The sequence below is a fragment of the Oncorhynchus masou genome, chromosome 14 (genome assembly GCF_036934945.1).
Source record: "Oncorhynchus masou masou isolate Uvic2021 chromosome 14, UVic_Omas_1.1, whole genome shotgun sequence".
NCBI lineage: Eukaryota > Metazoa > Chordata > Actinopteri > Salmoniformes > Salmonidae > Oncorhynchus > Oncorhynchus masou.
Genome location: NC_088225.1, coordinates 7,696,166 through 7,818,655, shown reverse-complemented (window position 1 = coordinate 7,818,655; position 122,490 = coordinate 7,696,166). Strand labels below are relative to the sequence as shown.

Below are 122,490 nucleotides of genomic sequence, written 5' to 3'. Positions count from 1 at the left end.
GTGTGAACCTCATTGAAGGAGGCTGCTTTCATCAGCACCATGTGCGCAGTAGGTAGAGTGACTGTCAGTCCCAACGGACAACAGCGTCCCTTGACCCACCAGTGTGGGCATGTTCCACCTTCACATAGGATTCTCCCATCACTAACCAACTGCTTCCTCCCCATGTCCCACCATGCAATCCAACACCAGCAAAGTACATTACAGTGCTGGCCAAAAGAGCCTGCCCACATGCAGCCTTCAAAACAGCGCTTTAGTCTGTGTGATTGAACAATTACTGCCTTGGTTAATTTCCCATAAATGGGCGAGGAAGCAACACTTAGCTGGGTTACCTGCATGCCTGCACGTTGTTTCGTCTACCCCTTTGACTCCATCGAGAGGGTTTCTGATGAAGTCAGTGGCACTGGGCAAAACAACTCACACTTTCATGGCAAATTGGTTTCCATCGCATGTCTTTAATTTGTCTTCTACACCCCAGTGAAAAGAGTGCATAACTACGACAGCCATTTCAAACATGATCTGGCTCAGAGAATGCATGGAATGAAATATGAAGGCACCAGGGTCTTGCTCCATTAACTGTTGCTCCGGTTCTCTTGTTTGAGCTGGTGAAACATTGATGCCCAAAAGCAATAATTAGATCTGCTGAAATTCCAAAGATTATGCTCCACAATTTAAGCTGGTAACTGACTTCTCTTTTAAATGTTTAAACATGCAGCACAGATACCATTATAGTATGAACTCTTGAGGTTAGAAGCAACAGAAAATAAGTCATATGACACCCTGGTTTTATGTGATATTATTCCTATTATATTTGAGACAAAAATCCAAAATGCCCATTTCTGACATTCGTTGATAGATAGCCAGTATTCATTATTTCAAAAATAATAGAGGCACTACCACTGCAAAACAAGCATGAGTGACATTTTTATTTCCTTTTTTACAATAATCATTATCACCATCTTTTGAATACTTCGATATTACCTTCGAATCAAAGAATCAGTTTGTATCAATCCATAAATCCTGATGAAATGACCAAATGGATAAAAAGAACAGAGCAATTGTGTATGACACGAGTCTAAATCTACAGTACAAAAACGTTACGGTGACACTGCCTCCCGTCAGAGGAGAAGGACTTGTATCTCCGGGTCCTCATGTTGTTGCCTCCATGTGCAGGACCTTCATGGACTCAGAGATCATAGAGCTGGTGTCAATCTGCCCATAGATCCCCACCAAGAAGGCCTTGTGGAGTAAGATGTCTGCATGCTCTGAGGAGAAAAGCACAATAAAAAAACAACATATTTTTGCTTTGAGCATGAATCCTTATACATCTTGAAAACACAGAACAGTTTACTTTCCAACTTACGAGTTTAGAGCCATAATAAAGACCTAGCACAGAAGCTGTGTAGTGCTGAGAAGATGGGACAATCATACCTTGACAGAGCAGCACATATTCTGGCAGGTTCCTAAGCGCTGTCTGCACCACGTCAAAGTTCCCGCTGCCCATACAGTACATGAAGGTGGGCAGGAAGTCTGCTGCAGTACTGCAGTTCCGAAAAAACACACATTTTACTTAGGACAGATAACATTATTTGACATGAAAGACAACTGAGACAACACCTTACAAGTACCACTACAGCAACATTTGCAGCCAAACATTCCTAAACAACGCATCAATAAATGAATATCCAGCCAGACAACTGGAGCGCTCTCTCTAGATTCCTATAAAAATAAGCAGAGAAATCCTAGAGGTGTCAGCATTCTGATCGTACCACGGGTTGTTCTGAATGCAGCGCAGGGCCAGGCTGAAGGCCATGTTACGGCACAACTCCTCAGTAGAAGTCATCAGTCTCCGCAGGTCATTCTGAGGGCAGGGAAGGCAATGAAAACCTGTTTACTTATCCTGTACAGAGTGGTGCAAAGCAGAGTGTGTGTGTGTGTTGGGGGATTATTTGTTCATAATAAAAGGTGTGTTATTAGAAGGCGAACTTACAGTGAAGTACTGGATGATCTCAGGATTCCTCTTGGACTTGTCCTCCACCTCGGTCAGAACTTCCAGCACATCTGAAACACAGAGGGAGTAAAATGTTGATAAAGTTCAGCAAAATCCCGGAAGTTACGTGTTAAACAGACCTGAGAGTGTATTATACGTTAATGACCTTCGATGGCTTCTCCCCTGGAGACCTTCTTCAGGTACTTGGTCATGTCAGCTGCAGTCAGTGGAACGGAGGCCGAGATACTGACCATGGGCAGGGAACCAGAGGACGACTCATCTGATTGGAGGAAACCCAGAGACATGTCGAAAACACCGTATTTAGCGAGATGTTGATTCGTATGCATCTGTACGCAGTCAAAATGTGTAATTAATATATTCAATATTTTTTCATTTGCCAAATTGTTGATGAGCTCTGATTCACTCATGTTTTTTCATTCAAGGCAAAACGAGTGGATAAGCTTACCATCTCTGTCCTCAGCAGAGCTGTCAGAGGAGCCCGTCTTCACAGGCAGGGTGAGGCCAGCCAACAGGGACTTAAGCAGCAGGTCAGGGTGCTCTGACGAGAGCCCCCTAGTGGGACAAACAGAGAAAAACAAGTCACTCCTTCGCTGCTCCACACAATGTGAAATAACAACTAACATTAATGCAATTTGTGTTGCCAATCCTAATGTCTCAATAATCTTTATTTTTTAAACAGCTCAATGACTTACTGTAGGATATCAGAATGCTTCTGGAGATAGGGAATGGCTGACGCTGCATCGTGGGTAATATACTTCTGAATGAACTGCACATATTTACTGAAGAAGGCCAACGGATGCATACGAGGTCTCCTGAGGTTCTGCAGGGAATATGGACCACAACATTATTAACTCCATGATCAATAAGATAGTTATTTTAACGCACAAAGCATTTGACCTTGTAGAAATACTACTGTTCTGTGAAAACACATTAGATCTAGTCAAGATATCCAGCCAATCACAGCTGTAGCAGTGGCAACAAGCTATTCTTTCCCCACCTATGAGAAGTCAAATACCTCTGAAACGCTAAAAAGAAAAAAACACAAGCAAATGTCACCAAACCAACTGGAAAACCCTGAGGCTGATCTGTGAGTGCGCTCCGTGTTCATTCCCTCACCTGCAAGATCTTCATGAAGGAGAGCAGGCAGTCCTGCAGCGCCCTCTGGTGTTCACTGTGGAAAACTAACGGCTGCAGCAGCTCCAGGATGGCTAGCACGTTGCTGAAGAATGTCAGGTGGTTCTGGCTCCGGAACTCCTGGAAGTTGAGGTGGATGCGTCCGTGGAGAAGCGCTCCGATCATCGGCAAGTGCCTGGAAAGTTAAGTAAGCTGTGATCATTCTCCAGATGTTCCACCTTACTACAGCAAAGGTGAGAACAAAAACATTCACGGGGTGATTTTAATATCACGTCAGTGAACGTCACAATGGAGCTACAATCTACCATAAGAGGTGCATTGAATTCATATGTCCAACACTAAGTTTGTAATGAACATGGTGTTCACCTGAGGAGGAGGACCGGGTGGGACACAGCCAGCTTCCTGCAGGCCAGGTTAGCGTCTGACATCCGGTTCTCAGCCAACTTTGTGTCTCCCGTATCGCCTAGCAACGTGACCAGACGGTGAACCAGGACGTCGTGCTGAGAGAGAGGGAATCACACATCAGTCCTTAAGACTTCCATGACGGCTTCTGTGCCAGCCAACGGCTTTTGAGAGACAGTTAAGCGACTGAGCCAGCTGAAGGTCTAGTCTACCTTGCATGTGGTGCCGTCGGCAGCCCCCTCGCTGCTCAGGGTGGCGTCAGGTAAGGTCACGTGCTGGATGACCTCTGGGAAGTGCAGGTAGAGCTGGAGCAGGAGGTTCTGGCACCGCTTACTCATCACACTAAGGAACACACAATGGAGTCAGCTAGCAAACATCAGACAACAGTTTCTACACAGCAGAGTCCCAATGGTCTCCTACTAGAATGCTCTCGTCTGATGTAGGCCTAGTTAGTTGGCTCATACATGTCCGACCGTCTACGAATCAACAGGATTTGTGTTCACTGGTAATCACTGGCGGTGTTTTCCAGAAGCAGCAACAACCTTGACCAAGAGTCAGATTCTACTGTCTCTTCAACAACCATCGTGCAATTGGAATAAACACCAGCTAATCTAGCGATGAGCCTTAAAAGAAGAGGCTGTGAAGAGAACGCCTATCACACAGGGAAATGTTTATCCCACACAAGGCCAAACACAGTCTGCTTTGTAAGACGAGTTTTAAGCAAACCGTGTTATCCGCAACTATTTGTACAAGACAGCTTAGCTGCTCTTAAAAATATTGTAATTGGATAGATCATTTTGCTGCTTGACCTTGGCCAGAGTTTCCCCATTACAATTGGTTTAGTAACCAGAGGCAGACTCATGAAAGAAGGTTTGGCTTCCACAAAGAGAAGTTGCACCCTGATCTCTGACAGGCAGCTAAGTCGGAGCAGGAATCCACAACACAGGCAGCACGTTTAGAGCTGCAGCCCTAATCCTCTTGGCTTTATTATAATACACTGAGCTTTTAAAGAGATCACAGAACACACAACTTCTGGTCGTTTTAATTTCACACCAATAGACCTAATTATCGCCTTCCCCTGGTCCACACAGCGTTGTGTCTGACAGAACATTCAGTCTGTGAATTTCAACTGTTCCGTCTGGGGGTAATCTAGTGATATGGCCCCAAGTTTATCAGCTCGGTTTAAAGAGGCCAAAGACCAAATTCAATACTGGGGCTAATTAGGGAAGGTGAAAAATATATGTCTAACTAAATGAACTGTGGGCACTTTATTGAACCTTATGAGACCAAAATATTATGGGAGTGTCATGTCTGCTGTTGTTGAAGGAACAGATGGGGTATTGAGAGAGAGAGAGCGAGAGAGAGTCTCTGTCTAAAGTAGATCACATAGCAACAGATCACCCTGTAAATAGTATTAAACTCCCATTGGACAAGCCTGACTAAGTATGTCAGTCCGAGAACCAACACCCCACCCATACCTGTCTCCCCATTTCTTTGTGCAGTTGATGAGGTATTCTGAGACTTTCTTCACTCTCTCCAGGTCGCCATGGCAACAGCTGTGGAGCAGGGGCAGCCGTGACTGGATGAGGGAGCAGGAGGTTTGGTCCAGGGTGCTCTTGGCCTTGTCGGGGGTGTTGGCAGGGGGTGAGGAGTCGCCGCGGCTGTTGAGCTCAGACTCTGACATGATGAGGTCCACCAGACTGATAAGCTCCTCCGGGTTCAAACGCAGGACAAACGTATCTGTCTGTTTCTGGAGAGAGAGGGAGAGAGCACAAGAGAGAAGTGTTGGAAGCAGTCAGGTTGAGGGGGAACAATGTTCACTGCTTTGTGTCATGTGACTGGATTAATTGAAGTCATTATTTGAGGGCTAGACTGGAGTACTGTGCTACTTGTGGGGTCTTCTGGTCCCGGCCCTGCCAGATACGAGGGATGTGACTGCAGGCCCACAGGAAGTCCAGAGCAGAAGATGGGTCCAGTCTGGAGAACAGCATATACAACACCATTACAGAATATTACAATACAACTTTCACTATTTGGGAAACACTGTCAGTGTGACTACTACTGCTGAAGGTCATGATTTGGGATTGATATATTGACTGACCGCTGGTCTTGCTGCTTGCTGAGAAGAGCACTGATGCACTGATGAAGAGTTGTCCAGTTGGACTGATGGGTCAGCAATGCCAGAAGGTATGGTCTGTAGGAGGGAGTTCCTTTACCCTGGAATAAACCACATGAAGTAAGGTGGTGAAGTACGTACACACACACACACACACACACACACACACACACACACACACACACACACACACACACACACACACACACATACACACACACACAGATATTTGCTGAGATTACCTTGTTGAGAGCAAAGAGCAGCTTCCGCTGAAGGTCTGGGCACACAGATGTGACCTCAGGGTCAAGAAGTCCCAGCCAATCAACAAGCAGCCCTGAGCTGGACCCAGTCTTTGTCACCTCGGAGCTGCTGCTGAAAGGGAAGTGAATAGATTGACAGGCTCAAGGTCGGGGCTACATGAATGATGAATCTATACAATCCTTCAGTCAAACAAAGTGCTGATTATTAAACATACAATAGTAATATTTCTAAGGCATTACAAAGCACATAAAGCCATAAACAGACCAAACAAAATGTTTTCTGTGAGATCAATGCCACAGTTAACCAGATTTGTATGTTGTTGTTTGAGTAAGGGCAAAATGTCTTGAATGATTTTAGGCGTGATAGAATTTACATGCTTACTTGTTTGTATCCACCTCCATTTTCACTGCTCGCTCGTCAGTCTCCTGGAGAAGTAGCGCTATCACCATGGCAACAGGGCCTGCGGTGGTAGAGCCGGCCCCCGTCTCTGTTCCAATAGTCATTAGCAAGGCCAGCAGTTCCTCCAAATATGGAGACTTCCCCTCCACTAGCCCCTGTAACACTGGAAACAACAAACAGTACTGAGTGTTACGAGCTGGCATGTGACGTGACGGTTGTGCCATAACCTCAGCTACGGCAGAACATTCAGAAGTTGAAAAAGCAAAAACAAAACTGGCCATGATGCTGAGCTCAGGAGAAATCTTGTGATTCAGAGGAAAAATAAAACATTGTAGGGGCAAGCCAAAAACCACACACCAAAACTATGAACTACCAACTACCATTATCGCATTTCTGCGTAACCTAGATCACCAGCTTGGCCGCAACCAGTTTAAATAATTAGTAAAAAAAATAAAAATCCTTCATCTGGGCTTGATGGAGACCTGAGCCCATATTGGACAAGCCGCTGGTCTGGTTTGGTTTCAGAGAAGAGCTTATAAACTCAAAGGAACAGGTCAACAAAGGAAAAACAGAGACTCAAGAGGCAGCAATGAAACAAACAGATCTGGGGAAATTGCGTAACGTCAGCCACCACATCAAAACTGGGGCAGAAATAGTGAGGATAGTTGATGTTCTAGCCTGAGAGAGAGTGTGAACGACGCACTACAGTACCATACCTTTGCCTATCAGTTCCGGCTCCGCGTTACATCTCTCCCCTGCCTTCAGTGTGGCGATTATGGCCCTCACGGCCACCTCGGAGTCCCTCCGATAAGCCAGGGCCTCAGCCAGGTGGAGGAAGCCTGTACGAACTGCAGAGGATAGGCATAGTCAGTTATCGTCACACCGTTAACAGTGGATTACTTCACTATCTGTGACTAGGCCCAAGTATGTGTGTCTGTATCATATATATATGTGCAATGGGGTATCATTTAATACGCAGCTAGGGACATGATAAGGAGCAGGCACCGTCAGCGAGCCGGTGCTTCTGGGAATACTGTCCAGCAAAGGACTTGAGCAGGGCCCGCAGGGGCCCCGCCTCCACGGCCGGGTTCTCCAACCATGTCATCATCTCCATGACAGCCTTGAAGAAGAGAGAGGAGAAGGCCATGTCCTGCGACACCAGCCGCTGAGTAGAAGAGACGGAGGAGAGAAGGAGAAAAACACATGTTAAAAATACAACCCAATACATTCACATCTGTTTGGTGTAATGACAGACATGCGTGTACTCTGTTGTAGTGGTGACTGATGAAACACAGACACACATACAGTAGGGCAAAAAGTATTTAGTCAGCCACCAACTGTGCAAGTTCTCCCACTTAAAAAGATGAGGCCTGTAATTTTCATCATAGGTACACTTCAACTATGACAGACAAAATGAGAAAAATAAAATCCAGAAAAATCACATTGTAGGATTTTTATGAATTTATTTGCAAATTATGGTGGAAAATAAGTACTTGGTCACTTAAAAAAAAGCAAGATTTCTGGCTCTCACAGACCTGTAACTTCTTCTTTAAGAGGCTCCTCTGTCCTCCACTCGTTACCTGTATTAATGGTACCTGTTTGAACTTGTTATCAGTATAAAAGACACCTGTCCACAACCTCAAACAGTCACACTCCAAACTCCACTATGGCCAAGATCAAAGAGCTGTCAAAGGACACCAGAAACAAAATTGTAGACCTGCACCAGGCTGGGAAGACTGAATCTGCAATAGGTAAGCAGCTTGGTTTGAAGAAGCAAAAATCCCAGAACCACACGGGGACCTAGTGAATGACCGGCAGAGAGCTGGGACCAAAGTAACAAAGCCTACCATCAGCAAGGGCATTGAAGATGAAACGTTGCTGGGTCTTTCAGCATGACAATGATCCCAAACACACCGCCCGGGCAACGAAGGAGTGGCTTCGTAAGAAGCAATTCAAGGTCCTGGAGTGGCCTAGCCAGTCTCCAGATCTCAACCCCATAGAAAATCTTTGGAGGGAGTTGAAAGTCTGTGTTGCCCAGCAACAGCCCCAAAACATCACTGCTCTAGAGGAGATATGGTGATAACAGTGTGTGAAAACCTTGAAGACTTACAGAAAACGTTTGACCCCTGTCATTGCCAACAAAGTATTGAGATAAACTTTTGTTTTTGATCAAATACTTATTTTCCACCATCATTTGCAAATAAATTCATTACAAATCCTACAATGTGATTTTCTGGAATTTTTTTCTCTCATTTTGTCTGTCATAGTTGAAGTGTACCTATGATGAAAATTACAGGCCTCTCATCTTTTTAAGTGGGAGAACTTGCACAATTGGTGGCTGACTAAATACTTTTTTGCCCCACTGTATATAGGCTAGAGAGAGAGAAAGAGATGCAGCACTGTTTAGAAGGACAGCTGAGTAAATCAATCATACCTGGTAGAGGTGTAGCTGGCGCAGCATGGGGCAGGACAGGGCGTGGCTGCGGTTCATGGCCATGACAAGGGCCCCGGCATGGGCAGAGCTGAGCAGGGCAGCCAGGGCCTGTAGGAGACGCACTGCCACCCCACCCTGCTGGGGGTGCCCCCCCTGTCTGGCACGCACCAGCTCTTGTGCCAGAGCCTGCTGCATGGCCAGGGAGAGGGGCCGTGGAGGGGGGCTGGGCCTGCGGAGGTCCACCTTCAGAGGGAACATCTGTGGAGACAAAGCCAAAAGTATTAGACCCTCAGTCAGCACTCTGAAAACAGGTGGTAGATCTGACTACAGTACTAACCAAACAACTCTGTCAGCTAGGATAATCAATCACTTCACTGTAGGATACTTGTGGAGGTATGATTAAAAAAGCCTCTGTGTCTGTTGTATCAGACAAACTACAAGAAAATAGTTGATGAAATCGGAGAGAAAAAATGATTTGCTCTATAAACTTCAAAAATGACTTCAGACAGGTATTAATGTGTCATCCATCTCCAGGCAGAGATACATTCCTACCTGAAGCAACATGCCAGTGAGGTCATCCTCAGGCCCAATCACTGGGATCTGATTGGCTCTCATCTTCAAGGAGCCACTAGGAGTTTCCACGGTAACTTTGGCTCTGTTCAGCTCAGTACTATCTGTAAGGTTAAACATCATAATCTTCGGGTCATTGACAGATATGGACCCAAAACACCAAAACTGTGTTTTTACCAGGCTGTTCCAAAACTTTTATAAGATATGTAACCCAGAGAGGCATAAACAAATGTAATCACATAGTAGTAGTAAGAGACTGTATGGGGTGGCAGGTAGTCTTGCGGGTAGGAGAGTTAACCGGGCCAATAACCGAAAGGTTCCTGGATCAAATCCTGAGCTGACAAAGTACAAATCTACCGTTCTGCCCCTGAGCAAGGCAGTTAACCCACTGTTCCCCACGTGCTGAAGACGTGGCTGCCTTAATCGACATCCACTCGCACCTCTCTGATTCAGAGGGGTTGGGTTAAATGTGGAAGACACATTTCAGTTGAATCCATTCAGTTGTACCACTGACTAGGTATCCCCCCTTCCCTGACTGACCTCTGCGAGGAGGGAGAGAGGAGCTGAGCAACCCGTGGAAAGTGTGCCCCCCTGTGGCGCCTCGCTCATGCTGCACCTCCACCAGATGAGCCATGTAGTCTGTAGCACAGGACATACAGAACCATCAGGAACAGACAATATACCGTCAACACTAAATAGTCAGACTTAGACATAAAATCTTCAGGAATAGATTATATGAGCACGAGCTACATAACTGACATAACATTATCCACGTGGAATAGATATAGTGTAGTAGGATAGTTTGTGGTCAAGCTCCCTCACTCTTGTCCATGATGTTCTGTTCCAGTGTCTGTGAGTCGTGGGATACAGCCTGGTCCAGGTACTGCAGCAGTTTACTCATACTGGACACAGGGATGCCAAACGACTGGACAAACAGCAGCAGCTGCTGGGGCTCCAGATCCTGTAGCGCTGCAGAGGACAAACATTGTATCATAAACTCTAGAATTGTATATTTTTTTATATACGGTGGTTTTTACTTTGTAAGGCCTACACCATGTACACTTCTATCTGCATGTATTTAAAATGTGTTTGGACTCGTACCTGCATCCACCAATCGTGCGACCTCTGACCGGATCATCCTCAGCTTCAACCAATCAGGTAGCAGCAGGGCCTCCTCGGAGGTGTCCACCAGGAAGGCGGTGGGGAGGGGTTTCTTGTCGGGGAACCAGATGTCCAGGAGGTTGAAGAAGTCACTCTCCTCTGAGAACAGAGACACATGAATCATACTATACACTGAAAACAGACACGGAGGTACAGTAGACAGGCCATGTTTGTAACAACAAGTGTGGTATTCAGCAACACATACCTTTGGGTGGCCCGAGCGTCAGGAGAATGACCATGGCATGGACCACCAGAATGTGCATGGTGGCCGTCTCCCCTGTGGTCCAACGCAGAAACACCTGGTCCTGAGATTCTGACTATAGAGTTCAATAGTCAAAAGGTCAAAGGAGTAATGTAATTTCAGTGACAACTGTATAGACAGCAAGCACCTCTAGTTGAAATGATCGCTACAGGTCTACCAACATGAAACCATCAGACTGAAACCATCTTCCATTTAGATGTAGAAAACGTAAGGTTACCCCCCCCCACCAGTAATGATCCAATCCTCACCCAGCTGTAGAGGTCCTCTCCCTCTTTGGTCTTCCTCATCCTCCTGATGTAGCTGGAGAAGATGGAGATGAGGGCTGAGAGCACGGCGTCTGACTCGGGCCGGCAGGAGTACTTGGAGAACAGGCTGTTCATGATGGTGGAGCGCTCGACAATCAGACGGGCCACATCCTAGAGGATCCCAAATCAAACCCACCTCAGTATCTAACTATGAAGGCAATACAGGGTTGTGTTCAGTGGGGAAGACAACGTTTTGAAACTACCTGAACTTGTTCAATAAGAACACAGACTTTAGTTCTCCTTGCAAAACGTTTTGCTACTGGGTGCTCGACTGAAAACACAGCCCAGGTAAATAACAGGAGGTATGACTGAGGGAAAGAGGTGTCAGAGCTACCAGAGCGAGGTCATTGTGAGATGCCTGCTCCTCCACTGGTGCATGCTGGGACAGGTAGATGAGGTAGGCGCTGATGGTCTGTGGGTCTGTCTCCATGTGGATGGCCTGGGGAAGAACAGAAACACAACGCACATTCTTACCACATCCCTTCAGCGAAAAAAACTGTCATCTACAACCTGACAATGAGGCTAAATACAGTTCACATTGGTACGAACGATCTAGACCTCTGACCTGCTGCAGAGCGGTGGAGGTCATGCCCCGGACGCTATCGAACAGGGGAAGCTTGGGGAGGTCCTGCAGGAGCCACTGGTACCCTGGCAGGAGCTCAGCATCTCTGGAGTCCTCCTCCATGGGCTGGTCCCTCTCCTCTCCATCCTTCAGACCCCCCTCAGTCAGCACCAGAGACAGACCCTGAACAACAGCAGAACAACCAAAGTAGATGAATACATCTCCTCAGTAAATCAAGGAAACACTCATTAGTGTGTGTCCTGTCTCTTATAATGCACCTTCATAGCCAGGACTCTTGACGCCACTTGAGAAGAGCTGAGGCGGCGCAGAAAGTAGTCCAACACCTCACACGTGGTCTGTTCGTCAGCTTTAGGACCCAACAGCAGATCCTGCAGCCGTCCAAGGAGCTGCCTCTGCTTTTGTTGCCTCTGGTGTAGCGAGAGACACAACAGAAAATGTGGCATTTGTTGGTTTGTGTTGATGAAATAAAACGTGACAAGCGTATCCTTTGAGATGCTGGAGTCAGTGATTTCTCTGTCCACAAAAACCATTCAAAACAAACAAAAATATGATAGCTGTTGAGAAACGGCAGCATACTTGTCTTTTCTTGGCTCTCTGCTCTTTGCTCTCTCCTTCCTCGTCATCCTCGATGGGCAAGTTGTCATCTGCAGCATCGTGAAGCAAGAATTCACACAGGCACTGCACGGGCAGCACATCCAAGGACCCCTCACTGGACTGCACCAGGTCAGCCAGCCAGGGCATTGACTGAGAGGAGGCCTGGGGAAAACATAGAACACAGTTGTAGAGTTCCTTCCAGAGAGAATACTTTCTACTGGCGAGAGAGGATGTGCTCTTGTTTACCTGTCTCTGGATGATGTTGAGCAGGAAGTCAGGGTTGCGAGAGCGACAGAGGAGGTGACCCAGGCGAAGGGAGTGGTTAAGACTCTTCACCTGCTCCTGGACTGCGGGTGGGGGTTTGCGAGGGGGGCCCCTAGGAAAACAGAAACAAATGAACAAAATGGGACCGTTTCCCAGACCCAGATTAAGCCATGACCTAAAAAAGCACATTCAATGGAGATTCTCCATTTAGTATGCTAGTATGCATTTAGACTTAATCTGCATCTAGGAACAACCCCTAAAAGTATTCTACAAGGTGCATGAAGCAGGAGTCTTACTGTGGGTCCAGACTGGTGAGCTGGGACAGCAGCAGGCTGTTGCTTTCTGTGATGGTCTGCTTGGTGGAGGCAGCCGCCAGGTGGCTCTCGAAGGCCAGGATCTCCTGCTTCTCTCTCTGGGACACCTGCAGCTCCCTGTTGATCATCTCGGTCTTGGTCTCCTCGTCGGCCACCGTACATGGAGGATAGGAGTAGTTACTGCCAAGCAGGAAAAAGGGGGAGGAGAAAGATAAGGTTCGTTGAGTAGTTAGTCTGGTATGTGCTGGGTTTAAACTAATAAACGTTTCATACTTGTGACTTACTTTGTCATAACCATCTCCATGAGCATTTTCAGTGTGGGATAGCCGTCCCAGGCAGCTAAGCCTGGAGAGAAATAAATGGTTGATTGTAACAAAAAGGTAAAAACCTGTGGCTTAGGTTCTAATATATACTCTGATGATTTGTAGGGAAACATGATTGAGACTCATACCTATTTGCTGTGGATTGAAAGCGGCCACCACAAGTAGCAGGAGCCACGCTTTCCAGTAGAGTGTGGCTATCGCCAGGTTCGGAGGAGTATAGCTTGAAAAATATCAAACGTGTCATTTACAGAAAACGACATGAACATCGACTCAAAGCTAGATGGCGAGTTGATTAATTACACTAAGAGAGAGCAGCGTACCCCGCAGGCAGCTGAATGTTCTCTGGGTGGTGGTAAGTGCACAGGTTCAGCACTGCGTCAATCAGTTGGATCCGCTCCACTCTCAAAACATCTAGATCTACAAAAGCAAAACCAGGAAACAAGCGAAATATCCCTCTTTTATGTGAAGCCAAATAAACAAAGTTCGCTCAACGTCATCTGTTTTCATGAAAATTTTAACTACTGTAAATAAACTCCACTTACCCATTGCTGTTGCAGATGTTGTACCATCGGACTGGACCCCGGCTGCCCTCTTCACCAGGTGGTCCGCCAGCTCCATGGCGTCGGCCGGGCCCAGAGGCAGGTCACGGGACAGTCCGATGACTAGGATGCGCATCAGAGTGTCCTCCAGCAGAGGCACTTCAGAGCACAGCCGCAGGAAGAAACTGGCGGAGCCAAAACATTTAAGTGATGCCAACGGAGCAAGGAGAGACAGCAGGGAGAGACAGCAGGGACGGACAGACAGACACGAATAAAACAAATGTTGGGAAGAGATGCTCACTTTCTGTCGCTCTCAGGGGGCCAGTTATCCCACTTGTAGTAGGTCTCTGGTTGCTCTGTGAAAAGCACCTTGTGAAGACTGTGGAAAAGAAACAAGTCAATTATTCTACCCATGTAATGAAAATAATCTTAGGTAACTACTGTAGGATGTTTATTAGCTCCCCCTATGTTTATCTTTTTGAACAATCAAAGTGGCACGAAAACTCCCAAACACATACCAGTGTATATAGTCCTTGGATGGCACTTTGGCAATAGTGGGAACAACAGTGTGAAGCCACCACACAGCATCCCTCTGAATGGCAGCGATATTATTCTGAAAGGATCTCAGACCATCCAGATCTGAAACAGACAAAAGAGATGTTCAAAATGCCCACATCGCCGACAACCAGAGAACTACAAGAACGTACTCTTCTTCTCTCCTTTGTCCCACGCAACGCCAGCCTCCTTGACCTGAGCTGTGATGCCCAGCATCATGGAGCACGTGAGCAGGTCTGTCACCTGGATCACAAAGCGTTCCTGTGAAAACAGACAGAGAGCATGAGCTCAGATCCACAGAGAACACACAGAAGTTATTCATGAAGAGGCACAATAGGGCATATAACTCGGTAGGGGGTGAGTTATTTCATGGTACCGGAGACTGAGACAAGGTAGGAGTAATATAAAGATCATGAGCTCACTTTGAACTCCATGTCGACGTAGGTGGCCTCCTTCCTTTCCTGCATCAGACCCAGGCAGAAGGACTGGAAGTTGATCTCGTGCTTGGTCTGTTTGATGATCTCTCTCAGCAAGGCTCGAGAGGCACGCAGGTAATCATCCTTATTGGTCAGCAGGTCCTGGAACACCATGGCCAGGAACTAAGGAGAGGATCAGAAGGGAGAAAACAGCTTTAAGACAAGCAGTTTCCAAACAACATCTCCTCCTTGAGTTTCAGTTATTAAAAATAAAGTAAAAGTGCGATCAATCCGAGAAAAATACAAACGTGTACTTCAATCCAAAGCCAATAAAGCTTATCCTGGTCCATTTCTGAACCCGGGCTTGACATTAAATGTTTTAATTGTCCGAAAGATGAAGTCACTTGTCAACAACATCATTTCTTTCAGAAGCTTACATCAGCTGTAGTTTAAGTTCTCTTTTGTTTGCTCACCCGTGGCCTAAAATACATCTGTGTTTGAGAATAGCAAAGACTCCTGCTTTTAATATTATTCCCATTTAAAATCTGCAACTTCAGGACATCTAAATAGTTTATTAGAATAGTTTGGAAAACAGTCTTCAATCTTTAACTGGACTTAATGCTTTATGATATTTCAAGTTAGTTTTCAACCTCACGTGCATGCATCATTTCTGTCTTATAATTTCTTGCTCAACTGTAAGGTTTGTTCAAATTTCTCATTTGATCTTTATATCGTGCTGTTGTTTCTATCTCTCTCATTATTACCGTAGGCCTCCTCTGTTTTGGAGTTATTTAAAAGCAACTTAAACTTTGAGATCATGAAATAGCACGGCAGGAGAAATCCAGCATGCATTAAACTGAAAGTGGCTTAATAGACCAAGTCACATTAATATCAAATGAAAATGTGGGCTTCTATAACATTAAGACGCCCGAGTGTCGTCTATATAAATAGACTTTGGCTATTGGCCCAGATCATCCGACATTCGAGAATATATATATACAGACTGGATAGTTTGTGCTGCTTTGGTCAGACTCTTACACCTCGTCACACCGACAGCACCATTGCGTTTTAGTACAACGGAAGTACAGTCATTTCCAATGGACCACTGCGTTTGCCTTTGCAGCATTGCGTTGTAGAGGCAGTTAAGGTGTGTTCTGTGTGGTGCATTACGTTGGATTTATCGAACGTATGCAACAAATTGTATGCGTAGATGGCGTAACAGAAATGGTAGCAGAAGGTGAATGTTTAACTTTTGTTGCACACATATCCAGATGCTGCAGCGTACCATTTTGCACAATGACGCTGTTGGTGTGATCGAGGCGTTAGCTCTGTCTACAGTGTTCTCTTGCTTTGTGTAAATATCACATATTGATTGAAATAGGCTTTAGCAAATAGGAATATAGGCAATTTACTCAGAATGTCAATTGTTTGATAGTGATGTTTTTACTTGTCCATTCAGACAACTAAAACCTATATTCTGGTTGTCCGACATTAATTTTTTATATATTTTTATTATTTGACACAGACTAGCCTTAATTTCGAGCACTGTGAACAACATGTATTTACTTTCCCCACAGTAAAACACTTTTTTATTTTCCTCAGCCGTCTTGTCAGCATGGAATACTCCCTCACCTTAGGGGCCTGCTCTGGGCTGTGCTGGAGCAGTGTGTGAAGGACTTGCATGTTGTTGGGGTTCCTGGCATTGGACAGCTCGTTGAAGATCACCAGCTTCACCATGGTTCCCAGGTTGTCTTTGTGTGCATTCAGTAGCTCCCTGGTTAACAAAGGCCAGACAGCACAGTTAAGTGTATGAATTTGGCGCTCTGCACCAAGGCTTTTGAAATATATATGGTCCCCTATAGGATGTTCAAACTAACAACATTGAACACAACAGGACATGAAGCTTGGGTTAGGGTAAGGGTTTGTGGTTGAGGCCCCTGGGTACTTGGTTGAACATCTATAAACCATGTGTAGGGGACTAATCCAAACTAAACAATCATATGGCCATAAGAGAGGACCTGCAGACCTGACACAGAGCATGTAGTGATTGAGGATGACTTTAGGTTTCAGGCGGATCTTGATGAGGTTGGAGATCACCTCCATGTCGTCCGCTCCATGGGAGTTGCAGTTCATACAGAGAGACATGAGAAGGTCCTGAGCTGGACGGGTCAGCTGCAGAGACAAAAGCCTTCATTATACATAACAGAACACTAGTTCACTTTCAGATATAATTTCATGCAAACAGATGCATTTACATGCTGGATTGGAGGCTGGAAGGAGATGGCTCTAATGTTCACTTTAGACAACGATTGCCAATGAAATGATGATTCCTGTTAACTACTGATGGTGATGTGGGTAGCTGAGTGCTACTCCTCCTCTCACCTTTGGATTCTGCAGCCACATCTCCAGCCTCTGCACAGCCATAAGCCGCACTTCCTTGTAGCCACAGGTGGCAGTGAGCAGACGCAGCAGGTTACGGGACACATTGTCCATGGGCTGCCTGCGGTTCAACTGGTCCTTCAGGACATCTAGAACATAGTCCTCCACACTCTCAGACAGCTCCTCGTACCTACGATGAGATGAAGAGTGACTAAACACAAACTGTCCAATAAACTGATCAAGTAGAAGCAGACAGACAATACAGACAGGCAATCAATATATTGCTGCTACTGTATATGTAGTAGCTTTTGCCCAAATACCTTGGCATAACTTGTCCATCATCTTCAGGGCTAAGTTTCTCCTCAGCAATCAGCAATTCGGTCTGGCTGTCATCCTCATCTGGGGTGGAGGGGTGAGGACTGCTCCCTGGAAAGTGGACATTTTAGCCATTGAGCAGACACTCATAGCCAAAGCGACTCAGAAGAGCAATTAAGGTTAAGTGCCTTGTTCAAAGGCACAGATAGACTTTTCACCTAAGTCAGCTTGGGGATTCGAACCAGCGACCTTTCGGTTACTGTCCCAACGCTCTTAACCGCTAGGCTACCGCCAAATGTTAAATGACGTAGTAATGATTAAGAGTCAAATCCAATGTCCCTGGATTCACACCTGAACAAACCGGTAGGTACATACATACAGTACTATACCTGCACTGATATCTCCACTAGAGCGGCCAGTGTCAGTCTGCAACTGCAGCAGCATACTCTTTGGGGGCATTTTGGTACTGAAGGCAGTCTGGATATTGTCCACAAAATTCTTACAATGGGAACTGTCTACCCAAATTCGCTCCCCCAAAGAGTCCTCAATGTACACCTGAAAAGAACAAGAACATGTTAAAGAGCGCACAACAGTGGTAACAATGCAGCTAGAATACAAACAGAACTCCAATAGGAATGATTAGTGGTTCTCACTTTGACAAAGATCTCTGGCCAGTTCTCATCCTCCTCATAGGCTGCCATCAGCAGGTTGCAGGCTAGCACAGACACCAGACTGTTGCCCTTTGCTTTGAAGTTGATGGAGGCATCCCGGCGAAGGAGACTGCACAAGGCCTGTCCACGCACAGATAGAAAAAGTAATGAACCAATCTGTATAACAACTGTATGGAACTGATTGTAAAATGTTGGGTTTCAAATCTCACCTCAATAATGCCTTCAGTGGCGAAGAGATTGGGCTTAATCTTGGCCAGGAACATGAGGCTGAGGTATAGCGTTATGTCAGGTTTGGCCCGGTTCATCTTCAGCTGTTTGACAGCTCCACAGAGCACCCCTTCAATGCGACCATCATTTCCATCCTGCTCTGCATTCTCAATCTCATCCAGGAGCACTGCTGGGGGAACTGCAAGAGAACCATTGTGTTAGTAATATGCACAGTCCCAGCACATCACAGGCACAGGATTCGCCACTACCTATTCCACTGAAAAACATATTGGAATTGATACCGTTTCCTACCTTCTATGGGCACCACTGAGGGCTCCTTGATCGAAGGCGATATAGCCCTTTTGTCCACTGCTGCCACATCAGCCAATCGTCCTAGAGCGCTGACCGGAGGGGTAGAGGAGATCTTGGGGCGCTTCACTAGGCTGGACAGGCCAGAGGAGGATGGAAGTGATGAGGAGGTCTCTCGTTTACGGTCAGTGGGTAAGGTGGACGCTGGTTTAAGGAGAACTGCAGGTGCTTTGGACTCTCCGCCACTCTTTGACCCCAATGCTATGAAATCTCCTGGAGGAGGGTGACCTAATGGCAACATGTTGAAGAGCAAGACTTGTAATAGTATTGTATGTTTGACAAAAGTTAGATAAAGTGGGCACACATAGTTCGATACTGTACATACCGGAGGGTTTCGCAGCATTAGGCCGCCTAATCGTTGTGGGCTTGGGACGATTCATCATGTTCACTCACTGCCAGATCATGTACTGTGTGGATGCAGAGATTTCAACATGAGACACACAGATAGCTAGTTAGCATAGCTACCTGGAAACTGGTCGGTAAATAATTCTCTCATCTCAACATCGAGGCTGCCTATTTGTAAAGCATATTCACATCACGATAACGGATTTATCCTCGAAAAGTGCTTAAAACATTTGTCATTTGTCAAACTGACAGGACTAAGTAGTAGCTACTAGCTAACGTTAGCTATCTAATGTTATTGTGAAGTATTATAGAAAGCGGCTAACGTTACCTACGTTTACCGGTATGTGAGCTTGCTACAAGCAATTACATCGGGAAAAAGCTAGTTTCGATGAACAGCTAAGTGTTAGTTCGTTTCCAATATGCATGGAACTTATGACTGACTGTTGCAATTGCAAACTATTGAATATCAAAAAGAAATAGGCTCGTTCTCACTTCCATATCGTTTTCCCGAACGGAAGTTCCCGCCTCTCGAACGGAAGTCCCGCCCATGAAAGGGTGAGCGTTGAAGAACATAAATAATGTGCTCGTGCTGTGCAGATCACAAACTAAATCAAGATTAGGCTATAGGCTATTAAGGATAGAAACATCTGTATTTTGTTATTAATAAAATGTATTTAGATATTTTTCATTAAAATAATGTATGACTAATGTTCCCATTGTAATTGTATTTATCCTATAATGTAATTTCTCCAGTTTCACAAGTAGGCCTCGGCCAAGTGTAATAATGTCTGGCAGTGGGTGTTGCTATGGGTGGCACTATTTGACTAAAAGCTTTAGAAAAGGAATAAGGTTTCCAATAATCCTCACATTGATGTCAGGCATGGAAACATACATTAATGCTCCTGCCAGACAAAAGAAAACAGAACTGTCACCCAGAAAGGCACACACTGTAAAGCACACATTGAAAAAAAAAAACATGTGCTTGTAATCTAGCCTTGTTAGTGAAAATGCTTTAGTTCTTGTATCTGGTTACAGTTACTACTTATGAAAAACGGCATGTCAATTGTGCTCTCCTTTCATGATACACATTCCATTTATCTGATGACATCATTACAGTGCATAACATAACCGTACTAATCAAATCAAATTTTATTTGTCACATACACATGGTTAGCAGATGTTAATGCGAGTGTAGCGAAATGCTTGTGCTTCTAGTTCCGACAATGCAGTAATAACCAACAAGTAATCTAACTAACAATTCCTAAACTACTGTCTTATACACAGTGTAAGGGGATAAAGAATATGTACATAAGGATATATGAATGAGTGATGGTACAGAGCAGCATAGGCAGGATACAGTAGTGGTATCGAGTACAGTATATACATATGAGATGAGTATGTAAACAAAGTGGCATAGTTAAAGTGGCTAGTGATACGTGTATTACATAAGGATGCAGTCGATGATATAGAGTACAGTATATACCTATGCATATGAGATGAATAATGTAGGGTAAGTAACATTATATAAGGTAGCATTGTTTAAAGTGGCTAGTGATATATTTACATCATTTCCTATCAATTCCCATTATTAAAGTGGCTGGAGTTGAGTCAGTGTCAGTGTGTTGGCAGCAGCCACTCAATGTTAGTGGTGGCTGTTTAACAGTCTGATGGCCTTGAGATACTATTCCCAAACCATAAGATGAGCCATTTATCCTACTTTCGACACTGTTACAGTATTCTCCATGCTATTACATCAGACATGTTTGACACTTTCTCTAATAGCAACAAACTAGCCTACATCTTATTCAGAGACAATATTGCTGAATACCAGTCTTTCATAGCAGACTACTAACACAAACTGAAACTGCTTCACCACATGTTTCCATAGCCCTGTAACCTGACAGTGTGTTACATAAAGTGTTTTGCTATTAAACATATTTTGGATAAATCAGTGGAATGGTTAGTCATGTCCCAAATATAAATCCTGTGTCACATGGGAAGTCCACAAACCTGAAAAAAAAACAGATGGTGAGTATTCTTTCTTCAGAAACAACTCATGGGCAACTATGAGTCAATGTTTTTTAAGGAGAAATCCACCCAAAACAGAATCTCCCATTTTGTATGCACCTCAGGAAGCAAAAGTCAATGTTGTAGTCATATTGCTGTGACAATCGCAAACCTTTTAATTTGTTTTACTTAGTACCCAGAGTTGAGTAGGTTACTTTCTAAATGTAAACTGTTAGTTACGAGTTATCTGTCCAAAATTGTAATCAGTAACTTAACTTTTGTATTACCCAAACTCAGTAACCTAATCTGATGACTTTCAGTTATGTTTGGACTACTTTCTCTTTAAAAGGCATTAGAAGACGACAAAGAGGAATTGAATGTCATTGAGAAAACATCCTTTCTGAATTTAAAAGTAATTCAAGAAGTAATCATCTAGTTTTTCAAAAATATGTTTTGCTGGTAACGTAACTGATGAGTTCTTTTTTGTAATCAGTCTACATGTAAACAGTCACCCCACAACCCTGCTAATAACTAGACTGAAGAAGTTAGTGAAGTCATCATTTATATGTTAATCATCAACAGTCTGTTGGGGTAGTGCAGGTTCATTTTCCAACCTTCTGTAAACAGTCGGGGGGCTCTTTGTCTCAGATAATTTTATCCGAGCTCAGCATCATACATCATCGGTGGGATATCGTGGGCATAAAAGCTAACACCTCCTCTGATCTTTATTGTTTCATATCCCAGTACACTACTGTGTAATATTGATTTAGTCAAAACAAAGACATGAACAGACAAGTCCTGCCTCAGGTAAAGGCTTCGACACTGCTGGAGTGGAACATGGGGGACACATTTTTCTAATAAATTGACCACATGATCAATAAAATAATGAATTGCCGACAGCCCAACTATACACCAAGCCAAACAATCCCATGCCACAGTGCACATTCAATTATATTTTTAATTACAGGAATGCTCAGGGGGGGATACAGACGCATATTGCGAACATAACCTGATGTTAATTCTGTTGACAAGATGTGCTCTAATAAAGCAGGCTTGGGCATTGCTTTAGAATGAGAACCACCCATGACACAAACTTGAGTAATTACTCATCTCATAAGCTGCATTTGCTATCAACTTTAAATGTACTCTGCATGAGAGATCCCAGCACATCAATGTACAATTTAGTCCATATGCCTCTACTGGGGAAAACGCTCATGTGTTGAATCACCGAAGGCAATGGTCATCCACAGAAATACAACCATATACCAACCTCCTGGCTCTAGGCCCAGCTACAGTGGGTGAACTCTATGGGAGTTAGTCAGTTCCTTTGCTATGAAATTAGTGGGAATCTTTTTTTCTTATAGTTTACAGTGTAATGGAGAGGTCCTCACTGAAGACATCCTGATTTGAACCAATTTATTAATGCATACTGTAAGGAGCAAGTTGATTTTTAAATGAATATAATTTAGTAATTTACAAACCTTACAAACCTGCAGCACAGTCTATGGTTGCGTTTACATAGGCAGTCCAATTCTGATATTTTGCCACTAAATGGTCTTTTGACAGCCTTGAGGTGTACAAGCATTGCTTATCAACTCTGTGCTCAGTTTGAGGATGTTCAATGAGATGAGCCCTAGAGTTAGGCTGTTAATGTGTATCATGTACATACACATTAAAAACATGAAGTAGTAAAATGAGGAAATCATTTTTGGAAGAATATTTTATCTGTCTGTTTAAAAAACAAACAAACATGCAGTGTATGACCAGACTTGTTCTTGTAGACTTACAACAAGAACTGAGAAGCACGCTGTGGGAGTCCTTAGTTGGAGGGATACTACTAGTTTATTTTTGGAGATGTGTCATGTTTTTTTCTAAAGCATTTCACCTAAGAGAATGTCTGTCACCCTTCTCAGACTATATGTTGTCTTGCATGATAATGGGGCAATACTGTAAGAGGTTAGTAAGAAGGCTGAATAAGCTAGTTTATAGTTGGGCTCAGAGCCTTCAACATTATGCAGCCTTTAATAAATGCAAAACTGAAAATAAACGTTGGAAGGACAGGACATTGGTAAAGACAGATGGCGCCTGTTCTTCTATTAACCAGCGAGGCAGTAATTTTAGGGTCACATTACCTCAAAAAATGCTAATTCTCTGATGTCAAATTATGAGAAAGTATATGGGATAGGGCTTCTCTAATAGTTATTTTGTCACCAGAAAAACGAACATTGTGCAATCAGGTGCGCATGGAATTATTGAATCGGCCTATAAAAAGCTAAAACATGTGCTGACATTGTTTGTGAAGTATTAACAGACTATTTATAGTTGGATAGCCATCATTAGTATAATAATGATTTAATCTACACATTATCTCGCTATTATCAAACTGCGTCAACAGTCTATTTCTAGCTTCCCATAGTTTCCCGCCTTGTTCACGTCAACAGAAAGTTATTTTCATGAATGGAGGGGGCGGTCACGAGGAGTTGGTGACGTAAATACTTGCGGAAGCACGAAGTGGAATGTTGATACATTGTTGTTGTTGTTTTGTAGTTAATTTAGTACGGGGACACATTTCGGTTCGACTGCTGGACTACTTTCAGAATTGCGACAAGTAACTTCAACCCGTATAGGACGGAAACTTCACAAGCTTTTCCGACCGAGAATATCCGCTTTCATAAGGTGAGCGTACGAGCGCTTTTCTGGGAGATGTTTTGACATTCCTCTCTAAAATTGCTGATGCTATCACGGTGACACATGCGTAAAATCGAATCTATCAACAAGTATGATCAGGTTTAACCAAACATTTAATTGACATGTTATCAACGTACTTGGTACATGTTATTTAGGCCCATCATAACAATTTGAAACAGCTTACAACGCCAGAAATGAACTTTTTTCACTCTTGAAATCGTTCAATTGTAACAATTTAACAAATCGTGTTTTTCTGAATGTTTAAAATTTTTATTCCATCTATTTACCCATCGTAATATTTTGAATGATATTCTTTTACTTCTGCCTCTTAATAACTTGAAAATGTGTAATATTTTCAGAGATCTATTACTGTATCCATATGGTTGTCCACAGCGCACGGTAGCCTACTTTTATGTTTACGATTGAAGGGAACAACACGTGGTTTGGGTTTTAGAATTCTGAGTCAAAGTGCACGGTGTGGGGATAGACCACCAGGAGGAAAGTAAAGCTGATAAAAATAATGAAGACGGAGCCGAGTTATAAAACGTTGCCCCTGATTCAGACATGAGTAATAATACGTTTTGCTTGTTTTACTATATCAAGGCCATTAAGTGTGTGGGCTACTGTAATTATCAGCAAGTATGGTAGTGTTTATTTTCCTTAAATGTAGTATTTGCAGGCGAAGTTAGATTTATGTTCAGTTTATTTGAAGGAATCTGCAATGTACAGTGCCTTCAGAAAGTATTCACACCCTTGACTTGTTCCACATTTTGTTGTTACAGCCTGAATTTAAAATGAATTAAATTGAGATTTCACTGGTCTACTACACACAATTCCCCTTAATGTCAACGTGGAATTATGTTTGCGCTGCTAAGGTAAGCAATAGTATATTTTGGTAGACAGATGCTACTCTTTGGTAAAAGGGGTACATTGGAATTAGTTTTTTTTTTATGTTTACAAGTTAACTAACTAGTAGAAGCTGAAATGTCTTGTTATGGCATGCCTAAATACACAACATGACCAAAAGTATGTGGACATTTGCTCTTTGAACATCTCATTCCACAATCATGGGCATTAATATGGAGATGGTCCCTCTTTTGCTGCTATAACCGTCTCCACTCTTCTGGAAAGGCTTGCTTAAATACAGCCACAAGAGCATTAGTGAGGTGGGGCACTGATGTTGGGCAATTAGGCCAGACTCGCAGTCACCGTTTCAATTCATCCCAAAGGTGTTCGATGGGGTTGAGGTCAGGGCTCTGTACAGGCCAGTCAAGTTCTTCCACACAGATCTCAACAAACCATTTCTGTATGGCCCTTGCTTTGTGCACGGGGGATTTGTCATGCTGAGACTGGAATTAGCATTTTATTTTTGTCACTCCAGGACAAGCCTAAATGAAACGCAGCCCTTATTTTAAGTGTTTCTAAAATCCCCTATGGGAAAAATGTATGGCGAAAAAAGGATTGGAACCATTTCCTTGTTTGACTGCTGGCCTTAATGGGAATTATGACTCATGCTGTGGTACTCTATAGTGTTTAACATGATTTTTGAATGACTACTTAATTGCTGCACCCCACACATACAAGACCAGGGAGGTTTTCCAATTCATAGGGCACCTATTTGTAGATGGGTAAAAAAAAAATAGATGTTGAAAATAACTTTGAGCATAGTGAAGTTATTAAATACACTTTTGATGGTGTATCAATACACCCAGTCACTACAAAGATACAGATGTCCTTCCATACGCCGCTAAAACACAGGGCCAAATCTACACGGGAGTTGCTTACCAAGAAGACAGTGAATGTTCCTGAGTAGCAGAGTTACAGTTTGACTTGAATCTACTTGAAAGCCTATGGCAAGACCTGAAAATGGTTATCTAGCAATTTGCCAGAGATTGAAGCATTTTGAGAAGATTAATAGGAAAATGTTGCACAATTCAAGTGTGGAAAGCTCTTAAGCTGTGTTCACATTGGTAGTTTGAAGTCTCAAATCCTATTTATTTGCATATCTGATTCAAATCTGTTATTCTTCCTGCAGTCTCAACTCCACATGGAGTCGGATATTTCAAGCCACCTTCGTAGCTGGTTTGAAGTCCGATACAAATCTGATTCGTGGCCATGTGACTTGTCTGAATGGTCATATCATGTTGCTTGCGAGCTACTCTGTTGACAGTTTGACAAGAACATGTGGTAGCTAATTAGCTTGTTAATTGTTTACAAACAAATTAGTGAATGTGCTAAACAGCTACCTAGCTAGCTAGTTGACTACCTTGGCTAGCCAAAAAGGACTTATTTTGAAAGTTGGGCCATCCTATCCTTTTGAGGATTTGTGTTCTTACACTGATTTTTAACATTCAAGCAACTGGGAAACATTCATGGCGGGTATTTTCACCTTCGCTTACTACATAACTTCAGAGTGATGGGAAGCACGAGCGCCACCATCAATCAGCCTACACCACCATGCACACACCCATCGGGAGTATGACAACAAGCGTAGCCATGTCAGCAAATGACTGCTGTCTGAACACAACTGATTTGAGCGTTAAAGCCTGCAGTGTGAACAAGGCTTTAGAGACTTACCCAGAAAGACACAGCTGTAATCGCTGCCTAAGGTGATTTGACAAAGTATTTACTCAGGAGTGTGAATACTTACAGTGCCAGTCAAAATTTGGGACACACCTACTCATTCAAGGAAGAAGGTGTGTCCCAACTTTTGACTGGTACTGTATGTATATGAGATATTTAATTTTCAATTAATTAGCAAAAATGTCTAAAAACATGTTTTCACTATACCGTTGTGGGCTACTGTATGTAAATGGTTGAGAAAAATCTAATCCATTTTGAACTCCGGCTGTAAGACAACAATATTTGTGGAATAAGTCAAGGGTATGAATACTTTCTGAAGGATAGTGTCTAGTGTGGTGCTGTGTCCTATTGAATACTACTGTAGACATTCCCAAAGACATTGTTAGTGCTGTATCAGTGATTTCGTTCTTTATCCTATACCCTGGTTTGACAGTAGAGAGAGGAGAGAGTGCCATAGTCGGCCCTGGTTCAGCAGAATCTCGTTTGGAAGCCGCAGTGTCGCAGGCCAATATGAAATTGAATCTACGGGCCTGCTGTCAAAGCAATAATTTTTAGATGACACACACACAAAAAGCTTGTTGCTACGCCGACCTTTGTCTCTGCCTCTGTCCCGTTGCCCAGCTTTATAGAATAAACAAAGATAAATCCTTATCAATTTCATATTTTGGTGCTGACTGTATGTCTCCAGACCGGGATCATATTCTTGGACATTTGACCTTTACTGTCATTGTGATTTATATGGAAAATATGAGAGGAGTCCTTTCTCATCCAAAACTTTCCACAGTGTATGAGGGCCTTGAAATCTCTTCTAAGAGGCTGCCTATGTACTGAGTCACTGTTGATGAGGTATATGTGGTGGGGGTGACCTCCCACACCAAGTGCATCATATCCATGCTCTGTCATGAGGTTAACATGTGGCTTGGTTCCCAATGGAGGAGAGAGAGGGTTTATCATCTTCTGCTCTCTCACTTCCCTACCCAATATGATGTATACATGCTCATAATGGTTAATGATGCCCACAGTTTCAATAGTATTGAGTGTTCTGTGGGTTCTCTACCACCCCCTGTACTTATTGTGGGTTTTGCAGTGTGTTGTGAAAGTGAAATGACTGTGGTTAGTGAAACGGTATGACTCAAAAGGAAACCCGAGTCAGATATTTTTATGTGTAAACTTCCTTTTTTAACTGTGGAACTTCATTTCCTTACTATGTGTTCTGATCATTTATTTCTAGAGACAAAGAAGAAGAATTACACAGACATGACAGATGACAAATATTTACAGTACTGTATTACATGTACAGATTAACAGTCACATTAACAAGCTTACGCTGAAGCATGGAGAGATATACATTGGCATCTCTCCACAAGTGCCCCTTAGGTGCCTGTGTTGTACCAACCACCAGGATCTGCACCCAGCCCATTCCCGCTTTTCTAGATGACTTCCTGGATCTCAGACCAGTGCTCTCGCCACACTGTGGTCTGGGGGCGTGGAGGGATCGTCTCGAGTAAAGTGCCTTGTCTTTGTAACATTGGTATTAGGTGGTATACAGTAAACAATGATTCATGTCTGGAACTTTCTCACTTTTACATCTGAGAACTTGGGTACTCAGACTGAATAAGAATATTAACAACTTAATGGAGAGCCGGGATTGGATTAATGACTGTCGTTTTTCTCCTGCTGATGTAATCTCAAGTCTCTTGTGTTAACAAGTACTGAAGCCCTTTGTTATTTGAAGTTGGAAAATGTAATAGTGATTTGTTTTCTCATTGATCTTCATTGTTATTCAATGTGTACTATGGAATGGCTTTAGTTAGGTAATAACTGGACAGATTTGTCCTTGCTGTGTGTGTACTTGACATTCTTTTGAATCCCTATGTCCTCAGCTGGAATGTCGCTTCACTCCGATATCTACCTCTCCTCCCTTTTCCGCAAAAAAGTTCCGGCGGTTATGCCAGCCGTTTCCTGTACTTTTCCTTCTGCGAAACAACGGGATTTTCCAGGAAACCTCAGTTTGGGAGGGTGTGATTCCCTGCCGGTCGTCCTAGTTCTTACCAGTAAACAGCATGACTCATGGCTCGGCTATGCTCTCCATTTCCTTTACATAACATCTCCCCAAATGTGCTGCGCTGGAGTGCAGAGCAGAGTGCACCACCACAGCATAGTCTGGAGGAAGACTCTCTCCTCCCCAACTCTCTGAGAAAACAGAGGAGACATTCTGAACAGAAGGGAGCTCCATCAAGCTCTCTCTCCTCTTTGAGGAACCCAAACTCCAAAACTAATAGAAAAGAGAAGGAAAACAAGCAGCCAAGACAAGCCAACACTTCATCTATCACTAGGACCTGAGCACTCAGCTCTTTGATGTGCTGTTTATTTTAGCGAAAAGTCAGGCCCCAGAGCAGTACCTGTCATAAACCAAGCACACAGACTTGAATTTGAGCTTATGTCTGAATGACAAAAACTAAATGGAGTCACATTTCACACATTGTCTCTGGACTAATACCATAACATGCCTGCAGCTTATTGGTTTGTTTTTCTAGCCAGGTCATGATCAGTGCTTAAACGGCAGTTATTTGTCCATTATTAATGGTTACTCTCTGGGCTGATACTGTGGTGCTGATTTAATATGCAGTAAAACTCATTCTAGAGTATTTTAGCAAAGCTATAGCCCTAGTTCTTGGCTCAAGCTTTGAGCAAGTCATTAATGTCAATTACACTGAATGACAAAACAACAAACTATGACAAAGGTTATGTTCACTTTTTCCAACAGAGTTCAAATGGGCAGAGAACAGTGATTATTACCAGTGGGCTGCATCCGGAGCCTACAGTAATGTTGTCAGTTGGACTTGTGTGCTTTGATACGATGAGTAATTTCCTCATGATCTGGACTACGTGAGCTGATGAAATATGGTGCTGAAATCATCAGGCCTTTCCCGTGGCCAGAAAATACTTCATTTTTTCCATCTGTTTAGCCACCACCGTGTGTGTAAATGCTCCCTCTCTCACCATGGAAACTTAAGTGTTGTCAAACTAAGTTATTTATTTTAATTTAATTTTTTATTTCACCTTTATTTAACCAGGTAGGCCAGTTGAGAACAAGTTCTAATTTACAACTGCGACCTGTCCAAGATAAAGCAAAGCAGTGCGACAGAAACAACAACACAGAGTTACACATGGAATAAACAAACGTTTTAATGGTGTTATTGACTGTACATCTATATACAGTGTTTGCAAATGAGATACGATTAGGGAGGTAAGGCAATAAATAGGCCGTAGTGGCGAAGTAATTACAATTTAGCAATTAAACACTGGAGTGATAGATGTGCAGAAGATGAAGGTACAAGTAGAGAAACTGGGGTGCAAAGGAGCAAAAAAATAAATAACAATATGCGGATGAGGTAGATGGTTGTACAATGCTCCGTGAGCTGCTCTGACAGCTGATGTTTAAAGTTAGTGAGGGAGATATGAGTCTCCAGCTTCGGGGATGTTTTGCATTTTTTTCCAGTCATTGGCAGCAGAGAACTGGAAGGAAAGGTGGCCAAAGAAGGAATAGGCTTTGGGGGTGACCAGTGAAATATACAGTGCCTTGCGAAAGTATTCGGCCCCCTTGAACTTTGCGACCTTTTGCCACATTTCAGGCTTCAAACATAAAGATATAAAACTGTATTTTTTGTGAAGAATCAACAACAAGTGGGACACAATCATGAAGTGGAACAACATTTATTGGATATTTCAAACTTTTTTAACAAATCAAAAACTGAAAAATTGGGTGTGCAAAATTATTCAGCCCCCTTAAGTTAATACTTTGTAGCGCCACCTTTTTCTGCAATTACAGCTGTAAGTCGCTTGGGGTATGTCTCTATCAGTTTTCGGACAACAGGCCCTGTGATTTTGGCCCTGTGATTTTGACACACTGAACTCTGTTTGAGAAGTAGTTGGTGAACCAGGCGAGGCAGTCATTTGAGAAACCAAGGCTATTGAGTCTGCCGATAAGAAAGTGGTGATTGACCGAGTCGAAAGCCTTGGCCAGGTCGATGAATACGGCTGCACAGTATTGTCTTTTATCAATGGCGGTTATGATATCGTTTAGCGTGGCTGAGGTGCACCCATGACCAGCTCGGAAACCAGATTGCATAGCGGAGATTCGGGATTCCCAGATTGGGATTCGAAATGGTCGGTGATTTGTTTGTTAACTTGGCTTTCAAAGACCTTAGAAAGGCAGGGTGGGATAGATATAGGTCTGTAACAGTTTGGGTCTAGAGTCTCTCCCCTTTTGAAGAGTGGGATGACCGTGGCAGCTTTCCAATCTTTGTGGATCTCAGACGATACGAAGGAGAGGTTGAATAGGCTAATAATAAGGGTTGCAACAATTGCGGCGGATAATTTTAGAAAGAGAGGGTCCAGATTGTCTAGCCCAGTTGATTTGTATGAGTCCAGGTTTTGCAACTATTTCAGAACATCAGCTATCTGGATTTGGGTGAAGGAGAAATGGGGGAGGTTTGGGCAAGTTACTGTGGGGGGTGTAGGGCTGTTGACTGGGGTAAGGGTAGCCAGGTGGAAAACATGGCCAGCCGTAGAAAAATGCTTATTTAAATTCTCAATTATCGTGGATTTATCGATGGTGACGGTGTCTCCTAGCCTCGGTGTAGTGGGCAACTGTGAGGAGGTGTTCTTATTCTCCATTGACTTTAGTGTCCCAGAACTTTTTGGAATTTGTGCTACAGGATGCAAATTAAGGATAGTCCTACTCTGTATCCCTGTTAGTCGTCAACACTTGATTCATTCTGGCTGTTGTTAGACTTAGATATGAGACGCATCTGAATTCCAGACTGTTATAAGATTTTACAGCGACGTCTTTACATCTGAGTAGACTAAGCCCTCCTCTCAGAGATGGGTGCATTACACAGGATGTATTCTGAATACATTTATCCTCCCAATTGAAACTTGGGGCCTCTTTCCTTTGTGTTTGTCTGTGTGCTCAGTCAGGAATGTGGTTATGTTATCCACAATTCAGCCACCTTCTATGGCTTTACTTTGAGGTCTTCTCCGACACGAGTCGAAGCACTCAAAAAGGTGAAAAGGGAAATCGTTTTCTGGTGGATCGTCAAATGTGCACAGTCAAAAGCGGTACTGAATTGTAAAATGTGCCTGTTGCTCACCCTGAAAGATGATCAAAACAGAGATTTGGTCTTTGGACATTACTGCTCTTTTCTTCTCTGGAAGAAGGAAAGCAGCAAAGTGGGACCTTAAGAGCTCGACCTAGTGCCATTTGCAACAACAGAGAGGAGCACATGCAGAAGGAATTTGAAGGAAACAACGTGGCCTCTGAGCTGTAAAGCTTGAGCACCCCGTGTATGGAGAGGGAGGCTTTTTTCCATCCCATTTCATGATATTCTCAGTCTCAGGTCTAAGTCTCACGGAATATTACCCAGGGTCTCCCCCCTGATGCAACAGTTCAAAACAGGCTCTTTCAGCCAACTTGCTAGAACGTTGTCTTACATTTTTGGCTGGCCGTGCAGTGCTTGATTCAAAGTTGCATGCATGTGCCAAAATAAGGCAATGCTGTATGCTATTCTCTACTCTTTTTCCTATAGTTAAGTTGAAAACCCAAGTGAATTTCAAATAAGGTTCAAAGGGGATGGCCAAAACAAGTACCAGACGTGATGGTTCACCAAACATGTTTTCATGTGGTTCTTAAATATACACAAAACAGAAGAATCTATTGGTTCATTTTCCAAGTTAGGATTGTGTGTGTCGTCTCTCCACATTCATGTATCCCTTCATTACAGAAACATGCGGCCAGGCATAGGCTGTACCTCCGGTGTGGTTTTACAAAAGACAAAACAGATGGCTGACTAAGAACTTATTAGTGATCTGTTCTGCTTCAGTGCCAAAGCCAGTGAACTTTCCATTATCATCGGACCAATCATTTGGCATTCTGCCCCTTTCCACTTAGGAGCTCTGACTAAGACTTTCGATGCAAGAACAGTATTTCTATTGTAGATACAGTGCAACCACTTCAGCTCTTCAACACAAGGTCAACCCAGCAACAGCTGTCAGAAACTGCTGTGATCAGCGATCTATATTTACTTCCAGGGGCATGAGATGAACTTCCCTAAAGGAATAGTCATTAAAACCTCACCCTTTCGGTTGTTGTATCTTGTTCGAGAAAGTGCAGCTCAAAGCGCTGGATGGAATATTTGGCCTTTTTAATGAGGTATCACATGTTCACCTAAATTGTTTAGCTGGCAGAATTTTGCGTCAGCAGCACAGTGAGCTAAATATACCCAGCAGCGTTAAATAAGGGCATGTAGCAGCTCAGGAAAGCCCAGTGTAATACGAGCCAGACGAGCAGACACAAGTCTGAAACCAAATAGAGTACATTGTCTCACTACAAAAATACACCCATGACTGTAAGGGAAACTATTCCTCTGTGACACGCGATCTTCTGGAATTTCCCACATATCTACAGGACTATAAAGTTCAGTATGACCATAAATGTAAGCTTGTGTTTGTTGGGTAGTTTTACTGTTGACATAGGCATTTGTTCTGTGTTATAAAGAGGAAACTCATACGAGTCAATGTAGGCCATGTTAGGTTAAATAGTACTGTATCTTAAGAGAGACTATGCATTAGGTCTGAGGGAAGTGGAAAATAGGGAGCCAATGTTCAGAGTTTATGAGACTGTTATTGTACACACTCCCTAAACTATTGGTGATCCTCACTTAGTTCTTCAAGCTGACCTGCCCGTGTAATGTCTACCATGTGTATGACAGGGTTATGAATGAGACGTGTTTACCCTTTGGCTGACCATGTGACTATACTCCCAAACCCATTTTCAGGGCGTTTCCATGGCAGCCATCGCCTAGGGAGCAAGTCAGGGTGCTGAAATGGAGCCTTGGGAGAATGTAGGCCTTTATTCACAGTCAGGCACACAGCATTCTCTCTCTTTTTGGCCATGGCAGCAGTCTCAAAGGCATGTGTTTCACTGTAGTGTTCAGATAGGCCTTTTTCCAAAAACAATTTTGACCAAAATAGGCCATGCCCAGTTTCTAAGCAGAGGGCTCAGACAAGCTGTGTGGTGAGAGCTGACCTGTTTCTATTCTTGCGGTCTTGCTACGGTCTAGTGAACTACATTGATAGGGCCCTCCCTACAGCAGCAAGTAAACAGGTTTGCCCAACAGTCTGTGTATTCATTATCATCTTTCAGTGTGATGCTGACCTCTGCTGGCAGTCTCTGTTACTAGAAAATCTACTGAGCTGGTTGCAGATGACGTAACTAACTCATGAATGTTGTTGTGGGATCTCATCAATAGAGTTCTTGGGAAAGGGGAGTGGCTTCTTAGGAGGGCTGTATCTGAACTTGGCTACACGCATAACACTTTAATTTCACAACGAATACACTACATTATGCATACAAATATATTTGAATACATTTTTTTTTATTCCAATCACAATTTCCCCTTTGTTTTGCAGTGTGACGTCTGTGGGATTCTGGCCAGTTTATGCATGCAGGGTATGACGACTCAGTTTAAAGGAAACAAGACTTTAAAGGTAATTTTGTATTCGTACACTGTATCTTTTAATGTGAATGATGAGTTCAGGAAAGGTCCAGAATCTCATCAATGGCGGTCTCTGTTGCAGGTTAAGAAGGAGGTGGGTGAGAATGCTCCGGCCCTCTGTGATGACGAGCTGGTGGCCATGTCGGTGCGTGAGCTCAACACACACCTGCGTGGGCTGACCAAGGAGGACGTGGTGCGGCTGAAGCAGCGGCGGAGGACCCTGAAGAACCGGGGCTACGCCGCCAGCTGCCGCATCAAGCGGGTCACCCAGAAGGAGGAGCTGGAGAGGCAGAAGCAGGATCTGCAACACGAGGTAGACAAGCTGGCCCGGGAGAACGCCAGCATGAGGCTGGAGCTGGACGCCCTGCGCGCCAAGTATGAGGCCCTGCAGTGCTTCGCCCGGACTGTCACCTGCGGGCCTCTCTCACCAGGCAAGGTGGCCACCACCAGCGTCATCACCATCATCAAGTCTACAAACAACCACAACTCCAGCCCAACCTCCTTCTCAGCTCCCTCCTAGTTGTGACAGAACTGAGCTCTCGTCTCCCCGTCCTGCCTGGTCCTTACCGGTTCTGACCCGATCCAGCCTGAAAACAATTGCACCTGACCCATGCTGAGAGGAAGCTCAGTAATTAGACTGAGGGAAGGGGGTGGGGTGGCCACTAGCTCTGTGTAATGATAACAACATATGATGCTGCATTCATTCTCTACTCTTTCTCTCACATACTGTACATAATCTACATTGTCTGTGCACTGTGCTACAACCGCCCCAGCACCGGCCGGGCATTGGGCCTCTCTGACCCTCTCTCCTTGACTGATGGCAGAGATTAGCTCATACTACAGTGTGAGTGGATACTTGATATTATACCCCGCGATGGCAGCACTGGTCTGAGACAGCTCTGATGCCTGTGGTATCTTGCATTTACAGAGTATAAAGTAATATATTATTGTAATAATTACCGTATTAATAGATTATAAACATTTTAAAATAACAAACAAAAAAATGCTGATCTAAGCCTAAAAGCCTTCTTTCTTCTGTATATGAAAGCATACACTAATGTCTCAATGAAAATTGAGGCATTGAAGCTTTTGCCTTAAACTGATCTCGGAATGATCTCTCAGTAATATTCAAATATTTGTTTTTTTTGTCACTCTCATGCAGTATGTTCAAAATATTTTAAGCTTTAATATTTCCAATTTCAAGGACAGCTTGAAAACCGTAAAAAAAAAAATATATATATTTGAGAACTGACCAAGCATGTTTAGTTGGATGAACCAGGCCCTTTTGACATAGGAAAACTTTTACCTGGTTTAGACTGTAGATTAGACTTGCAGGTATATAGCATTATAGCATAGCCTACATAAAATAATACAAACATACTCATGGGTTATCCTCCTTACAGCTGTGAGGAACTAAATCTACAGTACAAGTCAAATACAAATTAGGCTACATCAGACAAATGACAGATCCTTGAACAGCATTTACTATTAAACTGTTAGATCATGGTGTAATAGTACCAAAATCACTTGGTTTGCAAATGTTAAATCATATAGCTGCAAATTTACATCTAAAATCATTGGACACCTGAAGCATCTTTTTGGGAAATACTGCAGTCCATTTGTGTATTACTTTAGCAATGGGAGATTGTATGATGCTGATCATAGTTTGTGGTCTATCCCAGAATTGCTAAAGTTGCAGCGAGTTTATAACTATTGCCAAGGGTGGCATATTTATTTTATGATAATAAGACAAGCATTTACCTATGATTGTTTGCCTCTGAACTTTCCTCCCCATGCTATGCCATATTTCATGTTAGGTAATCCATATTGGATGTAGTGACAATGGGAGCTGCCTTGACAAATGAAATGCAATTCAATGAATTCCTGTATATTACAGACTTAAGGTAGACCCTCTATTTTAGTTTCAATGCAAGATAAGGAAAATGGAAGCTCAACTGCCTCCTGTCACTTGACATTGAGAACTCTGTCCTCTTAGAAATCATTCCTACTGTTGGGTTGTCTGGAAGTGCTGCTGTCGGTGTTGGTAACTCTCTGAAACGGTAGACATTGAACACAAATGCTTTCGACACAGACTTTTGGGTAAGAGGAATCCCGGCATAAAACCCAAGAGAAAAAAAACTCTAGGAATGGTGTCACGACCAAATCCAATGGCACGTTAGCTTCAAGTGTTACCCATAAACAAGCACAGGTTGAGTATGCTTTTTGAAGGGTCTAAGTTTCAGTTCTAGATCATTATCTAGAATCTATAGTTTTTGCATTTCAGCCCTTATCGAAGTTCGTCACGAGTGAAGTCTAGAGTTGGCTCTTGTCAAGGTTTTCTCTTACCCCCAGTGGACATGACTTCCTTTCCTCCCCTGTTTTTTAGCTGTAAAGATCACAAAGGGGGACTTTGCTGCTGCATGGCTCTCTGCTATTTCAGGCAGGGCCATTGCTGTGCTCTTATCATTCTCATCTTGTGTTTTCATTTGGCATATTTGTTATTACACTTTAATTCCCATGTCTTTTTATATATGTGTGCATTTTTCTATAATTGTTGCTTTTATTATAGGTATATTAAATACCTGGGAGTGGTGTGATCTTGTAATCATCCCCTGACGTAAAATTATTCTTATTTTCTGGCCTATCTCAGCAGGATAGTACAATTATTACCTATAGCATCGATTAAATCATAAGGAATATGTTCTGCTGACTTTATAGTTGTATTTGTGTCTTTTTAAGGTCAGTTCATAAATATTACCTGCAAACTACCCTCGGCTAGTCTGCAAATTAGGCTGTCTGTGTTTACAGTCATGACTGTTTTAGAGTAGGTGGATTGGGTATATTTTGATAGGAAAGACTTTGGTAGCTAATTGCCATATGCCCACATGCTATTATAAGGAAGTTACGTTTGTATCACATTGCTAAACTCAAAGACTTTTGAAGTTTGAGTTGATGCTTTTGTGACAGCTATGAAACAGATACAAGTATTACAATTTGGAGGAGAATATACAGCAGAATGCAAGTTATGAAATTACAGTTGAGGTGAAAACACTTGAATTATTTAGCACCCTTTTCTGAGCTTTACACTGACCTCTGCTGGTAGTCTTTATAAATGCTGTGAATAAGCACATTATTAATGATCAAATTGTTTTGGAGACTTTTGCAGTCCACTTGCATATCAATTTATAAAACTTTTATGCGTTAGTTATTGCTTTCAATTTCATTCAATTCTGTTCTAAACAAAGCCACAATACTGTTTGACTCAAATTTGAGTGCAAACATATACTTTTGTGTCAAAATAAACAAAGTAGATGCATTTCTATGTGCCCCAAGCTGCATTTCCCTCCCTAGTTGTATTGAAACTCACTAAAGATTCATACACATCTACACATGGCTCTGCCAGTTGAAGATGGAGTATGGAAGCAGGAGTAGTTATGTTCTTCCTGCACAGCAGGTGGCTGTGTTATCCTTCCGTACCCTCGATCGAGAAATAAAGAACCTTGCTCCTAGAGTTGGATTGAACAATGACTACGGCAAATTCATATGCACAGGGCACTGTAATGGAACTGCTAGAAACTAGAGGGCAATGTAAATAAGATGTATTTCTGCCATGGTTGATTGCATCTTTTCTGATATGGGCCATTATAATGCAACGGTAAGGAAATTGGATAGATAGTTCAGAAACCAAGTGGGCACTTTTCTAAATGTTTATCTTGTACGTTTTGCTATATGTTGCCTTTTAGGCTGCCGCGGTTAAATGATTGTATATTCTTCACCTGATTTATATCTACATTATGTTTTATGTAGGCCTACACATCTTTCCTATATTTGTTCTGTCAGTCCTACAAGCTATTTGCCATAAACGGACACAGAACATACATGTTAAATGTCCAGCAGATGTACTTCTAAATTGGTAAAACAGTTCCATGACATATAAAGTATGCTGCTCCAAAGTAGTACTTTGTATACGTCAACATTCAAATGAGTAACCAAGGTGGTGGTGGGTGAAAGAATAACAGTTGTAATACAATGGATGTTATGCTTTCACGGCAGGGTAGCCTAGTGGTTAGAGCGTTGGACTAGTCACCGGAAGGTTGCAAGTTCAAACCCCCGAGCTGACAAGGTACAAATCTGTCGTTCTGCCCCTGAACAGGCAGTTAACCCACTGTTCCTAGGCCATCATTGAAAGTAAGAATTTGTTCTTAACTGACTTGCCTAGTTAAATGAAGATAAAATAAACTCACCATGTTCCACTTTGTATCACACAATTGTATGTTAACTAAAAAACTAAAAAGTTATCGTGTGGACTTTCACAGTGAATGGGATCTCAAGTTTTAATGCACAGCCACAACGACACTAAATTAGACGGTAATTTGTCTAGTTTGTGGTAGTTAATGAGGCATGATAGTTCTATTATACTGCTTTCGAGCTGATGATGAGTGTAAATAAAATAACGAGGCTGCACTTTGAAGAGAAACCGTACCATTTGTGACCTTTCATTACTCTGCTAACTAGTATGTATTTTATTTGAACTTCAATATTTATTTGATTTTCTGTAAATTGTATTTTCAACATCTAAATTATTTGATTTACATTCATTTATTTACTTGTTGCATTTAATGAAATACCCTCCTGTACAAATACAATAATTTTTGTTTCTGTTTCGATTGAAAACAAGGAGGTAAATTATTCCTGTAAATAGATGTCTGTTTTTGTACTTTTAAATAAAGCTTTTTTTCTCATTTTTTGGGTCTGTTTAACTCCTTGAATGATTTCAAACACTGTAGGGTGATTCCTCATGAAACCAGGACAAAAAAAGGCCCAGATTTTGGGGGATTTTCACAAACTTTAATCCATAGAAAGGTTCTGTGTGGGAGGATTGTTGACAAATATTGATTTTTGTATCAAAGTGTAATAGAGAAATAATGAATCAATGTCAGCATATTAATAGCAGTTTGGCCTTACCCATTTTCATTTTTTATACATTTTTCATTGTAATTTCAAAAAATGTCAATACTATAAGTGTCCAATGTAGACGTCACTGTCAAATCCTGGTTACAAATATTCAACACGTTTGGCTCAATTTCAGTAAGTGTTGTGAATGTGAAAATGGACAAAAAATTGTGACCTTCTGTTGGTGATTTTCAGGATGTGCAATGATACAAGTAAAAGGAGGGCTGTGATTGGTTACATTGTCTACTGTACCAATTTCTCTGTAGAAAAAGGGCCATGACTTTAAAACTAGCAGAGATCCCACTCTGGAAAATTGATATGCCCATAAAGTATATTATGCTCAACGATATATAGAAATATTTCCACATTTTCTATATTCATCTTTATATTTTTCAATATTAATAAAATAATATAAGAAAAATCAAAATACTACCCATATTTCAGAGTAAGCAGTAACGCTTCATTTGACACAAATATTTGCTTTATGGAGTTGGTATTATCTCTCAATTACGCTATTAGATATAAATGTCAATAATCCTTCCCCCAAAAGACCATACTATAGATTAGATTTCCTGATTTTTAATTTAATAAAACAATTGACTGGTTAAATTAGAAATCACCTATTAGTCTACAGTGAGGTGCTGAGAGAAGGACAGTATACCATCTAGCCATTCTCCCAAGTACTTGTATGAGGTGAATACCTCAAGCTTTAAACCCTCAGAGGTTGTAATCACACCTGTGGGGAGTGGGTCATTCTTCTTACCAAACCACATGACCTTTGTTTTGGAGATGTTACCTAATTAAGGTAAGCCAGTAATTCTGCCCATACACTCAACAAAAACAGTGCATTTGGAAAGTATTCAGACCTCTTCACTTTTCCACATCTTGTTACGTTACAGCCTTATTCTAAAATGGATTAAAAAATAAAAATATAAATCTACACAAAATACCCCGTCAAATGACAAAGCAAAAAAGTTATTTTGAAATATTTGCAAATGTATATAAAAAAAACAACTGAAATACATTATTTATGTGAGTATTCAGACTCTTTGCTATAAGACTTGAAATTGAGCTCAGGTGCATCCTGTTTCCATTGATCATCCTTGAGATGTTTCTACAACTTGAATGGAGTCCACCATTCAATTGATTAGATATGATTTGGAAAGGCACACACCTGTCTATTCAAGGTCCAACATGTCAGAGCAAAAACCAAGCCATGAGGTCGAAGGAATTGTTGGAACAGGATTGTGTTGAGGCTAAGATCTGGGGAGGGGTACCAAAAAATTTCTGCATCATGGAAGGTCCCCAAGAACACAGTGGCCTCCATCATTCTTAAATGGAAGAAGTTTGGAACCACCAAGACTCTTCCTCGAGCTGGCCACCCGGCCAAACTGAGCAATTGGGGGAGAAGGACCTTAGTCTGTGAGGTGATCAAGAACCCGAGAGTTAATCTGTGGAGATGGGAGAATCTTCCAGAAGTACAACCATCTCTGCAGCACTCCACCAATCAGGCCTTTATGGTAGAGTGGCCAGATGGAAGTCACTCCTCAGTAAAAGGCACATGACAGCCCGCTTGGTGTTTGCCAAAAGCCACCTAAAGGACTCTCAGACCATGAAAACCAAGATTCTCTGGTTTGATGAAACGAAGATTGAACTCTTTGCACTGAATGCTAACCACCACGTCTGAAGGAAACCTGGCACCAGGATCGAGGGAAAGATGAACAGAGCAAATTACAATGAGATCCTTAATGAAAACCTGCTCCAGAGTGCTCAGGACCTCAGACTGGGGTGAAGGTTTACCTTCCAACAGGACAACAACCCTAAGTACACAGCCAAGACAACGCAAGAGTGGCTTTGGGACAAGTCTCTGAATGTCCTTGAGTGGCCCAGCCAGAGCCTGGACTTGAACCCGATTGAACATCTCTGGAGAGACCTGAAAATAGTTGTGCAGCGATTCTATCCATCCAACCAGAGCTTGAGAGGATCTGCAGAGAAATTTAGTATTTTTTTTTTCTGCAGAGAAGAATGTGTGAAACACCCCAAATACAGGTATCCCAAGCTTGTAGCATCATACCTAAGAGGACTCGAGGCTGTAATCGCGTCAAAAGTTGCTTCAACAAAGCACTGAAGAAAGGGTCTGAATACTTATGTAAACGTGATATTTTTTGGGTATAAAAAAAGATAATCCATCCACCTGACAGGTGTGGATAATATCAAGAAGCTGATTAAACAGCATTATCATTACACAGGTGCACCTTGTGCTAGGGACAATAAAATAGCACTTTAAAATCTGCAGTTTTGCACACAACACAATGCCACAGATGTCTCAAGTTTTGAGGGAGTGTGCAATTGGCATGCTGACTGAGAATTAAATGTTTATGTCTTTACCATAAGCTGCCCCCTTGTCGTTTTATAGAATTTGGCAGTATGCCCAACTGGCCTCACAACCACGTGTAACCACGCCAGCCCAGGACCTTCACACCCGGGGGTGGGGGTGCTGGGGAGTATTTCTGTCTGTAGTTAAGCCCTTTCGTGGGGGAAAAAGTCATTTTGATTGGCTGCAGCCCTGCCCAGTCATGTGAAATCCATGGATTAGGGCCTAATTTTGTTTATTTCAATTGACTGATTTCCTTATATGAACTGTAATGGAGTAAAATATTTGAAATTGTTACATGTTGTGTTTATACTTTCGCTACATTGTGCATACAGTTGAAGTCGGAAGTTTACATACACCTTAGCCAAGTACATTTAAACTCAGTTTTTTTTCACAATTCCTGACATTTAATCCTAGTAAAAATTCCCTGTTTTAGGTTAGTTAGGATCACCACTTTGTTTTAAGAATGTGAAATGTCAGAATAATAGTAGAGATAATGTTTTATTTAAACTTTTTTCAACTTTCATCACATTCCCAGTGGGTCAGAAATGTACATACACTCAATTAGTATATGGTAGCATTACCTTTAAATTGTTTAACTTGGGTCAAACATTTCGGGTAGTCTTCCACAAGCTTCCCACAATAAATTGGGTGAATTTTGGCCCAATCCTTCTAACAGATCTGGTGTAACTGAGTCAGGTTTGTAGGCCTCCTTGCTTGCACATGCTTTTTCAGTTCTGCCCACAAAATTTCTATAGGATTGAGGTCAGGGCTTTGTGAAGGCCACTCCAATACCCTGACTTTGTTGTCCTTAAGCCATTTTTCCACATCTTTGGAAGCATGCTTGGGGTCGTTGCCCATTTGGAAGACCCATTTGCGACCAAGCTTTAGTTTCCTGACTGATGTCTTCAGATGTTGTTCAATATATCCACATAATTTTACTACCTCATGATGCCATCTATTTTGTGAAGTGCACCAGTCCCTCCTGCAGCAAAGCACCCCCACAACATGATGCTGCTACCCCTGTGCTTCATGGTTGGGATGGTGTTCTTCAGCTTGCAAGCCACCCCCCTTTTACTCCAAAACATAATGCTGGTCTTTATGGCAATTATGGCCATTTTTGTTTCATCAGACCAGAGGACATTTCTCCAAAAAGTACTATCTTTGTCCCCATGTGCAGTTGCAAACCGTAGTCTGTCTTTTTTTATGGTGGTTTTGGAGCAGTGGCTCCTTCCTTGTTGAGCGGCATTTTAGGTTATGTAGATATAGGACACGTTTTACTGTGGGTATAGATACTTTTGTACCTGTTTCCTCCAGCATCTTCACAAGGTCCATTACTGTTGTTCTGGGATTGATTTGCACTTTTCGCACCAAAGTACGTTCATCTCTAGGAGACAGAATGCTGGACCATGGTCCCATGGTGTTTATACTTGCATACTATTGCTTGTACAGATGAACGTGGTTCTTTCAGGTGTTTGGAAATTGCTACCGAGGATGAACCAGACTTGTGGAGGTCTACAAAATTTTTTTCTGAGGTCTTGGCTGATTTCTTTTGATTTTCCCATGATGTCAAGCAAAGAGGCACTGAGTTTGAAGGAGAATTTATCAACCCATGAAGGTCTGGATTTGGAGTCACACTCAAAATTAAAGTGGAAAACCACACTACAGGCTGATCCAACTTTGATGTAATGTCCTTAAAACAAATCAAAATGAGGCTCAGTAGTGTGTGTGGCCTCCACGGGCCTGTATGACCTCCCTACAATGCCCGGGCATGCTCCTGATGAGGTGGCAGATGGTCTCCTGAGGGATCTCCTCCCAGACCTGGACTAAAGCATCCGCCAACTCCTGGACAGTCTGTGGTGCAACGTGGCGTTGGTGAATGGAGCGAAACATGATGTCCCAGATGTGCTCAATTGGATTCAGATCTGGGGAACGGGCGGGCCAGTCCATAGCATCAATGCCTTCCTCTTGCAGGAACTGCTGACACAATCCAGCCACATGAGGTCTAGCATTGTCTTGCATTAGGAGGAACCCAGGGCCAACCGCACCAGCATATGGTCTCACAAGGGGTCTGAGGATCTCATCTCGGTACCTAATGGCAGTCAGGCTACCTCTGGCGAGCACATGGAGGGCTGTGCGGCCCCCCCAAAGAAATGCCACCCCACACCATGACTGACCCACCACCAAACCGGTCATGCTGGAGGATGTTGCAGGCAGCAGAACGTTCTCCACGGCATCTCCAGACTCTGTCACGTCTGTCCCATGTGCTCAGTGTGAACCTGCTTTCATCTGTGAAGAGCACAGGGCGCCAGGAGCGAATTTGCCAATCTTGTGCTGTAAGCACAACCCCCACCTGTGGACGTCGGCCCTCATACCACCTCATGGAGTCTGTTTCTGACCGTTTGATACAGATACATGCACATTTGTGGCCTGCTGGAGGTCATTTTGCAGGGCTCTGGCAGTGCTCCTCCTGCTCCTCCTTGCACTAAGGCAGAGGTAGCGGTACTGCTGCTGGGTTGTTGCTGGTCCTATGGCCTCCTCCACGTCTCTTGATGTACTGGCCTGTCTCCTGGTAGCGCCTCCGTGCTCTGGACACTACGCTGACAGACACAGCAAACCTTCTTGCCACAGCTTGCATTGATGTTCCATCCTGGATGAGCTGCACTACCTGAGCCACTTCTGTGGGTTGTAGACTCCGTCTCATGCTCCCACTAGAGAGAAAACACCACCAGCATTCAAAATTGACCAAAACATCACCCAGGAAGCATAGGAACTGAGAAGTGGTCTGTAGTTATCACCTGCAGAACCACTCCTTTATTGGGGGTGTCTTGCTAATTGCCTATAATTTCCAGCTGTTGTCTATTCCATTTGCACAACAGCACGTGCAATTTGTCAATCAGTGTTGCTTCCTAAGTGGACAGTTTGATTTCACAGAAGTGTGATTGACTTGGAGTTACATTGTGTTGTTTAAGTGTTCCCTTTATTTTTTGAGCAGTGTATATATGCACATCCAACTTATCAGGTACAGGACAGAAGAACATATCAAAGACAAAAAGGAATGTGTGCAACTCTGGTATGCTCCCATGGTGATTTAATCAGATGCGCAATAAAGACAAAGTTTCAATCAGAGTTGGATCTTCGTCAGATTGACCCGAGTTGCGGACATTCCCTTTTTCTTGCATATATGAACTACACATTGACACATCCAGCCCAAAACGGGAGGTTTAAAAAATACTTACGTAGAGGCCAAAGTCCCGAAACATATCTTTCATCGTTTATTTTACATGAGTGCAAAATGTGACAAGCAACCAAATAAACCAGAATTCAGTAATAGACACTATAGTTACACTACATCTCAGTGATCACATTATACCCAGCTCTACATCTGTTTCTGCTTTCCTAGTAAAGGCAGCAATAATTGGCACATGATGGTATAAAAAAGAGTGATTACACAGCACTTAATTTCCCTGGCTTAAATGCAGTTCAAAATGATAGGGTAGATGGTGTCCCTCTATCACAATTTGTCACAAACAGAAACAAAATATTTTATATATTTTCTAATGACATGTAACCAACTTAAATATCAAACTGATCTGCAGAAATCACTGAAAACACATTGTTAATACTACATAGCTTATTTACAATATTTCAACTTATCAAACTTTGTCATTAAGCTAAACATAACAGCAGACACGTCTTAAAATTTAGAACATTGAGACCAAATTACACTACATAATTCAACATTTAAACCAATCAAACAATTGCTGTACAAATGTTGTCTTCAGTGAGTTGAAAGGAACAATAATACGAACCTCAGAAACTAATAAAGGTTCTACTCAAACCATTTACAATACTGCAAATGTTTTTTGGGGGGGTTAACATTGTAGAGCTCTGCTGAATTATACACTCTAATCCATGCTGAGAAAATTAGACAACACCACAACCCTCCAAATTGGTGGGAGTCAACCTTATCCTCCAATTTGTCTGTGGCATGTTAGATACAAAGGATTTCAAAGCGCCAAAGTCTAGAGTTTGAAGTTCCTGCTCCAAAGTCAGTTGTGTCTTTGAAAAAAGAATTCAGTTCCTCGGGAGACCCAACAGAGGACTGCTGAGCAAATACTTCAAACACGCAAATGCAAGAGATGGACCTTGAAGTGTCAGAGCCAGCCATGACGGGCACGATTCCTGGGTTCCCTCCTGAAGTCGTACATTAATCAGCTTCTATTTGAAACTTGAATCATGAAACTTGAAACATGAATCAGAGAGAGTGGGGAACATACTTCAGCGGCCAGAGAAGAGCTCAGTCACTGCTACGATAGAGACCGAATCAGGATCTGGAAAATGACCAAAATAAAAATTGCATCACTACCTGCCTGAAACGGTTCAGCAGACAGGCTTTTTCCCATCGTATCATGATTAGCAAGGCAGAAACAAAAATCATCTCATCACATAAGATTATTCAAATCTTCATTCTGTCCCCTTCTTGATCTTACCTGCAGGAATTACTCATTAAATGAACTGTCCAGTGAAAATCTAACTTTTAAAAGTTCATAATCTGTTAACTTGTACCCAAATAATGTTCTGATGAAAGCATCAATTGGAGAAAAACACTTCAAACTTGTATTTCAAACAGACCACTTAAAACATGCTTGCCATTTCCTCATAGATGATGATGTCATCCTCCTCAGCTGGCCAATCGACTCGCATTAATATTTTTACCTCACCATTCTATTGTTGGTGTACGCTGACACCATTCCAACACATAAAAACTGCATAATTAAACATTTTTGGAAGGAAAACTTTCACAAATGTTGTCATTAATTATATATAGATCATATTTCATAGAAATCTGGAAACACTGGACAGTTACTTTAAAACCAGGACTAAAGTAAAGAGTTCATCTTAAAAAAGGAAATGAAAGAAGATGAAAATGAACCACATGGACAGATGCCAAGTCTGACAGTGGGATATGCGGTGCCAGCATTGTCCTGGGTGTGGTGAGGAAACAAAGACATGGATACTCGTGGGGGTGGGCGACTCCTTAGAATTCGTCATCAGAGATAATCAGCAGGACTTTGTCAGATTTCTTGGAGCTCTTGCTGCTGCCGCCTGTGCCTGCCTTGCCGTTGTTCTGGCTGGGCTGTACCACCTCCTGGGTGGACTGCTGGGTGTACTGCTGGTAGGCTGGGGAGAAGTTGTGGATGGCATCCTGTACCATGTCCCCAGGGTTCATCGTCTCCTTCAGACCACTGGAGATGCTCTGCATGGGGGCGATGTTGTCTAGAAGAACACAACAGACACATTTTGACATGGTCATTTCACTTGTTTAAAGGACATAACTTTGATCTGAATATCAAACCACAGAAAATACAAGATACAACATGAGAAATACTGGAGTAGTTACGCTTATGAAAACTAAATTCATCCGTTTTTGAAGACAAGGTGCTAACAGACTCATTAGGAAAAACTCCCTAGTCCAGAATTACAGTCAATACGAATCTCACTAACGCAAATTCATTGGTTTTAAGTCTGTGCTCAGTCCTTGTGCCCAGTGTTCCACCACATGAGGACCTCTTGTTAGTGTTCCTCTATTCTCAGTGTTGATGGATGAGAGCCTAGAGAGATGACAGGGAGTCTGCAGCGATTCAGTGGGAGTGAGGAAGATGCTTCCTCTCCTCCGTCTACCTTCCCAGCCACTTCCCCGGCTGAGCTCCTCCAGCTGTGGGCCAGGCTGATACTTGACCCTATAATACCAGGGTGTCTCATCCAACGTCCTGGGAGCGGTCCGGTGCAGACAGAACCAACGCAGCCTTCTGTTTCAGGGTCAGGGACAGTACAGTCTAGGCCAGGTCTCTGGAGGGAAGGCGGCACGGCGGAGGGTTCCGCTGTGCTTCAGGGTCAGAGTCGCGGTTAGGCATGCTCTCCTGAGCTTCTCCTCACAGCTGGCCTGTTTTGCAACAAGGGCTATGGCTGGCCTCAGTCAAGGTTGGAGGAGGACAGCCTGGAGGTATATAAGCCTCCCAAACCTCCACAGACACTGAAAACACCTTCACACATGGATGACCTTCTGACACTTCCCACTGACACTTCCCAGCCCAGTGAGGGTTGGACGGGGCTGTGACTCTACAACTCTACAACTCTCAGCAGCTATATCAAAAGGCTAAACTAGTCTTAATGGGAATCCTTCTGGTTCAGGTAATGTTTATGCAGTCCAGTCACATACTATAGCACTGAATTATGACCTTTGAATTGGTGCTTTGGTAAGAAAGAACAACTCCGTGGGGCATATACAAAATGTAGCCCCAACACCATGCATCCCTTTGAGAGGGAAAATGTACTTTCAAACCCATACTTTTGGAAACTCCTCAGAGAATAATCTGGCTTCAGCTGCATTACATTTACAAGTTTATACCACAATCAAATTTGCTGCTTAACTTTCGGCAGCTATGTTATCATTCGTTTTTAAAATTAATATCAACTATAGCAAATGAATAATACATTTTGTGCACGAGCATGAATGCCGAACATGGGAGAAATCCTCAATTCATTTTGATCACTTGGCAAGATGGAAAAATAATACTTTTACCGGTCAAATGTAATGGACATGGAAACATTTCACACTTAATCAGCATTTAGCAATTCCTTTTCTTTCTGCACATTTGTCTCCTATTGCCCAAGGCCTCAGCATGACTGCTGTTGCAGGAGGGAACAAGGTGAGATGATTGATATCTCCGCAGAAGGCTTTTCCCTTGGTCTCCATTTGTCTTCTGCTCATGTGAAAGGTATTGACGTCAGAGTGGTACCGCTAGTTCCTGCGATTAAGCGTATCGAGGCTATGAAATGCTCTTTCTATAGTGTGCTGGGCTAGCAACTTTCCTGTGAGCAGTGAGTAATGATGAACACCCTGAAGACCATTCCTCTGCTGACCTCAGGCCTGCCTGGTTCACACTGTTCACTCTGGCCACTTCTCTCTGATGTGTTTCCCCATTCCCTGTTTACAGCCAGGGAATGGGACTGAAAACTGCAATGTCACCTACAGGTAACTTCTAAAATACAGAAAACACTTGAGTAAATGGGGGATACAAAGTATATTGAAAGCAGTTGCTTCCACACAGGTGTGGTTCCTGAGATAACTTATTAATTATCATCCCATTATTTTGTCTACCATGGCTTGGTGACTTTGAAAAAAGGGGTCTCAATTGAGCATAAAGGGTTTTAAAGTGTGTGGGGTCACTATATCACAACCTAATTGAATACTTAAGGGAAATTCTGCAGCAGACAGCGTGAGCCATATGTTTGGAACATCGAATTGCGAAGAAATCACAGTATAGCGTCGCAATACATACAGAATCGTGAGAATTGCAATGCATATAGTATCGGCACCCAAGTAGGTTGATAATATCATATCTGGCAATTCCCAGCCCTTCTAATGACCATTTCATCAGCTCCAACAGATACAGTTGAAGTCGGAAGTCTACTATCTTTGTCTCCATGTGCAATTGCAAACCGTATGGCTTTTTTATGGTGGTTTTGGAGCAGTGGCTTCTTCCTTGCTGAGCGGCCTTTCCGGTTATTTTGATATAGGACTCGTTTTACTGTGGATATAGATACTTTTGTACCCATTTCCTCCAGCATCTAAACAATGTCCTTTACTGTTGTTCTGGGATTGATTTGCACTTTTCGCACCAAAGTTTGTTCATCTCTAGGAGACAGAACGCGTCTCCTTCCTGAGAGGTAGGACAGCTGCATGGTCCCATGGTGTTTATACTTCAATACTATTGCTTGTACATATGAAAGTGGTACCTTCAGACATTTGGAAATTGCTCTCAAGGATGAACCAGACTTGTGGAGGTCTACAATTTATTTTCTGAGGTCTTGGCTGATTTCTTTTGATTTTCTCATGATATCATGCAAAGAGGCACTGAGTTTGAAGGTAGGCCTTAAAATACAGGTACACCTCCAATTGACTCAAATTATGCCAATTAGCCTATCAGAAGCTTCTAAAGCCATGACATCATTTTCTGGAATTTTTCAAGCTGTTTAAAGCACAGTCAACTTAGTGCATGTAAACTTTGTCGTGGCAGAATCAGAATTAGTTAGGTAACATTGATAAATAAGATGTTTTATCTACTTTCATAAATATGCTTATGTGGGAAAGTCACTTGGGGCCCAAAGAGGGGAGAGGTCGGGCTTGTCTTCATATGTGAACGTATCTTTTAAACCATGTGAAGGGATAATTGAGGGGGAACCAATGATCTCTTGGCTCCACAATGTCTGTGTGCTAGTCACTCCCTACTTTTCCCATTTGGGGGAAGAGTATGGCCGTGTCTGGAACCATTGTATGTCCCCTCTGATGTTGCCCTTATCTTGACCTACAGGCTCACTCTCCTCTCCGTGAGCTTGTCCAGGAGGGGTTGCATTTGAGATGGGAGTATCTAGAATTGACAATTGATATATGCCATTGGATGAGGTAATGTTTTGGTAGTATGTTGTACCAAGAACGAGATAAGAACTTCGTTTAGGAGACCAAGCTGAACGATAATTTATAGCTAATGCTGTCTGGCTATGGGATACTCCTCTCTCAAGTAAAAGTCTTCCTTTGTGCAGTTTTCCTAAGACCTGTGGTTCGTCATTGCAAGTTGGGAGGGGTGGATCTTTGCTACAAAAGATCTCAGTTGCCATTTTGTAAGCACTCTCAGAATTCATTTATAGACACTGAATTGATCTGAGAGTCAAAGGGCTATGGTGAAGCTCATATTATTAAAAGATGGAGTTTAAAGTATAACTCTGACTTGTGTGTGGTTTGTAAACTCTCCTTCCACTTAGTAATACAGGAAATTACCACGACAACTTCTGACCCACTGGAATTGATACAGTATATTAGAAGTGAAATAATCTGTCTGTAAACAATTGTTGGAAAAATTACTTGTGTCATGCACAAAGTAGATGTCCTAACCAATTTGCCAAATCTATAGTTTGTTAACAAGAAATTTGTGGAGTGGTTGAAAAACTAGTTTTAATGACTCCAACCTAAGTGCATGTAAATGTCCAACTTCAACTGTACCTCCCCTCTCTATGGTGTAGAAGTGCAGTTACCGTGTGTCCCTGGCAGTTCGTTCTCCTTCTCCTGGTACACGGTGCAGGTGAAGGCGTAGCGCAGGGCGATAGCAGCGAAGAACATCTCGATGCAGGTGATGAAGTTCTGCCAGCCTGCTGCTACAGTGCCGGCCCCCACCTCCTGGCCGTCGATAAACAGGGCGTTAGGGATGACCCCACAGCGCTCCAGGATGGCCAGCACCATACCTAAACGACAAAAGACAACACCTGCATGTGCTACTCCAGTCTAATGTATCAATTACAATGTATTTTGTAGACTTTTCCAACCCCATCAGGGTTTGAATCTGTTGATATTAAGTCAAGGGACCAACGCACCCTGCCAGAAGGACAGGAAGATGACAGATTTGATGGTCAGGAATTTGAGCACAGGTTCATAAGGCCTCAGCAGGTCACTGGTAGCGAAGAAGAAGAGGAAGAGAGCGTACAGGGCCAGGCTGACAGAGATGTTGTAGATGATGGTGATGTAGAGGTATCCTCCATTCACACTGCAGAAGGGAACAGGATCAATACAGACATGTTAGTGGGGATCTATGTACATTCACTTTGTGAATTTCCATCCAAATGTGTGTATTACTCAATACTCGTATTGTAAATATCAATGTCTAATACTTTCATGTGAAATGTAAACAGCAAAACCACACAATGAGTAGTGCGAGCATGCGAAGGGAAGTTGAATGGGTGAAATGGAATGAAAAGGTTGTGCTCACTTAAAGTCTCCATCATGGTATTTGCCAAAGGCCTGCAGGAGGATGGTGATGATGGCCATGATGGGTTTGACGACACAGAACTGAAGAGTGGCCTGCATGACATCAATACAGGATGGGACATGCATTGAACACAGACACAAAACAAGGAACAATGCAGGTGTCAGCTACTTCATGCTGGTTATTGGGTTTGAAAGATAGCCAACTGTACATCTTCAAACACTGAGTAATCTATGAAATTAATTAACATTTTGTGGAAATTGTGTGTCTATCAATTTGCAATGTATTTTGTTAATATACTATGTTAAAAATATCTCAAATATCCATGTGCTGCTTATGCATGTGCAAAATATGCATATATATAAATATATATATATATATATATATATATATATATATGCAAAATATGTATATGCTCGTGCTGCTAGGCGACCTAAACTGGAACATGCTTAACACCCCAGCCATCCTACAATCTAAGCTTGATGCCCTCAATCTCACAGAAATTATGAATGATCCTACCAGGTACCTCCCCAAAGCCTTAAACACGGGCACCCTCATAGATATCATCCTAACCAACATGCCCTCTAAACACACCTCTGCTGTTTTCAACCAAGATCTCAGTGATCACTGCCTCATTGCCTGCATCCGTAATGGGTCAGCGGTCAAACAACCTCCACTCATCACTGTCAAACGCTCCCTGAAACACTTCAGCAAGCAGGCCTTTCTAATCGACCTGGCCGGGGTATCCTGGAAGGATATTGACCTCATCCCATCAGTAGAGGATGCCTGGTTATTTAAAAAAAAGCCTTCCTCACTATCTTAAATAAGCATGCCCCATTCAAGAAATTTAGAACCAGGAACAGATATAGCCCTTGGTTCTCTCCAGACCTAACTGCCCTTAACCAACAAAAACATCCTATGGCGTTCAGCATTAGCATCGAACAGCCCCTGTGATATGCAACTTTTCAGGGAAGTTAGAAAGACAATATACACAGGCAGTAAGAAAAGCCAAGGCAAGCTTTTTCAAGCAGAAATTTGCTTCCTGCAACACAAACTCAAAAAAGTTCTGGGACACTGTTAAGTCCATGGAGAATAAGAACACCTCCTCCCAGCTGCCCACTGCACTGAGGATAGGAAACACTGTCACCACCCACTATAATTGAGATTTTCATAAGCATTTTTCTACAGCTGGCCATGCTTTCCACCTGGCTACCCCGGTCAACAGCACTGTACCCCCCCACAGCAACTCGCCCAAGCCTTCCCCATTTATCCTTCTCCCAAATCCAGTCAGCTGATGTTCTGAAAGAGCTGCAAAATCTGGCCCCTACAAATCAGCCGGGCTAGACAATCTGGACCCTCTCTAAAATTGATCTGCCAAAATTGTTGCAACCCTATTACTAGCCTGTTCAACCTCTTGTGTCGTCTGAGATTCCCAAAGATTGGAAAGCATCTGCGGTCATCCCCCTCTTCAGAGGGGGGAGGCACTCTTGACCCAAACTGCTACAGACCTATATCTATCCTACCCTGCCTTTCTAAGGTCCTCGAAAGCCAAGTTAACAAACAGATCACCGACCATTTTGAATCCCAGCATACCTTCTCCGCTATGCAATCTGGTTTCAGAGCTGGTCATGGGTACACCTCAGCAACGCTCAAGGTCCTAGCCGTATTCATTGACCTGGCCAAGGCTTTCGACTCTGTCAATCACCACATCCTCATCGGTAGACTCGATAGCCTTGGTTTCTCAAATGATTGCCTCGCCTGGTTCACCAACTACTTCTCTGATAGAGTTCATTGTGTCAATTCGGAGGGCATGTTGTCTGGGCCTCTGACAGTCTATGGGGGTGCCACAGGGTTAAATTCTTGGACCGACTCTCTTCTCTGTATACATCAATGATGTCGCTCTTGCTGCTGGTGAGTCTCTGATCCACCTCTACGCAGACGACACCATTCTGTATACTTCTGGCCCTTCTTTGGACACTGTGTTAACAACCCTCCAGGCGAGCTTCAATGCCAAACAACTCTCCTTCCGTGGCCTCCAATTGCTCTTAAATACAAGTAAAACTAAATGCATGCTCTTCAACAGATCGCTGCCTGCACCTGCCCGCCCGTGCAACATCACTACTCTGGACGGTTCTGACTTAGAATATGTGGACAACTACAAATACCTAGGTGTCTGGTTAGACTGTAAACTCTCCTTCCAGACTCACATCAAACATCTCCAATCCAAAGTTAAATCTAGAATTGGCTTCCTGTATCGCAACAAAGCATCTTTCACTCATGCTGCCAAACATACAATCCTACCGATCCTCGACTTCGGTGATGTCATTTACAAAATAGCCTCCAATACCCTCCTCAATAAATTGGATGCAGTCTATCGCAGTGCCATCCGTTTTGTCACCAAAGCCCCATATACTACCCACCACTGCGACCTGTACGCTCTCGTTGGCTGGCCCTCGCTTCATACTCGTCGCCAAACCCACGGGCTCCAAGAACCTGCTAGGCAAAGTCCCCCTTATCTCAGCTCGCTGGTCACCATAGCAGCAGCCATCTGTAGCATGCGCTCCAGCAGGTATATCTCTCTGGTCACCCCCAAAACCAATTCTTCCTTTGGCCACCTCTCCTTCCAGTTCTCTGCTGCCAATGACTGGAACGAACTACAAAAATCTCTTAAACTGGAAACACTTAGTGGGGCAAACAAGTATTTAGTCAGCCACCAATTGTGCAAGTTCTCCCACTTAAAAAGATGAGAGAGGCCTGTAATTTTCATCATAGGTACAATTCAACTATGACAGACAAAATGAGAAAAAAATATTCCAGAAAATCACATTGTAGGATTTTTTATGAATTTATTTGCAAATTATGGTGGAAAATACATATTTGGTCACCTACAAACAAGCAAGATTTCTGGCTCTCACAGACCTGTAACAACTTCTTTAAAATGCTCCTCTGTCCTCCACTCGTTACCTGTATTAATGGCACCTGTTTGAACTTGTTATCAGTATAAAAGACACCTGTCCACAACCTCAAACAGTCACACTCCAAACTCCACTATGGCCAAGACCAAAGAGCTGTCAAAGGACACCAGAAACAAAATTGTAGACCTGCACCAGGCTGGGAAGACTGAATCTGCAAGCAGCTTGGTTTGAAGAAAACAACTGTGGGAGCAATTATTAGGAAATGGAAGACATACAAGACCACTGGTAATCTCCCTTGATCTGGGGCTCCATGCAAGATCTCACCCCGTGGGGTCAAAATGATCACAAGAACGGTAAGCCCGGGCAATGAAGGAGTGGCTTCGTAAGAAGCATTTCAAGGTCCTGGAGTGGCCTAGCCAGTCTCCAGGACTCAACCCCATGGAAAATCTTTGGAGGGAGTTGAAAGTCCGTGTTGCCAAGCAACAGCCCCAAAACATCACTGCTCTAGAGGAGATCTGCATGGAGGAATGGGCCAAAATACCAGCAACAGTGTGTGAAAAACTTGTGAAGACTTACAGAAAACATTTGACCTCTGCCATTGCCAACAAAGGGTATATAACAAAGTATTGAGAAACTTTTGTTATTGACCAAATACTTATTTTCCACCATAATTTGCAAATAAATTTATTACAAATCCTACAATTTTTTTCTCATTTTGTCTGTCATAGTTGAAGTGTACATATGATGAAAATTACAGGCCTCTCTCATCTTTTTAAGTGGGAGAACTTGCACAATCGGTGGCTGACTAAATACTTTTTTGCCCCACTGTATCTCCCTCACTAGCTTTAAGCACCAGCTGTCAGAGCAGCTCACAGATTACTGCACCTGTACATAGCTCATCTATAATTTAGCCCAAACAACTACCTCTCCCCCTACTGTACTTATTTATTTTGCACCCCATTATTTCTATCTCTACCTTGCACATTCTTCCACTTGCAAATTTACCATTCCAGTGTTTTACTTGCTATATTGTATTTACTTCGCCACAAATGGCCTTTTTTTCCTTTCGCCTTTACCTCCATTATCTCACCTCATTTGCTCACATTGTATATAGACCTATTTTTCTATAGTATGTTTGTTTTACTCCATGTGTAACTCTGTGTTGTTGTATGTGTCAAACTGCTTTGCTTTATCTTGGCCAGGTCGTAATTGTAAATGAGGACTTGTTCTCAACTTGCCTACATGGTTAAATAAAAGGTGAAATAAACAAATAAAAAAACATGTATTGACATTATACCAAAACAATGTACTGTCTGAAGAAATGTTAAAGTACACTAAGGGATATGTTATTGAGTTTCAAGGGTCAGTAGTTTTCCTTACTGGGGCTACCTGCAAACCTTTAAATGGGAAATGATATAGCAACTTTTGGACAGGCTGGTGCTTTTGGATTAGAAGTCCTCCTCTTGAAACCCAGAGTAATCTCTAAAATGCAGTTATTGATCCCATTCCCTCCAACTTGTCATCTCACAGAGCCAGAGCAGATATATTTATATCCCTTTCAACTCTGCTACCAGAGGGAAGAGAACAGCAAGGTTGTGCTTTGAAACCAGCCAACATAGGGGTCCAGCCAGAACATGCAGAGTGTTAATCAGCTCCCTTTTCTCGACGTCTATTCACTGTTCAGAGGACATACCTTTCAGATCCAATTGCCATCAGGGTAAGTCTCAGAGCACAGACTGCATCCCCAAGACACTATGGGGACAGTCTCAAGCTGACAGCTCATGTTATTTCTCTGTGCTTATTACAGAGCTGCTTTTACCTGTTCTCAGATTGCTTTCATTTTCCTTTTTAACCAGTCAACCTTATCCTCTAAAAAGTGGACAGACAATTATAATGGCTGTCATTTCGCAATAGAGGAGCGATCTTGGTTTAAAAAAAAAGTTAAAATGAGGTGACATTAAAATAACAATTTCCTATTTCCATATTTTCAGAGTGCTTTCATCACCCGAGCAGGGAGGGAGATGGAAACTCACCTGTTTACAGAATCGTAAAAAGCCAATAGAGTAGCTTATTCCACCTAAGCAGCAGGTACCATACATACAGCTCGACCTGGGAATGATAGAACATGTGTGGTCACCAATGTTTGCTGGCTGTGAATGTGTAGCAGATTTAAAAGACATCATTCTAGTGTCCAAAATACAAGACAGCATTATCCTTGAAGTCAGACTACCTTAAAACAAGATCAATAAGTCAATTAAAGGAAATGACAGACTGACCCTGGGTGATTGCAAGGCTTGCAATACAAACTGACAATCCCCAACATTCTGGGTGGGTTATTTGAAAGCTACTTGCATAGCGTGTAGTATGAGACCATGGTATGGGGGATGGGACTGGGAGCACTCACTCAATGGACTTCCCTCGGATCTCGGACATGATGGCACTCTCTCCCCCGAGGTACTCAAAGGACAGGCTTAGGAAGTTGTAAATCACAAATGCTGTCATGGAGAGAAGGGACAAAGTCACCCACATACATTCCTGTACATTATGATGGAATGTTGTTTACAACACGGACGCGAGGTTGTGCAAGCGGGGGTCATTTTCAAAAACAACAATTCGACGTCACGGGTCAGTCCGTTTGAAGATGGAATCCGCAGGGGGGAAACAGCACCACAGGCCGCCCCACCACCGTGGTTATTGTTACTGAGCTGAGGAGCGTCAGCGTGCAGCATGGTAAAACATTTTTGCAGTAGACATTGTGCTCTACCGCGCGTGCAATGATGTTGTAATATCACAAATGGGTGTGGCTGTTTTACCATTAACTCTTTACACTGGAGGGAATTAGCCTACATGGAAAGGGCTACATTTCTTTCAGGGGAAATATGAAATGCATAACCATGGTAGCAATTAAAAAGGGAACAGTTTAGAGATAAAGGGGAAGTTATCGCGCCAAAAGGTGAGGAAACAACAGTTCACCTGACAACACTGAATCCAAAACATCACACTGTTGATTTTATGTGCATTTTACATTTACTGTACTTTTCACCGCATCTGTTGATTCCGAAATCTGAAAACACTCTTGATTACATTCAGTAACATGATGAGAATATTCCTGGAAAATGTAGGGTAGGAGCAACATGAGGAAGAAAAAAAAGACGAGGGTTTGAGTGAGAGGTCCAAGTGGCTACACACCTCTCCAACATGTGCACAAGTCATTTCAATGCATTTTTATGACTCAAAGAAGAGTCTTCCACTGTAAAGGTGCTTTCCGCTCTCCTAGCTGGTCCGTTGAGGAATTAGAGCAAGCATACTTTTAGTTGTTTTGTTTGGAACACAACCCTGCCATCACTCAATTACTGTTGGCGTTTACGCAATTCTAAAAATAGACCATTGCAAATCGCAATCTGGGTCAGGTGGGCATCATTTGAAAGCTGGTCCTATTGCCAACATGACTAGCTAAATTCTAAAATACTATCTTACAGTTTCAGGCTGTCACAATTTCAATACAGGGAAACGGATGGTCATTTTGGGGCACATAGAAAGGAGTCGTGCGCATTCAGGTGCGTTGTCTTCACAGTAGACAAACATAGGCTCATTCTGTTCACAATAACCCTGGGTATGTCATCATGTAACTGTACATTAAACGTGGTGATCATAAACGTCGACACTGTATGTGACATGAGTTTTATGACATGGAAATGCGAAGTGCACATTTGGACTCGCAGGCGTTTGGCTTGCTTGTATGACACCAAAGCGGTATTTATTATAATCCTCAACTTCCCATCTTTCAAAATACATAGAGTTCTCTTCATTGACAGCACTTCCCTCACTCAGACAACAGCAAAAAAACAGCTAAAGTCATCCAATTAGGGGGAGGGAGGGGAGTGCCATCATGTCACATGCGGTGCTGTCAGTCAGAACCCATAAAGCACAGAAGTGCATGTACAGCGTGTTACTGTACAGCCAATGCCTTCCAATTTAGCCGTTTATTGGTGCCCAAATCTGCCATTTCAACCCGTATACGGGTACGAGTGTAAAGGGCTACCGATTCTAGCTAATCTCAGTAAATATTCATGTTCTGTCTATATAAATCATTCATGATAAACATGGATTTGGAAGAATTTGTCAATCTGTGAGCATTCTGTGCTGCGGGTAATATTGTGGGCCAGATTGTGATGATAGCACTGTAGAGATCTCACATCCTCATCTAGAAGCTGTGGAAACTGAAATTATATTTTGGTGAGGAGGGTTTCGCTTTAAAAATAATCGTATTTTTCACCAATCAATGTTTTCTCACCACCGCTAAGAGGTTTAGGATGGTTCTCTGTCCTCCAAATCCTTCCTAAGCCTTGGATGCTATTTCAGGAGGGGTTTAAAAAAAAGCGAATGCAGGTTACACTCTCAAGTATCAGGGGCACAGAGTTTCACACAGTGCTTTAGCCCTGGCCATGCTGACTCGATGCAATGCAACAGTTAACCCGGTTTCAGACGCTGTCTCAAACACTAAATTCATCTGGTCAATAATGTATGTGAAATACTAATAGTTTTCGTCCATATATCAAATTACACTTAAACAATTCTGCAGTAGTACAGTCTTTTCCTATTGCTTCGGGTCACATAATGACTATTAAAAGAAAGGATTTTCAGAGTACAATTTATGAGACATCAATCATTTAAATGTGAAGAATAGCTATGAGTAAGATTGACATTTCCTTTGTGTTTGAATTTTTAAAAACAACTCTTAACTAGTTTAGAATGATCTCAACTAAAGGACATCCCTTGTCCACCTTTTGCAAAGAATAGAATACAAAACCCACTAAGACTAAGAGGAAAAAAGACAGGTCTGAAAGTCTACACGCCCTGGAAACAGAACACCACGAACAATAGAGCCTCTCTGCCCATAGGGAAGAACTGACAGGTGAGGAAAAACAGGTTGCACCAGTCCGTTTTAGCTGCAATCCTTCTAGCCCTAAAATGTCTGTTTTTTCAGAACTCATAATAGGTCTACCTTCGGTCTAAATGTCATTACTGGCCAGACAGAACCCGCCCGGTGTCGGACTACTGCCGACTGTACAGGTGCTTATCGAGTAAACCGCTGTCAGGGTGCTGGCTGAGATATGAGGAAACAGCGAAGGGGAGGAGAAGGGTGGGGTGGTTGGTTTACTGTACCTTCATAACAGTCTCGGACGGAGTCAAAGTAGACATAGTACTGGTCGTTGCTGATGAAGAGCAGGCTGAGCCAGGAGTCGAACGCATAGATTGGCACGATGAAAAGAATGCGAATGATGTAGCGCTGCTCGTTAGGGACTGTGTAGGACCTCAGGTGTGTGTAGATCTTGAAAACACAGAATCAAAACAAAAATAGTTAGTAAAATAAACAAGATTACTTACTAGGCAAAAATGCATTGAGGTATTCAAATCCCAGTTTCAGCCCCTAGACCAACCATTATGAATAATTGAGCTAAACCTGACGAGCAGTTTTAGGGGCCAGTGCTTCAAAGAGATGGGTTCTTATGAATAAACGGCACTTCCTTGGAACCCTCACGAGGCACGATTTGGCTATCACACAGGGCCCAACAGGCTTTAGAAGGACCGCATTACAGCATTGACTAAAATATATATATAAAAAAGGAGAGTGTCTGTAGATTTGGGGTCGAGAGGTAAGAAAAAGATAAAGGAGGGTAAAAATGAAAACCCAGAAAGATAACACTGCATAATTGGGGTAACAAGGTGAGCGGAATGAATTTCTGCTGATCAAGACAAAAGCTTGACTGAAAAGTGAACGTCTGAGTTATAGGATCAACTCTCCTAGAGATGTGTTGCATAGACTTTTTTTTACACTTGGAAGGGAGAACAGAAAGAAGTAGAGGGGTGCACTGCTTCAAAACGTGTGTCTCAGACGGTTGAATTTGATTGAACTCTTCAACTTCACCGAATCATTTTCAAACATAATGCAGAATGTGAATGCTAAATGGCGTGGCATGATTCCCAATTCTAGGAACCAACATTTTTTCAGAATTGGAGTCAAGGCCATGGGGTGAAGGAAAGTTCAGAGCATCCATTACATAATTCAGTTTGTGAAGCACATAATCAACTACATATTTTCAGGGGCAAATGCCAAAGGAAACTAAAAGCTCATAATCTAGTGATCCATCATGCACAGTACACCAGCAATGGTCAGAGTTGAGTATTGCAGTTTGATCCTTTTCAAGTGGTGCACCCTGGCATTTCTTCACTTCAGGTCCACTCACACAGACTCATGCAACATGATTAAATGGCCATTAGAGGTGGCACATTAGAGGCTGGCCAGTGCCAGGGCGTGATGCATGTGGCTCTCCTGAGAAGTGAAGTGAAGCAGGCTGATGTCCTCCATTTCCCCTGAATGGATGGTGGAAAGACCGCGGTCCTCCAGGCTCCATAATGATGAGCTGACAGGCAGGCAGACAGACAGACAAAGAGCTGTGCCCTGGGTAATGACTGCTCTAGCCCGACTCAGACTCAATACCCTTCTGTCTTAGTTGAGCAGTAGCCCAAGTCCATCGCCCAGCTAATTTCAGTTGGTCTGTATAAGGCGTATAACTCTAGCTCATAACACTCCCCAGACCGCCCATGGCACTGACAGCTGTGACACACCAAATGTCCATGTTGGAATGAGAAAGTGTGTGGAGTGTCTCGCGTTTATACCAAGCAGTGTCCGTGAGAAAGTGAGAGGGGCGCGCACTGAGCACGACAGCTCTATACAGAACACCCAGACAGAATGAGAAGACCACACATCACACTGACTATAGTATGATATTATGACCCTCCTCTCTCTCCCATGACAAGCTGCCCCGGGAAGTGGGAGGTCTGAACAGTGTAGTGTGTCAGAGAACATCAGTAACACTCCATAGCACTGTAACACCTGGTGCTTTGGACCACAGTGAGCAGACTGGGACATCAAAGGTCAGCATCGACCAGCATACAGTGTTAGTATGCAGATTGGGAGAGGAGGAGAACTCTCCAGAGACAGTCTTATGGAGGAAAATCTGATGATACACCAGAATACTAAATAAAACCAATCCTGTCGGGAAGCTGTTTTTAATCTCCCTCCATGCTTGCCTCATGCAACCCTGCAACTATCTCACGGGCCACATATGTTAATGGCTGGCCTGCTTCGATGGGGAGTGGATGAGAAAACAAACTACTCCAGAACTAAACAGATGGACGGAACGGAAGACTCCATAGAATGCCAAATTGACACATTTTTTTTTGCGTGTCGTGAAAAAAAACAAATCTAATTTAAAAATGGTATAACTCCTTTTATGAACAACTTCAATTTTATAAAGACATGTTAAATCTAGTAAAAAAGGGTATCCTCGCTATACCAAAGGTATGCCTACTTCTGCTTGACGTATTTTCAGTAATAAAGTATGAGCTGATGATAATGTGAAACGTATCAGAAATGTTGCAACCAGCGTATAGAAAAGGTCAGCACATGAACCCTGGGGACAATAACACCATCATATTCCTATCCAGAAATATCGTGATCATCTAAATCTCCAACCAGAGCCAACACAGTGGGACTCCCTGGGGGCTTCCTGTCTATACAGCCGCTAAAGGTTGGATGGACCCATTCTCAGCAGCACTCAGGTTTATCGGTTCATCAGCACAATATGAGAAGAGACGGCTCGCTCCCCAATGCTGAGCAGCATAAAACACAGGTGGCCTCTGCTGATTGCCCTTCGCAAAACGTGATCCTCTCCTTTTATTGCGAAGCTGGAAAAGTGACCTCGACAACACCTGCACATCTCTGCTGATAATGCATGCCATTCAAATGTACACCCTCTCTAGAGTTGATGAAACCCCAGTCTGATGATAAGGATCACCATTGTCTCTACTGAATTACAGCAATGGACAGAGTAAATAGCAATAACTGAAGAAAAAAAACACCCTTCAGTAAGCCTATACTGAATGTGAATTTAATCATGGTTAGGCCTTATTATGCTTGGCTAAAGTTATACAACTGCTCTGCCCAGCCATTTGATCGATGACGGCTCTGGTTGCATTGTGTCGTTATCAGTGGTAGTCACGGTTATCGGAAGCGCCCGCAAACAGCAACACTAATGGATCACCTAGTAACAATTAAGAAACACTGACACACTATGTACAAACCGTCACTTTACAGAAAGGAGCCAATTAACTTTCACACTCAGTCGTGCCTCTCAATGATGGAGAAAGTAGGTCTGGTCAACAACAGATACTGGATCAAATGTAGAAGTGAAAAACAAAATGTATTGTCTGGCTGGAGCCTTTGCCCTCTCGTAAAGGTGTAGACAGCCCACAACACCTTCCTAGCTCCCATTACATATTTGCATTTGCTTGCCGAGAAGCTGAGCGATACTGACAATGCCTGGAGCCATGCTTTTTGTTTTCTAGATTCACATCAAAACAAGTACAGAGGCAGACAACTGATATAATGTAACCTACCTGGTGGCAAGTGAGGAGCAGCGCTGACCAGACGAAGATCCCCGACAGAGCTTGAGCAGCAGTCGTATTCAAGAAGATGTCGTGTGCCACAATAGTCCCATTCCCTGTTTGAATTATTGTCATGTTGGATATGTCTGACTTGTTAAGAACTGGAGATGCGAAACGTATCAGATACTCATTTTGGGGGACTTCCGAGTCCATCGCCATCTCCTCTGCTGAGCTGTTCATCTGAAACAAAAAGTGTTGTTTGGGTAAATGAGGAAGCTTTAGGCCAGGAATGGACAACTAGTGGGACGTTTTTCTTGAGTGGATAGTCAGTGGGCCGGAATATAATGACAAATTATTTCTAGACTTCAAATTGACCGCAAGAAGCCCAAACAGATACAATATTTGACTAAAACATAAATCATTTCAAACCTTGCTAACATTTGAAAATGATCACATACAGTTGAAGTCGGAAGTTTACATACACTTAGGTTGGAGTCATTAAAACTAGTTTTTCAACCACTCCACAAATTTCTTGTTCACAAAAAATAGTTTTGGCAAGTTGGTTAGGACATCTACTTTGTGCATGACACAAGTAATTTTTCCAACAAATGTTTACAGACAGATTATTTCACTTATAATTCAGAGTATCACAATTCCAGTGGGTCAAGTTTACATACACTAAGTTGACTGTGCCTTGGAAAATTCCAGAAAATGATGTCATGGCTTTAGAAGCTTCTGACAGGCTAATTTATATCCTTTGGAGGTGTACCTATGGATTGGAGGTCAATTGGAGGTGTACCTGTGGATGTAATTCAAGGCCTAACTTCAAACTCGGTGCCTCTTTGCATGACATCAGGGAAAATCAAAAGAAATCAGCCAAGACCTCAGAAAAAACAATCGTAGACCTCCACAAGTCTGGTTCATCCTTGATAGCATTTTCCAAACGCCTGAAAGAACCATGTTCATCCGTACAAGCAATAGCACGCAAATATAAACACCATTGGACCACGCAGGAAGGAGAAGCGTTCTGTCTCCTAGAGATGAACATACTTTGATGCGAAAAGTGCAAATCAAGCCCAGAACAACAGCAATGGACCTTGTGAAGATGCTGGAGGAAACAGGTACAAAAGTATCTATATCCACAGTAAAACGAGTCCTATATCGACATAACCTGAAAGGCCGCTCAGCAAGGAAGAAGCCACTGCTCCAAAACCACCATAAAAACTCCAGACCACGGTTTGCAACTACAAATGGGGACAAAGATAGTACTTTTTGGAGAACTGTCCTCTGTTCTGATGAAACAAAAATAGAACTGTTTGGCCATAATGACCATTGTTATGTTTGGAGGGAAAAAGGGGAGGCTTGCAAGAACACCATCTGAAGAACACCATCCCAACCGTGAAGCACGGGGGTGGCGGCATCATGTTGTGGGGTGCTTTGCTGCAGGAGGGACTGGTGCACTTCACAAAATAGATGGCATCATGGGGAAGGGGAAATTATGTGGATATATTGAAGCAACATCTCAAGACATCAGTCAGGAAGTTAAAGCTTGGTCGCAAATGGGTCTTCCAAATGGACAATGACCCCAAGCATATTTCCAAAGTTGTGGCAAAATGGCTAAAGGACAACAAAATCAAGGTATTGGAGTGGCCATCACAAAGCCCTGACCTCAATCCTATAGAACCTTTGTGGGCAAAACTGAAAAAGCGTGTGCGAGCAAGGAGGCCTACAAACCCGACTCAGTTACACCAGCTCTATCAGGAGGAATGGGCCAAAATTCACCCAACTTACTGTGGGAAGCTTATGGAAGGCTACCCAAAACATTTGACCCAAGTTAAACAATTTAAAGGCAATGCTACCAAATACTAACTGAGTGTATGTAAACTTCTCACCCACTAGGAATGTGATGAAAGAAATAAAAGCTTAAATAAAATAAAATAATTCTCTCTACTATGATTCTGACATTTCACATTCTTAAAATAAAGTGGTGATCCTAACTGACCTACGACAGGGAATTTTCACTTGGATTAATTGTCAGGAATTGTGAAAAACAATTTAAATGTATTTGGCTAAGGTGTATGTAAACTTCCGACTTCAACTGTACATCACTTGGATCTGATTTGCGGGGTGTTTTTACAGTAATATGTCCCAAAAAATAAACAACATATATATAACTAACTAAATATATATATATACACACACACAAAGTATTCAGACCCTCTCCTTTTTCCACATTTTGTTATGTTATAGCCGTATTCTAAAATGGAATAAATTAAATAAATCTACACACAAAACCCCATAAGGACAAAGCGAAAAAAACCTTTTTTTTAATGTTTGCAAATGTATTAAATTAAAAACTGAAATACCTTATTTAAGTGAGTATTCAGTATTCTTTCCTATGAGACTAGAAATTGAACTCAAGTGCATCCCGATTCCATTGATCATCCATGAAATGTTTCTACAACTTGGAGTCCACCTGTGGTAAATTCAATTGATTGGACATGATTTGGGAAAAAAGGCACACCTGTCTATATAAGGTCCCACAGTTGACAGTGCATGTCAGAGCAATAACCAAGCCATGAGGTCGAAAGAATGTTCCGTAGAGTGCCGAGACAGGATTGTGTTGAGGCACAGATCTAGGGAAGGGTACCAAAATATTTCTGCAGCAATCAGGGGAGAAAGGCCTTGGTCAGGGAGGTGACCAAGAACCAAATGGTCACTCTGACAGAGCTCCAGAGTTCCTCTGTGGAGATGGGAGAACCTTCCAGAAGGACAACCATCTCTGCAGCACTCCACCAACCAGGCCTTTATGGTAGAGTAGCCAGACCGAAACAACTCGTCAGTAAAAGGTACATGACAGCCCGCTTGGAGTTTGCCAAAAGGCACCAAAAGACTCTCAGACCACGAGAAACAAGATTCTCTGGTTTGATGAAACCAAGATTGAACTCTTTGGCCTGAATGCCAAGCATCAAGTCTGGAGCAAACCTGGCACCAGGATAGAGGGAAAGATGAACAGAGCAAATTGCAATGAGACCCTTGATGAAAATCTGCTCCAGAGCGCTCAGGACCTCAGACTGAGGTGAAGGTTTACCTTCCTACAGGACAACAACCCTAAGTACACAGCCAAGACAATGCAAGAGTGGCTTTGGGACAAGTCTCCAAATATCCTTGAGTGGCCCAGCCAGAGCCCAGACTTGAACCCCATCTAACATCTCTGGAGAGACCTTAAAATAGCTGTGCAGCGACATCCCCATCCAACCTGACAGAGCTTGAGAGGATCTGCAGAGAAGAATGGGAGAAACTCCCCAAATACAGTGCCTTGCGAAAGTATTCGGCCCCCTTGAACTTTGCGACCTTTTGCCACATTTCAGGCTTCAAACATAAAGATATAAAACTGTATTTTTTTGTGAAGAATCAACAACAAGTGGGACACAATCATGAAGTGGAACGACATTTATTGGATATTTCAAACTTTTTTAACAAATCAAAAACTGAAAAATTGGGCGTGCAAAATTATTCAGCCCCCTTAAGTTAATACTTTGTAGCGCCACCTTTTGCTGCGATTACAGCTGTAAGTCGCTTGGGGTATGTCTCTATCAGTTTTGCACATCGAGAGACTGAAATTTATTCCTATTCCTCCTTGCAAAACAGCTCAAGCTCAGTGAGGTTGGATGGAGAGCATTTGTGAACAGCAGTTTTCAGTTCTTTCCACAGATTCTCGATTGGATTCAGGTCTGGACTTTTGGGTTTATCGTCTGGGTTTACATAACTAAAGAATTTCTGCACCTACTGTCAGAAACCGTCTCAGGGAAGATCACCTGCATGCTCGTCGTCCTCACCAGTCTTTACCTGACTGCAGTTGGCAAATGCTCACCTTTGATGGCCACTGGCATGCCGGAGAAGTGTGCTTTTCACTGATGAATCCAGGTTTCTGTACAGGGCATATGGCAAACGGCGTGTATGGCGTTGTGTGGGCGAGTGGTTTGCTGGTGTCAATGTTATGAACAGTGCCCCATGGTGGCAGTGGGGTTTTGGTACGGGCAACGAACACAATTGTATTTTAATTGATGGCAATTTGAATGCAAAGAGATACCGTGACAAGATCCTCAGGCCCATTGTTGTGCCATTCATCCACCGCCATCACCTCATGTTTCAGCATGATAATTCGCGGCCCCATGTCGCAAAGATCTGTACACGACTTCTGGAAGCTGAAAATGTCCCCAGTTCTTCTATGGCCTGCATACTCACCATACATGTCACCCATTGAGCATGTTTGGGATGCTCTGAATGGATGTGCACGACAGCGTGTTCCAGTTCCTGCCAATATCCAGCAATTTCGCACAGCCATTGAAGAGGAGTGGGACAACATTCCACAGGCGACAATCAACTCTATGCAAAGGAGATGTGTCACACTGCATGGTTTTCTGATCCATGCCCCTACCACTTTTTAAATGTATCTGTGACCAATAGATTAGGGTCTAATAAATTTATTTCAACTGACTGATTTCCTTATATAAACTGAAATTGCTGCATGTTGCATTTATATTTTTGTTCAGTGTAGACAGATAGAAATCGTGGGGGACCAAATAAATAATTTGGCCAGCAGGTTGCAAGTTGGGGAACCCTGCTCTAGGCTCAGTTGTGGAAAACGTATGCGATTATCATACTTGAGTCAAAGTAAATATACCTAAATAGAAAATGACTCAAGTAAAAGTCACCCAGTAAAATACTACTTGAGTAAAAGTATAAATCATTTCAAATTCCTTCTATTAAGGAAACCAGAAGGTACACTACTTAAATTGCACTTTAAAGTATTGTTACACCACTGTCTAGGCTACATACATATTGGAAAACATTTTAAATTTCCTAAACATTTGCATGACTGAATCAGGGCTGCTGGTTTATGAAAAAGCGTAGGTTCTATGCGCTGCGAACTTCTTAATAACAAAACAAAAACTATAAGATCACAACTACAGTACACAACTACCATAAAACACTTGTCGATCAGATCCAAGTGATTTTAATTTGGGAACTCTGTTCCAAAATGTTCCCACGCATAATAGAGAGATATATTTGATCGTATACAAATGTAGACAAGGGTTGAAATGATTATGTTTTAGTCTTCTTGCGGTCAATTTGCCATCTACAAATTATTTGTAATTATGTTCCGGTGTTCTGGCAGAGGGGAGACTTTCGGCACAACACCCGCCCATGACCACCCGCTCAAGAAAATAAATCGTCCCGCGGATGAATCTACAGTAGTTGATGATCCCTGTGATAGGCCTATGTGAATTATTTAAAAGAAAAACATACACGGCCTTAATAATCTGTCTGGGAAACCTGTTGCATGGGCAAGTCATAGCCTACACACATTTTGTCCAAACAAATATTTGTAATTACTTAGCTATATGTAGGCTACATAGGTCAAATACTGAGGTTTACCTTAGCAGTCTGTAGACTCGATGGCCTTGACCTAACGTTACTGGTATATCCACATTGAGCGAAATAGACTTCAAATGGAACGGGGTAGGTGAAATCGTGCCCTTTCTCAAAAATACATTTGGACTGGAACAATTAATAGAAATAAAGACGAGTTAGCTGATGTTATCGAATACCATTACCAGTGAGCTTGCTATGAGAAATGGCTTCCTTTCAAAAGGTAAGAACGAAGGACTCAATACTTCCTTGTTGTGAAGACAGGTGTAATATGAGTTCGAAGTCCACAGAGGCGGTGACTCAGTCAGTGTAGGTTATTCGAATAAAGGAGGATATGGGTCTATGTTTTAATTAATGTTCTAATAAAAGCGACACAGATAATATCGAATACATCCTCTTTGTCCCTTCTCAATAAACTGCAACATCAATGATTTATTCATTGCGCTGTTTCAAAACGTTTCGTCGCAACAGAAACCGTTTTAAGCCAAAGGAAAAGGTTTTGCAACGAAAACGAGTTTCAATTGGACAAATTCAGATAGGTCCCCCCCAGTTTTGTTCCGTTCGCTTCCGTTTGGTTCTTAAACGGTAAACGGTTTCCGTTGCCAGACTAATGAATACACCCCAGGTAAACATTCAGGTGGAACATGGACGTAGAAGCGGTCATCGTCATGTGACATAACCATAGGCCAAGTGGCATATACACCCTTTACATGTCCATCTAGTCGTGTGTGTATGTAATACGTGAGAACTATGTAGTTACACGTGGTCTGTGGTTTTGAGGCCAGTTGGACATGCCAAATTCTCTGGGATTTTTTTAATTTCAGCTCATGAAACAACACTTTACATTGAAAACATATTTAAACGCAACATTTAGTGTTGGGTACCATGTTTAAGGGGCTGAAAAATGACATCCCAGAAATGCTCCATACCAACAAAAAGCTTATTTCTCTTCAATTTTTGGCACAACCCTGTTATTGAGCATTTCTCCATTGCCAAAGTGTGACAAATCAAGAAGCTGATTAAACAATATGATCATTACACAGATGCACCTTGTGCTGGGGACAATAAAAGGCCACTTTAAAATGTGCACTCAACACAATGCAACAGATGTCTCAAGTTCAGGGAGTGTGCAATTGGCATGTTGACAGCAGGAATGTCCACCAGAGATGTTGCCAGAGAATTGAATGTTCATTTCTCTACTATAAGCTGCCTCCAACGTCATTTTAGAGAATTTGGCAGTATGTCCAACCGGGCTCACAACCGCAGACTACGTGTAACCACGCCAGCCCAGGACCTTCACATTCGGCTTCTTCACCTGCAGGATCGTCTGAGGGTTGAGGGAGTTGCTGAGGACTATTTCTGTCTGTAATAAAGCCTTTTGTGGGGAAAAAGTCATTTTTTTATTGGCTTATTTTGCCAATAATTGGGCAAAAGATCAGAATTGGGGACATCAGTGTAAATGAGCCTCCCGCGTGGCACAGGGGTCGAAGGCACCACATCTCAGTGCAAAAGGCAACACTAGAGTCTCTGGTTTGAATCCAGGTTGTATCACATCCAGCCGTGATTGGGAGTCCCATAGGGTGGTGCACAATTGGCCCAGCGTAGCCCGGGTTTGGCTGTCATTGTGGGAAAAAAATATTCTTAACTAACTTGCCTAGTTAAATAAAGATTCAATTTAAAAAATCTTTTTCTTTTTTTACAGTGCCTTTGGAAAGTATTCAGACCCCTTGACTTTTTCCACATTTTGTTAGGTTACAGCCCTATTCTAAAATGGATTACATTTAAAAAAATAGCCAGCAATCTACACAATACCCCATAACGACAAATCAAAAACAGTTTAGAAATTTTAGCAAATGTATTAAAAATAAATAGAAATGCCTTATTTACATACAGTTGAAGTCGGAAGTTTACGTACACCTTAGCCAAATACCTTTAAACTCAGTTTTTCACAAGTCCTGACATTTAATCCTAGTAACAATTCCCTGTTTTAGGTCAGTTAGGATTACCACGTAATTTTAAGAATGTGAAATATCAGAATAATAGTAGAGAATGATTGATTTCAGATTTTATTTCATTTATCACATTCCCAGTGGGTCAGAAGTTCACACACTCAATTAGTATTTGGTAGCATTGCATTTAAATTGTTTAACTTGGGTCAAAGGTTTCGGGTAGCCTTCCCGAAACGGGACTGGTGTTTGCGGGTACTATTTAATGAAGCTTGCCAGTTGAAGACTTGTGAGGTGTCTGTTTCTCAAACTAGACACTCTAATGTACTTGTCCTCTTGCTCAGTTGTGCACCTCCCACTCCTCTTTCTATTCTGGTTAGAGCCAGTTTGCGCTGTTCTGTGAAGAGAGTAGTACACAGCATTGTAGCAGATTTGCAGTTTCTTGGCAATTTCTCACATGGAATAGCCTTCATTTCTCAGAACAAGAATAGACGGACGAGTTTCAGAAGAAAGTTCTTTGTTTCTGGCCATTTTGAGCCTGTAATCAAACCCACAAATGCTGATGCTCCAGATACTCAACTAGTCTAAAGGTGAGTTTTATTGCGTGTTTGATAAGCACAACAGTTTTCAGCTGTACTAACATAGTTGCAAAAAGGTTTTCTAATGATCAATTAGCCTATTAAAATGATAAACTTGGATTAGCTAACACAACGTGCCATTGGAGCACAGGAGTGATGGTTGCTGATAATGGGCCTCTGTACGCCATAAAAGAATCTGACGATTCCAGCTACAATAGTAATTTACAACATTAACAATGTCTATACCGTATTTCTGATCAATTTGATGTTATTTTAATGGACACATTATTATTTTTATTATATTATTATATATCATAGCAATCAATCAAATGCTATTTTGCATGTGAATTTCATGGGAATGAGATGCATTTGCTCCTTTATTTATATATGTGTTAGTTGTGCACTAACAGTATTCAGAGTGTGGCTTTAAAATCGAGATGGTTGTCTCAAACAGAATCAGTTTGTGACCATTGGCTCCCACTCAATCCCCCAAATTCTATAGGCATTTATAACGCATGAACTTCCCATTTATATGGCATTTATTACCACGTCATGCTTAGAAGTAACAACAGACAACAAAATACATTTTGAAAGGATGGAGAAACATTGAGGAAAAAAATGTGTTATGTGTATGAAGCCTTTTCTTAAATTGTCTTTCCAGGTAGGCTATTCTGTTGCTTGTTCCCTGTACCAGTAGTTACCAGACTTGACAACTTTTTATTACATCTTTCATGGCCTTTATTGCTTCTATGGAACTGTCCTTCAGTGCCAACCCCAGTAGAACAGGCCTGTTGCCTGCCTCTTGTGACACAAATGTTGCCAAGTTTTTGACACAGACGTGTGTCAAAGCCTGCAGGGAGAAATAAAACAAGACCGTGTGTGAGGAACAATGTAGCCAGCCACATACATACTCGTAGTAGTCAATTACGGTAATACAATGCTACTAATATTAAGAAAAATTCCAGTGGTGTCTAGCTGCTTACCTCTTCTTTTCCCAGCAATACTTTAGTGGTGAACATGGAAGTGCTGATATCACCGGATCTGGAGTCAGGTGTGACTGATACTAAAGTGCCAATTTTTCCATACTGTGTGAGAACTATAAATATGTAGTTACTGAAATCTGTGCAAACAACCTGTGTGGATATTCCATTGATTGATTTCTCGGTCTGCTTTGATCTGATGAGAGGCTGAGTTGACATGGTTTTCTTTCTGTCCTGAAACAACAACAAAAAAGACATGTAAGCAACATATTGAGAAAAGTAAACATTACGCCACATGATTATTCTATTGCAAAATAAACATAATTTTCAAAGAGTATTCTCAAGCATATATCGCTCACATGAAGTCAAAATACAGCATAATAAAAGCGCAAGAACATTTTGACCAAGCTCTCTTTTACAACAACCAGAATCTCAGACATGTTTTGGATTAGATAACCTTCTATTGGGCTAATGCAGGCTGAAGAGCCAAAGTTTCGCCCCGCTGCTGTGGCATTTGATATCGGCAAGCAGACCTAGGATATGCCGAGGCCGCACTAAAACATTGACAGTATTCTGCTACAGCTGCTGTTGTTCGTTTAAAAAAAAGTCAGATACCTATAGATTTTCTAAATAGTGGTAAAATATTTCACACCGTGTGCCTATTGGGATCCGTTTGCCGTGAACTTCAATACTAAACTTTATTGAAGGCTGTTAATTATATGCATAGATATCGTCTGCAGTTTCAGTTCCTCAAACGTCCCTCTTTAAATTTCGCATATGCGCACTGCCACTGAAGAATGAAATGACGCGGCAGATCCTGTCGCTATGGGCAGATCTGCGATCAGCCATATGGAGCCTGTGCGCATTGGTTTTTACATTTGTGAACACAATCATGATTGTGATAAAAACTTATTTTGGATGTGTCTAAACTAAAGGTATGGCAATGGCATATTCCATCTTCAGAGTATGAACTCTAGTCTGGGTATCAGTCTGTTTCCACATTGTCAAACTGCATATTGAAAGTTGAAATTACTGAAAGGCCAGTCTCTTTGGCATATGACACAGAGTACAAGGAGTGGAAATAATGATCATTACCTATTACCTAATTCAAAGGGCGGGAAATACTATAGAAAACCAGGTGCAACTGTGGGTTTACCTGTTTTCCCGCTGAAAGTTAGAAAAATAGTTCATTTTGTGTGTTAAAGTAGGCATATTTATATTAAACCAGCATAGCATATTGTTTTCTGTTTAGGCCGCACTACACTCTGCCACAATGTTTAGAAGGTAATCTCGAATGCTACTCTTGTGGTGGGGAAAGGAAAAGTAGCCTAGGGTGCGGTTCAAACACTTAAGACACCCTATTCCCTCAGCTCTCAAATTAAGTGGACACTTAAATATATAATTATTAATATTTACGCCTACTGTTTGATAGCTAGCAAATTAATTAGCTAACTAATGTTAGCCTGCCTAGCTGGATCTTCTGAAGAAGGAAAATGTTTTATTTCTACAATTTCCAAAAGATAACCAAACAAAAACATATTTACTATTTACAAGACGTGTTTATGCTGTCATGTGCACTAGTAGCACATTTTCAAACTTATTTGCATTTGTTTTTACTTACACTTGCATGTTGACTTCTCCATTGAGGTTGTTTTTAAGTTTTCGAAGACTTTTCTTAACGGCTGTACAATCGTCGCAAATTGAATTATGGGGAGTTTCAGGCCACGGAGTGAACATAATTGTACACTCGGAGTGAAGATAATTATACACTCACAAAGCCAACTTAAAAACGAGGGCTGAGGGGCTTATTACGTTGCAAACTTCCCTTGTTTGGCTAATCATTTGGACCGCCCTCCCCGATGGCGACAGGGATTCCCCCAAGGGCATAAGGCGAGGGAGGTTAAGTGGACGAGGGTGTGTCTTTTAAGTCTTTGGACCGCATCCTAGGCCTACCTCACTGCAAAATAAAAGAGAAGAAACGAAAACTGAGTTTTTAATTTAGGTGAGTCTGATTTGATTAATTGAGTTGATAGCAAAATCTGTTGTACTGTTGGGATGTGGCCATTGTTATAAAAATGTTTCATAAAATAAGCCGGACATAGACCTCCTTGCACTCAGTTTTCAGAATGCATCGGATTTGGATGGATATCAGGAGTATCCAGCAGCACAGCATGAACCATGAAAAACAGCCCAAGACCATTATTCCTTCTCCATCCAACTTTACATTTGGCACTATGGATTGGGGCAGGTAGCGTTCTCCTGCAATCCGCCGAAACAAGATTAGTCCATCAGACTGTTAGTTGATGAATCATGATTCATTATTCCAGATACTTGGCATTGCGCATGGTGATCGTATGCTTGTGTGCGGCTGCTCTGCCATGGAAACCCATTTCATGAACAGCTCTTGTGCTGATCTTGCTTCCAGAGGCCGTTTCGAACTCGGTAGTCAGTGTTGCAACCGAGGACAGATCATTTTTAAGCGCATACTCGGTTGGTCCCGCTCCAGTTCTGTGAGCTTGTTCTTGACAAGGGCAGCTCAAGCAGGGCAGAAATTTGATAAACTAACTTGTTGGAAAGGTGGCATCCTATGACGGTGCCACATTGAAAGTCACTGAGCAAGGACATTCTACTGCCAATGTTTGTCTATGGAGATTGATTATACACCTGTCATCAATGGGTGTGGCTGAAATAGTCGAATCCACTAATTTGAAGGGGTGTCCACATACGTTTGCATATATAGTGTTTAATCTAGGTCTTGTGCACCTTGCACATTCATGCAGTTGTGTAGACTACAGAACACAAGGGAGGGAACCATCCCTCTTGTCAAGGTCTGTCATCAAATATGACAACATAGCATATAAAGTTATCCAGCTAACTTTCTAAGACTGTCTTAAACAGACAAAAAGAAAGATAAACCTGAAATGGAAATTGTAGAAATTGTACCAACCCTGTTTGTGTGTGACCTTTCTGATTTCTTCTTCTTAGTGAACTTTGATGAAATACTTCTACTTGGAGAATTTGGTAGCCATGCTGATAATCTCACACCATACACCTTTGTGCCCTATGTTTTTATTCATTTACATCAGAGACGGACCCTTTCCCTTTCAAACAACAAGGCCTGCTATCTGACAGTGAAACCCCAGGTAGTGGGACTCAAGGACAACCGACTGAGGGGTGCTTGATAAGGTGAAACCTCCACGAAGAACTCTTCTTTCATGTTATCTTCGTCCTCAGTCTGAGCATCCCTCAGGAGAGCGCTTAACAATTCCGCTGAGCCTGGTCTATTTGACATTTTGTGTCATGTTCATAGAGATGACTCTTTGTGCATCATTCTGGCGCAGCACTGGCAGACTGCATCGCATCCACCTGAAAAAATTTGCAAAGCTTGCATTTTTGTCACCAGGGCTACATTCCCTTTCATTTGACTAACATAGACAGGCCCCTCTCTTCACTCATCTCTTTCTGACTGAAGGAAAAGCTGTCACCTTGTAGACCATATGGATGTGGCAAAAATTGGGTGTGTAGTAGCTCTGCTTGCTGTTGATGCATATTAATAATTAGCTGTTGCTACATGACAGTGCCATTTAAAAAACAATCTCTCCATCGTTTGCCTACTTTATAGCCTACAACATTTGGGCTGGTTTTCAAGAACAGAATGAGTCTAGCCCTGCTGTGTTTGGATCTCCAATCTCCATTCCAAGGTGTGATGAACATTCACACAACCCCCTCTCTGTCACGCTCTGACCTTTATTTCCTTTGTTTTGTCTTTATTTAGTATGGTCAGGGCGTGAGTTGGGGTGGGCAACCTTTGTTTGTTTTTCTATGTTTGGTTTCTGTTTCGGTCTAGTATGGTTCTCAATTAGAGGCAGGTGTCGTTAGTTGTCTCTGATTGAGAATCATACTTAGGTAGCCTGGGTTTCACTTTTGGTTTGTGGGTGCTTGTTTCCGTGTGAGTGTTTGTTGCCACACGGTTCTGTTTCGGTTTTCGTTCATGTTCACATTTATTGTTTATATTTCATAGTGTTCAGTTTATATCTTAAAATAAACGTTAAGTACACTTACCACGCTGCGCATTGGTCCTCCGATCCTTCTCGCTACTCCTCCTCAGAAGAGTAGGAGGAATGCCGTTACAGAAACACCCACCAACAAAGGACCAAGCAGCGTTATAACAGGCAGCAGCAGCAGGAGAGGCAGCGATACCTGGAGAACTGGACTTGGGAGGAGATTCTGGACGGTAAAGGACCCTGGGAACAGCCATGGGAATATCGCCGCCCCAAAGCAGAGCTGGAGGCAGCGAAAACAGAGAGGCGGCATTATGAGGAGCTAGCACGGCAGCGCGGCTGGAAGCCTGAGAGGCAGCCCCAAAAATTTATTGGGGGTGGGCACACGGGGAGTGTGGCGAAGCCAGGTAGGAGATCTGCACCAACTTCCTGTGCTTACCGGAGAGAGAGGGGGACAGGGCAGGCACCGTGTTATGCAGTGGAGCGCACAGTTTCCCAGTGCGTGTGCATAGCCCGGTGCGGTACATTCCAGCTCCTCGTATCGGCCGGGCTAGAGTGGGCATCGAGCCAGGTGCCATGAAGCTGGCTCTATGCATCTGGTCTCCAGTGCGTCTCCTTGGGCCGGCGTACATGGCACCAGCCTTACGCATTGTGTCCCCGGTTCGCCAGCACAGCCCAGTGCGGGCTATTCCACCTCACCGCACTGGCCTGGCTACGGGGAGCATTCAACCAGGTAAGGTTGGGCAGGCTCGGTGCTCAAGAGCTCCAGTGCGCCTGCACGGTCCGGTCTACCCAGTGCTATTTCCACACACCAGCCCTCCGGTGGCAGTCCCCCACACCAGGCTGTCTCTCTGTCTTCTGCCTACAGGTGTTCCCGCCTGTCCAGCGCTGCTAGAGCCTTCCTCCTCTCCAGAGCTGCCAGAGTTTCCCGTCTGTCCTAGGACGCCAGAGTCTCCCATCTGTCCTGAGCCGCCAGAGTCTCCCGTCTGTCCTGAGCCGCCAGAGTCTCCCATCTGTCCTGAGCTGCCAGAGTCTCCCGTCTGTCCTGAGCCGCCAGAGTCTCCCGTCTGTCCTGAGCTGCCAGAGTCTCCCGTCTGTCCTGAGCTGCCAGAGTCTCCCGTCTGTCCTGAGCTGCCAGAGTCTCCCGCCTGTCCTGAGCCGCCAGAGTCTCCCGTCTGTCCTGAGCCGCCAGAGCCGCCAATTTGTCCTGAGCTGCCAGAGCCACCAGTCTGTTCTGAGCCGCCAGAGCCACCAGTCTGTCCTGAGCCGCCAGAGCCGCCAGTCAGCCAGGAGCCGCCAGTCAGCCAGGAGCTGCCAGAGCCGCCAGTCAGCCAGGAGCCGCCAGAGCCGTCAGCCAGCCAGGAGCCTCCAGAGCCGTCAGCCAGCCAGGAGCCAGGCTGACGAGCCAGGCTGAGGCGCGGGAGCCTGACGGGCCAGGCTGAGGCGCGGGAGTCTGACGGGCCAGGCTGAGGCGTGGGAGCATGACGGGCCAGGCTGAGGCGCGGGAGCCTGAAGAGCCGGTCACTTACACTAACAAAAAAAAAAACACTCCCTGATGCTTCCCTTTGGTGAGGCGTTATTCTGTAACGTGTACACTGGGAGTCAGGAAGCAAGTTCAAGGAGTGTATTTAATAACTAAATGAACATAGACCAAAACACACAGGTAGAGTACAGACACGATCACTGGAACAGAAACAATAACACCTAGGAAAAGAGTGACATATATAGGGAAGGTGACATATATAGGGAAGGTAATCAGGCATATATAGTGACATATATCGGGAAGGTAATCAGGGAGGTGATGGAGTCCAGATGAGTCTGATGAGGCGCTTGTGCGCGTAACAATGATGACAGGTGTGCGTAATAATGAGCAGCCTGGTGACCTCGATCGCCGGAGAGGGAGTAGACGTGACAGTATGGTATGCATTCATTTTGGGATTTCCATCATCCATTTTGTATGATATGTTACAAAATGCAATTCATACAATATGTTATGAATTTACTAAATGTACAATATTTTACGAAATGGCAAAATGTTTGATATGTTGCGAATTCTAATTTATTGTTGCTTGGTTAAGGTTAGGGTTAGCTAAAATGGTTAAGGTTAGGGTTAGAGTTAGCTAACATGCTAAGTAGTTGCAAAGTAGCTAAAAAGTGGAAAGTTGCTAAGTAGCTAAAATTGTCCATGGTGAGATTTGAATATGCAACCTTTGGGTTGCTAGATGTTTGTGTTGTACGTCCACCCATCCACCCAGACCAACCAACCAACTAACCTACCTACCATCCTCCTTTGGTTTTTGCCTTAAGTAATCTTTTGTCTTATGTAACCAAACCTAACATACCTTAAGAATTTGAGGGTCTGGATCAACATTTACTATGTTACGTCTAATCTATGAGTCCAGGCTGATTCATATGTAACACTGAATGAATGGTACTGAATGGCAAATGAAACAGATGCAGTGAAACTGACATTACAGGCTTTTTAAAGGTAGACTCGGCAAAATGGGGTTGCCATGAACAGCGCCACAGATGATGAGATGTATGACTTTTCTCTCGTACGGTCACACGCAGTATCTGAATGTGTACGGGTTTGCTTCACGCTGTCACGGCGTGGTAGCCACGGGATCAAAACAGCGGAGAAGTTGAGCCTCGCGTATCAACATTCTTAGTTGTTGTGGAAATTCATCCACTTTGCTGTTTACTTTCTGCGGCTATGTCATATCGTTGAGTCTACCTTTAAGTTCAAATGTTTCTTCTAACAAAATGCAAAGCCATTTGTGTGCATGTACTCATGCAGTAGACTTGCTGAAAAAATGATTCATCATTCCACACTGCACAGAATACTGCACATAACCATTCCAATTAGGACATTATAGATTTTAGTTTTGTGCCAGAAAGACAGCGAGAGAAAAGCATGGGAGTAGCCGATCATGCAAATTAAAAAGAAAGAACAAGCTCATGCATTGTTCATGAATACCTCTGGACGTAAAGCACTACCATTTTAATATCTGTTTTATGTTCTTGTAAAACTGTGTATGGAGTTTATTCTCTTTATGCGCCCCCACATAGGGGAGATAAGGTGATTGTCTGACTGGCAGGATTTAATTAAAAATACATTTCATCCCCAGTGTTAACTCCTACATTTCAGCACATACCTAGCCCTCTTTTGTTCCCATTCTCAACTGCATTTTCTCATATTCATTTGATTTTAAAGCTGGTTTCTAATGAGACAGGGATTATATAACCATGATTGACGTATTAAATCCATGGAATGACTCCATTTTAATAGTGAGGATATTTAAGACCAGGGTAATTAAAGCGTGAGTGTCTTTCTTAATTGCTATAGCTGGACATTTTATAGCAGCTATTTACATTCAAAAATGTACTGTACCAGGCCTACTGACAGAGTCAGGAATCATTTAATTGAAAAGAGGAGTTGGCTATTCATTTTACTGCACTCATAAAAAGTCATGAAATATTTAATGGAGTTCTATTTCCTTTTTTAAACTGACATGTTTTGATAGGCCTACTGCATAACATGGACTGCTCACTAATGCAAGTTACTTTTTGCTAGTATTTATTCAGCCGTCAGCCAGCGTTGGAAGTTTTACCGGCAGACATTTTTGTTGGTGCAATCTAAGTACATCATGAGGTCCTTTCTCTCCTCCCGGTCAATTTAATGAAGTACTGTATATTGATGGTAAACAATACATATCAAATGTTCACATTAACTGGAAGTTGTTTGTTGCCATTATATTAATAGAGAACCTGAAATGCACCCTATTGCTAAAACCTGGTTGTCACCTCATCATTTGGCTAGTGCCCCAGCCGGCATAATAATCTTTCTCACTTTAATGCAGGCTGCTGGCTAAATAAGCACAGCCTTACACCTAATAGTTGTCCCAGTAACTAAGAGAAGTGACTTGGCCCTCTGATGTAACTCTTTCATTCAATAAGCAAAGGCTACGGAGGGGTCATGGCATCATTGTTTTGGCATGGAGCAAAATGAGCTCTGTTCGGGTTAATAGGAGCCTTGATGGGTCACCTACCTCACAGATTACATATAGATTGAGATTACAAACACCCTTCTACCCACACATGCAGTAGAGCTCAGGGACACACAGGGCTCTCTCTCTCTCTCTTACACACACACACACACACACACACACACACACACACACACACACACACACACACACACACACACACACACACACACACACACACACACACACACACACACACACACACACACACACATGCAGATAAAAGCTTGCAGTGTCAAAATGTCATCTTAACTGTGAGTAATTATCTCCTAATTGCAGAAGTCACTTCCTTCCCTCCCATCACTACACTGCATTTCAAATGTATTCAAATGTGTTTCTTCTATGTATAGCCTCTTCAAGTCTCTTCGATACTGTATGAATGGATATTATGTGTTATTTCTTTGCATATCTTTGAATGACACCTGCCTGAATATTATGTGATGTGTGATTCATTTACTATTATCTGTAAAACACAGATTCAAAATGTAATATGGTGCTTAACAATATGTTTAATTGAAATTGCTGTCCTAACATCTGGAGTCTAACGTCAAAGATTAATTAATGGAAATGTATGGGGTGGAAATGGAGTGTACCTTCACATCACATTATTGAAAAACACAGCAATAGAATAAATCTCTCGCTCTCTCTCTCTCTCTCTCTCTCTCTCACACACACACACACACACACACACACACACACACACACACACACACACACACACACACACACACACACACACACACACACACACACACACACACACACACACACACACACACACACACACATTCCCCTTGTGACCACTAGAGTGCTGTGCTGTATTGCTGATAGAACTGAGGCTACTTGTCTATCTTAACAATAGACCAAACTCAATGACTATGGTCTGTATTCTATGAAACCTGGTATTGTGGGTTTCCAAATAATTCACACAAGAATACATCTAGACGTGATTCCAATAGCTCAGTTGGTTGAAGCATGGTGTTTGTAACACCAGACTGGATGAATGCTGAAAGCAAAACTCTTGAGGACTTTGCTGTGGAATGCATGGGCTTCTTTTTAATTGGCTGCCCTCTGTCATGTACATTGGTTTGTATAAGCCTCTCAGCACAGGTTAGTACATATACTAGCCTTATTTACAGCACTATTACCTGGACTACTGAGCAGGGACTGGGATTACCTTCATCAATACACAGTAGGTTAAGACTGGGTCAAATTTAATTCCCCATTTTTATTTTTTTGTGGTTATTCTGAGTCATGGTACTGAGTACTTTTATTCTAATTGTGGCTGGTGTTTTGGTGTCAGGGATAGTAATATTTCCCGGCAGAATAAAAAAAAACAGAATCTGCTTCACCACGATTGATGTGCAATTTGCAAAACCAGAAATCTTTGTTGGACTGTACTTGTGATGAAGGAAAATGAGTGTCAATGTCAGTGTCAGCCCTAAACTCTCTGGTGTATAGAGCTCTATCTTTAACCGAGTAATTAAACTGAGGTTTGTAAATCAGCCATGGGTTTGGCCAGTCTCTCTCTGCTGTTGCTGTGTGGACCCACCGAGGAGGGGCTGACTAAGAAAGGGAGAATAGGAGAGGAGAGCGAAAGAGGAAAGGAGGAGAGGGGAGGAGAGAGGATGGAGAGGAGAGAAGGCTGAGTCTCTCCCTCCCTCTCAGATGGTCCCGTTTTCTTTTTAAATGAAGTGCTTCTTCCCACAAAAAAAATGCACATACAAGGTTGTTTCACTGCAGACCATACATCTTCAGAGCCAAGGAGAGAGGATGTTCAATACCGGAATATAATCTATTTCCCTTTAGGAGCTAAGTGGTGGCAAAACATGAAGTCATTGTGTTTTCTTTTAACAAAATTAATTTCTGTTGACATGAGGTAGACTGTACATTCTCACAAGTACAGGTATACCGTATGTAAAGGGTTGCAGCTTGGATGGAGAATAAAATATTTTCCATTTCGGTGCAGCCCACCAGGTTGCCTGATGTGCTGTTATGCAATTACAATCCCCTAGGCACTTGCAGTATGTTCTTCAATGCTGTTACCATGAAAATGAGAATGATTAACATTCTGTATTTGAATGGTTAACATTCTGTATTTGACTTGCACACGGTATTCCTGGCAATAATGTCTTGCCCCCATTTGCTGTGGATCACCATGCAGATGTCTAGCCCCATTAGTTGCCCAGTTATTGAGGTGTGTGCACCTCAGTGCACTGTCTGCTGGTAATGACACCCCTCATCATCTTGATTTGGACAAAGAGAAATACCCCTATTACCAAGACCCTGTTTCCAATGTGGACCAGCTCTGCCAGGGTGAAGTGACAGCAAGCCTCGTTCCACACATTATTTTGACTTGCTTATATTTCAGGGCTACTAGTTATATTTCAAGGCTACTATTTATTCAATGGACCATTGTTCACATAGGCCCATTTCCTTGTTACAGAACATATTGTGAACATTTCCATAATGCTCACATTGTGCATTAGAGCTGGGTTTGCAACCTTGTGTGTCTCCCAGTTTATCATTGTAACAGGCCTCTGCTTCCTCTTATCTTGGTTAACTGCTGCCTCTATTTGCTTTGCAGGGTGAGAGCCTGTGCAATTATGAAAACACAGTTACCATGAGATGGCATCAATGTCAGTTCCATCGCAGTAAGGAGAAATTAATTAGTTACTATGACAGGACCTAAATAGTTTGGTTGATGAGTTCATTAACTGTAATGTATTTCAAATACCTCTTGACATATGTATGTAAATTACACCAAAGTAGTATGCCCTTTGGTATTGTTTAAACTCTTGGAGATATCTGTAATACCTGATTAATTTGAATAACTTTATTAGTTTGTGCCGTTGAGTGTCTTTCTGGTTTATGATGCAGCACCTCATTAAATGCAAATTGCTCCAAGGCATTATTAATGGTTTAGTTGATACATTGAATTATCATGGAATATTCACAGCAATTAATATCAGACCTTCAGTTAGCTGCAAAGCTTCTATCTAGTTCATTATTGATTGATTAATAACCTGTTTAAAGGATTTACAAAGATGGACAGCTTCACTACTGTTTTGCATACCAAGCAGTCAAGTACCTGTTTTTAAGTATGCCGCATTTATCATAGGATGCATTATTGCAAGGTACATTTGACTCCAGCGATATTAAAAACAGAACATAATTTCTTCCAATCTTGCCCCTTTTAAGTGGTTTTATTGTAAAAAATAAAAAATAAATACAGTTTTATCAAAATAGATGATTATTCTAGGGGAAATGTTTTTCTAATATTTCTCAACTCAGCACAACAATTATATCATGTACTTTCACTAGATTAAATTTGCCCTTTCAGTCCTTACAGTTGTCAGCATTGACCCATATGCAGCTGTTTGAAGGCAATTGTGTCGCTGTTTCTTTGGCAGTGTCTCCAGCATTTTGATCTCTCGCCTCAATTTTCCTCAGCGTAATATTCACACAGGATTGTTTTGTTTCATGGCACCTCTAAATCTTCATTTCAAATGTAGACAATTCAAGTGTTATCTGCGGCACTGGGTGTACCCTGAAACGCCCAGCGAATCCAAAGCAGTTCACTACTGAACAGTCTCAAGGTGGCTACATTTTTAATGACTTTTGGTTTTTAATTGAACACTCTGAGACATTCTCGAAGCCCTGAAGAGGCCGGGGTGGAGGAGATTCAGTATGTGGAGCAGTGCATATGCATAGTCTGTTTCGTTTCTCTTTATTATATGAAATTGGAATAGACCTCCTTTAATTCCCAGTAATTCACCATCTCCGCTTAAGATCAGCTTCCACACATATAGATACAGAATGTTATGAGATGACATGGACAAATTAGGTAAATAACATAATATAGCTTACAGCATTTCACACTTCTGAGAAGGGGGTGGGGCTTCATTTTTCATGTTAGATCAAACCACACATGGTATAAGATATATACAGTGGGGCAAAAAAGTATTTAGTCAGCTACCAATTGTGCAAGTTCTCCCACTTAAAAAGATGAGAGAGGCCTGTAATTTTCATCATAGGTACACTTCAACTATGACAGACAAAATGAGGAGACAAAAATCCAGAAAATCACATTGTAGGATTTTTAATGAATTTATTTGCAAATTATGGTGGAAAATAAGTATTTAACACCATTATCCCAGAAACCGTGTGGTGCCAGGACAACCACTTCTCCCTCAACGTGATCAAGACAAAGGAGATGATTGTGGACTACAGGAAAAAGAGGACCCGGGCACGCCCCCATTTACATCGACAGGGCTGTAGGGGAGCAGGTTGAGAGCTTCAAGTTCCTTGGTGTCCACATCCCCAACAAACTAACATGGTCCAAGCACACCAAGAGAGTCATGAAGAGGGCACAACAAAACCTATTCCACCTCAAGAGACTGAAAAGATTTGGCATGGGTCCTCAGATCCTCAAAAGGTTCTACAGCTGCACCATCGAGAGCATCCTGACTGGTTTCATCACTGCCTGGTATGGCAACTGCTCGGCCTCCGACCGCAAGGCACTACAGAGTGTAGTGCGTACGGCCCAGTATATCACTGGGGCCAAGCTTCCTGCCATCCAGTACCTCTATAACAGGCGGTGTCAGAGGAAGGCCCTAAAAATTGTCAAAGACTCCAGCCACCCTAGTCATAGACCGTTCTCTCTGCTACCGCACGGCAAGCGGTACCGGAGCACCAAATCTAGGTCCAAGAGGCTTCTAAACAGCTTCTACCCCCAAGCCATAAGACTCCTGAACATCTAATCAAATGGCTACCCAGACTTTTTGCATTGCACCCCCCTTTACACCGCTGCTGCTCACTGTTGTTATCATCTATGCAATAACTCTACTTACATGTACATATTACCTTAACTAACCGGTGCCCCTGCACATTGACTCTGTTCCGGTACCCCCCTGTATATAGTCTCGCTATTGTTATTTTACTGCTGCTCTTTAATTCCGTGTTACTTTTATTTCTTATTCATATTTTTTTAACTGCATTGCTTCAATTCCCAGCCCTATTGTGTGTTATGTTGGCCTGTGACTGGAAGGCGCAGCCAACAAAACCCCACATCAATCAATGAATAAAACAACATGGTGGCTTCGGTGAGGATGGGTGCTTTTAATTTTCTTTGCGGCTTCTCAATTTTTCAGTAGTCTCTCTCAAAGTTGGCTGCTTAGCAGGGGTGTCTCCAGAGAAAATCTGTTGTCTGTCTTGCCTGTCCCAGCGCCTGCTGGGGAAATGGCTGAGGGGAGTTTCTTCAGAAGACGAAAAAACCTATTAATTACCGATGTAGTCTCAGAGCTGGGCTACGGTAGCAGGTAAATGAGATTCGGGAGGAGCAGCTGCAGCTCATCTCCCGTGTCTAGCTATTCTTAGAGACTAAAAAGCTGAAGGGATGGCTTTGGGACAGGACCAGGACCGGAGAAATGAACACATTGTGTTGCTATGTGTTTCTTCACAGCAAAAAGTGCCTGTGTTAATTCAACTTTAATAGTGTCAGTAAAATGTATATTGTCCCCACTCAATAGAGTTTCCATACTTGTTCAAAAAAATGTTGGTGTTTAAAATAAAATCATCTAAATGAAGTCATTACTCATTATTTCCCATCCTCTTCCTTCTCTGACAATGTTCCTAAACGTAAGGGAATTACTTTAGACATTTGATAGAGACCCCCCTTAACTTAGCAATCATAACCCTAGTAATCAGTGCACATTCCGGACGATGATGTTCCATCTTAAAAATGTCCTAATTCCTACAGCAAAGGTCATTCTGCATTCTGATACTATTCTAGCATATCATCTTGACATTCATTCATCATTATTGGGTTAATGTTTTCAGACCATTTAGGCATTTCCTTTTTGAGGAAATAATGGGTTCAATACTGTACAATGACACCGCAACGCCGTTGTAGGCGGCCCTCTTTCAATTCATACATCAATCCGGTGGCCTCTGTTTGATGGTTGGGCGGCATTTTGTGTAGAGTACAGGTGTGATGACAGGTCTGTGATTCTGCCTTGGTGTTATTTACTGCAGCGGTAGGCACACAAATACATTATACACCTCTTGGAAAAGGTTGTGGAGAGAGATGGAGAGCAGCAGTAAATTGCCTCTCCATCATGTTATTGGCCTTTCATGTTACCAAGTCGGTCATGTAGGCTCATTGTGAAGGCATGCCTCTGATTGAGTATGAGCACATTGACTAGTTTGCATTAATCTGCATTTGGGTCATTTACACTGTTCAATAACATAATTATTAGTTCCTCAATAGGATGATTGTTCCAACGATTAATCAAGGACATTTAGCAAACAAGGATGTGTGATACATTTGACCGTAAACGCTCTCGAAATGACTCTCGATCAATTAAACTATATGGCCTATTCAATCAGTCATTAGGCAGGATGTAGATTGTCATTCACACTCTCAAAGTCTTTATTTTTCAATATCATAGAGAATATCCCAAGGGCTTATTTATGGGTTTTCGTGAGTTTGTATCCTCCAGACAATAACAAAACACAGTCAAGTAAGTGGTAGCCCTGCAAATTGGGAACATTCCCAGAACATTACGTAGGACCCCATTAAGTTCTAGTTAGGGTTTGCATCTAATATTAGGTTGATAACATCCCAAAAACATTCAAAGAAATGTTTTAAAGGAAATACGCTTGGAATATTCTCCTAGCATTCACCAAAATGTTGTGCCCAACATCTGTAACAAACATCCAAACGTTCTCATTATGTTTCCAGGTAATGTAATAATGTACCAGTTATGGTTTTAGAACATACTGCTGCAAAAGAAATGTGAGAACAATAGAAATGGTTCTGGGAAAACATTACGGGAATGTTCTGCTAATGTTGATGGAGATGTTATTAAAAACACCCATAACAAGCAGGCAATATTCCCACAATGTTCTCATAATGATATAGTGTGACGTTATGACATGATTGCTCCAATAACGTTTCCTCAACCTACTAACGTCACAAAAACGATGAGCACGCTTCAAAGGGGCAAAAGGCTGTGTGTTGTGGTTCTGGATGGCCAGATAGCTAGCAACAATGACAACAAACTGCCAGGTGAAGAATTGTAAGTGGCTTGTTTCAGCTCGTTGGATCTTGTTTTTGATACCATGTCTTGTTTTGACGTATTTTGACTGATGTCACATCTACTGTATGCTAATATGGCAGACATGTGCTAGCTAGCTAGCTAACCGACAATTATAATGATGTATTTGAGAGACAAGTGCTCCTTGTGCAACTTTATTTATGTTTTCAATCAAATTGGAGACGAAATATAGTTTATATGTTATCAACAATATAAGCCAACCCCATCTGTTTTGCCCCATAGTTGCACATTTTTCGTTAGGCCAAATCAGGTCTGAAATTTTTAAGTGGAAATTACAAACTTCAGAAGCATTTTTAAACCGTAAATATACTGCAAGTTTTCAATTTTTGCAGCACAGGAACATCTCTCCTGCATCAGGGTGGGCCTGTTTAGGATCCGGTATAGGCCTAACAACCAATGATGTGCATCGATAATAACAAACAGCACACCAAACTGGGAACATTCCCAGAACATTTGTCTCGAGACCACATATTGAGTGTCTCAGTCTTGTATCGGTGTTGGATGCATTTTTACTCGGTCTTGACTAGGTCATGGATGATGATGACTCAAAATTTCTTGCCGAGACCAGCAATTATCAGCTTCCATTCAGTCAGCGCATAAAAGTGATTCGCCAGGCCATATATATACACTCCTTTGTTGAAACATTAATATCATATCGCCTATTGAACCCTGGGATTCTTACTTTACTCATAACATTACTGTCATTTACTTTCATAAAAAAATATCCTCATACTTTGTCCACATTTCCTTGACTCGCTGGTAGGGAAGAGTGGGGGAAATTATAGCTAGTATAGACATGTTTGTGCAGTGGCAAACCTATTACACCTTCAGTGTGTGACAAGTCCGTGATGGTGAAAGGACAGCAACCGTAATACCAGTGCACTCATGTAGGAGAGTGCACTTTTTTGTAAAACACAAAGGGCCCTTTGGTGTAGTGGAGGTTCTACACAGGTATATGCCCTTTACCACAGGAGGTTGGTGGCACCGGCATTGCGGAGAACGGGTTCGTGTGTAATAACTGGAACGGAATAATTGGAACGGTATCAAATACCACAAACACATGTTTTCCAGGTGTTTGATGCCGTTCCATTTGCTCCGTTCCAGCCATTTTTATGAGTCGTTCTCCCCTCATCAGCCTTCACTGCCTTATACCCACTTTTCTTTCAGTGGGCACTGCCTATACTCAGTTCTTAATCCCTACTGTTGCGTATCAAAGTAGTGTATTGTAGTATACCATTTATTATTGATGTAGTACAATAGAGAAATAATGCAAAAAGTAGCCTACACAATCGCAAAGCACATGAAATATATTCACATGTGAGCAGCACACAGAGCCTAGCTCCAGCAGAGTATCATCTGCAGACAGCAAGAGCGCTCAGCTCTCAACTGGTTGTCGCATGGAGCAGCTCACAGAAGAATGACATCGGTAGCCGGTAGGGTAGGAAAGATGTTTCAACTTATGATATCTACCAGTGAATGCTAACTAAGGCAACAACGGGTATGCAAACCAGGTATCGAAAAAGTTTGGTCCATCATCTTGGTTAGTAAGATATTTGCAATGAGCAATCCAGTCATCATGCACTGTTTGCATGAGCATTTCTTAAGGCATTCACAAAAAACCTTCCCAATTAAATGTTGACTGCAATGTAGGCCTACAGAATGATATAATGCTGTTTTGTATCAATGGGTAGGGCATTTATTTTGCTCAATTTAATTAAAGGGTAACTACACCTGCCAAAAATACATATTTTATTTTTCCCAGACCTCAAAGGGTCTGCTAATGTGGGTTAAGTATTGTTGTGGACTTAGAACATCACATTTTCATATTTTATTTCTAAAAGTGTGAAAATCTGACAAAACTATAGGAAAACATAGGAAAACATAGGATATATCACACAGCGCCGTTCCTTCACACAGGACCCACTTCTCCAGGCACCACCACACCACTGCATAGAGCCGATGGAAAGACTCACACATAATAAGCCAGTAGGTCCCAATCATAAGAATACAAAAACATAACCATTAGGCGAAGCATTTCCTAATCGAAATGCATGACTATTACTTCCCATTGCAAAAAAAACATTTCATGTTTGGCACACAAAGTAACCATTACTCTAAAGTTTAAATGCAACAATGTTTTACGCACATACTGTAAGTTATTTTCAGAGAGATGGCTAACAGCATGCGAGCTGCAATAAAAAACACAGTTCCACTCACCAGAGGATGATCATATGAAACTTTACTTCTTGTTGAAAGTTATTCTTGAAAAGGGACAACCTCTTCGATAAATCCTCCTGCAGCCGCTGCAAACTAGCCTACAACAAAAGCTAGCTAGACCATGGGAAAACTACTGCTCGCTATTGCACAGTGAAATTTTTGGTCCCACCCATTACAAGTCATTGTGATTGGTTGATTCCACTGTTACTCCAGCATTTTGCCCTAATACAGTTGAATGGCAGACGCCTTCCATCAAGCTTCTGATGACCTAGCCAATGGCTGACTTAGCTAGCTAGATTTATCTCCACAGAGACCACCAAAGAAAAACCCAGATTTTTTTCTCTTCAGTGTTAACCCTTCCCTTTCTAACAAAAATGTAAGAGATTAAATCAGAACATCATTGAAATTAATAATAATTGTATAAATCCTTAGCCTTTCTCTTAAAGCCTCAAAGGCCCTCGTTATTCCCCACTGTGTTTGGGTTAGTAAAACATTGTAGAGTGGCTCTATTTGCCCTCAGCATGCATTTTTACCCCATTCTGAATGTCTAAAGAATCCATATGTTCTTCTGAAATACGGACACAGAAACAAAGGATGATGATGATGATTTGACAAAAACACAAACGTGGTCTTGAATTGGACTTGCATTTTTCTGGTCTCGGTCTTTAATCGATCTCAGACCTCTCGTCCCCCTCCTGTCTCAGTCTTGACTCGTCCTCCCCCCTCCTGTCTCGGTCTTGAATCGGTCTCTCTTTAGGTGGTCTCGAACACAACACTGCATTATGATAACATTCAAAGAATATTGTTGATCGCCAAATATTTTATTTGAAGCAGTTCGAAGTAGTAACATATCTCCACGTTCAGGGAACATTATCAGAACCATCGTGTTATAATGTCACACTATAACTTCACGAGACCATTGTAGGAAATCCCTGCTTGTTGTTATGGTCGTTTTGAATAACTTATCCATCATTAGCAGAACAATCCTGTAATGTTTCCTCAGAAACATTTCTGTTATTTCCACATGATGTTGTGGCAGAATGTTCTAAGAATGTTACTGGAACATTGTGTTGTTACATTCCCTGACAACCTAATGAGCACCTTAGGGGAATGTTTTTTGATAGTTTTTACAGATATCACCAGAAACATTTTAGTGAATGTAAGGTGAACATTCCAAGGATATTCATATTACAACACCACAAGGATTGCTCCTGCGAGACTCTTAGTTATTCTGTAAGGTCATGACATACTACAACGATTAATGGAAGTAGTTTTGAAAACATTTCTGCAATGTTCTGCTAATACTGATGTGTAATGTAACATTATCATAGGAAGTTGCCAAACTTTTAAACAAATGTAATTTCAATATTTTTACATCACTATATTTTATTTGGGTATTGTCCAAACATAGCTATAGCTTTTTTAAAGAATAGTAATCAAGTCATCTTCAAGCCCTGTAGGTTATTTAGTCTGCTGCACCACCAGGATCATAATGATTCAAGTGGATTTCCCTTTGTACTGAAATCAAAATCAAATGTATCTATACAGGCCTTCTTACATCAGCTGATGTCACAAAGTGCTGTACAGAAACCCAGCCTAAAACCCCACACAGCAAGCAATGCAGGTGTAGAAGCGTAGAAATCCTTCAATTATGATCCAAACCATGGCTTAATGTCTTAGTACATATTCACATCTATGTGCACATCAACGCAATCTGCCAGGCAAGAATTTAACATGATTTCTGAAATTAAGTTTTGTAGGGAAGATGAAAGTCAAAACATCCCAACTTTACAGTATATAAAGAAGGTTGGTAGAGTAAGAAATTATAGAGTATATTTATTTTTCTAGATTAAGACAAAGACCACAACCTGGAAGTCAGAGTAAAGGTATAAAGACCTTTATGTTTGTGTTGGACCACATTCAAGTGGCGCAGTGGATTCCTTCCAGGACTAACACGCCAAACCTCGATCCCCGCTTGTGACTATCAACAAAATACAGTGGAACTGTTTGTGCAATAAATGTCTAATAAGTTGTAATGTGATTCCAAGTAATTGCCACATGTGTTGTTGTACAACTAATTTCTTCAACAATAAAATAAGACGAACACATGAAAGAAACCTCCGTGGACTGTTCAAAACGTCATTTTATAATTCTGGGAAGATATACAGTGAATTATTGTTCTTGTAACATCAGGTGAATGTTTTTTTGCACCCGAAAAGAAACATTGTATAATCAATTGCGCTACTGGACAGTTTTGTGTTTTGGGAACACATCTTTTGGGATGTCCCTACAATGTTCTCACCAGACTGTTCCCACAACCTAATGAAACATTCTGGAACCTTTTGAAGAACAGACTCTGGGAACGTTCTTGCAACGTCAGCCGAATGTTTTATACAAACATTGAATAATCATCGGCACAACTGGACAGTTTTTTTGTGTCATGAGAACCTTTGACGCAACCTAACGAATGTTCGGGGAACTTTCACACAACCAATTTTGGGTTTGCTGTGAGGATTCCTACTGACTGTATTGAATGAGCACCATACATTGCAGTAAATGATTTATGTCCCATAGCTCTTATGTCTGTGGTTTGGAATGCTTGGGTCTTGATGGAAATAAAGTGATGTGTATGTTTTACCAAGACATGTAATCCCAAAGATGAATGGCTCTATTCTATTTACTCTCAAGGTTAGTGATCCTCACCCAGTCGGTGGGGTACAGATGGAGATGCTAAATTTATCACTGAAGATCAGGCTGACCGTCCATGGTACTAGTGTAATTGACGATCATGGACCACATCTGCATGATGCAAAACTCCCATTAGGATTGAATGGTAAGGAAATGGAATGCCATATGTTTGTGTAGTCATAGCTATCCATGAAACCATGTCAACCTGACAGAATGTTGACTCGCTTCAAATCTTTTAGATCATGTCATGCATATGGAAACTTAGACACAACAAGACAGAGCTGTAGAGACTACTACCAAACCACAGTGTTGTGGTGCATAGCTTTACTGTAAATTGTGCATTACATTTAATTCCTAGCATCAGATTGTCTTAAAAAGTTTTCAAACATTCTTCTGGATTTGCTTGGACTATCTTTATGTAATGGTAAATTATTTACAGTTGGATGCTCTGAAATCCTATATTCCAGATATATCCATGCAGCATTTCCATACATGAGCTACTTGAATGAGCACAGTCTTTTCCATTGGGATGGTGGGGAATTTGTGTTACTCAGCAAATCGACCCCCCCAATAGCGGATGTTTAATTCCCCTGTAGCGCTACACTAAATTAACAACCCGGCAGCAGCAATTTGAAATGGGAGTGTAGAGCCTGTCATTGGTCACAAAGGCATCAGGACATCTGTGTGTGTGTGTGTGTGTGTGTGTGTGTGTGTGTGTGTGTGTGTGTGTGTGTGTGTGTGTGTGTGTGTGTGTGTGTGTGTGTGTGTGTGTGTGTGTGTGTGTGCGTGTTTGCTCGCTCACATTCTTGTGTGTAAATGGTTGATGGGCTTGGTGGTTCTCTGTGTTGATTGCTTTACATCCGAGTGTGTTTTCTCAAGTGTACTTAGTGTCCAGGGCTTGTCTGGCAGCAGGATCAGAAATCTGTCAGTTTCATGTGCTCACTGAGCAGCAGCATTATGTTTGACTTCACCTGGTCATCTGCCCCTTGGTAGTATCCTTCTTGTGCTCTAATTTACTTTCTTCTGAAAGGCATTTGTGTAATTATATTATTCAAATGAAGACTACCACAGAATGCATACATATTATCAAACATGGCATAAACTCATGTATCAGAGTAGTGTTTCTACAAGTAGGCTAGTTTTCAGGTGAAATCATACCCCACAAATCCTCCAAAGGGCCTGTTTCAATTCAAATGTTACAAGGGAACCTCGACAAAATCAGAATTTCATTAGATCTGTTTACCAAATCCTTTTCTACGGTGCCAGCCTAAGTAGCCCCTGGCTGCAATACTTTATTAACTTCTGAAAAGTTATATAAATATATATATATATATATAAATATATTTTATTATACAGTATATACAGTATATCACAAAAGTGAGTACACAAGAAATGACACTTTGCTACAATGTAAAGTAGTGAGTGTACAGCTTGTATAACAGTGTAAATTTGCTGTCCACTCAAAATAACTCAACACACAGCCATTAATGTCTAAACCGCTGGCAACAAAAGTGAGTACACCCCTAAGTGAAAATGTCCAAATTGGGCCCAATTAGCCATTTTCTCTCCTAGGTGTCATGTGACTCATTAGTGTTACAAGGTCTCAGGTGTGAATGGGGAGCAGGTGTGTTCAATTTGGTGTCATCGCTCTCACACTCCCTCATACTGACTGATTGGTCACTGGAAGTTCAACATGGCACCTCATGGCAAAGAACTCTCTGAGGATCTGAAAAAAATAATTGTTGCTCTACATAAAGATGGCCTGGGCTATAAGAAGATTGCCAAGACCCTGAAACAGAGCTGCAGCACGGTGGCCAAGACCATACAGCGGTTTAACTGGACAGGTTCCACTCAGAACAGGCCACGCCATGGTCGACCAAAGAAGTTGAGTGCACGTGCTCAGCGTCATATCCAGAGGTTGTCTTTGGGAAATAGATGTATGAGTGCTGTCAATATTGCTGCAGAGGTTGAAGGGGTGGGGGGTCAGCCTGTCAGTGCTCAGACCATACGCCGTACACTGCATCAAATTAGTCTGCATGACTGTCGTCCCAGAAGGAAGCCTCTTCTAAAGATGATGCACAAGAAAGCCCGCAAACAGTTTGCTGAAGACAAGCAGACGAAGGACATGGATTACTGGAACCATGTCCTGTCGTCTGATGAGACCAAGATAAACTTATTTGGTTCAGATGGTGTCAAGCGTGTGTGGTGGCAACCAGGTGAGGAGTACAAAGACAAGTGTGTCTTGCCTACAGTCAAGCATGGTGGTGGGAGTGTCATGGTCTGGGGCTGCATGAGTGCTACCGGCACTAGGGAACTACAGTTCATTGAGGGAACCATGAATGCCAACATGTACTGTGACATACTGAAGCAGAGCATGATCCCCTCCCTTCGGAGACTGGGCCACAAGGCAGTATTCCAATATGATAACGACCCCAAACACTCCTCCAAGACGACCACTGCCTTGCTAAAGAAGCTGAGGGTAAAGGTGATGGACTGGCCAAAAGCACGTCTCCAGACCTAAACCCTATTGAGCATCTGTGGGGCATCCTCAAACGGAAGGTGGAGGAGTGCAAGGTCTCTAACATCTAACAGCTCCGTGATGTTATCATGGAGGAGTGGAAGAGGACTCCAGTGGCAACCTGTGAAGCTCTGGTGAACTCCATGCCCAAGAGGGTTAAGGCAGTGCTGGAAAATGATGGTGGCCACACAAAATATTGACACTTTGGGCCCAATTTGGACATGTTCACTTAGGGGTGTACTCACTTTTGTTGCCAGCGGTTTAGACATTAATGGCTGTGTGTTTAGTTATTTTGAGGGGACAGCAAATTTACACTGTTATACAAGCTGTACACTCACTACTTTACATTGTAGCAAAGTGTCATTTCTTCAGTGTTGTCACATGAAAAGATATACTCAAATATTCAATAAATTGTTTAACTTGGGTCAAACGTTTCAGGTAGCCTTTCACAAGCTTCCCACAATAAGTTGGGTGAATTTTGGCCCATTCCTCTTGTAGGCCTACTTGCTCGCACACGCTTTTTCAATTCTGCCCACACATTTTCTATAGGATTGAGGTCAGGGCTTTGATGGCCACTCCAATACCTTGACTTTGTTGTCCTTAAGCCATTTTGACACAACTTTGGAAGTATGCTTGGGATCATTGTCCATTTGGAAGACCCATTTGCAGCCAAGCTTTAACTTCCTGACTGATGTCTTCAGATGTTGCTTCAATATATCCACATAATTTTCCTACCTCATGATGCCATCTATTTTGTGAAGTGCACCAGAGGTCTTGGCTGATTTCTTTTGATTTTCCCATAATGTCAAGCAAAGAGGCACTGAGTTTGAAGGTAGGCCTTGAAGTACATCTTTTGGGATTCAAATGATGTCAATTAGCAATTCAGAAGCTTCTAAAGCCATGACATCATTTTCTGGAATTTTCCAAACTGTTTAAAGGCACAGTCAATTTAGTGTATGTAAACTTCTGACCCACTGGAATTGTGATACAGTGAATTATAAGTGAAGTAATCTGTTTTTAAACAATTGTAGATGTCCTAACCGACTTGCCAAAACTATAGTTTGTTAATTAACAAGAAATTTGTGGAGTGGTTGAAAAATGAGTTTTAATGACTCCAACCTAAGTGTATGTAAACTTCCGACTTCAACTGTATATATATATATATATATATATTTATATATATATATATATATTTTAAATATATTTTCCTTTATTACTTTCCCCTAACCCTACCACCCCTCCCCTAATCTAATACAATTGTATCTGTCACATACACATGTTTAGCAGATGTTATTGCGGGTGTAGCGAAATGCTTGTGTTCCAAGTTGTCACGACTTCCGCCGAAGTCGGTCCCTCTCCTTGTTCGGGCGGCGGTCGACGTCCCTGGCCTTCTAGCCATTGCCGATCCACTTTTCATTTTCCATTTGTTTTGTCTTTGTCTTACACACCTAGTTTCAATCTCCCAATTACTTGTTCATTATTTAACCCTCTGTTCCCCCATGTTTGTTTGTGAGTGATTGTTTATTGTATTGCGGTCCGTATTCGTGGCCTTGGATTTATTGACGTGTATTGTGATTATTGTTGAGTAAAATTGTGTACATTACTCATATCTGCTGTCCTGCGCCTGACTCATCTACACCAGCTACACACAGACGCATTACACTAGTTCCAACAGTGCAGTAGTATCTAACAATAGACACAAATCTAAAAGTAGAAGAATGGAATTAATATATAAATATTAAGATGAGCAATGTCGTAGTGGCATTGACTAAAATACAATAGAATAGAATACAGTGTATACTGTACATATGAAATGAGTAAAGCAGTATGTAAACATTGTTAAAGTGACTAGTGTTCCACTATTAAAGTGACCAGTGATTCCATGTCTATGTATATAGGGCAGCCTCTAAGTGCGGGGTTGAGTAACCGGGTGGTAGCTGGCTAATGATGGCTATTTAACAGTCTGATGGCCCTAAGATAAAAGCTGTTTTTCCATCTCTCGTCCCAGCTTTGATGGGGTGAACAGGCCGTGGCTCAGTTGGTTGATGTTCTTGATTATCTTTTTTGCCTTCTTGTGACATCGGGTGCTGTAGTTGTCCTGGAGGGCAGGCAGTGTGCCCCTGGTGATGTGTTGGGGAGACTGCACCACCCTCTGGAGAGCCCTGCGGTTTCGGGCAGTGTAGTTGCCGTACCAGGCGGTGATACAGCCCGACAGGATGCTCTCAATTGTGCGTCTGTAAAAGTTTGTGAGGGTCTTAGGGGCCAAGCCAAATTTCTTCAGCCTCCTGAAGTTGAAGAGGTGCTCTTGCACCTTCACCAAACTGTCTGTGTGGGTGGACCGTTTCAGATTGTCAGAGATGTGTATGCCGAGGAACTTGAAGCTTCTGACCAACTCCACTGCAGTCCCGTCGATGTGGATAGGGGCGTGCTCACTCTGCTGTTTCCAGATGTCAACGATCAGCTCCTTCCTTTTGTTGAGGGAGAGGTTATTTTACTGGCACCATTCCACCAGAGCCCTCACCTCCTCCCTGTAGGCCGTCTCGTCATTGTTGGTATTCAGGATACTGCTGTGTCATCTGCAAACTTGATGATTGAGTTGGAGGCGTACATGACCACGCAGGCATGGGTGAACAGAGTGTATATGAGGATGCTGAGCAAGCACCCTTGTGGGGCCCCTGTGTTGAGGATCAGAGAAGTAGAGGTGTTGTTTTCTACCTTCACTACCTGGGGGCGGCCCGTCAGGAAGTCCAGGATCCAGTTGCACAGGACGAGGTTCAGACCCAGGGCCCCGAGCTTAATGAGCTTGGAGGGTACTACTGTATGGTGTTGAAGGCTGAGCTGTAGTCAATGAACAGCATTCTTACATAGGTATTCCTCTTGTCCAGAAGGGATAGGGCAGTGTGCCGTGTGATTGCATAGTCTGTGGATCTATTGGAGTGGTATGCAAATTGAACTGTGTCTAAGGTGTCAGGTAAGGTAGTGGTGATATGATCCTTGACTAGTCTCTCAAAGCACTTCATGATGACAGAAGTGAATTGCTACGGGGCAATAGACATTTAGTTCAGTTACGTTTGCTTTCTTGGGTACAGGAACAATGGTGACCACCTTGAAGGAAGTGGGGACAGCAGACTGGGATAGGGAGAGATTGAATATGTCCGTAAACACTCCAGACAGCTGGTCTGCGCATGCTCTGAGTATGCGGCTAGGGATGCCATCTGTGCTAGCAGCCTTGTGAGGGTTAACACGCTTAAATCTCTTCCTCACTTCAGCCACTGAAAATGAGAGCCCACAGTCCTTGGGAGCGCGCCGCGTCTGTGGTACTGTGTTATCCTCAAAGTGGGCAAAGAAGGGGTTTAGCTCGTCTGGGAGCAAGACGTTGGTGTCCGTCGACGTGGCTGGTGTTCCCTTTGTAATCCGTTGAATTGCGACTCCACTTTTTCTCTGTACTGACATTATGCCTGTTTGATTGCCTTATGGATGGAATAACTACACTGTTTGTATTTGACCATATTCCCAGTCACCTTGCCATGGTTAAATGCGATGGTTCGCGCTTTCAGTTTTGAGTGAATGCTGCTATCTATCCCCGGTTTCTGGTTTGGGTAGGTTTTAATAGTCACAGTGGGAACAACATCCCCTATACACTTCCTGTTGAACTCAGTCACCGTGTCCGTGTTTACGTCAATGTTATTCTCACAGGCTACCCGGAACATATCCCAGTCCGCGTGATCAAAACAATCTTGAAGCATGGATTCCAATTGGTGAGACCAGTGTTGTATAGACCTTAGCACGGGTACTTCCTGTTTGAGTTTCCGCCCATAGGAAGGGAGGAGCAAAATTGAGTCAAGATTTGATTTAACGAAGGGAGGGTGGGGGAGGGCCTTGTATGCATCCCGGAAGGGGGAGTAACAGTGGTTGAGCATTTTAATTGGAGTGAACTAATGGACAACAACACTTAGGCTTCTACTTCCAGCTTATACATAACATACATTTTACGGACACAGTATATTTTACAATAGTCATCTTTTATTTGTTTTTAGTCCCATCCTTCAGCTACCCTCAACCCCTCCCATCTATTTCTGAAGACCATCCAGTTTTGATTTCTAATGATGGAATATTTAGTTATAACTTTTACCCATAACACATCTACCTCATATGTTTTATCAATGAAACAGGATACTGGAAAACTATATTAATGGATTGGTTCACCACATGGCTATCACCCAAAGAGCACAAATACCTCTAGGCTTGCAATTTTAGGACAGCCAAACTCACTGTTTGCAACTCACTGTTATGCAGCCTATGCATTTTTACTATGATGCAATTAGCTCATTACTTGATTGCATATTCTTTAGAGCACATACTGAGGCTGTAGCTGAATTATATGAATTAATTCACTCCCATTGCTTATTGAAAATGACAACTTTGGATAATTGTAATTGCAATCAATCAACTCATATGAATTGAGTGACTCCCTAGTTGATTGTGTTGAAAACAATGCATACTTGACTTTGTAACATTAGCTTGGTTTCTTATTCCAAATACTTCATTCTTCTTTGTAGTGCATTTGTTTATTAGTGTGTACTTTGTATTGCTCATGTCAAGGATACACATTTAGTCAGTGTTGCTTTTAGAATAGCTCCACAGCCCATGATATTGAATTAATTATAAGTCAATATGTCAGAGGCCCAGTTTAATAAAGTAGCAGGTCATGACTCTAAGGCTTTACCTCTTCATTGGCTATCCACAAGCCACGGCCTTGACTTTGATTTATAATCACTGACCTCTCCCAGGGTGCACAGTAGAACATTTGCTAATCCTACAATGTCATTTGTCCATATACACACACACATCGGTTCATACGTGTTGCCTTATTATTGTCCTTCTCCACCCTCGGTAGTAGTGTGTGAGGCTGATTCACATACTTGTTTACCCCCCTGAGGTTTGTTGTACTGGTAGTAAATTATTGGGATGCATCGTGCAGACTTGCATCTTTCATGTGCTGTACATCACAACGCTTACAAATAAAATTGTCAGAGACTCCAGTCACCCAAGTCATAGACCTTTCTCTGCTACCTCACGGCAAACGGTACCGGAGCGCCTAGTCTAGGACCAGAAGGCTCCTTAACAGCTTCTACAGCCAAGCCATAGGACTGCTGAACAATTAATCAAATGACCACCGGACTATTACATTGACCCCCCCCCCCACCCCCCACCCCCTCCATTTATATTGTACACTGCTGCTACTCGCTGTTTGTTATCTATGCATAGTAACTTCACCCCTACCTACATGTACGAATTACCTCAACTAACCTGTACCCCGCACACTGACTCAGTACCGGTACCCCCTGTATATTGCCATGTTATTGTGTTACTTTTAAATTGGAAGTTTTTGCATTTTTTACTTTAGTTTATTTGGTAAATATTGTCTTAACTCTTCTTGAACTGTTGGTTAAGGGCATGTAAGTAAAGCATTTCACGGTAAGGTCTTGTATTACGCACATGTGACGAATAAAGTTTGATTTGATTTGAAACCAGCGGACCCGCAGGCTTTGGCTAATTTGTCACAAATCACCACATCAGAATTTGCGAAGAAAGATTGTACTGTATATGGCGTTCTTGGAAACTGCTTTGGATCATTATAGTTACTGTCAATAAGTAATTAGCACATATTTCAAGATCATATAACCTGCAGTAAAATAACCTAATATGACCCGATATGACAACGTTAGAGATGCGTATTAGGCCTAAAACCTATCAAGTTTAACCTTTTCCATGCTCTGGGTCCGTTTTTGTGAAAGCATTTTGACAAAGTAGGCAACTGCTGGTCATTCCTGCGAGGCAACAATATTGTCAAAAATACTATATTGGCATCGATATCCCCCTTTTTAACCCAAAAGAGTCACCCTAAAACCTTTAAAGTGGTATTTGATTCAATGTTCACAAACATTTGAAACTGATCTAAAGGCATCCTGACCTTTTTTTTAGATGGTTGGACTTCATCTTTTTCAGACAAAACTCCCTTAAGGCTTGGCATTTGAGATTCATAAAGGATGTTGCTGCCTGTAGCCATGCCAAGTATTGTGATGATTCTCAGATGTTGGTATATGGAAAAGGAACCATTTGTGTTAAAAGTGAGACGTGAACAGTGTCTCAAGCTGTTTACATTTCACAGTCTGTGTGATGCAAAAATCACAATACTACGGTGGTGTATTTGTTGTGGGAAGGTAACAAGTGATGTTGAAAATCCCTCCTGTAATTTCCATGGATGCTGTGTGGCACACAATGTCAAGTTAACACTGTGCCAGTGTTTCAGTAGAATCAAGTGTTTACAACTGTATAGGTTTCACATGTTATTTTCAGAAGGGAATACCAGACCAAAACAATTCTAAAATCCTATAAACGCATGTTTTATATACCTCGGTTCAAGAGAAGAACAGGTGCAAAGTTTGCACCAGAGAAATGCAGGGAATCAGGCCCTACGGCTCTTAACATTTAATTAGAGCCTCTCAATGATAAAGCCACGCTCATGAATAATCCATTGCTCTTCCCGTCTCATCTGCTATAGAATAAGATAGCATGCGCTGCCATCAGGGAGAGCATCAGTTTTGTTTCTTATATTTTGTAGGCGATGCATATCACCCTCTGCTATCCACCCTCTAATACAATCTGTTTGTAACGGATTAGTTTCCCTACAGAAGTCTCAAGAGACCAATAAGTTAGCATACAGCTTCTGGTCACCACAAATCAGGAGGACAGGTTGGAACCTGTGCACTCAAGCGGATTCTGCATGGCCTTTTTAAAAATAATTTCAAATAATTTCCTCCGATTTTTTTTTTTCTTCTTCCCGTCCCCAATAAAGAATCTAAAGGTTGAGGGGCCTACATGCCACATTTGAGAGCTTTCATCAGATAGTCCTGTACGTATGCTGACCCCCATCACATCATGTGTGTAATGGCCTGTCTGTTGTCCGCTCTTTTGTCCCCCCATGTCTCATCTCAACACTAATATTTCATGATGTGTAATGTTTTTTTCTCTCTCAATTTGGTATCCACTGAAGTTTTTTAATTATACCAAATGATTTGTCTTTGAAACTCTAAATCTGTCTCTGAGAGTGGTTATTATTATTATACCTCATAGACAGCCTCATTACCTGAGTACATTGCGTTAATGTGTGTTGTCTTGAATAATTTGGCGTTGGCAACTGCTGCTGAACATGCAGGTTAAAAGATACTGAGTCATATGTGATAAGTATAAGTTAAAAGTTGTGGGTTGCTATGGCAGTGGTAGAAATAACTCCGGTGGTAAACGCCTCAAAGTAAATATATTCTAGAAAGTTAAGTTGAACTGACGTAGGTGGATTGAACAGGTTCTAGCTTGTTCTCTGATGATTCATTAAGATAATCATGATGAGGACCATGGGGTAGCAGAGGTTCTAGACCTTGACTATACTCAATGTAGCTACTATGATAACAACCCAGTCTGAACCCTAAACAGATCATATATTTTCATGGTTTAATGTATGCCACTCTAAAGTTTAAAAAAATAGACAAGTCACATGCAAGCTGAACTGGGTCATGTTTATAGTGTTCCTATATAAAAAAAGTACTTCGTAACGATTTATGCTTAAAAATAGTAGCTATTTGCAAACAACACTCCTGCCTTCAGAGCCAAACTGTAAACTTAGTTTGTGTAATGGAGCGGAATGGTGCACCAATAAACTTAGAGATCAATAACTGCACGGCCATCACATATTCTGAAGACGGACATTTACCCTGCATATGATTAGTAGCTTTAGTATATATATAAAATAATATAAACTGCTATATGAAAACAACAATTGACCATGAAAGAGATTTGCTTCTCTCATGTGCCTTTGAATAAAGAATGTCAGAGTACATTTCTGTGTTTTTACTCCAGGGACACCCGCGTTAATTATTCAGTGAATACATAACTATGGACACCTATTTCTTCCGCTCACTGAGTGTGTGTGCAATGCTGTACCAACACCCCGCAGCCCCACATAGTGGGGGGCCCATGGCTGTCATCGATGTTAATTTACAAAATAATTTTGACAGTAACCATCCAAAAGTCATTCGTAAACCTTTTTAATTTCCATATGTACTAGGAAGCTAAGTATTTGTTTGTTGTGCTTCAAGAATGAGACTAAGTGCCTCAGGCCTTGAAAAATAATTAATTTAACTGATATTGGTAAACAAATGTTGTGTTCAAGACTACGACGACGCCACTTGCCAGTGCAATGAGTGGAATTTACTCAGGTGTTCAAAAAAACATATCCGACCGAGAGCCTAATGCTTCTTAAGTAGTTATTTGTGAGTCGTTCAGAGAGGACACTGGACGCAGTGGCTGAGGAGTATGGTTGATCCGAGTGTTCTGACCTCACAAGGCAGTCAAGCACCCAAGCTAGGCTGCCAAAGATGCCTAGCTTGCTAGCTACTTTCAGACACAAATGAGAGAACACCTCACTCTGACCATTTTTCTCGCCCTAGCAGAGCTGGTTAGGCTGTTTTCATGTTATTTAGAGCGTTTGTGACTAACTGTGCTGATCGTAACAATTGAATGACGTTTTTTTTTTTTGCAGACGTTTACTGACACCGGTCATATTCAACAGGTGTTGCTCATTAGTAAATGAATCAGTTATTCTGTGCATTGGCACAGACGAGAATGCTCTGGAATCAGAGTAGATCGCCTGAGTGAATTTACGAACGCACCCTTAAAAAATGATTTCTCCAGAAGCGACAGTGACAGGGATGGTTAAAAACAGCTTGATTGCCATAGCAACATTAGGGAAACTGGAAGGAACTAGAAGGAAGTGGTGCTCCAAATACTAATTCTCCTTAATTGCCGTCCTCAACACGTTACGGAAAGAGATTAACTGTATAGGAAGCTATGGGGCAGACCGTCTGGATACTGAACAGCCAATGAATTACCAGATGCAAACAGATTATCATCTTTAGTAGACAACAGCCCTTGAGGGCTCAAACAAAAAAAGTGGTTTGAGGTTTTGTTCATAATGGGGAATCTGCATTTGAGTTGTGTGATTGCAATATCAACAGTGCCTTGTCTCTGGTAAATCTTGGCATACATCATTCAAGATTAAGTTCAAATTGTGTGCAGTGCGATGGACACACAGTGCACAATGTCTCAGGAAAGACTGTCTGGGTTGTCAACACTCAGTATAGAAAACAGTCTGGACTGCAACCTGGACCCACAGGCCGTGGTGAAAACATTTTCACACAAAAAATGCAAGGCGACACGGTCACATACCGTAGCTACTATAGGCCTTTACATAGAATAAAGAGATTGATATTAATAGACTGGATTTACGCACAACAACCTATTCGAGCTGGGAGAGAGCGCCAGGACAGCTCATGTCATGCAGGTTCAGGTAGGCTAAACAGGACAGTTGTGTGTGTGTGTGTGTGTGTGTGTGTGTGTGTGTGTGTGTGTGTGTGTGTGTGTGTGTGTGTACAGTGCATTCGGAAAGTATTCAGACCCCTTCCCATTTTCCACATTTTGTCACGTTACAGCCTTACAGTATTCTGTAATTCATTAAAAAAAAATTCCTCATGTTTTTTTAATCACAATACCCCCTAATAATAAAGCAAATAATAGATTTTTGGAAATATATTTTATTTAAATCCCTGAAATATCACATTGACATAACTATTCATATCCTTTACTCAGTACAGTGTTGAAGTACCTTTGGCAGCGATTACAGCCTCGAGTCTTCTTGGGTATGACGCTACAAGCTTGGCACACCTGTATGTGGGGAGTTTCTCCCATTCTTCTCTGCAGATCCTCTGTCAGGTTGGATGAGTCGTCGCAGAACTCCACGTGCGTTACCACCGTGCTTCACCGTAGGGATGGTGCCAGGTTTCCTCCAGGCATGACTCTTGGTATTCAGGCCAAAGAGTTCAATCTTGGTTTCATCAGACCAGAGAATCTTGTTTCTCATGGTCTGAGGATCTTTAGGTGCCTTTTGGCAAACTCCAAGTGGGCTGTCATGTGCCTTTTACTGAGGAGTGGCTTCCATCTGGCCACTCTACCATAAAGGCCTGATTGGTGGAGTTCTGCAGAGATGGTTGTCCTTCTGGAAGCTTCTCCCACATCCACAGAGGTATTTTAGAGTTATGTCAGAGTGACCATTGGGTCCCTGACCAAAGCCCTTCTCCCTCCATTGCTTAGTTTGACCAGGCGACCAGCTCTATGAAGAGTTTTGGTGATGCCAAACTTCTTCCATTTAAGAATGATGGTGTCCACTCTGTTTTTGGGGGCCTTCAATACTACAGAAATGTTTTGGTACCCTTCCCCAGATCTTTGCCTCGATTCAATCCTGTCTTGGTGCTCTACGGACGATTCCTTCGACCTCATGGCTTGGTTTTTGCTCTGACATGCATTGTCAACTGTGGGACTTTTATATAGACAGGTGTGTGCCTTTCCAAATCATGTCCAATTAATTAAATGTACCATAGGTGGATTCCAATCAAGTTGTAGAAACATCTCAAGGATGCTTAATGGAAACAGGATGCACATGAGCTAAATTTTGAGTCTCATTAGAAAGGGTCTGACTACTTATGTAAATAAGGTATTTCTGTTTATTATTTTGATACATTTGCAAAAATATCTAACACCCTGTTTCCGCTGCGTCATTATGGGGTATTGTTTCTAGATTTTCAAGGAAAATGTTTAATTTAATCCATTTTAGAATAAGGCTTGACAAAAATGGGAAAAGTCAAGACCCTTTGCTATGAGACTCTAAATTGAGCTCAGGTGCTTCCTTTTTCCATTGATCATCCTTGAGTCCACCTGTGGGAAATTCATATTATTGGACATGATTTGGAAAGGCACACACCTGTCTAAATAGTGGCCCACAGTTGACAGTGCATGTCAGAGCAAAAACCAAGCCACGATGTGGGATGAATTGTCTGTAGAGCGCCAATTCAGGATTGTGTCGAGGCACAGATCTGGGGAAGGGTACCAAAAAATGTCTGCAGCATTGTAGGTCCCCAATAACACAGTGGCCTCCATCATTCTTAAATGGAAGAAATTTGGAACCACTAAGACTCTTCCTAGAGCTGGCTAACAGGCAAGATTGAGCAATCGGGGGAGAGGGGCCTTGGTCAGGGAGGTGACCAAGAACCCGATGGCCACACTGACAGAGCTCCGGAGTTCCTCTGTGGAGATGGGGAGAACCTTCCAGAAGGAAAGTCATATCTGCAGTACTCCAACAATGAGGTGTTTATGGTAAAGTGGCCAGACGGTAGCCACTCCTTAGTAAAATGCACATAACAGCCCGCTTGGAGTTTGCCAAAAGTCACCTAAGGGACTCTCAGACCATGAGAAACAAGATTCTCTGGTCTGATGAAAAAACGCCTGAATGCCAAGAGTCATGTCTGGAGGAAATATGGCACCATCCCTACTGTGAAGCATGGTGGTGGCAGCATCATGCTTTGGGGAGGTTTATCAGTGGCAGGGACTAGGAGACTAGTCAGGATCGAGGGAAAGATGAACAGAACAAAGTACAGAGAGATCCTTGATGAAAACCTTCTCCAGAGTGCTCAGGACTTCAGACTGGGGCGAAGGTTCTCCTTCCAACAGGACAACAAACCTAAGCACACATCCAAGACAACGCTGGAGTGGCTTCGGGAAAAGTCTCTGAATGTCCTTGAGTGGTCCAGCCAGAGCTGGACTTGAACCGGATCGAACATCTCTGGAGAGACATGAAAATAGCTGTTCTGCAACGCTCCACATCCAACCTGACAGAGCTTTTACAATCTATTTCAATTTACAACTTTAATTACTGAACAGGTAATTACTGCGACACCATATATAGCTTTGTAAAACGTTAGGCTTAACATGAAAAAATTATGACCAAACTGGCCTACCAATAAACATTTATCCATTAGATAAAGCAAAGCTTGAGGCCATATGCCCAGGCACCACAGAAAGCCTATCATTAATTCAATAGGCAGCTGGACATTTCAGCACCATGGACAGCGATCGGTAGTCTATATTTTGTAAGTGACTGTCTTGCAGACGCATTCGATTTTATTGCGGGGGTCCAGAGAAACTGGAATGTGTGTGTGTGTGTGTGTGTGTGTGTGTGTGTGTGTGTGTGTGTGTGTGTGTGTGTGTGTGTGTGTGTGTAAGATAAGTGCATTGGAGTTGCCAATATTTTGTATATACTGTATCATATGGCAACTGTATGTGTGAGTTGAATGTCACAGTACAGCAGGTGTGTTTGTTTCTTTGGAACAAGAGGGTACTTGAATAAAGCATATTGAGGGTTTTCGTGGCACCCTGTTGTATACGAGTAAGTAATACATGACAATTGAGAGGCTTTTGACAATTACAGTGTAGCGTGTTGGTTTTAAGATCCCAGCTCTTCAAGGAAATAGACACATCATATTACATGTTACATGGTCACTTGTGTTATTTTAAGAATATAGAGGCCTCCTATACCAACTCCCCGGCACTCCGAATGATTAGCTATTGCATAACCTGTAGCCATGCCAAAGGGTTAAAGCCCAGTTTTAATCTAGTTCATGCATTAATGGGTTTCAGCAATCCAAGAGGACAATTTAAGAGAGTTATTGGAGACACATTAACTTGTCAACGTAACCATTCCTTCCCCTGAAAGCCTGAAGTAACATGTTATTAAGAGGAGAGGTGTACCAGAGCCTCCACTGACAGCGGAGATAGTTGGATGTCTGGAATAAATAGGATAGAATGTGGATTATGCATTTGTTTACTGTTTTTTTCTGCCACACTTTTTTCTTTTGAAGATATTTTGGTCCTTTTTTTTTATCTCACTGTCTTCTTTGTCAACAATTTTTGTTGTTGTTGCGCTTTCATTAAGGCTCTGGCTGTGTGTGTGGGTTTCCGTACGGTGTCAGTTTGTGTTAATGATAGAGACAACATGCTCTACAGAGTAATCAATGATGCATCCTCCAAACCTAGGAGGATTCAGATCATTCCCCAGTTGTCTCCGTTGTCTATTGATCAGTCTCAAATCGTGGCTCAGCTTGACATCCATTACAGTTAATTAGTGATCACAAAGTGTTGTGTTATGACATTGGCATGTTATGATGATGTCATGAAGTCTCAAAATGGCAAATAGTTTTGTATTCAAACTTTTTGCACATTGAGCAGTCTGTACTTTGTAACTATACAGCCAGTGATGGGAGATACGTTCTACGCGAGACGTTTATGGAGACGAGCAACGCTGCAGCAACCTCATTAGGACCTGATCATTCACTGCCCGTTATAATGTCAGGCTTCCTCTGTTCATCTTCATGCTTTGAATACCATGCATTTTACAAGTGCATGATAGGCATCTGTGAAACATCACATTTCTCTTTATTAACCAAATCATACTTCTCTAAACCATATGTGGAAGATAAAACCATTTAGGATCACAGCGTTCAGTGCAGCTCTTGAAAAGACATGATGTTTTATTGTCTGAATGTCTGTGTTGTGGCCCAAAGTATGACGCCTTAAAGTGGGAAATGATGATGTAGATAATAGAGGCTATAGTGAGAGTTCCCCATAATAGATGCTTCCAGATGATCGTTATCTGCCACACATCTGTGCTAAACACGGCATTGTTTGCTTACTGTATGCTTTTAAACGCACGCTGGAACACATCTCGGGTGTCTTTAAACATTGAAGCCTTTGAAGTCACTGCGGAGGAGTTTGATGGTTTAGTTCCCCTCCCAATGCACTTTCATGGAGACTTCAGTAAACTGTCATTGCAAGGCAAAAGGATCTAAACTGACAGTGTCACAAAGTGCAGCTCGTGAGTTCAGTTAGGAAATGGATGCCATGAACTTCTCCTAAATAAGGGGGCTGTGTAGCAGAAGGGCTACTTAAAAAAAAACACGAGTCTTCCTTTTGGGGAACTGGACAGAATCTGGTAGAGTCTTCCGTAATGTAACTTGCAATCTTCTAGTCAGTATCTCATGCCTCCTACCCCCATCCCACCAACCTCTCCATCCTCTTTGATACAATGTCCCTGGATGGATGAGTGCTGTGGAGGATGTCAGACCAAATGAGGGATTTGACAGAGAACCCAGAATCCATCTCTCAGGAGAAGTTATATTGGCAGGCCCACACCACCCACAGCATCCATGTTAACTTGAAGCTATACAGTATTGTGATTGGATAGGGACTGATACCATAAAATAACATGTGTCCATGTAATTATTAGGAGGCAGTATCTGGGAAGCCATGAGGGATCATGGAAATATTTAAATTCTTCTGATCATTCTGTAACACTGTTGCCTGTCTCCCTGCATTTTTATGTTCCTTTTGTCATACTATGATGTCTAAGAAGTAAATGACTGATATGTAGAAATTGTTTTAACAGCAGGATGAAATGTACAGCATGTAAGTTACACTCATTTTATCTACACGGTATCACGTTTCATGTAAGACCCAGATGCAGACAGTGTCGAAGTAACAAGAGTTTATTACTAGAACAGGGGGCAGGCAAAACGACAGGTCAAGGCAGGCAGAGGTCAGTAAGTAGTCCAGATTGGAGTCCAAAATGCACAGAATGGCAGGCAGTCTCAGGGTCAGAGCAAGCAGGGGTCAATAATCCAGTGTGGTGTGGCAAGGTACATAACGGCAGGCAGGCTCAGGGTCAGGGCAGGCAGAATGGTCAAAACCAGGAAAAATGTTGGTAGGCTTCCCGAAACAAAACGAACTGGCTACAGACAAATGGAGAACACGGGTATAAATACACTGGGGATAATGGGGAAGATTGGTGACACCTGGAAGGGGGTGGAGATAAGCACAAAAAGGGGCTAAACAGATCAGGGTGTGACACACTGAGTCATAGCAGAACTGCCTTTGAAACATTCGAGAAAGAAATAGGGCATGGATCATCTATGTTTGACAGATCAGCACTGTGCTTGCCCTCTTACAGAAACCTAACAAACCATCCCATTTACAGGATGATAAGCCACAATCTATATTCTTCCTACTTCATTCTGTACTTCATTCTGTTCCCTAAGTGCATTAACTCTATTTAGCTGTCTTAAGAAAACACATTATAACGTCAAACAAACATTGAATTCATTATCAAGTTGTGAATATTACAAGGACGATGCTCCAAATCCATTATGGACCACTTTAGTATGGGCTGAGGCAAGCTAATTAATAAATGAATGAAACATTCAACATTTCTCACCATTAATGTAAAGGCTAATGTGCTTGTGTTAAGAGCTTGCTGTTCTGTCCAAGCTTTTTAGTAAAATAGCAGTGGGTATTGCAATTCAAACAATCCTGTGTGGCTGTGGTTCACTTTAATTGGGATTGATGCAATGCCAAACCAAGGGGGACATTACAGATACACCAGTAAACCAGATATGACAAGATTTACTGAGGGGCAATCTTGCATTTCCTCAAAATATTCCTTTGTCCATAGATGATCAGTCAATGGGTATTTGACACGAACCGGAGGCATTTTGAGAAAATATGACATTAGTCATGTTGTTAGTGTTCCCATTGACATTGGCTGAAGGTTTTTGTTTGTTCACATTCTGTATCATAGTTTTCATTGTTATGGAGAGTTTTTTTAAAGTACACTATATGATTCCATATATTTTAGTAGTACACAGAATTTCATATACATTTATTAAGCATTTTTTCCCCCAGGGGCCTGAGCATTCATCAGATTCATCATGAGGTAGTTGCCTGAACTCCCAACATTTGTTACCAAATCAAATGTTAAGGTCCATAACAGTAGTTAGTTAACCAGCTTAGCTCTTCTCTTGACTGCTGTTGAACATAATCATCAGTGGCGAAAGTACATAGTATATTTTCATAGTCTCTTGCTTGAGAAATACCCGAGGCACCCTCTAATCTCAATGCAGCATGTGGTTCAAAGTAGGGATTTAATGCTTACAGGTCGAAATTAAATTAACTCTGCCAAGGGTTCCAACCAGGAATCAAAGACCCACAAAATACTGTATGTGTCCCCTTGTATGTTTTCAGTTTCCATTCTGTTTCATGTCAAGTCGTCTGATGTGTTGTCCATCCCAGCAACAGTCAGGGGAAGAAGTGGGAGGTCGGAGTTCTACCCCTCCGCGGCAAGGCCAATCAGTAGCTCCTCTGTTCATACCTGTTATATTCTGATAGGAATTCAATACCTCTGAACGTTTATCAGTCAACTTCAAACACCCCATCTGTTCTTAGTTTTAGAAATGGGCTATTTTGGTAAGGGACTTACTTGTCTGATTCAGTGGACACTTATAAGGTTTGTTGTGTAACCCCTGTTGCTATGGTTGCTCCTGTGTAAAGCCTCTGGTACCATGTGTGTTTATGTTCTGATTTGCTCCCTGGTCACATCCGGTGAGGTTTCATGTTAGTGGCCACGGTGTGTGGAGGCACTTGAACATATCTGAATCCGACCAAGATTGTATTTAGCATGACCATAGCCAGAAGTTGATGAGCAACCACAGGTCCATATTCAATCCATTTTAGGGGACATTGGCAATAAAGTACATTGCTCTGGTTCTGAGGGAAGGCCTTGTCGGGAAATAGAGGAGCTGTCAAAAAAGCACTGCGTTCTTATTTATTGAGGGAAAATGTGTTTACTATGACTGTGATTTGCGGTTGTCTCTTTTCTACCTGAGATGAATGAATGAAGAGCGTCTGCTTAATGACCTACATGTAAATGTGGAATGTACTCTGTCTGAGTTAAATGGTCTGTATGCATATCCAATAACAACACATACACTGCACAGAGATGCTTTTTGTCTTGTAAGTCAGTGAAACAGAGCCTTAAATATATGCTTCTCATTCTGTAACCCCAGGTAAATGTTAATCAGACAAAGCTTATCACGGTCATACATTTAAATGACAAAGTGTGTTTTTCTGCATAAAATTATCATTCTTAATACCTTCATATTCACAGACCCACTCGCCCTGCTGACCCTCACAAAAGAGTAGAAATGTCCTCTGAATTTTAACGAACCAATAGTAAGATCTTGTTGTGAGAGGGTCAAAAGGCTTCTATTTTCATTTATCAATGGAGTCAGTCTGAAATGTATGCATACTGGCCAGCAAGTCATGATTGACAAACTAACTTGAAAATAGTTGGTTCTAAAACACTAGTGCTATCAAATGTATTTGATGTCATTCATGGACCAAAACTAACTTTGTCTTGTTTTGCCAACCTATTAAGTATTTATCAAGTTATATTATTAATTTTGAATTAAACGTGTCATCTGTGTGATAAAACTTGCATGGCGTATGTATTGATTAAACAGTTGGGAAGTATACAGAAAACAACCTTTGAAGTAAGATATTTTCAATGCACATACGTTTTCAGGATGCATTGATTGCATTGAGTTTGCATTGGGTTGCATTGATATGCCATCTTCTTTGTTTAACTATCTCAATATTTTCAGCTGTAATGCTCCAGGAGCTGTGGTTAAGTTGTTTCTGTAGAGAAATCCCATGTTGAGCTGCATTGAGTGACAACTTTTTTGGCAAACGTGACCGAGAAGAAAATGAGTGTGTGGTGATGAGGAATGGGATAGAAACGGGGTTTTTAAGAGCTATTCTCTTGCTGAACGGCAAATAAAAGATGCTCAACGAAAATTCTGTGCAGGAGCCAGCAGCAAATTTCAATTACTAATAACGTAAATTCACTGCCTAATTGGCAGCGCACCATCTGTTTCTAACAAAATAATGAGTCTGATTTTTTTGCCATTCAGAGAAAAATATGATCTACTTATTTTTGACAGTGCAAGCTCATTTGTTTTGTTTGCTAGCTTTTAAGATCTGTCTTAAGCACTCTCTAAGGGATCAATATACAGCGGATCCAGAGTTTCCAGCTTTGAGAGTTTTCAAAAGAGTGGGAAGAAGTTAATGGAGGGGGAAAAAAAACAGGCACTCTCCAAACCGCTGAATGACTGATTAATTTCCCATCCGGTCATTCGGAACGCACACTCTTCATCGGGGTTCTGCTAGGTCCTCATCCTCCACTTCTTAATGGCTGGCTGCCCAGTTTGATTGTATGCAGATGAGGGGACCTGATGAAGATATTACCATGTGCACAGTCATAGCTGCAGGGTTTCAGCTCTGCCACTTATTAATGATCTGTGGGAATACTTACCTATCTATGCACTGAGCAATACTGAGCTTAATAGACTGCCTTTCTTTCAGAGGTAATGTAATTGATGCAGGGAAGGAACACCGGAACTGGTGGATAGACTAGAATCTATGTTGAGTTTCAAGGATGTTATCAGTGTTTTTTTTATTTTTATGTTTTGAGTTTTTTGGATAACCATTAGCAATGTAATACGTTGTTGTTCGTTAACGAGGTTACATCTGTAGATATGTAGCTTCTAATTAAGTTCCTGTTTGCACCTAATTAGCAGACTTTTACACAATGTCAAGGAAGGCCCTTAAACAATGCCTACTAGGTACTCTCCGGGGCTAAATACAAATATGAATACCTCAAGTAACCCAGTGAGCAAAACAATAAGTAAGAGATGCCAAGTACACAGCCTGCTCATTGCACTACTGATTTTATTGAAAAAGTGCATCTGAAATTTTGGCTGACTTTCAAAAAATACCTGCCAAAACGTACCAAGACCTACGGTGTTGTTGTTGTTTTTTTAACTTACATGGTAACACTAAATATTAAGGTGTACTTTATGAAGAGTTTATAAAATAACCTTCATTTAAAGTGTTACCATTTACATAAGTGATAGACCGACATTACAGGGATGATCCAAAGAAGTGCACGATGCCACTTAAAGGGAAACTTCAAAATGTTCTACTTCATGTTCATCATCTCCAGCACCACCCCAACATCAACATACGTGGGAATGGTTCGTTTCTATGTCTTGTAGTCAAAACAATAGAGGGAGATAAGGGTTTCCAATGACATCATCAGTGTGCATTGTGTGATTTTGACCAATTGTGAGTAGGCATTGCCTACTAATTGGTGATGATGTCATTGGAAACACTTATCTTTCTCTATCTTTTTTTTACTACAAAACATAGAAACACACCATTGTCACATATGGTGATGTTGAGGTGGTGCAAGAGATGATGTCTATGAAGGAGAACATTTTTTGTCATGTCCACAGTAAGACGAGAGACAAACAACCGCCGGCAACAAACGGACTTCTGTGGTTCCTACAGAGAACTTCTTAATTTGCATATTAATGAATGCTTATGTTTTATTGTGTGGTAGCACTATGTTAACCGTCTTTGAAATGGATAGTTCCGGTGCTTTGTACCTCTGCCATTTGGCTGTTAATCATAGAGAATGACTTTGCGGTGACCAGAGTGACAGAAAAATAATGAAAAACACTCTCTCTCCAATGCAGAACTTCCCATTAATTCATTTGAACATGTCTCTCCCTCTGCTCCTTTGGAGTGTCACAGCTGATGGCAGCTGTGGAACACTACGTGGGTGCAACGCTCGTTAACTGGGAGGAATAAAATCCATTCACAGTTGAAAATATCCAATACAATTTACACAGACGTAAAACTAGAATAGGCATATATTTTCTCTCTGCTCTTCTATTGTCAAAGGAACCATTAAAACAATATTAGAGTGTTGAATCAGAGAAAATGTATTTAAGTGTGTGAGAACTGAGTTTCAGATTCATCACTGCTAAAAATCTCAGTTTGTAAAGTCTCGCAATTCAATTTTAAATTGTGCATCTAGATCTTACTTACATCTCTACTTAATTTGTAGTCACAGGACAAAGCTGATCAACTGTCCAGTCTGCAGCCTCAGTGCCTTCTCCTGTTGCTCAATGTATTCAGGAATGACTGCAGTTTGCCCTTGACCTCAATGAAATATTCAATGAAAGGCCACACACATTCAGCCATTCCTCTTTATTGAGGAGTACAGGCAGGTCTGGCTCTACTTTCGGACGGTAACCATCGAACACGTTCATCTCCCGCTGACAGTGCTGAAGTCACAGGGTCACCGTTGTCCGACTCTGAACTCTTCCAAGCTGCACACAGAAAGCCCTGAATCATATGAAGGGTCTCATTTGAACATTCTGTCTCAGAAACATTAGAGAAAAGGACTGAGATTTGCTCTGTCCCTGGACAGTGATATGTGTCTGGCTAGTGAGGTCATATTGCAGTGGTGTGTCCGCTGTCCAGGATCCAGTATCCAAGCTTGTGCCACTACGAGCAAACCACCTGTAACCTACACCAAATGCTTTTCCATTATGAAAGAACACAATCAACACTGCAGTGTGTATGGTCTTACAGTTCATTTAGATGCTAAAGCCCTCTGTTATGCAGCTTTCTCAAAATGCATATATTAGCCGTAGATATGTTCAATTGTACTAATGCACTTACCAATTACAGTAGCAGCCCTGAAGAAAACACAGCCAACGTGTTATGTTATAGGAGCAGTATCACAGGTATACATGGATCAATACATACTTTGCATATGTCTCATTTCAATTTGATTCAGTCTGCAGAACTCACAGCACTGCTTGGGTACTTGGAGATGTGATCTGAAAACTGAAACCCTTGAGTCTGCAGAATAGTGACTGGCTCGATACGATTCAATTAAATGCATAACAACAAACTCCAGTATTTTTTGTTTATATTTCTTACAAAAAAAGTTTGATGTGATGTCATATCAAAGAAGAATCCTTGTAAGTAGCCTAGTTCAGTTCCATATGTCTGGGACGGAAACAGAGATCTGTGTCATCTTTGCTCAAGCACCTGGTAGGCTTTTCAGTCGACTGCCTCCATACGCTGTACTTTTCACACATGAGAGCCGCGGGCCTTAGACAGGACTGGAGCTGCTCTCAGCGGGGTTGGCTCCATGCTGCCTCCTCTGTCTCTGGGGCTCCACCATGCACATATGTGAGGCCTAATCCATTCAGAGCACTGGAAACTATTCTGCCTCACATACAGTACCACACACAGCTAAGAAGCATATGTTTTCAAATCATCATACAACTGGCAGTACAAGGCAAAGAATAGGTTGTCGTGTGTGTGTGTGTGTGTGTGTGTGTGTGTGTGTGTGTGTGTGTGTGTGTGTGTGTGTGTGTGTGTGTGTGGGTTTGCAAGTGCATGTGCATGCACATTGTGTGTGTGTCCGTGTGTGTGTGTACTGGACAAGGGCCAAGCTCTGTCTATGTCTCTCTTTCTATATTGGAGCACCCTATGGTGAAGCAGTCAGGAAAACACTCTCTTAAAGGGGCAGACCCTATATACCTTTTCCTTGTAAGAGCTTTGTGCTTTTACTTCAGCATTCAAGTATTCATCATTCAGAATGGTAGATTAAGTCTCTCAGGAAAATTGGCATTTGCCACAGGCCATGAAATGAACAAAGCCAGCTGTGGAGAATAAGAGAGAGAGAGAGAGCAAGAAAAGAGGGAGAGGGTATTTGAAAGACACATTAAAGTGGCGTTTCACAATAGCTGCAGACAATGAGTTACAAGGAGCAGGCAAGAAGTGGTAAGGATTATCATCGATGGGAGATACATTAAGTGTCAGCTGTTTGGACTCCTGATCCCCCAATCCAACCTCCTTACTAGACAGTGGGCTGGGTTGTAACATGGCAGCTGTGGATGTGTTAAAATATAGGCTAATCTCACTATGTAGATTTGTTGCGCTATTTTTTTATTTATTTAACCCGAACAAATTCTTATTTACAATAACAGACTACCCCGCGACGCTGGGCCGATTGCGTGCTGGGACTCCCAATCACAGCCAAACCAGGTACTGCAGTTACACCTCTTTTTATTGTATTTTTATTTCACCTTTATTTAACCAGGTAGGCTAGTTGAGAACACCTTTATTTAACCAGGTAGGCTAGTTGAGAACAAGTTCTCATTTACAACTGCGACCTGGCCAAGATAAAGCATAGCAGTGTGAACAGACAACACAGAGTTACACATGGAGTAAACAATTAACAAGTCAATAACACAGTAGAAAAAAAATGTCTATATACATTGTGTGCAAAAGACATGAGGAGGTAGGCGAATAATTACAATTTAGCAGATTAACACTGGAGTGATAAATGATCAGATGGTCATGTACAGGTAGAGATATTGGTGTGCAAAAGAGCAGAAAAGTAAATAAATATAAACAGTATGGGGATGAGGTAGGTAAAATTGGGTGGGCTATTTACCGATAGACTATGTACAGCTACAGCGATCGGTTAGCTGCTCAGATAGCCAATGTTTAAAGTTGGTGAGGGAGATAAAAGTCTCCAACTTCAGCAATTTTTGAAATTCGTTCCAGTCACAGGCAGCAGAGAACTGGAACGAAAGGCGGCCAAATGAGGTGTTGGCTTTAGGGATGATCAGTGAGATACACCTGCTGGAGCGCGTGCTATGTGTGGGTGTTGCCATCGTGACCAGTGAACTGAGATAAGGTGGAGCTTTACCTAGCATGGACTTGTAGATGACCTGGAGCCAGTGGGTCTGGCGATGAATATGTAGCGAGGGCCAGCCGACTCGAGCATGCAGGTCGCAGTGGTGGGTGGTATAAGGTGCTTTAGTAACAAAACGGATGGCACTGTGATAAACTGCATCCAGTTTGCTGAGTAGAGTGTTGGAAGCTATTTTGTAGATGACATCGCCGAAGTCGAGGATCGGTAGGATAGTCAGTTTTACGAGGGTAAGTTTGGCGGCGTGAGTGTAGGAGGCTTTGTGGAGGAATAGAAAGCCGACTCTAGATTTGATTTTAGATTGGAGATGTTTGATATGAGTCTGGAAGGAGTTTACAGTCTAGCCAGACACCTAGGTACTTATTGATGTCCACATATTCTAGGTCGGAACCATCCAGGGTGGTGATGCTAGTCGGGCGTGCGGGTGCAGGCAGCGAATGGTTGAAAAGCATGCATTTGGTTTGACTAGCGTTTAAGAGCAGTTGGAGGCCACGGAAGGAGTGTTGTATGGCATTGAAGCTCGTTTGGAGGTTAGATAGCACAGTGTCCAAGGACGGGCCGGAAGTATACAGAATGGTGTCGTCTGCGTAGAGGTGGATCAGGGAATCGCCCGCAGCAAGAGCAACATCAACATTGATATATTGCACTGGGATGCAGTGTCTTAGACCACTGCGCCACTCGGGAGTTATGTAAATGTTGTGTTCTAAGTCTCCATGGTGAATATCCATCATCATCACCCATCCTCAACATCATCATGAATACAATGCACTAAGATGTTCAGTTGGTTAAGTATTCACAACATTTCCAAATGTCTTAACCTTTTGGGTTAAATCAGGGTCACCGTGTTTCTTGGTAGTCTTAAACAACTCTACTTTGAAACAAAAGTACCCACCTCACACCATGTCAGATATAGAGTTGAAATGTATTACATTTTGAGTTTGCATCCCAATATTACACTTTATATACATCACATAAGACTGAAATATAACAACACTGTTTGACATAGAAACACAGGATTTAAAAAAATAATGTTGATTAATTATGAAATTATATATATTTTGTAATTGCATTTCACCCATGAGGCCACTAAATAATTTGACTGCAGGAAAAGGCCACATATCGTTTATATGAAGCCATGTCTTCTATGAGACCATAATTCTCCATTTAAATCACTCTCTGGTCATTTGCATGAGAACCAAAGGCATAGGATCGTTTTAAAATGCAAATTGCTAGACATAGGTGTGTCCCCAGATGTCATTTCAATAATCTAAACTGCTTTAAAATATATAGTATCGTGCTCTTTTAGCCTTCACTTGCTTGCTAATGCTAATCAGTGCCATTATCTCATAATGCGAATGTTTGTAGGGGGCCAGAGTGGAATTCATCCCTTAGATACCACACAAAGCCGATTTGTGTCAAAGCAGTGGGGCACATTACTTTGCAAATGAAATTCAGGAGAAGCACCGATTATAATCCAGTTACCAGGAGAGAAGGGAACTACTTAATAGTAACACAGCAGACACGTACAACTGAACTAGTTGTCTCTAGCATTGAATGGTTATCTGGCATTGAATAGTTATCTAGCATTGGATGTCCTCTAGCAATGAAAAGTTATCTAGAATTTAATGTTCTCTAGCATTGCATGTTCTCTAGCATTGAATGTTCTCTAGCATTGAATGTTCTCTAGCATGTTCTCTAGCATTGAATGTTCTCTAGCATGTTCTCTAGCATTGAATGTTCTCTAGCATTGAATAGTTCTCTAGCATTGAATAGTTCTTATGAAAAGAGTGGATTTAAATATGTTTCCTCAAGGCTAGTTAACAAGTTCAGCTGATGACTCCGAGCCCACAGATACATGCATGTAATTAATGCAAATCTCTTCAGTGTCATTAATCTAATGCCTGCCTGCCTGCCCATAGGCACTCATACTAGTGGAGCTGGTAGATTGCTAGAAGCCAATCAATGGCTATATTTGGATATGTTCAAAAGCAGGACCTTTTTAGAAACAAGGTAAAAAGTTGAAAGTGAAGCGAAGATGTGGAATGTGAGAATGCTCGAGTGAGATATTTCAAGATAAGGTTGTTATTTGTTGCAGATGTTGGGTACATCTTGGAACTTGTGCTATTGTGATTTTAGGGCAATAGTTTCCCAACTCCACAACATACGTATGAAATGCGCTATAATCTAAAGATGTGGTTGGAGGCTCCGTATGGAGGGTGTGAGGCAATTGCTAAATGCAGATGCCAAATCGAGCATCGTACCACATCGCTGTGCGCCTCCCAAATTTGCATTGACATGATTGATTGGTTGACGGTAGGTGGAGGCGGAAGGTCCTGTAGAAACACAAACTTCCTTCCCAACAGCTCTGTGCTTCTCCGCGAAGCACAAGAAGTACTTCAGCAGAGGCCATATCATGATAAATGCTGCACGCCCAATGCAGACGTTGGATTGGCCATGCCTTTTACTGTAATGGGTGCATATGTCAGTACCTTTTACAGTAATAGGTGGGCATGACACGTGTCTTTTACAGTAATGGGTGCATATGGCAGTGTCTTTTATAGTAAGGGGTGCATTTATGTCATGTGTCTTTTACAGTAATGGGTGCATATGGCACGTGTCTTTTACAGTAATGGGTGCATATGGCAGTGTCTTTTACAGTAATGGTTGCATATGGCAATGTTTTTTTACAGTAATGAGTGCATATGGCAGTGTCTTTTACAGTAATGGGTGCATATGGCACGTGTCTTTTACAGTAATGGGTGCATATGGCAGTGTTTTTTACAGTAATGGGTGCATATGCCATGTGTCTTTAGAGTAATGGGTGCATATGGCAGTGTTTTTTACAGTAATGGGTGCATATGTCAGTACCTTTTACAGTAATAGGCGGATATGACACGTGTCTTTTACAGTAATGGGTGCATATGGCAGTGTCTTTAGAGTAATGGGTGCATATGGCAGTGTTTTTTACAGTAATGGGTGCATATGCCATGTGTCTTTAGAGTAATGGGTGCATATGGCAGTGTTTTTTACTGTAATGGGTGCATATGGCAGTACCTTTTACAGTAATAGGCGGATATGACACGTGTCTTTTACAGTAATGGGTGCATATGGCAGTGTCTTTTACAGTAATGGGTGCATATGGCACGTGTCTTTTACAGTAATGGGTGCATATGGCAGTATCTTTTACAGTAATGAGTGCATATGGCAGTGTATTTTACAGTAATGGGTGCATATGCCATGTGTCTTTACAGTAATGGGTGCATATGGCAGTGTTTTTTACAGTAATGGGTGCATATGTCGCTGTCTTTTACAGTAATGGGTGCATATGTCACGTGTGCCTGCGGCTCTATTTAGTAATTTTTCTTTATGACATTATTTGCTTTATTTTGAAAGTATTAACCTTTTTTTTTCTCCCCAATTTCGTGGTTTCCAATTGTTGAAGTAGCTACTATCTTGTCTCATCGCTACAACTCCCGTATGGGCTCGGGAGAGACGAAGGTTGAAAGTCATGCGTCCTCCGATACACAACCCAACCAGCCGTACTGCTTCTTAACACAGCGCTCATCCAACCCGGAAGCCAGCCGCACCAATGTGCCGGAGGGTACACCGTGCACCTGGCAACCTTGGTTAGCGCGCACTGCGCCCGGCCCGCCACAGGAGTCGCTGGTGCGCGATGAGACAAGGACATCCCTACCGATCAAGCCCTCCCTAACCCGGACGACGCTAGGCCAATTGTGCGTCGCCCCACGGACCTCTGATGGCACAGCTGGCACTGCAGTACAGCGCCCTTAACCACTGCGCCACCCGGGAGTCCGAAAGTATTAACCTTGAAGTGCTTTAAATATTTACCCTATCATGTGCTATGTTTTGGTTTATTTCGTATTTACTAATTAAGTAACTTCCTTTACTTTAAATTGGTTAACCTCCTTGAGTGTTAGTCTCCTTGTGCAAATGAGTGTCTTAATAAGGGACCTGAGCCACGCCCCCCACACCTGAGGAACTTTGGGGCTAATGAGCTGTACCTGCACAAAGGCAGCTCTCTGACATTGTTCAGCAGAGTCAAGTCAGCAACGGGAAAGGACAGGTTGTAATTCAGCTGTATTCACAAGCTGTATTCAGCCACGGTGGCGTCTGGGGAGAGGGGACCGGATGAGTGTGACCCTGCTCGGGATGAAGAGCCAACCGGAATGACCCTGCTCGGGATGAAGGGTGGAACGATGTGTGAGTGTGTACCAGTGGTTCCCAGTATATTGACGGTACTGATGAAGAGTGGAACGACGTGAGAGTGTGTACCAGTGGTTCCCAGTATATTGACGGTACTGATGAAGAGTGGAACGACGTGAGAGTGTGTACCAGTGGTTCCTAGCATATTGACGGTACTGATGAAGAGTGGAACGACGTGAGAGTGTGTACCAGTGGTTCCCAGTATATTGACGGTACTGATGAAGAGTGGAACGACGTGTGAGTGTGTACCAGTGGTTCCCAGTATATTGACGGTACTGATGAAGACTGGAACGACGTGTGAGTGTGTACCAGTGGTTCCCAGTATATTGACGGTACTGATGAAGAGTGGAACGACGTGTGAGTGTGTACCAGTGGTTCCCATTATATTGACGGTACTGATGAAGAGTGGAATGACGTGTGAGTGTGTACCAGTGGTTCCCAGTATATTGACGGTACTGATGAAGAGTGGAACGACGTGAGAGTGTGTACCAGTGGTTCCCAGTATATTGACGGTACTGATGAAGAGTGGAACGACTTGAGAGTGGAACGACGTGTGAGTGTGTACCAGTGGTTCCCAGTATATTGACGGTACTGATGAAGAGTGGAACGACGTGTGAGTGTGTACCAGTGGTTCCCAGTATATTGACGGTACTGATGAAGAGTGGAACGACTTGAGAGTGGAACGACGTGTGAGTGTGTACCAGTGGTTCCCAGTATATTGACGGTACTGATGAAGAGTGGAACGACGTGTGAGTGTGTACCAGTGGTTCCCAGTATATTGACGGTACTGATGAAGAGTGGAACGACGTGTGAGTGTGTACCAGTGGTTCCCAGTATATTGACGGTACTGATGAAGAGTGGAACGACGTGTGAGTGTGTACCAGTGGTTCCCAGTATATTGACGGTACTGATGAAGAGTGGCACGACGTGTGAGTGTGTACCAGTGGTTCCCAGTATATTGACGGTACTGATGAAGACTGGAACGACGTGTGAGTGTGTACCAGTGGTTCCCAGTATATTGACGGTACTGATGAAGAGTGGAACGATGTGTGAGTGTGTACCAGTGGTTCCCAGTATATTGACGGTACTGATGAAGAGTGGAATGACGTGTGAGTGTGTACCAGTGGTTCCCAGTATATTGACGGTACTGATGAAGAGTGGAACGACGTGAGAGTGTGTACCAGTGGTTCCCAGTATATTGACGGTACTGATGAAGAGTGGAACGACGTGAGAGTGTGTACCAGTGGTTCCCAGTATATTGACGGTACTGATGAAGAGTGGAACGACGTGAGAGTGTGTACCAGTGGTTCCTAGCATATTGACGGTACTGATGAAGAGTGGAACGACGTGAGAGTGTGTACCAGTGGTTCCCAGTATATTGACGGTACTGATGAAGAGTGGAACGACGTGTGAGTGTGTACCAGTGGTTCCCAGTATATTGACGGTACTGATGAAGACTGGAACGGCGTGTGAGTGTGTACCAGTGGTTCCCAGTATATTGACGGTACTGATGAAGAGTGGAACGCGTGTGAGTGTGTACCAGTGGTTCCCATTATATTGACGGTACTGATGAAGAGTGGAATGACGTGTGAGTGTGTACCAGTGGTTCCCAGTATATTGACGGTACTGATGAAGAGTGGAACGACGTGAGAGTGTGTACCAGTGGTTCCCAGTATATTGACGGTACTGATGAAGAGTGGAACGACTTGAGAGTGGAACGACGTGTGAGTGTGTACCAGTGGTTCCCAGTATATTGACGGTACTGATGAAGAGTGGAACGACGTGTGAGTGTGTACCAGTGGTTCCCAGTATATTGACGGTACTGATGAAGAGTGGAACGACTTGAGAGTGGAACGCGGCGTGTGAGTGTGTACCAGTGGTTCCCAGTATATTGACGGTACTGATGAAGAGTGGAACGACGTGTGAGTGTGTACCAGTGGTTCCCAGTATATTGACGGTACTGATGAAGAGTGGAACGACGTGTGAGTGTGTACCAGTGGTTCCCAGTATATTGACGGTACTGATGAAGAGTGGAACG

At 42.3% G+C, this 122,490-nt stretch overlaps 4 protein-coding genes across 9 annotated transcripts; 1 reads left to right on the top strand and 3 right to left on the bottom strand.

Annotated features, from left to right (window-relative positions):
- Positions 1-904: 904 nt before the first annotated feature.
- LOC135554085 (integrator complex subunit 1-like) lies at positions 905-19,469 on the bottom strand. Of its 4 annotated transcripts, none has more exons than XM_064986130.1 (48): positions 19,419-19,469; positions 18,907-18,988; positions 18,525-18,809; positions 18,215-18,411; positions 17,988-18,125; positions 17,724-17,889; positions 17,340-17,445; positions 17,023-17,209; positions 16,667-16,812; positions 16,273-16,414; positions 14,647-14,823; positions 14,377-14,485; positions 14,188-14,308; positions 13,971-14,048; positions 13,673-13,854; positions 13,451-13,547; positions 13,259-13,350; positions 13,092-13,152; positions 12,790-12,987; positions 12,476-12,605; positions 12,212-12,391; positions 11,893-12,042; positions 11,618-11,797; positions 11,387-11,491; positions 10,996-11,163; positions 10,691-10,802; positions 10,426-10,584; positions 10,147-10,293; positions 9,865-9,963; positions 9,307-9,428; positions 8,755-9,012; positions 7,326-7,485; positions 7,037-7,168; positions 6,303-6,483; positions 5,903-6,032; positions 5,646-5,761; positions 5,434-5,521; positions 5,023-5,294; positions 3,757-3,886; positions 3,509-3,642; positions 3,125-3,317; positions 2,701-2,828; positions 2,454-2,560; positions 2,154-2,267; positions 1,988-2,058; positions 1,767-1,858; positions 1,429-1,538; positions 905-1,262 (listed from the first exon to the last, which is right to left on the bottom strand). In XM_064986130.1, the coding sequence occupies exons 2-48, from the start codon at positions 18,962-18,964 to the stop codon at positions 1,147-1,149; spliced, it is 6,624 nt and encodes a 2,207-aa protein (XP_064842202.1). In that variant the 5' UTR covers positions 18,965-18,988; positions 19,419-19,469; the 3' UTR covers positions 905-1,146. The 4 variants fall into 4 exon arrangements, with proteins under 4 accessions (XP_064842202.1, XP_064842200.1, XP_064842203.1 ...); XM_064986128.1 differs by having other exon boundaries at positions 19,255-19,449; XM_064986131.1 differs by having other exon boundaries at positions 5,903-6,029; positions 19,255-19,449.
- A 3,964-nt stretch (positions 19,470-23,433) lies between these two features.
- Positions 23,434-38,505, top strand: LOC135554084 (transcription factor MafK-like). The gene is made up of 3 exons (XM_064986127.1): positions 23,434-23,609; positions 33,678-33,755; positions 33,846-38,505. The coding sequence occupies exons 2-3, from the start codon at positions 33,711-33,713 to the stop codon at positions 34,281-34,283; spliced, it is 483 nt and encodes a 160-aa protein (XP_064842199.1). The 5' UTR covers positions 23,434-23,609; positions 33,678-33,710; the 3' UTR covers positions 34,284-38,505.
- Positions 38,506-44,342: 5,837 nt separating this feature from the next.
- On the bottom strand, positions 44,343-68,207 carry LOC135554083 (transmembrane protein 184B-like). The gene is made up of 9 exons (XM_064986126.1): positions 67,720-68,207; positions 62,290-62,517; positions 58,993-59,158; positions 56,231-56,321; positions 55,860-55,935; positions 50,915-51,006; positions 50,523-50,692; positions 50,187-50,393; positions 44,343-46,370 (listed from the first exon to the last, which is right to left on the bottom strand). The coding sequence occupies exons 2-9, from the start codon at positions 62,515-62,517 to the stop codon at positions 46,132-46,134; spliced, it is 1,269 nt and encodes a 422-aa protein (XP_064842198.1). The 5' UTR covers positions 67,720-68,207; the 3' UTR covers positions 44,343-46,131.
- Positions 68,208-70,758: 2,551 nt separating this feature from the next.
- LOC135554082 (proteasome assembly chaperone 3-like) lies at positions 70,759-73,041 on the bottom strand. Of its 3 annotated transcripts, none has more exons than XM_064986125.1 (3): positions 72,839-73,041; positions 71,221-71,451; positions 70,759-71,087 (listed from the first exon to the last, which is right to left on the bottom strand). In XM_064986125.1, the coding sequence occupies exons 2-3, from the start codon at positions 71,434-71,436 to the stop codon at positions 70,935-70,937; spliced, it is 369 nt and encodes a 122-aa protein (XP_064842197.1). In that variant the 5' UTR covers positions 71,437-71,451; positions 72,839-73,041; the 3' UTR covers positions 70,759-70,934. The 3 variants fall into 3 exon arrangements, with proteins under 3 accessions (XP_064842197.1, XP_064842196.1, XP_064842195.1); XM_064986124.1 differs by lacking the exon at positions 72,839-73,041 and adding an exon at positions 71,833-71,993; XM_064986123.1 differs by lacking the exon at positions 72,839-73,041 and adding an exon at positions 71,870-71,993.
- Positions 73,042-122,490: the final 49,449 nt, after the last annotated feature.

Coding starts and splice junctions, on each gene's coding strand:
- LOC135554085 (XM_064986130.1), bottom strand. CDS start 18,964: ATGATGAATCGTCCCAAGCCCACAACGATTAGGCGGCCTAATGCTGCG. Junction 14,824..16,272: donor GCCCAGAGCAGGCCCCTAAG/GTGAGGGAGTAT, acceptor TCCTCTCCTTAG/TTCCTGGCCATGGTGTTCCA. Junction 5,522..5,645: donor AGCAAGCAGCAAGACCAGCG/GTCAGTCAATAT, acceptor GCTGTTCTCCAG/ACTGGACCCATCTTCTGCTC.
- LOC135554084 (XM_064986127.1), top strand. CDS start 33,711: ATGCAGGGTATGACGACTCAGTTTAAAGGAAACAAGACTTTAAAG. Junction 33,756..33,845: donor AAGGAAACAAGACTTTAAAG/GTAATTTTGTAT, acceptor TCTCTGTTGCAG/GTTAAGAAGGAGGTGGGTGA.
- LOC135554083 (XM_064986126.1), bottom strand. CDS start 62,517: ATGAACAGCTCAGCAGAGGAGATGGCGATGGACTCGGAAGTCCCCCAA. Junction 56,322..58,992: donor CGTCCGAGACTGTTATGAAG/GTACAGTAAACC, acceptor TCTCCATGACAG/CATTTGTGATTTACAACTTC. Junction 51,007..55,859: donor TTTTACGATTCTGTAAACAG/GTGAGTTTCCAT, acceptor GATGTCATGCAG/GCCACTCTTCAGTTCTGTGT.
- LOC135554082 (XM_064986125.1), bottom strand. CDS start 71,436: ATGTCAACTCAGCCTCTCATCAGATCAAAGCAGACCGAGAAATCAATC. Junction 71,088..71,220: donor TATTGCTGGGAAAAGAAGAG/GTAAGCAGCTAG, acceptor TTCTCCCTGCAG/GCTTTGACACACGTCTGTGT.